At 42.0% G+C, this 144,179-nt stretch overlaps 3 protein-coding genes across 8 annotated transcripts in view; 2 read left to right on the top strand and 1 right to left on the bottom strand.

Annotated features, from left to right (window-relative positions):
• ubap2a (ubiquitin associated protein 2a) overlaps nucleotides 1-44,547 on the top strand; it is a 110,860-nt gene extending 66,313 nt beyond the window's left edge. For 2 of the 3 annotated variants that reach the window (XM_055632592.1, XM_055632582.1), the window contains exons 17-28: nucleotides 4,908-4,977; nucleotides 6,331-6,400; nucleotides 12,449-12,635; nucleotides 13,485-13,576; nucleotides 13,736-13,783; nucleotides 15,065-15,146; nucleotides 15,508-15,722; nucleotides 18,789-18,885; nucleotides 29,173-29,283; nucleotides 31,308-31,372; nucleotides 39,980-40,168; nucleotides 43,651-44,547. In XM_055632592.1, the coding sequence (XP_055488567.1) occupies nucleotides 4,908-4,977; nucleotides 6,331-6,400; nucleotides 12,449-12,635; nucleotides 13,485-13,576; nucleotides 13,736-13,783; nucleotides 15,065-15,146; nucleotides 15,508-15,722; nucleotides 18,789-18,885; nucleotides 29,173-29,283; nucleotides 31,308-31,372; nucleotides 39,980-40,168; nucleotides 43,651-43,746 (1,322 nt within the window). In that variant the 3' untranslated portion in view covers nucleotides 43,747-44,547. The remainder of the gene's footprint in view (nucleotides 1-4,907; nucleotides 4,978-6,330; nucleotides 6,401-12,448; nucleotides 12,636-13,484; nucleotides 13,577-13,735; nucleotides 13,784-15,064; nucleotides 15,147-15,507; nucleotides 15,723-18,788; nucleotides 18,886-29,172; nucleotides 29,284-31,307; nucleotides 31,373-39,979; nucleotides 40,169-43,650) is intronic. The other variant, XM_055632600.1, reaches the window with a different exon arrangement.
• Nucleotides 44,548-51,958: 7,411 nt separating this feature from the next.
• On the bottom strand, nucleotides 51,959-125,495 carry ube2r2 (ubiquitin-conjugating enzyme E2R 2). Of its 4 annotated transcripts, none has more exons than XM_055632551.1 (5): nucleotides 124,766-125,487; nucleotides 68,945-69,031; nucleotides 59,634-59,731; nucleotides 57,499-57,633; nucleotides 51,959-53,137 (listed from the first exon to the last, which is right to left on the bottom strand). In XM_055632551.1, the coding sequence occupies exons 1-5, from the start codon at nucleotides 124,940-124,942 to the stop codon at nucleotides 52,918-52,920; spliced, it is 717 nt and encodes a 238-aa protein (XP_055488526.1). In that variant the 5' UTR covers nucleotides 124,943-125,487; the 3' UTR covers nucleotides 51,959-52,917. The 4 variants fall into 4 exon arrangements, with proteins under 4 accessions (XP_055488526.1, XP_055488534.1, XP_055488545.1 ...); XM_055632559.1 differs by lacking the exon at nucleotides 124,766-125,487 and adding an exon at nucleotides 78,241-78,327; XM_055632570.1 differs by lacking the exon at nucleotides 57,499-57,633 and having other exon boundaries at nucleotides 124,766-125,495.
• An 11,504-nt stretch (nucleotides 125,496-136,999) lies between these two features.
• Nucleotides 137,000-144,179, top strand: part of nol6 (nucleolar protein 6 (RNA-associated)) — a 94,061-nt gene continuing 86,881 nt past the window's right edge. Inside the window, exon 1 of the mRNA XM_055632531.1 lies at nucleotides 137,000-137,167. Coding sequence (XP_055488506.1) covers nucleotides 137,123-137,167 — 45 coding nt within the window. The 5' untranslated portion in view covers nucleotides 137,000-137,122. The remainder of the gene's footprint in view (nucleotides 137,168-144,179) is intronic.

The raw sequence follows: 144,179 nt of genomic DNA, 5'->3' as shown, positions 1-144,179 counted from the left end.
GGCTTAAACCCGAGGGCTAAAACTTTTCCATTTCTTTCGGAAAACTTTTTATCTTTTGATGAATTGTGTAGAATTCCCTTTAATGGAAAGCATCAGAAGAGGCACATTTTGCTCATGTAAAGACACGAAGTGTTGGAGTACAGGGTTCCTTGAACAGTCCTTGAAAGTCCTGCAATTTGAATCTGTTTTTGAAGGCCTTGAAAGTCCTTGGATTTATCATAGGTCTTTGAAAGTCCTCGAAAAATCATTTTTTATAATAAAAATATTAATTCATGCAGTAATGTGGCGTTTTTTCATCGCTTAGAATGGGTATTTTTATTAAACGTCGGGAAACATTGTTAGATATGTTTGCTAACGACGTTTCCTGTAGCAGAGGGGGGAGGATCACTTGGACCCAGCAGTCGGGCCACGTGCTGTTTGCATCGTGGAGGTTGTGGGCCTAGTGCTGCGCCTGGAACTTTGATGAGGTGACTACTCTGGCCCGCTGGTGGCCGGTGGAGAGGCAGGGGTCGACGGAGTGGGTATGTGTGTGTGATTGTGTAGGCCCAGAGCTGCGGGAGACTCAGGGCCAGTTGGTGCCAGGCTGGCACCTCTGTAAAAATACATCGCCATTTTTTCTTTACATGCTTGATAATTATATTTCATGATAATTAGTGAGTGCAACCATGCATCTTAAGGGGTTGGACAGGCTAGATGCAGGAAGATTATTAAAGATTTTGGGGAAGTCCAGGACACTGGGACAGCTTAAGGATAAGGGGGAAATCCTTTTTGAACCGAGATTGAGAGACTAGCTTTTTTCACACAGAAAAGTGGTGATGCTCTGGAACTCTCTGCCGCAGAGGGTAAATTAGCACAGTTCATTGGGTATATTTAAGAGGGAGTTAGATGTGGCCCTTGTGCCTTAGGGGATCAGTTGAGGGTTTGGAAAGAAGGCAGGTAATCAATACTGAGTTGGATGATCAGCCTTGATCATATTGTGGCGGTGCAGGCTCGAAGGGCTTTATGGCCTACTCCTGCACCTAATTTTTCTATGTTTCTATGCAATATTTTGTCACATTATTAAATTGTTTATATTAAAGTATTTTATTCTAGTTATACACTGGGATGTAGTGATAGGCTATAATCTTGTTTGACCCTCTTGGGAGACTAGCTTGTCCCCCAAGCAAAATCTAAAATGATGCCCCTGTTTATCAGCTCCCGCACCTAACAAATTAGCACTGCAACACTGGGTAGCACGGGGATTTACAGGTCAGTTTGCCTTAGGCTATTAAGTTGAGGGTTTCAATGAAATTATGAAATCAAAACATCAGTTCCATCCTTCCCATTAATGTGGTTGCATAAAACTTTATGATTTTGTTAGTTAACCTTGATTGATGGCTATATGTTTTGAATTTCTTCCATTTGTTTTACTTAAGTTCTTTTTTGAGTTCATTATATTTATAAAACTGACAATTCTTTTTCCTATGGCCCGCAAAAATGTGCCAAATATATAATGTGACCCTCATGCTGAAAGGTTTGGAGGCCCCTGTTCTAAGGTATAATTTAAAAAAAAATTACAGTATAAATTACGGGTAAATTGTCCCCATTTTATCTCCGGCTGTTTGCTGGGCCGGTCCTTGAAAATTGGATTTTCGGCCTTGAAAGTCCTTGAAACGTCATGAATTTATAGCTGTTTAAGTCAAAATCCTGGATTATTGATTCAGTGAAGAATGTCAGAGATAATGGTGAGAAAAACATGGACAGGTGACCTTGAAAGTGGGACCCTTCCTAGATCAGCCATGTTGGGGGGGGGGGGGGGAGTAGCCTTGATGGGCCGGGGGGGGGGAAATTATGAAAAATGTATCCCCCTTCTGGTGAAAAAAATGGTCAGCATCTTTGTGTGGCACGGTGCAAGGTCTTATCCCAGATCCATCTGGAAAAATCTTTGTCATCTACAGCACCATTCTTACAAACATAGAAATTAGATGCAGGAGTAGAGGCCATTCGGCCCTTCAAGCCTGCACCGCCATTCAATATGATCATGGCTGATCATCCAACTCAGTATCCCGTACCTGCCTTATCTCCATACCCCCTGATCCCCTTAGCCACAAGGGCCACATCTAACTCCCTCTTAAATATAGCCATAGAAACTGTGGCCTCAACTACCCTCTGTGGCAGAGAGTTCCAGAGATTCACCACCCTCTGTGTGAAAAAAGTTCTTCTCATCTCGGTTTTAAAGGATTTCCCCCCATTATCCTTAAGCTGTGACCCCTTCCCCCTTGTTCTTCTCTGAAATACATTGACTGATATCTTGCAGCAATCACATCATTCTATCAACTGGGTGCAGCGAACTAATATGGTTTGAAACTACCCCACAATGTAATCTTTTCAGAGTTACAGTTTAGTTTATTGTCATGTGTACCGAGGTACTGTGAAAAACTTTTGTTGCATGCTATCCAGTCAGTAGAAAACTGCTCAATGTGGCATTTTCTCCCTGGTTCACTTACTGATCTTCAAATAGGTTTGGCCTGAACCAGAAAATAACTTGCGTCACTGAACATCTCCAGTCTTCACGTCCGAATTTTTATATTTTAAGGCCCGCTTGAATCATTTTTTTATCATCACAGCAAAGTTGAAAGTTGTTTTTCACATGTCTTCTAGTTTTTTGACCAACTTCAATGAGCACGGTACTTGAGCTTATTGAGACTCCTTCTGCCTCCAAATCTTTCTTCAGGACATAGAAACATAGAAAATAGGTGCAGGAGTAGGCCATTCGGCCCCATCCAATATGATCATGGCTGATCATCCAACTCAGTATCCTGTACCTGCCTTCTCTCCATACCCCCTGATCCCTTTAGCCACAAGAGCCTGTCCAACCCCTTAAGTATTTTGTAAGTTTCTATAAGATCCTCCCTCAATCTTCTAAATTCTAGTGAGTACAAGCCGAGTCTATCCAGTCTTTCTTCATATGAAAGTCCTGACATCCCAGGAATCAGTCTGGTGAACCTTCTCTGTACTCCCTCTATGGCAAGAATGTCTTTTCTCAGATTAGGAGACCAAAACTGTACGCAATACTCCAGGCGTGGTCTCACCAAGACCCTGTACTACTGCAGTTGAACCTCCCTGCTCCTATACTCAAATCTTTTTGCTATGAATGCTAACATACCATTTGCTTTCTTCACTGCCTGCTGCACCTGCATGCCTACTTTCAATGACTGGTGTACCATGACACCCAGGTCTCGTTGCATCTCCCCTTTTCCTAATCGGCCACCTTTCAGATAATAACTTCACTTGTCTTTCTAGGATCCTTCTTACGTTTCCGAATCAGCAAGACCTCATCTCTTGAAATAGTTTGCCTTTTGCGGCCTCATCTGCCTGCCCTCTTGGACATCTATTTCCGTTGGATTTCTCCATTCCCTGGGTTCTGATTAGTTGCTGTACTGCCCATAGCTTTTTACTATGCAACACTGGGATGATTCAATATCCATCCACTGAGTTACTCCAGCTTTTTGTGCCTATTCATCCACTGAAGTCATTCACAAAAATCACTGTAAATGAACACTCGGAGAATGAAAAATGACCAGTAGAACTTTTTCTGTGATATTCATAGAGTTTCAGAAAAAATGAAGAACGGTGGACATAAACTCGTCATATGTAAACAAATAGCAAAATCAGTCCATATTTCAATTATTTTGTATGTGGTGTACTTTATGCAATCCTTATGATATGCATGGAGTGGTACAATCATGAAAAGCTTCACAAGTGTCTGCAGCAATTATTCTGTATGACACATCCTGATTGATCAATCTTTTGATGACTAATATTTAAAATGTTTTAGGTGCGCCTTGATATTTTCGTGAACGGGCCTCATGCATTTTTTAATTGAGATGAGCACTTAGCAGATCATCCATAGCTATGTAGTATTTGTGGTATTCTGACACAATTAGCATATTTTGGTCTTGCACATATTTCGGACATGTCTTTCCGTGCTATCAAGTTTCTGGGGTCTTTGCCAGGAATTATTAGACTATTACCAGCATTGGTGATTAAGTACTTTGGCCACATCGCACGCCCACGGTTGTTTACGAGATAATGTTGCTGTGTTTTGAGTTTGTAGTTTAGAGATACAGCGTGGAAACAGACTCTTCAGCCGACAAGTCCACTCTGATCATCGATCATCTGTTTACACTAGATCCATGTTATCCCACTTTCTCATCCACTCCCTACACATTACGGGTAATTTTACATAGACCAATAACCTACAAACCCACACGTCTTTGGGATGTGGGAGGAAACCATTACAGTCACAGGGAGAACGTGCAAACTCCACACAGACAGTACCTGAGAGCAGGATTGAACCCGGGTCTCTGGTACTGTGAGGCATTAGCTCTATCAGCTATGCCACTGTTTTGTATTCCCCTGCAGTGCACTGAGTTTTGACCTCTTGATTTTTTTATTTGCACTGATGTTTTGGAGGTGGTGTGATTACAATCAACTTGTATGGAATTGCATCAGTGGGATAAGCATCATTTTACAACTCTCCTAATATCTTTAGGAGAGAGGGGGTGCATTGCTTAAACTTTTTATAAAGTTATTACTTTTATGTGCTGCGGTGAATAGCTCAGTTGAATGTGAAAAGAAGCATTGTTTAAGTCAATTTCATCGTTAATGGGAATGTGTTCCACATCAGCAGACCCATCAAACTGAGTTTAAACCAGTAATTTGCCATATAAATTCATTTGGAAAATGTCTTTCAATTGTCTATTACTGATCAGGACTAGTTAGTCTTCAATTGATCTGTATTATTCAATTAACCTAAAGTTGCAAGATTAAAATGATTCTGTTAAAGTCTTTATTCAGTAGAGTCAGTCTTTTAGCAAGTGATTTCAGTATCTATTGGTGTGATCAATATTCACTTCTGCCTACAGTGACACAACATTCTTCTAACTTGAACCAGACCATTGACTTGCCCAGCAGTTCGCTGTCACAACATAGCAGGTATGGACCCGTTTCTTTCAGTCAACTCTTTGTTCTGACAAATATACAGTTTACCATTAAAAAATGAAAGGGGATTGAGGAAACACCTTGGGCAGAAATAGTGATAATGAGAAACTGAATACAAAGGTGCAACTTGGAATACATGGGAATATTAAAGCACCTATTACAAAGGAAAGCCGTTGATTTGGGTTTCTGAATATTACGACAGTGCTATTCTGACGGGAACCTGGTATTAATTGTTGTCGTTCATTCAGTATTGAGGTGCAAAGCTTGGTCTGGGCCTGGTTGGTGAGTGTATGCCATTGCTGGGAACTGGCAGTATCTGCGTGGATTCTACAGTCTCTCATCACTGCTAGATGTGATGGAAGTGATTGTTTTCACCTTTCAGTTGAATTTGTTGCCACAGAGAAATCTCTGGGCTCTGGGGTCAGGTGTGCAGCCAAACAAAGAGATGGGAGCCAGCAGCTTCCATCAAACCCAACTGTTGATGAAGAGCAGGTGCTGGACAGATGCAGGAGGTGCTGAGTGATAGGTTGCTGCGCCACTCACTCCAGCTCACCTAACAACAGTTCTCATAGTCAGCCACTTCACAGCTAACAATGGGGTGATTAATTAGAGCACCAGTTGTCCATCTCAGCCGTTTGTAGCAGCAAAGAAGGTAGGCGGTCACTATCTAGATCCTTATACACAACGATCCCTGGTGCTAAGAGATAACAGTGCATTTATAGTTAGGATACTTGAAGGTAATTAGCAAACAATAAATCAAACTGAAATAAAAGAGGGAAATACTGGAATAAATCAGTTCGTCTTCACAGCCCCTGTGAAAAGGGAAATGGTCAACATTTTAGGTCTGCAATTGTTCATCAGAACTTCATTTCTGATGATGGGTCACAAACCTGAACAATTCAGTCTTTTTCCTGGTATTTTCTGTTTTTTATCTTGCATTTTTAGAAATGTTCAATAAATGCTGGGGATTTTTTTAGATCCATTAATTATAATTTACCAAATTACAAATTTTAAATAGGAGTAAAATAACTTTTGGCTTGGTTGGTTCTAGCAAAAGTTGAATATCTACTCCAAATGGAGCAATTGCTATCCTTTGTTTTGAGATGATGCCCCAGATGGTGAGATATGGTTGTGCCTACACTACCTACTTCACTTGTGGTTTATCCCAAAACTTAAAAACTTTGACAAGTGTATATATATCTTGGTAAATCTTTTCTGCGTTCTCACCAGCTCTGGTGTTTTGATTTGATTTGTAAACTAGCAACGAGGGCTTTTTTAATGCATCTTTAGTATTTAAGTTCTGTAATTAAGCTCATTTTGTTTTATCCGTAACTTTGTTTTATGCAGTTCTTTGCCAAATCACCAAAACAGCAGTCTTTCCTCTGTCTCGCCACTGACCACATGCTCATCACACGCGGTAAGTATTCTAAATATTTTGAGTTGTGTGTGTGCATTAATTAAAATTCCCCTTTACTGTATGTGAACTGTGGGTATAACAGGGCCTTGCTGACTCTTATAGTTTTTCTAGGCTTTACACTAAAAAAATAAATAAAGAGCCGGAATGTACTTCCATGTCAGTGGTGTATAATTTATAGAATGTTCAGATGATAAAAAAAAAAGATAAAACGTTAGTCTTGTTGGATATCTGAGTTCAATTGGTGTGGAAGAAATGAGCTTCTAGTCATGGGCCACAATGCTGAACAAAATATGTTTTTTTGCAGGGGAAGGGGGGGGGGGGGGGGGGGGGGGGGGGGGGGGGGGGGGGAGGGGAGTGGGGGCCTTCACTGAAATAAGGCTGGTACCAGTATCTTGGCAAACTGGTTAACTTAGGGCTTGAGTTGGGTAGAGTGGCTGGAATATCTTTAGTTGAGGATGAACTTAGAACTAAAGAAAGGAAGAGGCATGGGGTGAGAAAATGGGCATTGATAACCAACATATGATAGGCAGAGAGCATACAAACCTGAGAGTTCATCTGCAAATTGAATTTTATTTTGGGGAAACAATGGGGATAAAGGTACTTCAGCAAAATGCATGCAGCATTTATAACAAATTGGCTGAATTCACAGCACAAAACGTATAATGGTTATGATTGCATAAATATAATGTGGTTCAACAGCATCAAAGACTATCAATGATTTGGATGAGAACGTACAGGGTAAGATTAGCAAGTTGGCAGATGATACAAAAGTTAGTGGTTTTACAGATAGTGAAGATGGTTGTGAACGATTGCAGCAGGATCTGGATCGATTGGCCAGGTGGACGGAGGAATGGTTGATGGAATTTAATACAGAGAAGTGTGAGGTGTTGCATTTTGGGATGTCGAACAAGGGCAAGACCTACACAGTAAATGGTAGGCCTCTGGGTAGTGTTGTAGAGCAGAGGGATCTAGGAGTACAAGTGCATGGTTCCATGAAGGTTGAGTTGCAGGTAGATAAGGTGGTCAAAAAAGCTTTTGGCACTTTCGCCTTCATCAGTCAAGAGTATTGAGTATAGAAGTTGGGAGGACATGGTGCAGTCGTATAAGACGTTGGTGACTGCATTTAGAATATTATGTTCGGTTCTGGGCACCATGTTATAGGATGTTGCCAGGACTAAAGGGTGTGAGCTATAGGGAGAGGTTGAGTAGGTTGGGTCTCTATTCCATGGAGCGTAGAAGGATGAGGGGAGATCTTATAGAGATATACAAAATCATGAGAGGAATAGACCGGGTAGATGCACAGAGTCTTTTACTCAGAGTAGGGGAATCGAGGACCAGAGGACATAGGTTTAAGGTGAAGGGGAAAAGATTTAGTAGGAATCCGATGGGTAACTTTTTCACACAGAGGGTGGTGGGTGTATGGAACAAGCTGCCTGAGGAGGTAGTTGAGGCTGGGACTATCCCACTGTTTAAGAAATAGTTGGACAGGTACATGGATAGGACAGGTTTAGAGGGTTATGGACCAAGCGCAGGCAAGTTTGGGACTAAGGTAGATGGGACATTGTTGGCCGGTGTGGGTGAGTTGGGCCGAAGGGCCTGTTTACACACTGTATCACTCTATGACTATGACCTACTGAATATTCTAAGGTACTAAATATTTCAGAAGAATTGACAAAAAAGTTATTGGAATTGCAGTAGATAAATGGCAACAGAAGCAAGGGTAACTTTTCAAAACTAGTGAAGACTGATAAAAATATGAGAAAATAGATCATGAATAAGCTAACAAGAAAAATAAAAACCTAAAAACTTTGACAAGTATATAAAAGGGAAGGGCAAGGCTACAGTAAAACATGGTCCTTTAGGAAATTAGGAGCAGAGATGGTGCATTTAAGAATTAAAAAATCGTGTTTAACGAATATATTCTTCGTAGATGTTATTTGAAAAATGAATGAAAGGGAACCAGTAAATGTAATATAGTGGTATTTCCTAAAGGTTTCAAAAAAATTGCCACGTAAAAGGATATCGCTCAATATGAGGGTTGAGAGTATTTTATTGTCAAATTTATCGGCAACAAAATAATGAAACTCTTACTGCAGCTTTACAGGCCCATTAGCACAATTGCATGCAATAAGAATATAACAATCAATAATACAATAAATTGCTAAACAGTAATACGAGGTAACCAGCTCAGAGTGGTGTAAAACCGAATACTCAAATGCAATCAACCAATAGTAGTAGGCCCACCTCGGTCATGACTGACCATGGGTGCTGCATCCTAGTTTGCAGGTGATGTGTGGTCGGATGCAAGCCTGGGCGATGTCATATGGAGGGCAGGCTGTTGCCCATGCAGCACGTCTCCCCTCTCCACGTCGCTGATCGATCCAAAGGAACAGCAGGGCCGTTACAGTTTGGCACCAGCGCCGTCGCAGGAACTGCCAGAGCGAGGTTGTAGACAACAACAAACTGCCTTAGGGGCTCCGGATTTTCTTAAGGTTTACTCCAGGAGCCTTTTCCATGACTGGATATGGCCAAAAGGCAGTGGAGGTTTTAAACCAGAGTTTTCCCTCTCCTAAATGGACTGCAGGCTGACGAGTCCCATCTGCCCAAGACTCATGGGGACGGGAGCGTCTACCTTCCCATGCAGGTCTATAGCATCTGCCCACTGCCCTCAATAAACCAATATTGCAGATTATATCATATTTGTTGAGGTAGGGCTTTGGTTAGGGTTGTGCTGTGTGGTTTAAGAATTTGGTTACTAAGAAGTTTTCAGACTCCTGTTCCTTTCTCCCGGTCGCAGCAGTAAAATGAGAGTACAGCCAGAGTAGTGTGAGTTGGGGGGGGAGTTGACTGCAATTTAGTTTTAGAGATACCGCGCGGAAACTGACCCTTTGGCACATCAAGTCCGTGCTGACCAGCGATCTCCAAACACTAGCACTATCCTACACACTAGGGACAATTTATAATTTTTACCGTAGCCAATTAATCTACAAACCTGTGCATCTTTGAATGTGGGAGGAAACCAGTGCACTCGGTGAAAATCCACGTGGAGAGCGTACAAACTCCGTCCAGACGGCCCTCGTAGTCAGGATCGAACCCGGGTCTTGGCCTAGTAAGGCAGCAATGCAATCATTGCGCCACCTGTGCAATGTCTACAACATTCGAAGTCTCCTTCATTTCTGGCCGTTCGAGTTGCTGAACCAGGCTGTGATGCATTTTGACTCCTATCCACTGCCATCCTGTTGATGAAGACAGTTCATGGATTCTGTTTTCTCCTGAAGTCAACAATTAGCTCTTTGGTGTTGCTAATGTTGAGAGTAAGATTATTATCCTGGTACTATTCAATCAGATTTATCAATCCTCCTCTTGTACTTCGACTCATCATTACCTATTATTCGCAAACAACAGTAGTATCAACGGTGAATTTAGAGATGACACTGGAGCTGTGTCTGGCTCGAGATCATGTACTTGAGGCATTGCTGTAATGTATATGCATGAATAGAGGCCGGTTAAAGTTGAGTTTTTCAGGTTGGCAAACTGATTAGCTTGTTGCCATGGGGATCTGTGCTGGATCCTTAACTACAATCTATATTATTGACTTGGATGAAAGCACAATGTACTGTACTGTAGCCAAATTTACCACTAATAGAGGTGAGAAAGCAAGTTGGGAAGAAGGCACAACAAACAAAGCGAAATGGGTAAAATTAAGAATGTGCGCAAAAATCTGGAAGATGCATTATAAGGAAGGGTAATGAGACGTTACTCCTTTTGCTGGGAAGAATAGAAAAACAATACATAAACAGGGAAATATATAGAATACAACTGCGTAGAGATCTTTATGAAAAACAAAGTTAGGCAGCAGTGACCACAAGCACTTTGCACCAAACATGAAACCATGTTAAGCTGAACGTCTGCCTGTACATAATCTATGTCCCTCTTGCACATCAATGTGCCTATCTAAAAGCCTCTTAAATGTCACGATTGCATCTGCCTCCACCCTCACCCCTGGCAGTTCATTCCAGGGACCCGCCACTCTCTGAATGGAGATTTCCACCCTGGGGGAAAAGGTTCTAACTGTATATCCTCTCATAATTTTATACACTTCTATCAAGTCTTCCCTCAACCTCCGATGTTCCAGAGAAAATAATTCAAGTGCATCCAACCTCTCCTAGTAGCTGAAACCCTCTAATCCAGTCAGCATTCTGGTAAACCTGCTCTGCACCCTCGCTAGAGAAAACATGATCCTTCATGTAATGTAGGACCTAATGTAGGACCTAAATGTGGGACCTAAAAATGCCTCCCCAGCCTGTCTGAATGACTACCGTTTGGTGGCCCTCACCTCGGTAGTCATGAAATGCTTTGAGAGGCTGGTGAAGAAACACATCTGCGCCTTCCTCCCTCGCAACATGGACCCATTACAATTCGCATACCAACCGAACAGATCCACGGACGATGCGGTCTCCCAGGTTTTGCACAAAGCTCTCTCTCATCTTGACAGCCAGAAGGGGGGGGCTACGTGAGGATGCTGTTCATAGTCTTCAGTTTAGCCTTCAACACGATAGTCCCCACCAGACTGGCCGAGAAGCTACTGGAATTAGGGCTTAACACCCCCCTGTGTGCCTGGGCCCTGGACTTTCTCACCGCTAGGCCCCAGGTAGTCAAGATGGGAGGGAATACATCAAAGTCCTTCACCCTGAGCACAGGATCCCCCCCAGGGTTGCATCCTCAGCATTGTACTCCCTGTACACACATGACTGTGTGGCAAGGTTCAGCTCCAACTCGATAATCAAGTTTGCTGATGACATTGTGGTGGTGGGCCTGATCTCAGACAACGATGAGAAGGCATACCGAGAGGAAGTGGCTGATCTGGCACTCTGGTGTCAGGACAACAGCCTCCTCTTGAACATCAAAAAAACTAAGGAGCTGATCGTGGACTTTAGGAGGGCACATCATCCGAGGACGTACACACCATTGAGGATAAATGGGGATACTGTGGATAGGGTGAGCTGTTTTGAATACCTGGGAGTCCACATCTCTGAGGATATGACATGGACATCACATGCCGCAGCACTCGTGAGTAAGGCAAGGCAGCGCCTTTACCACCTCAGGCAATTGAGGAAATTCAGAGTGTCTCCGAGGATCCTCCAGTGCTTCTACTCAGCGGCTGTGGAAAGCTTCTTGTCCGGATATATTACAACCTGGTTTGGGAATTGCTCTGCCCAGGACAAGAAGGCTCTGCAGAGAGTAGTGCGTTCAGCCGAACGCACTATGGGAACTTCACTCGCCCCTCTGCAGGAACTATACATCAGGAGGTGCAACTCCAGAGCCAATAAGATCATGGGAGACCCCTTCCACCCCTGCAACGGACTGTTCCAGCTGCTACGTTCAGGCAAACGCCTCTGTTGCCATGCTGTGAAAACGGAGAGGTTGAGAAGGAGTTTCTTCCCAGAGGCCATTAGGACTGTAAACTCCTATCTCACCAGGGACTAACTCTACTGTACCACTCTCCTGCTTTTTTTTAAAATTGCTGTTTTTTTCCCTTTTTCCTTCCGCCCACAATATTTAATATGTAAAAGAATATGTGATTCTGTTCCATTCTGTTTGTAGTTTGTTTGGTTGTTTGTTTGTCTTTTTGCACAAAGTCCACGAGCATTGCCACTTTTCATTTCACTGCACATCTCGTATGTGTATGTGACGAATAAACTTGACTTGACTTGACTTGTAATGAGGCAACCTGAATTGCACTCCATATTCCAAATACGGTCTAACCAAAATCTTCATACTGACATTTACTGAATTTTTGGAAATTCTTTACCTGGAGTTGAGGAGTTAATCATCTTCTGCTGCAGCCTTGAATATATTCTTGCTAAAAATATACACGGGGAAATTGAGAGTTATTATAAACAGCAGTCAGCAAAATGGAGTGAAGTCTATGGCAGGATCAACCACATTCAAATTGAATGACAGAGCAGGCTTGAGGGACATATAGCCTACTGCTCATCGCATTTCTTAATGTTATGCTGCTTACACTGTTTTTATTCTTTCTTCCAGCACACAAATATTGACAGCAGTTTGCAGACTTCTACAACCTTCCCCTCCCCTATGACATTTGCTACGATTACCACATCATCAGTTAATGCCTCCAACAGCTTAAGCACAACCAACAGCCTTGGACTGAGTGTCAGTAGTCCATCTATGGCAGCTGCTGCCACAAGAGCAGTTCATCCTGTATCTTCAGGTAGAGGGCTGTTTTTCTTGAGTACCTACTCTGTAATGGGTTGTTTTGATTGTTTTCAATTTGAAGCTTGAAATTAGAGGTTCTCAAATTTCGACCAGGAGCCAAGTATCTCTCCTTGTTTATCTTCTTCATCTTTGTTCCTTCTCCTTTCATTAACTTGTTCCTCTCCTTTAACCACATTTTGGCTGTTGCTCAGCCGTTGCTGGAAGAAAGACGTCCATTATGTAGTGCCTTTTGTGATCTTGGCTTACACTAAAGTGATTTACCACCAATTAAAGACTTCAAAGAATAGTCATTAATGTAGCAAATGTGCCAGAATGCAAGTTTTAGATCCAACATTATGGTAATGTTCAGAATATGTTCGTTTTAAAATGTTGATTGGATAAGTTTGGGCAGCACACTGGAGATAAATTCCCTACTTCCTTTTGTTGGGATCTTTCAATGCCCACTGGAGAGGGAAGAGAACATCTAATTCCAAAGACTGCAGCACTCAACAATGCAGCACTCTCAGACCATTGCCCCTCTCTTTCATTAATGTAAGCATACACCAATCTCCTCTAGCACCCCTCATGTCCCCTCGCAGCATTGGAAGCTGAAGAATACTATTCCTTGGCTTCAGAAATTGAAATATATTCCTTGAAAGATGGGAGATCAGCAGACAGCATCATTTGCCTAAAGAGAACCATCTGAACATTCATAATGCGCAACCGGGGTTTATCAATACACAAAGGGGAGCTCCACTTAGAAGACCAAAGAGCTTTTGTATGTTGTATAAAATGAGTCTCAATGAACTTCATGTGCAGATCCCATATTTTTCTATATATTTTTAACACTGTTTTTTCATTGCAGGAAAGGCACCGCCAAATCTTCCTCAAGGTGTTCCTCCTATTTTACACAATCAATACATTTTTGGACCAGGTGGACTGCTGCCTGCATACCCGGTAAGAATGAATAAACTTAATTAGTTGAATGTAGATGAATTTATAATTTTGCCCTTGCAGAAATTGTTGTGCTATTTTCAAAGATGCTTTAGTTAGAAAAAAAATTGTTTACTAGTTAAATTATTTAAGGATTTTGACATATTTTCTTTTTTGAAATAGATATATGGCTATGATGACCTTCAGGTCCTTCAGTCAAGGCTACCAATGGTTAGTACGATCTGATGCAGATTGGTTGAGCATTGGTTGAATTATATCTTAATTTTTTAGATGTTCTCTGTGAGACATTTACTGGTTGTAGAGACCAATTAATCTGTGCTATTCATGGGGGTGTCATGTTCAAACAACTAATCGGGTTCAGAGGTTGATAGAAGCATAGATATAAAGATTCATTTTCATGTTTCATAGCATGCCTCCATTCTTTTGAACGGATTGCAGAAACAAAATGAACTTCAATTTCCAGAGCCTTCCATTGCCTGATATCATTCCAAAATGTTACAAATGATGAAGTGTGGTCACCAATTTGATGTAGAAAATTGCAGATTGTGCATGGAAGGACACTGGCTTTTTTCTAAACTAGCACTATTGCAACCACACAAGAGGGCTTAGTGTCCTTGATTTATTTTAAAAGACTACTTTTAAAAATACTGCTCTCCATGTTACTTTATGAGAGTCTAAGCTCATTTTTGTGCTCTTGTAGAATGTGTAAAAATACATGCTAAGAACTTATGATTTGAAGCAGAATGTTTCCACGGCGGCTCACCATTATTATCCCTAATGTGAATTTTCAGCTGTGATGGCTTGCTCGAGTTTCTTTACTATTAAACTTAAGTGTTTTTTGTAAAAACATTTCTACTTTGATTAATTGTACAGAGACTGAGATGAGCAAGATCTGTACCCATTACGGCCATTGAGTTATACAACTCAGAAATGGTCAGTTCAGCCCAGCTTGTCTGTGCTGACTGAGGTGGCTACATGAGCTACTGCCACTTGCTTATGTTCGGCCAATATTCCTCTAAACTTTTCCTACTCGTATACATGCCAAATATTTGTTTTAATATTGTAAATGTACCTGCCCCTACCACTTCCTCTGGTAGCTTGTGATCAGCCATGGTCACAAGCTACCAGAAGCTGTGTGAAAAATATGCCCCTCTGGACCGTTTTAACTCTTCCCCTCTCACCTTAAAGAACGTATTCATAACAGTTGCAATTCTTTATTGTAGAGGTGTGTAGATACGGAGTTGCTGAGTATATAGAAAATCAAGATCGGCAGATATTTTGTATAACAGGATAGGCTATCGGATGGGAAAGTGGACCTGGCAGAGGATCAGCCATGTTGTTTATTAAATTGCAGAGCAAACATGAAAGGCTGCAAACCTGATAATTCTACTTGCCATTGTAAATCCAGTATGTATTTTTCTCTCCTCCTACTTCCCTCTTCCTTCCATCTCCCCTTCCTCTTTCCCCACCCCAAACAACTCCTACTCGTAGGATTATTATGGAATGGCGTTTCCTGCTCCAGCTACGGCACTTGCAAGCAGAGATGGAAATCTTTCAAGTAACCCATACTCGGGTGTGTTTTTAAAGATTCTTTTGCATCATTTTTTTTGTACATTTTGTCTTTTGAGTAATTTTTGTCAGTACAGTAGGTTAATTGCTTATTAGTGGAGCATACAACCTCCCTCAGTGTGCATGAGCAAAAATAATTTGTATTTCTCATTTCCAAAAGTATTTATTTAAACCTTGATTCTGTTGTCTAATTTTAAACTGCTATTCTTATAGTTCATTGTATTCAGTTAATATAGTTCAGGCATAAATGCGATCGTGTGAGTTGCTTTCTAATGTAACTATGGTAACAAGTTAATAGTAGACCTATAAATATAGGTTGATTTTTTACAGAACCATATTAAATTAAATATGATCACACATTTTAGGTGACCTTGCAAAGTTTGGCAGGGGTGACTCTGCTTCACCTGCTCCCGCAACAACCTTAGCCCAGCCTCAGCAAAATCAGACGCAAAGTCATCACACAGCTCAACAGGCCTTCTTAAACCCAGCTTTGCCACCGGGCTACAGTTACACAGGGTTACCATATTTTGCTGGAATGCCTGGAATACCTAGCACTTTCCAATATGGGCCTGCTATGTTTGTAAGTGATTTGTTACTTTAGTATCATACTGTTTATGATCACATTCAGTATCCTAAAATGTTTGAACGTTTAATAATAATTTGTGATTCTGTTTTTTGTCTCTATTTATGTAAGAGTAGATCATTGGATTTGAATGTAGTTGCAGGAAATACAGAGCACGAGTAGGAATGAGAAAAAATATTTTTTACTTTTATAAGTTGAACATCTACAGCTGGAATATTTTACAATCCAATTTGATTTGTAGTAGCTTTTACCCTGCAAAATCTGGATTTAAAGTGTTGTTTGTTCAGCATAACATTTTTCTTCCCATTCGTGTGTTAGCGTATCCAGGATTGCCATGGGAATAGGCTTCAAGTGGAATCTGTTTGATAGGTTAATGAGGACAATTACAGGGACAGAGTAGAAACAAAGGAATATAAAAGGTGTGAAATTGGAGCAGTTAGAGAAAACCAGGAATGTAAAATCTGCAAAATGCCCATCTGTGGGAAATGGACAGCTGGTCAGACTATGGGTGTAGACTTGAACCATTATTAGAGGACCTACAGTAGAAATAGATAAAGGTTTTAAAGGTTTTTTATTGTCACATGTAACAATTAAGGTACAGTGATATGCGAATTGAGATAAAGTGAGTTGCCTGAAATTTTATAAACTGATATCAAGTTTAGAAGACTGCAATGTTGCCAGATGGAAGCAGTGGTCCTCTTCCTCAAGATTCCAATGCACTAATTATAACTCATTATAACTGTGCAGAAGGTCACAAACTGATGGAGAATTAAAGTGGCAAGTAACGGGAAGCTGCCCCCGCAGACTGAAAGTGGACAATCCACAACACACTCAGGCAGTTTCGTTCTTACAAAGCACGACATTGTGATCACCGAATGCAATATGCTGTTAACTAAGAAAATGGACAAAACCAATGGTGGGTGTGACTATTTGGTCAGTCTTTTTCCGAAGGCAGGGGAAACGAGAGGCACAACTTTAAGATGAGAGGTGAGAAAGTTGTTGTGCTGGAATTGTGTTGGCCTTTCTTACTACCGATTCGACTTGCAAATGAACTTTTTGGGAATCCGGCACCAGCATTCCCAAGTCCATTGTTCCACTGATTTCTGGATTCTCTCCCCATTTAGAAAATAGTCTCCACCTTTATTCCTACCACCAAAATGCATGACCACATTTGCCATACTGCCAGGTGAGGTGGTTGGGGCAGACACTGAAAGTTTAAACGGCATTTGGACATGTGCAGATAGAAAAAGCATAAGGATGTAGACCCAATGCAGAAAATGTGGTTAGTGTAGGACATGGTGGGCAGGGGGCAGATGGGCCGAACGTACCTCTATCTGTGTTATATTGTGCACTGGGATTATGGCCAAATGACAGGCTGCTTCAGCTGGAGGAATATTAGTCCCTCAGTAATGTGAATGGAACTGAAACAAGGACCAGTGATGTCTTTTTGTTGGTTGTAAGGAATGTGCCATAAAAAGAGAATACATTTCTGGAGATGAGCATATCTGAGAGCTGCAAAGAGAATGGTCACTTTGAGAGGGAAGTCAGGGACAGAGAATATGTCTGATGATAGAATCTTGGTGGTGAAAATTGCATAATGGTCTTTTGAATCATGGATGTCTGGGTAGAAGGTGACGTCCAGGGGAACCTTCTCTGCTCTATCCAGCAGATGAGTGTGTAAGCGCAGAAGTATGGTAAATAGATGAGATGTCATTGAGGGCTCGGCAAGTGCAAAAACGCAGGCTCGGCGATAGTTTGTCTGTACACCTCCGCTCCATCCGCCTAAACCTACCTGAGCTCCCGGTTGCTAAACACTTTAACTGCCCCTCACATTCCATGCTGACCTTTCTGTCCTGGGCCTCCACTGTCAGAGTGAGACGCAATGCAAATTGGGGGAACAACATCTCATATTTCACTTGGGCAGATTTCTCCCCAGCGGTATGAATATTGATTTCTCTAACTTGAAATAACCCTTGCTTTCCCTCTCACTCCATCCCTTCCCCTTCCTAGTTCTCCGACCAGTCTGACTGTTCCCCTGATTAAATATTATCTCTATGCTTCGTTGTCACCTTCTAGGTAACAATGATCTATTCTACATTTTTTTAATCTTAATCCCCTTTGTCTCGTTTTCATATACTTTACCCGTCCTTATATCTGTGTCTCCTTCTCCCCTGACTTTCAGTCTGAAGAAGGGTCTCGACCCAAAGCGTCACCCATTCCTTCCATCCAGAGATGCTGCCTGTCCCGCTGAGTTACTCCAGCATTTTGTGTCTTATCTCGGTGTAAACCAGCATCTGCTGTTCCTTCCTACAAATTGAGGGATCTGTCAGCTATAGCTGAGTGATATCCACAATAGTCAGTTACTCATCTCAGAACTGACCATTTCTGTTGAAGTTCATAGTATTGGCTTTGTTTCTCTCGGTTGGCATGCCCCAGAAGGCATTCACTTCAACTCTGAATTTTGCAGCTTCATATTCTGTCAATTTCTTCCCTCCCTCAGCTTTTGTCCCCACCTCACAGACCATCGCTCATCCCAGAAAGGATTCTTAAATTGGTTAATCTTTGATTAAATAGTGCTGGAAACAAAATTTATTTTAATTTACTTGACTCCTGGCATACAACTAGCAAAAAAAATAACTAGACTGACCAGGCGCAAGAGGACACAGGAAAGTCCATGTAAATATTGTCACATAAAATTCATTGAGATGAATTTGCTACATTTAGACCAATGGTCCTTGTGATGATATGCAAAGTTTTTTCTGTTGGGAATCTATGGAGTTGCTTTTCAAATACAAGCTATATGTTTAGAAAGGTCCTGTTCAAGTTTTCTGCAGTACTCCTAACTTGTAAAATTGAATTCATGTTACTGTAAAATATAGCCTAAACTCGTATTTTTGGCGAGTGTAATTTGAGTTCTCTCAGGCGATTGTTTAAAGTAACAAAAATAACCAAATTTGTTTCTGTACATTTTCTTAAAAATGTGTTTCTTTTGTAGTATTGTTAAAGCTTTTACTGTTGCATTTTCAATTTAAGGGACTGAAAATGTCTTAAATGCTTTCATAGGTTCCTCCAGCATCGGCTAAACAGAGCATGAATATGAACACAGCTTCAGCGTCTTTTCCACAAGCATCCAGCTATGGACAGCATGGATATGGAACAGGTAATTCAAGATGTTTAGACAAATGGAAGACAAGTTACTTGGTCTCATTGCTGGAGCAGCATGAGTGCTGCACACCTTTGTCCAATTTCCCAACTTTCTCTATTGACCAGGAATATTGAAGCCTATTCCTACAGGGTTTCTCAATGGCATTGAGATAAATAACCTGATAGTCGGTCCTCTTCAGATAACTGTTAGAAAGCACACCCGCAGAAATGTGGAGCTGCTGTTCTTAAAAGTATTACCTTTTATACCCACCTGAGGGGGAAGGCCTGTCCTTATTTAATGTTTCATCCAATAAAGCATGTCTTCATTTGGAGAATATTCCATGTGTTCTACCTTTCGATCATGTTCTTCAGTCAGGTCTGTTCTGAGGCTAAAGTTCTAAAATGTTTTAAAAATGTTTGTTCCTGTAGCTCTTCTAGTGACAGATTTTTATATCATTTCAAGGATCCCTCCTTTAGTCACTATGATTGAAGACAGGGATTCGGGAGATAATCTAATCGCATTCACGTCCATTAACCAACCGGCAGGTAGGCTCTAAACCAACGTCTAGCAGAGATCTAGCTTCTTCAGTTCCTCTTCTACGGAACCAGTCTTCAGTTCCACTTCTACAGAACCAGTTCTTCAGGCAGTAATCTCTCACAGATCCAGCCCAATCTTCTGTCCCTCTTCTATGGGACCAATCTTCTACCTCCTGGCTGTAAGGTAGCTTTCAACTCTAGATCTAGTGACAGATTTTTATATCGTTTCAAGGGTTCCTCCTTTAGTCACTTTGATTGAAGACAGGGGTTCGGGAGATAATCGATACGCATTCACGAGCTCTCCACGAGACATTCAATGCCGACAAAAGATAAATCTTCCAAACAGTCTCTTAATTAATAGTTTCTTTATTGTAGTAGTAAAAACAGTAAGATATTCATCCAAACTTCTTCTTGTTTAAGTACATTTTGATCTTACTCGTGGTCAAACTCATGCATGGTCGAAAGCTGTGACCTTTCCCCCATGCTTCTTCAAACTAAACTAAAACTACTAGGGAGTCTGAGCCAGAATCCCAGCCGCAAACACGCCTCAGATTACGTATAAATCCCACCCACATAATTACAGGCAGATAAAATTTAAAGGTAACTGATTATTGTTATAACATACTAAGTTAGGCTAAATGGCTACTACATACCGGCCCCTAATTGTTCTGAGTATATAACAAGGCAATTACTAATAGATATTAAAAATAAGTAGCTACAAAAGCTTAACATATATCAAAAAAAAAAAAAATAACATGCATTATATATCAGCATTCAGACTTCTTTAGCGATTCTTCCATTTTCACTTTTGCCTTATAGAAGCAAGCATAACTTAGTTGTTGGTCTTATTAAAACATTAGTTGTACCATGCGCAACAAACCTTTAACATCAGGCATGATACCCAGTATATAGTCCAAAACACAAAAGTCCAAAATTTTGACAACAGAAAACTTCTTCCTCCATGTCCAATCAATTCATGGATATGTCGTAACAATAGTGTTGACATGTGAAAATCCTTCGAGAGAATAATAGGATTGCTAGCAATAACGTTCACTGTGATGTTTTGTTTAATTTCTGGATCATTAGCAGAGATTTCAAATCCTAGCTCAAGCTTTGGCCATTCTCTGTCTGCCCTACAGAGAAATTCCGGTCCATTGATCCATCTCTTGTTGCTTAAGAAGTGGTCTGCTGTTAGTCCTCTAGAAGCTTCATCTGCAGGATTTTCCTTTGTGTTAATATATTTCCATTGTGAAACATTAGTAGCTCCCAATACAAAAGAGATTCTGTTTGCTACAAATGTCAAAAAATATTTGTTCTCATTGAAGTATTTAAGCACCGTAGTACTATCAGTTCAGAAGATAGATTCTTCCAGTTGTAGTTTTTGCAGCATTATGTTAACTATAACAGCTAAGACTGCAGCGGTAAGTTCCATTCTGGGAATTGTCATTTGCTTCAATGGTGCCACTCTGGCCTTTCCCATTATGAATGCAACATGTACTTCTTTGTTATCATTTTCCAGTCATAGATATGAAACAATACAGTAGCCACTTTCACTGGCATCCGAGAAATGATGCAGCTGTGCATTTCTAATCTTACCAAAGCTTGTAGGCTTCATGCACCGGTCCACTTTGAATTCTGAGATCTTGTTAAGATCTGACAACCATTCTGTCCATTGGTGAGAGGAAGTTTGCGTTATACTCTCATCCCATCCAAGCGTTTCAATAGACAATAGGTGCAGGAGTAGGCCATTCAGCCCTTTGAGCCAGCACCGCCATTCAATGTGATCATGGCTGATCATCCCCAATCAGTACCCCATTCCTGCCTTCTCCTTTTTCCTTACAAAGATCCTGCAAAATCAACTTGGGTGGCAGTAAACAGAACCAATCACGGATAGGATACCCCTTCTAGTACATGGTCGCTCTTGAATCGTGATTCTGAACTTGAACACATCCGTTTCAATGCACCAGTGCAGTTCCAATGCTTTTTCCATTGGCAAATTGTCTGTCCAAATCCAACTCCCTGATCTCCTTGGCTCTATCATCTGGTGGAATGCTTTCCAATACAACACGGCTATTGCCGATCCACTTGGAAAGCGTGAATCCTCCCTTATTCCAGAGGGAAGTTGGATGTTTTGCCATTTGAATTGCTTCCTGCTCTGTTGACATGGATTTTAAGCAATCATTCACATAGAAATTATTCTTCACAGTGGTTATCACTTCTTCTGGAAAGTGACCTTTATTATCCTCTGCGGTCTTTAATGCAAAGTTGGCACAACTTGGTGATGACACTGCTCCAAAGAGATGTACCTTCATCCGGTATTCAACAAGATCTTGTTGTGCATCCCCATCAGGCCACCATAAGAATCGCAAGTAGTCAATGTGTTTTTCTGATACTTTGACGATGAAACATCACTTTGATATCAGCCATCAAAGCAATTGGTTCTTGTCTAAATTTAATGAGAACTCCAATGAGTGAGTTGGTAAGGTCTGGACCTTGCAGAAGTTGACAGTTAAGTGATGTTCCTTTGAAGACTGCAGCACAATCAAAGACCACCCTCAAGGTCCCTTTCTTTGAGTGATACACCCCATGGTGCGGAATATACCAATGCTCTCTTCCACCCCGATTCAGTTGGTTTGTTGGTACAATTTCGGCATAATCATTGTCCATCATATCCTTTAGGAAAGACGTATATTCCTCATGAAATGTCGTATTCTTGCCAAACTTGCGTTTCAGATTCTGTGTGTGTTGGTCTGCCATACGACAATTATTTGGCAGACTAACGCTTTCTTGTTTGAAAGGTAAGTCCAGACAATAGTGTCTGTCTATCATCTTTACTGAGTAGTTCATAATATCCAAGAACTTTAACTCTTCCCTGGACATTTCTTCAGATTCCTTACTGGTACTTTCATTGAAGTCATGATTGTATTGCTTGATCAATAGCTTTACCAATTTACCAGTAGATATTTGATTAACAGCAGCAGCAGCAGGGTAGTTCTTCTGGTTCCTGCTTTCGTTGTTCCTTCTCAAGGAGCCATAGATAACCCATCCTAGTAGGGTTTTCACAGCAAACGGTCCATCCCTTTGGCTCCTCACAGTTTGTACAGATTCCAATGCCTTCAAAGCATTTGTTCCGATAAATAGTTCAACACCAGGATTTATTTTAGGTATCTTGACATCCTTCAAGTAAGGCCATTGTCTCAAGTCCTCATGTCTGGGTATATTTTGATGACTAACCGGCATGGTCTCATGTGTAAACACCTCGGATATTGGTATAAAATTGTCTTCATCCAGACTAGATATTTCCATACTTGTAATGTAATGACTATCACAGGATTTCTCCTCATTCATGGTACGCAATAGAATCTTAGTCTTTTCTCCTGTGATGTCCCGCCTTCTCATCAAGCTTTCTGTACAAAAGGTAGCCGAACTTGCATGATCCAAAAATTCATATGTATTCCCCTTGCTATTCCTTACCTGTACTGGTAAGATAGAGTAGATACAGGTTTCTACCCCGGCCCCAATATGGGCAGTTATCTGAGGTGAGGTGACAGCATCATTAGTAGCTGGCTTCTCCTCCTGTTCTATTTGCTCTGGCTTCTGCTGTTCAGTGTGAAGTGCTTCAGGGTGATCTTGCTTGCACTTATCGCAGTTATAGGAGTCCAGAACCTGAGTCCACAGTTTAAGAATAAGGGGTAAGCCATTTAGAACGGAGACGATGAAACACTTTTTCTCACAGATTTGTGAATCTGTGGAATTCTGTGCCTCAGAGGGCGGTGGAGGCGGGTTCTCTGGATACATTCAAGAGAGAGCTAGATAGCACTTTTAAAGATAACGGAGTCAGGGGATATGGGGAGAAGGCAGTAATGGGGTATTGATTGGGGATGATGATCGCATTGAATGGCAAACTCCTGCACCTATTGTCTATTGTCTATTATAGGACTCTTACAGTCTTTAACCTTGTGTCCTTTTTTCAAACATCCAAAACAGATTCCCTTCTCCTTTAAGAAATCCATCTTTTCTTTATATTCCTTCTTGAATTTCTGACACCACCTTATTGTCATGTGACCAATTCGTTACATGACAAGCAGAACCATCTTGGCTTAAGTAGATGTATCTCCTTCCTTTCGCCTTTCGTTTCTACAGGTATTACAGCGGTAGCAAAACTACTTCTCTTGGGTCCTGATCTTCGTTTTGTTTTAGGAAAGGTAGAACCTTTGACAGTTGCGATTGGTTCAGGATCTTGAATACACCCATAGCGTAAATTTGACATGAACCGTACTTCCTTTTATATGAAGTTCACCAGATCAGGAAGCATGGCCTCTCGATTCTCATTTTCCTCTAACAGACTTGCTTTATCCCTCCACTTTTCTCTAAGTCTATAGGGCAGTTTTAGAGTGATAATTTTCACATTGCTAACTACATTCATTTCTTGCATGTGGTTGAGATGTTTCATCGAGCCACAAAAACTTCTAAGAAATATCGCAAACTCCCGCAATGCTTTCGCCACTTCTGGCTTGATAGCTGTTCAAGCATAGGTCTTCTTCGTGTATGTATTGGCGATCTGGTGCTCGTTATCAAAGTGTTCTCGAAGCAATTCTCTTGTCTTTCGATAGCCCTCACCGGCAGGCGACTTCCGACAACTTGCAACAAGCTCCTTTGGATCTCCGCTTGTGTAGTACTTCAGATATTGTAAACTATTTTCATCATCAGTAGTTTTCCTCTCCACTCCTCTCTCAAACTGGTCTGTGAAAGTCTCACATCGCAAGGGATTACCATCGTACTTAGCCATTTCATTTGTGGTAATGTAGAAGAGATGTTATGTTGAGCTAGAGACTCGCTAATTCTCATTTGATTCCACATCAAATCACAAACGGGATACTGAGTTGGAATCACAGACTTCTTCTCTAAATCCCTCCTTGGACTTGGAGGAACAGTAAACGGGCCTCTGAGAAGAATCGCCTGTCTGGATAAGTTTTGTCACGAGTCCCTTGGCTAGCTGTTCTTCCCAGGCTAGGCCTCAATGTGTCATGAACAGGCACCCGCCAATCATGGCTTGCTCGAGCCTGTGTATCAGCGCTGAGTTGGGTAGGTCTTAATACGAGTCTTAACAGATGGTCCAAAGGTTTTTTGCTTCGGTTTAACCACCTGTTGTTGAGATGGAGCTTCATCGACCATCCACTTACTCAGCGCTAGCTTTGAATGGTATTACCAGTCTTCCTCTGGTGGCTGTAGATTTAATTCAACTGCTGTTTCTCTTTGAGCAGTTCCTTTTCTCAAAAGAGAGCTCACCCCATCAGATACTTTAGAGCCGCCTCTTGAACCTTGGCACTCCAGTATCTCAATCTCCGTCCTGGCTTCTTCCAACTTTGTATCCAGTTCCAACTGTTCCTTCTCTCTCTTTAGCTGCCTTCTTTGTTCCTCAACCTCTCTCTTCGTCTGTTCCACACGTGCCTCGGCCTCTCTCTTCATCTGTTCCAACTGTACTTCCTGTGCTTCAATCTCATGCTTTCTCGCCAAGGCGGCGACACGTAGCGAAAGAGCATCTGTAGTTGCTTCAGCTTCCATACGAGCAGAGGCTCTTGAATTTGAACTGGCTTCAGAACCAGACTTGTGTCTTGATCTTCGTGTAGAGACGTTTGAGATACTATCTTGTTGAGTAGTATTTCCTGCTACAGCACACGCGGTCCTTTGTTCAGCTTCAGCTAACCCTCTCTTCACATCTTCCATAAAATCATCAAATAACTTCACTTTTTCTGGGTGTGTCTTTCGAGTTCTTCCTGAGGCAGCTGTGAATCCAGCAGTGTTTTTTGTTTATCCAACATCTATACCGAGGCTGAATAATTGCTCCTGATTAGATTGCACCGTCTTCACATTTTCATCTGATTCCATTAGTTTCTTCAAGATTTCAATTTTCTTGATCATCTGCTTCCATAACTTGTCTCTCCATCTGGCATTTCTCCAGAAATGCAACTCTGGCCTTTTCGGTGGGCTTCTTTGTTCGTTGGCCTGATCGTCTCTGTTCCGGCCCTTCTTCACCTGGCTTACTTGTTGAAGATTCCATGGCTCCCTCTGGTGGCGCTCCTTTGCCTGCCTTACCTGCTTCATCTGGCTCCAGATTAAGCAGATTGCCAAATCTGCTAATTGGACAAACAGGACCTCTTCAGTTTGCTTCTGACATTATCGATAAACATTCTGGTGAGTGTTCCAAAACAAACCCCGAAAGTAATCCAAAACAAAACTGGACTTTCAGAAAACATCCAATTATTTTCGAAGTATAGAAGTGACTTCACTTCAGAAAGAATGTATCATCTCAACTTCAAAACATACCAAGGGCAGCAACTGGATTCCAGTTTAAAGCCCCTGACCCACTTAGGAGACCTAAACAGCAACCTCTGGTGACCTTGGCCACCACCCAAGGTTTCCATGAAGTCACAGGAGGTTTTGGTCACTCTCCTTAATTGTCGAAAGTGGTTTTCGCGTGGTCGAGGCTTCATCTAGGTTGCTGCTATTTTTTCACCATGTTTAAAACCGGCCTCGACTATAAATAGGTTGCCATTTTAAAAATCGATAATTTTTTAGTCGCAGGTCTAGTCGAAGCCGGTTTTCTTCATAGTCGAGGAAGGTTTTCAACATGTGCGTGGGAGGTGGTAGGAGGTTGCAGGTCACCTCGACCTTGATTTTTTTTTTTCGAGTGGTGGTCAAGGTCACCAGAGGTTGCTGTTTAGGTCTCCTAAGTGGGACAGGGGCTTTACTCGCACTTGGCTGCCTTCCCAAACTTAGCAGAACTTGCTTCTGATACTTCTCTAGACTCTTTATCGGAGCCTGTAATTTTACCTTAAATGCGACGAAACAGTCGAACATTTCACAGTATCTTGTTAAGAAGCCGTTCTAATTAAAGCGTTCCAGCTTTCAAATTTACAGCATAATACAATAGCTGTTGTACTCTCGCTCTCGATCAGTGAAGTTTTCAAACTTCAGATAAGTCACGTGGCTGTCCATTAATCTACCGACAGGTAGGCTGTAAATCTATCTCTAGCAGTGATTGGTTTACATAGAAACATAGAAAATAGGTGCAGGAGTAGGCCATTCGGCCCTTCGAGCCTGCACCGCCATTCAATATGATCATGGCTGATCATCCAACTCAGTATCCTGTACCTGCCTTCTCTCCATACTCCCTGATCCCTTTAGCCACAAGGGCCGCATCTAACTCCCTCTTAAATATAGCCAATGAACTGGCCTCAACTGCTTAAGGAGCGGTGATCTAGCTTCTTCAGTTCCTCTTGTACGGAACCAGTCTTCAGTTCCACTTCTACAGAACCAGTTCTTCTGGCAGTAATCTCTCACAGAGACCCAGCCCAATCTTTTGTCCCTCTTCTATGGGACCAATCTTCTACCTCCTGGCTGTAAAGTAGCTTTTGACTCTAGATCTAGTGACAGATTTTTATATCATTTCATGGGTTCCTCCTTTAGTCACTATGATTGAAGAGAGGGGTTCAGGAGATAATCGATACACATTCACGAGCTCTCCTCGAGACATTCAATGCCGATGAAAGATAAATCTTCCAAACAGTCTCTTAATTAATAGTTTCTTTATTGTAATAGTAAAAACAGTAAGATTTTCATCCAAACTTCTTCTTGTTTAAGTACATTTTGATCTTACTCGTGTTCAAACTCGTGCATGATCGAAAGCTGTGCCTTCTCCCCCATGCTTCTTCAAACTAAACTAAAACTACTAGGGAGTCCGCGCCACAATCCCAGCTGCAAACACGCCTCAGATTACGTATAAATCCCACCCACATAATTACAGGCAGATAGAATTTAAAGGTAACTGGTTATAGTTATAACATACTGTTAAGCTAATTGGCTACTACAGCTTTGAAGATGTGAAAATTGAGAGCATATTTTGTAAGGCTAGATATACTTCATAATTGAAATGGAATTCTCTCTATTAATGTCCCATTATCTCATTAAAAATATTGCTTGTGAAATCATATCTACGCACATGCCGGGTGTACAGGAGGATAGAAGAGCATAGGAAATTGCTGACTTGGTGTAGTAAAAATGCGAGGAGAATAGTAATAGATGAGCAGACAAATGGAAGGTAAATGTTAATGCCGCAAAGTGTAGACTCTTGCATTTTGGTAGGAAGAGTGAGGAGATACAATGTAAACAGAGCACATAATCCAAAAGGAGCATAAGCACAAATTTGAGCGTATAATTCATATATTTAATACTTTGTAAATATGGCAGCGAGGAAGTCATGGTGAACCTTTATAAACGCCTATTTTGATCACTGTTATTGAATTCTGGTGCCACGCTTTGGAAAAGATCTGAAAGAGAATAGAGGTGAAATTTACTACTATGATGAGGAACTTCAGTTGTGTAAATGATGAACCTGGTTGACCTCCTTGGAATAGAGGAGGATGGAAGGGATCTGACAGAAGAATTGAAAGTTATGAAGGATGTTGAGGAGAAACTGTTCTCATTGACAGGGATATCAAAAACCTCAGCACATATAATGATCATGCAGGATAATGACGATTAGCGCAGGAAGGGAGTGATTAGAGTTTCCACTGCACCATCACACACATTTGTGGAGGCAGAATTAATTTTGGAGATGTAGCTAGATAAACATTTATAAATAGGATTTGTAGGGCTATGGTAAGTATTGGGGTGGAACTATCTGGATTGTTTTTGCATTGAACATGGTGGAGTAGCTCCCCTCTTTGCTGTAACTGAATAGGTTGTTGCTGTAACTGAAAGGATGTTGGACATCTGCCTCAATGTACATGATAAGATGAGAAATTTTTATATGAAAACCCTAAGCATTTATTGTTTTTTACACAATTGCCATTGTGTTTTTTTGTTTCCAGAACTAATTTTTGGCAAAGTAACTTTGGGAATCCAAGTATAACGCTGGTGGTTGAGCTTTCGCGAGATCTTGTTTTAAACAATACAAGATAATAGCTAATGCTCATCTCCAGCACTATACTCAGTGGAAAGGACGGTCCATTTGAGTCTGAGGATAATGAAAGGAGATTTAGATTGATACTTTAGACCTAGCCGTGTTGACTCCATGTTGTTAAAAGCAGTTTGTCATTTTGGAATGTGAGATCTGATTTAAGTGACAGCATATTGCCTTGTCCTATATTTAATAGACTTTAGCCCTTGTTAAGAAGTGCTTAATGTCATCGAGGAAATAATGGCATATTATAACAAATATAAAGGAGCTGGAAAACTGATTACAATAAATGAGGCAGATTTGAATTTAGTGGCAACATTAAAATATTTTCGGAATGATGACCATTTAGCTTATCTTTCTACTTTATTTAACCGACATGACCTGTTAGTTATTGCTAAAATGTTCACGGGAGCTCCATAACGTAGCTTCAGCCTAATTTGATTATTGCTAAGTGAATATATGGACTGTGATCAAAACTCAAATCTATTCCTATGGTGTTTGCGTTGGATTTTGCTTGAAATTCTAATGGTTAAAATGTCGTTTTGGGTATGGATAAGGTCGTTTTTCTTCTGCTCAGTATATTCCGTTCTTTGAACATTTACAAGTAGTTTAATTCTTGAATTCAAGTTTATTTTTATAACATTTTCAGAATTGTCCATTTTCAAAAAAGGACGCATGTGGTATTAGAGAATATTTGGTATCCATATCTGCAGTGGTACTATGTACTGGGGAGAACAAAAAAATATAGCAACGCAGCAAGAAAGGCTGTAACAGCAGGGATTCTATAGTCTAACTTTGTTCTAGCAGGTTATGATGAATTAAACCAAGGGTCTGGAGCTGGAGATTACAGCAAAGGTGCCTATAGCGGGTCTACTCAAGCACAAACCAAATCATCCACAGCTGGACCAGGGAAAGGTAAGAGCTTTGGGTCAGTTCCATTGAGTGTAGTAAGGCTCCTTCATACTTATGTAATGTATTATACACCATAGAATCATACAGGCCTTTTGGCCCACCTCTTCCACACTGACCAGTGGACACCCATCCATATTAATCTCATCTTCTCACACTAGGCCCATAGCATTCTGTGCCAAGGTAATTTAAGTGCTTGTCTAAATTAAATGTTAGCGACTCTCTCCAGCAGTTCATTCCAGGTACTTTCCACTCCCTGGGAATAGTTTTGCTCTAATGAATAGAGAATGACTTGGCCATCACCATTCACTGCATCCTGAAGTAATAGGTGATATTGAGGTTAATTGCTATTTTAGTTAGGTCATACGAATAAAGCTCTGGGAGCCCAAAATGTACTTGAACATGAGAAACAATTATTGTTGCTTTTCAGCATATCTTTTTATGCAAGTTCTTGTCAAAACCAAGAATATTTCTGTGCCTCTTGACAGCTAAAGCAGTATCATTACGCTGCGCCATCTACATCAGGCGTGTCACATTTTATCATAACCAGCAGTCAACTTGTTATTGGGGGGAAGGAAAGTATATAAGATGCAACTGTTGACTAAGAAAAGGGGAGATGAGCTAATTTCAGCTTTTAATAAGTTCAGCTGGCCATTCTTACGGATCTGATATTTAAAAATTGGTTGAAGATCACATCATAGAAACATAGAAAATAGGTGCAGGAGGAGGCGATTCGGCCCTTTGAGCAGAGAAGGCTATTGTAGAAGGCTATTGTAGTGTCATGGCAGAGAAGGCTATTGTAGTGTCATGGCAGAGAAGGCTATTGTAATGTCCTACGTTGCCTCTATAATGTACTGTGGTGAGAGATTTTTTTCAATAGGTGTAAAAAGAAATATAATGGAAAGAGAAGGAAAATATTAGTTTATTCTTGAGTCAGTTATTCTGTTTACCAAGTATTGAACAGTTGTGCAGAGCACCGGTCTTCAAGGAACATGTGCCTATCTACGTTGTACAGTAGGATGGACTAACTGAGTTTACTTAACTGAAATCAATATTGCCTTTAATGGTTTGAGGTAGGATGTTGCTTTCCACATTGTCATAACTTTTTTTTAAAAATCTGCACACGTACATGACTGAGTTGGGTTGTGCTTGACCCAACCCATGCCGTCTCTCTAAACATATATACACCCCAGGTCTGCCCCCAATAATCTCATGATCTCATTTGCCCACTGCAGCCCTCATGGATTTCATTGTACTGAAGATCACTACTTTGTGGCCCTGCCACAAGGTAGGAGAGAGCTGTAAAATGCCAAGCGGGTCTCTGGTAGTGAAACCTAACTCTCAAAACCACCCCCCTAGGCCTTTGGCAGCTCACTGGCTTCAGGTATTTTCACTGTTTTAACAACAAGCTCTATTAATCTGCTATCAAATAGTTCAGAAATCTTGCTGGTTTGGCATCTGGCTCATGAGGTGATGTTTGCCATTTTCACTCTCTGGGACACTTGTTCGTGCATTTGTGGTTGGAAATGTAAGTGTCCCATTTTAACCTGTTCAGTGCCACCGCCGAGTATACACGGGTCGTAGCCAATAGTGAAAAGAAACTTGGCAGTGAACAGGTTAAAGAGGTCATTGGGCTGTTAGGGATCCAGATATCAGATGCATCCGATTCCTTGAATCAATACAATGCCGCCCGCATTGCCACTTAACTGAGTCCAGCAATCGGGTAGGAGATGGGACATGCTGACATATTTTGAGGATTTTTAGAGGCTTTCTGACCAAGTAGGGAGGGTGCTGAAGATGAACATTTACAGGCAGATAGGCAACAGTTTCCTATTGTAATGATCACTTCTGTAATGAGTAATAACATGTGTGCTTTATAATTTCTTGGCTTATTTACAGACTGTGAAGAGGATTTTTCTTTTGAAATATATTTTTGTCAACTACATGAAAATACATTATTTAATGATTTTGCTTCAATTTAGTCACGTGAAGATTGCAGTTTTCACTTATGGATGCATTTTATGTTGCAGGTATTTCAGTGAACTCCAGTAACATTGGTGTGCCTGATCTGACTGGCTCAGTGTACAAGACTCAGGTGAATAAATTATTTTTTTCTGATTGTTCTATTGCCTGGCTTCTCAGCCCTTTGGCTGTTTTTTCCTTGGGAAGTTGAAACTTGCTTTCTATCCTTTTAGAGAGAAGCTCTTCATCTATGACATAAATTAGGGAATTTGGAATTGGCACAGATTTTTCAAAGAGCTTTGGACTTGGATAACACGCAACAAAAGCTTTTCACTCTACCTCGGTACACATGACAATAAACTAAACTGAACTTGCACTCCAAGATCCCACTACAATCAATGTTCCTATGGGTCATGCCACTTAGTTTACTTTCTTGTTGCACTTGACCTCCCAAACTGCATGACCTGGCGCTCGTGCAGACTAAATAATATCTGCTTTTCTCCACCCAAAATTCCAGTTGATCTACATCCTGCTATTTTCCTTTTACAACTTTCCTTGCTATTCACAACTCTACCAATTCTTGTCTGCAACCTTGCTAATCAGATGGTAATGGGATCTCTGTATAATATATATTAATGATTTGGATGAAAATGTAGGTGGTCTCCTCAAAAATATGTCCCTTAGTGGTAGAAATAGTGATGATGGGAAGAAAGAAGATGGCTCTGATGCCAAGGACATATTTTTGGTCTGTTTTTTACTTCAAGAAGGCGCTCGAATATATTAGAAGTTGGTAATCTGAGGAGAACAGGAAATTATTGCAAGCGGTGTTGGTAGAGTGCCAAGAATTAGAGGACATGGTGAATTATATCACACAGAATTAACATGATTGTATGAAAGGGTCGTGGTTTATATATCATTGTTTTAGGGGATATAACCAACAGTTTTGTTAAAGGAGAGCCAGTGCATGCAGTATGTATTAAATAAGTTGTATGGTAAAAGGTTAGAGCTGTAGGTAATAAATTAGCATGGTCCGGGGACTGCTAAAGGCAAAAGATCAGGGAGAGTAAGCAGTTTATTTATTGGATTGGCAGGCTGCAGATGGGATGCCATGTGGATCAGTGCTAAGCTTCAGTTTTGCAAAATATTTTAATGTCGATGATATATACTGATAGAATATCTCTACATAGAGAAGTAGGCTGTGAAGAGACTACAAAGTGTTAAATAATTGTGTAAGAATGAGGCCTTACATTTAAAACATGGCAATAATTTTCAATGAAGCCTGCGAATGTGAATCCTACATACAAGTAAGGAATATTGTGTTTTACATTTTGTGTGGGCCTATTTTCTTGGAAGTGACATTCTCGGTGCCTCAAGAAATGCACTACTCCTTTCTATTTGTCAAACAATTAAGTATTAGATATGTGCAATAGAATAACTACCTAGTATTGGATATCAATTATGACAAAGATTACCTATGCTGACAGTAAAACTAGAGGATTGTAAAAAATAATTTCAATTCAATTCAATTTAATTGTCATTTGGACCCCTTGAGGTCCAAACGAAATGCCGTTTCTGCAGCCATACATTACAAACAAATAGACCCAAGACACAACATAATTTACATTTTACATAAACAAACATCCATCACATCGCTGTGATGGAAGGCCAAAAAAACTTATCTTCTCCACTCACTGCCCCCCCCCCCTTTCCCCCCCCCCCCCCCCCCCCCCCCCCCATGTCAGAGTCAAAGTCAAAGCCCCGGCTGGCGATGGCGATTGTCCCGCGGCCATTAAAGCCACGCCGGGTGATGCAAGGTCGCACACCGGGTCTTGGTGTTAGAGCCCCCGACGTGCGCTCGCAGAGTCCCGCGGCCATTCCAAGCCGCGCGGGGCGGTGATGTCAGGCCCCGCTCCAGGAGCTCTTCAACCCCGCAACTCGGGCGGGAGAAGTCGCCGTTGCAGGAGCCCTGAAAAGCGGGCTCCCTCCAGGGACCCGCGGGCTCCCGGTGCCGCCGTCTGCCAGACCCGCAGTTGCAGCCTCCGAATCTCCGGAGGTTGCTGCCTAAACTGGCAATCAAAATACATTTTCTTAACCATTTTTGCTTAATTTCTTAAAAATTTCCACTTCCAGAAATCCAATGGGAATTCTGCAATCCATACTTCAATTTCCCTCTCAAATAATGCATTTGTGTACATTTTGTATTTAAACATGCTGATGCAAATGTATTTGTAGCTGTTGCATCTCATAGTTGAGATTGCAGTCAACTAGCTTTTCTTTCTCCCTCCTGTAATTCCCAAATATTCTCCTTCCTCCCGACCTTTCCCATTAAAAGTTTGGAAACCTCTGCTCTGTCGAACTCCTGCTGTAGGAATAACTTAAGTCACGCACAGTGATTAAGATCCAAAGACTTTATTAGCGTTCAGCATGGGTAACTTCATCTTAAATGTGAGGTTATCCATTTTGGTGGCAAAAACAGGAAAGCAGACTATTATCTAAATGGTGGCCGACTAGGAAAAGGGGAGATGCAGCGAGACCTGGGTGTCATGGTACACCAGTCATTGAAAGTAGGCATGCAGGTGCAGCAGGCAGTGAAGAAAGCGAATGGTATGTTAGCTTTCATAGCAAAAGGATTTGAGTATAGGAGCAGGGAGGTTCTACTGCAGTTGTACAGGGTCTTGGTGAGACCACACCTGGAGTATTGCGTACAGTTTTGGTCTCCAAATCTGAGGAAGGACATTCTTGCCATAGAGGGAGTGCAGAGAAGGTTCACAAGACTGATTCCTGGGATGTCAGGACTGTCTTATGAAGAAAGACTGGATAGACTTGGTTTATACTCTCTAGAATTTAGGAGATTGAGAGGGGATCTTATAGAAACTTACAAAATTCCTAAGGGGTTGGACAGGCTAGATGCAGGAAGATTGTTCCCGATGTTGGGGAAGTCCAGGACAAGGGGTCACAGCTTAAGGATAAGGGGGAAATCCTTTAAAACCGAGATGAGCAGAACTTTTTTCACATAGAGAGTGGTGAGTCTCTGGAACTCTCTGCCGCAGAGGGTAGTCGAGGCCAGTTCATTGGCTATATTTAAGAGGGAGTTAGATGTGGCCCTTGTGGCTAAGGGGATCGGAGGGTATGGAGAGAAGGCAGGTACGGGATACTGAGTTGGATGATCAGCCATGATCATATTGAATGGCGGTGCAGGCTCGAAGGGCCGAATGGCCTACTCCTGCACCTAGTTTCTATGTTTCTATGTTAACACGTAACTCTAGACTGAAGGAGAAAGGGCAGAGCTTTCTGTTAAACTTGTGGGCGGAGCTACAAAGTATGACATAACACGATTGACACTGATTTACATCCTCCCTCTTAAATAATTAAATGTCAGTACAAAACCATTGATTAAATAAGGCATGCATAGCAATTGATAATAAGCTGGAGGAAAGTCAAACATAGCCTGGGTACTTCGCGGTGGGCTTGCAAATACGACCAGCATTTATGCGATAAAAACCATCTCCGTTTTTCCCCACCGGGGACAGAGCCGTTGGCTTCACGGGTGACGGAGATTGAACCTGCATTCCCGGTGATGAAACGGGACTGTCGTGCAGGCGGAGGGGGCGTCGCCACTGGCAAAGCAGCCGCTCCAGAAGTGGGTTGTTGTGCTGGTGTAGGCGGATCAATGGACAAGGACAGAACTACACTTGTACGGTCTGGATAATACGGAGATGGAGTCGGCTCATTCACGGGCAGGATATGTTGTCTGTTACACCTGTAGCAGGCACATGCCGTCAGGGTAGGCAAGGTAGGCACTGCCTACCCTGACTAAAATGACGACATGGTAAACATTAAATATAAATAGTAAAGGCATGGGAGAATTATGCCTATCTTAGAGATCGATCTCTTAGGTAGGCATAATTCTCCGTGCCTTTCAACCGCAGCACGGGAAGGTCTGTGCAGCCCATGTGCCGTCAGCGCTGCTTGAAGCCGTCAATTTCAAGCGGGGCTGAAGGCAGCAGAAATTCTGCCTTTGCAGCACTGCGCATGTGCAACGCAAGTTTCCTGGTGTGTTTTTCAAATATGGATTGCCATTATCTGAAGGGTATGTTAGGAAGCAAAGAGTGAAGAATGGAGTTCGTGTACCGATAATGTGGTAAGTACATTTCTTGGTGCTTTATGTTTTTAAATACTGTATTTCCCAGGGTGGGGGGAGAACTCCTTTCACAGTGTTTGGGGAGTCTGGCCCGGGGTAAATTTGCAGGGAAGGCAGGAGCGTTGTGAAGGAGGGGATCGGGGCCAGTAATCCACTTGCGACGCAGAAGGCGCTGAAGTGGCAGCCGGTTTTGCTGTCAGGTCCCGGCGGCTGCTCGCAGTCACCCGAGCTGCTTCCTTCCCCGGAAGTGGCGGCCAGTTCTGCTGTCTGTGCCCAGAGTGCTGCGGCAGCGGTGAGTGAGTCTGATATGGTCTCCGACCCCCTCCTTCTCAACACTCCTGCCCTCCCCGCATCTTTAACCCCTGGCACAGACTCTCCACACGCTGTGAAAGGAACTCTCCCTCCAATTGGACCCTTGAATCAATCAATCAATCAATCAACCTTTATTGTCATCTTGCAAGCAACAGTTGTACAGTGCAAAATGAAAAGACGTTTCCCAGGGAATACCGGAGCATCGCACATGAAATTTAAAACATTTCACACATAATAACACTAAAAACAATCCAGTCCCTGATGGAACAGTATAAATAGTTAAAAGCAGGTAAAACAACAACATTAAAATACAGTAAAACCAATCATAACAATGTCCGGGGCAGCTGATTTGAGTGGCCAGTGCCAGTTATTAAAGTGCCAAGCCTCAGAATCAGGTGACTGTGAGTACAGAGTGACTGTTTAGCAGCCTCACAGCCTGTGGCAGGAAGCTGTTTAGCAGTCTTGTAGTCCGGGTTTTGATGCTGCGATATCTCTTGCCTGATGGCAGGAGATCCAGGTGTATGTGGAGGGGGTGCAGTTTGTCCTTAGCAATTCTCTGAGCTTTTTTCAGACAGCGGCTCTGGAATAGTTCTTGTACCGAGGGTAGGGAGACACCAATGATCCTCTCTGCTCCCCTCACTACCCTCTGCAGAGCCTTCCTGTCCGAGCAGTTGTAGGTGGAGTACCACGTATTTATGCAGTACGCGGGTACAGACTCCACCGTACCCCTGTAGAAAGCCCTGAGGATGTAGGTGGGGAGTGAGGCCTGTTTTAGTTTCCTCAGGAAGTGCAGTCGCTGATGGGCCCGTTTGACGGTCCCAGTGGTGTTCCTGGACCAGGTGCGACTGTCTGTAATTTGCACACCGAGGAACTTTATGCTCTCCACTCTCTCCACTGTGGTGCCACTGATGTTGAGGGGTGTATGCTTTGGCTGTGCCCTCCTGAAGTCGACAACCATCTCCTTTGTTTTGTCGACATTTAATTTGACTAATTCGAATTAGTATTGTCATTCAATAAGATGACAACTGATTCAACGTCCTCCCGGCGTGCTCCCGTTTTTCCCACCATCTCTCCACCTGCCTTCATCCTCCATCCCCCACCCATTCAGTAATTGAAGATTTAGAAGCCTTGGGCAAATTGAATTGTTACTTAATTTTATTTTTTATTTGTAAGGAGAGAACAATCTGCGCATGCGCGGTTTAAGATTTGTTTTTAAAGTCGCCTGCCTACCCTGAATAATTACTCACGGCATGTGCCTGACCTGTAGGTGCCGCCATTGGCACTGACCAGATATGAGCGTGGCTCAGAAGCAGTTCCACAAATTACACCGATACAGTCATGACCTTTGTCAGTTTGCAAACGAACCACGTAGTGGCCTACAAGGTGGCAGTGGCCTACTTGTTTTGTCATACCACTGTTTTGGAATGTCACGCTTTTGTTGTAACCTGGACTGGACTTCTGATGGTGGAATCACCTGTGGGATCACTGCCTGATCTGCTACAGGCACCTGGTTCGGGTCTGCCTTGACAATAAACGTTGAAATGGGGTCGTGGGAGATGTTGCGTAGGTTGAGCATATCCAGGTACACGTCGGAATTAGCTCTGTACTATCGTTCCATGAGCTGTTTGACACTCTTGACGGCCCACTCAGCTAATCCATTCGACTGTGGATATTGAGGGCTGCTGGTGATGTGGCGAAAACCCCACTGTAACAAACTCCTTGAAGTGTTGGCTGGTAAATTGACTGCTGTTATCAGATAATAGTATGCTCGGAGCTCCGTGGTCTGCAAAATGACGCGCAAGCTTCGAAACTACCCCGAGAGAAGTGGGGCTGCTAATAAAATCAATGTCAAACCATCCAGAATACGAATCGACAAGTACCAGGTACTGCTTGCCATGCCATTCAAATATGTCAGTTGCCACTGTAGACCACAGGAGGGCAGGAGCCGGATGTGAAAGAGGTAGTTGCTTTTGTTGATGAGGTGCCAAGCTGTTGCACACTGCACAGGACGCCACATTCTCGATGATGTATTCGCAGGTCATCCGGGGTGTACGTGAGAGAGTGTCAGCCAGGTGCATATCCTTACAACGTTTGTATTTTGAAGTAGTGGCATCCGCTGTAAGCACGCTGGAGAGACATGAATCGGTTTGTTAAAGATGCTGATCAGAGGTTGGTGGTCAGTTTCAATCGTGACCGTTTGTCCGAAGATAAAGTCGTTAAATTTCTTGCAGGCGAAAACAACCGCCAGTAGCTCTTTCTCAATTTGGGCATAGCGTTGTTCTGTGTCAGTCATAGTGCACGAGGCATAGGCAACGGGCTTATTGTTGAGCTTGAGGTTAATGGCCTTGGCCTTTGTCAGATTAGCATCGTGTTCTTCGGCAGTTCGTCCAGCAACAAGGATGTCATCCACTACAATAGAGCATAAGTAACCTGCAAACAACTGTTCCATAGCTTGTTGAAATACTTCACTAGCAGAGCTTATGCCAAAATCTGTATCGCCCGAACGGTGTGCTGAAGGTGGTTAACTTGGAGGAGGTGTTCCAGCGAAATCTGCCAGAATGAACTCTTGGCATCTAGTACTGTGAATACAGTTGCCTCAGCAATCTGTGCTGTAATCTCGTCCACAGTGCGCATGGGATAGTGAGGTCGTTTAATGGCTGTGTTTGTAAGTCCTTAGGGTTGATACAAATCCGTATTTCGTCTTTATTCTTCTTATTCATTTCATATATTGAAGCTGCAATGTTAAAGATATCGTTTTGAATTTTTTTAGACCAGTTAAAAATGTTTGGATTTAACAGCAACAAATTTTAAGTGTCACCTAGACCAAGTGGAACCTGTCCCCCAATGCGGGGGGGGGGGGTTTGCGGCATCAGCGTTTACGCTCACCCCGGGGGAGGGGGGAGATGGGATTTTTTTTCCCCCCCCCCCTTCCCTCCAATCGGCCCTCCCCACTCCCTGCTGTGCCCAAACACCAGGATCGTGGGACCAAAATGCAACCAGAACATGATGAGCAGCAACCACATTACAGTTGGCAACATCCCATTGTTATGTCATTGTGGCAGTCGGCAGCCAGCTTGAGAGCCCATTGTGATTGGTGCACTGTGGGAGGCATTGTGACATCACTGTGAGAAGGCTGGAAGCTGTCTGCGAGATGGTGGTTTTGGCTGTTTTTAAAATTTGAACGATTAATAACTTCAGAAATATACGTGGAAATACAACGGGAAGATGTTTATCGCCACCAGGGGAAAAATATGAGTAGGATGTGTGAAAATGGGAAGGTTGTTGTCTAGCGTTTGGAAGAAGATAGGAATTAACCAGATCGGGACACACATCAGCCATGATCACAATGAATGGCGGTGCTGGGTCGAATGGCCTCCTCCTGCACCTATTTTCTATGTTTCTATAATGTGATACAGACACACACCACGATGAACAGAACAGTTGGTGCTGTAATTAAGACTGAAAGCACAGTGTATGGGAAGGGTCACTTAAGTCCTTTAAAAGAGGTGGATGGGGGGGGGGGTGGGGAGAAGGAGTGGAGACCACTTTGTAAGAAGCCAGAGATACACGGCTGTGAAGCTCGGCAGACATTAACATTACCGATTTCAGAACTTGGTTCTGAAAACTACTGTTTACGTTCTTTTTTCCCAATGAGCCAATGAAATTCACCGGTCAGCACCGGCTACAACCTGCAAGAACCTACGACAACCTACGACCTCCTGGCAACCCATTACCACTGCACCTATGGCACGAGAATTCTCGCTACTCTACATGCGGTTTCATTCTGGTCGCTGCTAATTTTTCAACATGTTGAAAAATTAGCGGCGACCAGAATGAAGCCGCGACTAGTTCCGAGAATGTGGGAACTACTCACGACCATGAAGGCGACTCCCCGGCAACTACCGGCGAACATGTGGCATAATTTATTTGTGGGCATCTTTGGCAAGGCCAGGATTACTGCCGAGTTGCTCTTAAATTGAGTCTGTTTTCCTCGGCTGTTTATAGGCTGTTAAGTATGACTATTTCTCTCTCTTGTTAGTATTTGATTGCATACGATAGAAAGAAAAACAGCGTTGTGATCACCTGAGGCAATGTGGAAACAGTCACTCCTGTTCATGACTAGTTTTTAATCAGAATATTTTGCATGTATAAATCTTTTTAATATTGTTGAAAGTGGGTTAAAATACCACAGGATTCAACATTTATGATTTCTAAATGTTATTATATTGCAATTACTTTGAACTGCCAAAACCTTTTAATTGACAGTTGTTTTTCCTTTCTCCGTAGTCTTTTGATAAGCAGGGATTTCATGCTGGGACACCACCTCCATTCAATCTGCCGTCGGCTCTTGGTGGAACAGGCGCGCTAAATCCTAGTGCAGCCACAGGGTTTGCACCACCTTTTCTGCACATTGTGTCAGCTCACCAGCAGGCTCACTCCCAAATGCTGCATCATCACCTGCAGCAGGATAATCAGGTAAACCACCCTGCGTTTTAGAAAACATTCTTTTAAAGTGCAAACCACATCATTTCTATACATTAAAGAAACTCATTTTCCAAAAGTGGATTTGATTTGAAAGTTATAACAGTTTCAAGTCAAGTTTTATTCGTCACATACACACGAGATGTGCAGTGAAATAAAATGGCAATGCTTGCGGATTGTGCAAAAAAAAACCTACAACAGAATGGGACAGAAACACATATTCACAAAATACATATTTGTGGGAGGAAAAAAAGAAAAAAAACAGCAATTTAAAAGAAAAACACAACAGTAAAACGGTACAGTAAAGTTAGTCCCTGGTGAAATAGGAGTTTGCAGTCCTAATGGCCTCTGGGAAGAAACTCCTTCTCATCCTCTCCATTTTCACAGCGTGGCAACGGAGGCGTTTGCCTGACCGTAGCAGCTGGTGGAATGGTAACATTCGGCGCTGCCGTTTCGCCTTTTCAGGGTGTTAGGGTTTTGGGGTGTTAGGGTTCTGATGAGTACAGATATTATAAACGGAGGTGCCGAAACGGCGGGGCGGAAAAGTACCCGACCCAGCAGCTGGACCAGTCTGTTGCTGGGGTGGAGGGGTCTCCCAGGAGGAACTGTGGCTTGAGCAACACCTGTGGGTGGAAAGGAACGTTCAATGTTTCAGGTCGAAACCTTGCATCAATCCAAAATGCCGACCCTACCTTCACCCCGACAGATACAGCTCGACCCACTGCGTTACTCCAGCAGATTGTTTGGTGCTCCACATTCCAGCATTTGCAGGCTCTTGATACATCATGATTTTGAAGTTTATGTGAAAAATGTATTCATTAAGAGTGCAAAAAAATGTGTTTGTTTTTAATAGATATAGCGGCTTCTCATTGTAACAGATTTTAGGAGCAAAAAATGTATTTTATATTTATAGGCTTAAAATATGATTTTCAATCATAGAATTATAGAAAAAAGGTGCAGGGGAAAGCCATTTGCCAGCACCACTATTCAATATGATCATGGCTGATCATCCAGAAACATACCCCATTCCTGCTTTCTCCCCTTGATTCCGTTAGCCCCAAGAGCTATATCTAACTCTCTCTTGAAAACATCCAGTGAATTGGCCTCCACTGCCTTCTGTGGCAGAGAATTCTACAGATTCACAACTCTCTGGGTGAAAATATTTTTCCTCATCTCAGTCCTAATTGGCCTACCCCCTATTCTTAAACCTTGACCACAGGGTCTGGACCCCCAACATTGGGAAAAATTCTCCTGCATCTAGCCTGTCCAATCCCTTAAGAATTGTATATGTTTCTGTAAGGTCGCCTCTCATCCTTCTTAATTTCAGTGAATTAGTCGAGTTTTAGTAGATCCTTCTTAATTAGTGAATTAGCCCAGTCGATCTATTCTTTCATCATGTGTCCGTCCCACCATCCCAGGAATTAATCTGGTGAATTTACGGTGCACTCCCTCATTAGCAAAAATGTCCTTCCTCAAATTAGGAGACCAAAACTGCACATAATACTCCAGGGGTGGTCTCGCCAGGGCCTTGTACAACTGCAGTAGGACCTCGTTGCTCCTATACTCAAATCCTCTCGCTATGAATGCCAGCATGCCATTTGGTTTCTTACTGCCTGCTGTACTTGCATGCTTACTTACAGTGACTGATGTTCAAGGACATCCAGGTCTCGTTGCACCTCCCCTTTTTGCAGATCTGACACCATTCAGATAATAATCTGCCTTGTTCTTGACACCAAAGTGGATAACCTCATATTTATCTACATTATACTGCATCTGCCCACTAACCCAACACCAAAACACCCTGCAGCCTCATAGCACCCACCTCGTAGCTCACACTGACACACCCAGCTTTGTGTCATCCGCAAACTTGGAAATGCTACATTTCATTATTTTGTCTAAATCATTAATATATATTGTAAATAACTCCACCCCAGCACCTCACTGCCTGCCATTCTGAAAAGGACCCGTTAATTCCTACTCTTTGCTTCCTATCTACCAACCGGTTCTCTATCCATGTCAATATCCTACCCCCAATACCATGTGCTATAATTTTGCACACTAATCTCTTGCGTGGGACCTTGTCAAAGGCTTTTTGAAAGTCCAGATACACCACATTCACTGGCTCTCCCTTATCCATTCTACTTGTTACATCCACAAAAAATTCTAGATTAGTCAAGCATGATTTCCCTTTCATAAATCCATGCACAACAATTTGACCAAGCAAGAGGTCAGTTAGCCAAGCTTCCCACTCCTGAATACTAATGATTGGCCCCTATTGAGTTGCTTGAGTGTGGAGATGAGGCTATCGTGGGCAAATTGGCAGGAATGGGGTATACATTCAAAACTAGAGCCATTACATTTTTATCTTAAGACTGAACTGTTCATCTGATATATTTTTATTGTAATTGCACTTCGTGAATTGAAATTTATACCTTCAACCAAAGACTTGATTCCTAATTTATGATGACAATAGGTGGTGGAGCAGTTGCTGAAGGGTTAATCTAAGATAGGAGCAAACTTTTGTTGGGGATCTTTCTGCATGTTAATTAATCACTTGCATGGATAGGAATTCAGAATAGGTGTGTAAAGGACCTGTCCCACTAACGTGACCTTGGCACGCAAATCACGCAACCTCGTGGTCGCGTTGAGGCATCGTATGGCTGCGTGGGGCTGGTCCCACTTAGAAGCGCGGAGGGGTATGTAGTTGTGCGCGACATCGCGCGGGGCTCTGAAATTTTTGTAGTGAACGAAATCTTTGCGCGCCAACGGCCTGTCACGGAACTGACGGCCAAAGTGGGACAGGCCCAAGACCCAGGCGCGACGCAACATCTCACCTTCAACAGCAGCAGAAGCAGGCAAACGATCACCGAGCTTGGCCTGGGGCTCATGGCCACTGCGGTCCGGATCCGCCCCCACTTCTACTCCCAAAGCGGGGCCAAGAAAATTGAAGATAGACACAAAATGCAGGAGTAACTCAGTGGGGCCGGCAGCATCTCTGGAGAGAAGCAATGGGTGACATTTCGGGTCAGGACCCTTTTCAGACTGAAGAAGAGTCCTGACACGAAACGTCACCCATTGCTTCTCTCCTGAGATGCTGCCGGCCCCGCTGAGTTACTCCAGCTCTGTGTCCATCTTCAAATGACGTCACACGCTCCAGACGGCTGTGCGTATGCATGTAATCGCGCCCGACCTTCACGGGACCATCGCGGCTCAAAGCGACCACGAGGTTGCGTAATTTGCATGCCAAGGACACGTAAGTGGGACAGGCCCTTGAAACTGCTTTCTTTAAACCAAAGATGGTTTGTTGCTCCCCTGCCTGCTTCATCATTTTGTGAAGATGGTAGTGATGAACCCCATAAAATGGTTACTCAGTAGAACCCGGTGTCTTTGGGTGAGAGGGGAATTGGACAATTGAGACAAAGAACAAAGTTAACATCTTTCACACATTTTTCTAATTTCTGCATTTTGACTTGCAGGGTGGTTCTGGGCAGCGTAATCAACAGAACAACATGCCACAGAAGTCTCAGGTTAACAAACCCAACTATGGTAGTTCTCCATACTGGGGGAATTAAATTGAAATCTGTTGCCCGCTCTTTGTAAAACAAGAAGGAAGAAAACTCTGGCCAAATGTCTGCAGGGGCAAAAGAAAATCTGAACATACAGTAAATGTGACGGTTGCTCGCTTTTGATTTGCTATTGTATGTAATATATTTATGTATGTATTTGTATATGTAATAGTAGAGTTTTGATGTGGTTTCTGCACTTGAAGCCTTTCTTCACAGGGGACGATTACTAAATACTCCATCAGCAACAGTGCATACTTGTTTAAGCTCTGTGGGCTTTATAAATGGACTGTGTTTTGCATTCTTGAAAATAGGGTCCCCTTCATTCTGATTTAGCTAGAACTTTATGGAAAATCCCAAGAAAAGGGGAAAGCCAATGTAGAAATCCAGAATCTGTGCATAACATTATTACGTGACCATACCTCATTAATTTTGTAATTGTATCAAACTTGGGCAGTCTGTTAATTTACCTTCCATCTGACTCTGTGAATGATTTTCAAAAAGCTGTTCATAAGCAGAAACATTTTTTTAAATTTTGGTGTCCTGATAACTTGCGTATTTATCTTTAGTAGTATTTATTTAATATTTCAATGTGCACAGGCCCCAGTATTCTGAACCATGAATGTTTCTTTGGTATCTTTCCCTTCTTGTCTATGATAACCAGAGCTGGTAGTTTCAAAGATTTTCACATCAAAATTGATATCCAAATCAGCAGTTTGGTTCTTACCACCCTGATACGGTAGGGTGAATATTTTACTTTCATTTACAATTAGCCCCGGCACAACCTAATAAAAGCTCTGAGCAATATAAGTTTGTGGAACATTTATTCATGCATGTTTTTAATTTTAAACGGTGATTAATTCTCCATAAATAGGGAGTGAATGAGAGGAATATTCCTGTGGGTGAAACACACCAAAAAAAACTTGAACGGGAACTGTCTGAAATAGTTAAATTACTTAAAGATAATCTTGAAAATAGTGTAGAGGGGGTGTGTAGAAGAGCTGAAAACTGGGAACCAATCATCAGCAAAGGAAGAAACTTGCCACAAATCAGTGGTTGAAAGATGCAATTTAAAAAAGTTCTCTTTGGCCCACTCAGCCCATGCCGACCATCGATCACCCCTTCACGCTAGTTTTATGCTATCCCACTTTCACATCCATTCTCTGCACCCCAGGGGGAGTTTACACAGGCCAATTAACCTACAAACCTACACGTCTTTGGAATGTTGAAGGAAACTAGAGAACCTGGGGAAAACCCACACTGTCACTGAGTGCAAAGTTCATGCAGACAGCACCTAAGATCTGGATTGAAAGTGGATCTCTGATGCTGTGGGGTAACAGCTCTACCTGCTCCCCCACTGTGCCACCCATTTATATAGATTTTTGATAACCAAAGGTATAGAATAGAGGAAGCATGTAAAAATTAAACACACCTGCCATGATCTCATTGAATAGCAATACAGGGGCTGCTCTCATTGCTGTCTTCTGAAATGTGGCAGCTGTTCCTTTTGCATCTGAGATGTTAATCTTGTTATTGGTCTATACTTTGATTTTGTTTAGAAATAATGATATTAATGGTTATGTCCACATACTTTGAACTTATATATATATATATATATATATATATATATATAGTTAAAACTCTGCTCATAGCAGTGATCCTCACCCATGTGTGATATAAATGAACCTATATGATACTCGAGTGAGGTAATGATGAATCCTGTTAAACGTGAAGTATTTCACAATCTCGTTCACCACATTTTAAGGAAGTGTCACAAAAAGACAAACAAGTTACAGAAGCAAGAGACTTAAGGAAGTAGAGGCCAGACTTGTTCTTATAGGTGAGAAGTTTTGATGGATATACTGAACATAATGAGGGTCTTGGTTGACATGGAGAAGAGTCACAAAACCTATAACAGGCACTTCACCCTACAATGACTGCCGAACAATATCATGTCATTGCAGCAGAATTAGGCCATTCGGCTCATCAAGTTTACTCTGCCATTCAATCATGGCTGATTGTTGTCCCTTTCAACCCCATTCTCCTGCCTTCTCCCCATAACTTTAGACACCAATACCTATGCCAAGACCAATTCCTTTGTGTCTGCACATAATCCATATCCCTCCATTCCCTACATAATCGTATGCATTTGAAATCATATAATCATTTGCCTATCTGAAAGTCTCTTCAATGCCACTATTGTATCTGCCTCAACCACCACCATGTATGTGTCATCATTCTTTTTATTCACTTAAAGTTGTGCCCTCTGCTATTTGATTTTGTTTCCATCCTGGGGAAAGGTTCTGACCGTCTCATAATTTTATGTACTCCTCTCAGGTCTCCCCACAACCGCTGATGTTCCAGAGAAAACAATCCCAGTCTGGCCCACCTCTCCCTGACTGTAACTATTACCCCCTAGGGAATCCAGGCATCATTCTGGTAAACATCCAGTGCACCCTTTCCAAAGTCTCCCCATCCTTCCTGTAAGGGAGCAACCAGAATATTAGATTAATATTAATATAGGGTCGTGCAGCATGGAAACAGGTCCTTTGGCCCAACTTGCTCATGCCAACTAAGATGCCCCCCATCTATGCTATCAAATCTGCCTGTGTATGGCCCATATCCCTCTAAACGTTTCCTAGCCATGTACATATCCAAATGTCTCTTAAATGCTGTTATAGTACCAGCCTCAACTACCTCCACTGACAGCTCGTTCCATTTAGCCACCACTCTCTGAATGAAAAAGTTCCAATCCGAGGCCTTTCCCCTCTCACCGTAAACATATGTTGTCTGGTTCTTGATTCAACTACTCTGCATAAAAGACTCTGAATTCACCCTATCTATTCCTCCCATTATTTTATACACCTCTATAAGATGACCACTCAACCATGTGCATTCCAAGCCTGCCCAACCTCTCCCTAAAGTTCAAGTCCTGGCAACATCCTCACAAATCTTGTCTTGGGTTCTTTCCAGATTCACAATATAATTCCTATAGCAGGGTGGCCAAAAGTGAAGGCAATATCCAAATCTGACCTCGTCAATGTTTTGTACAACTGTAACAACATCACAATTTATTTTCTCAATGCCGACTGCTGAAGGCCAATGTACCATCTACATCTATCTACCTGTAAACACCAATTTCAGGGAAATATGTACCCACATTCCTAGATCCCTCTGCTCCACAACACACCCAAGGCCCTTCACACTAATGCAGTGATCAAGAAAGCGCATAAGGTATTTACTATTTTAGGCATCTGATAAGATTTAGCATGCCTATGATTTTCTCAAACTTCTAGATGTACTACAGAAAGTATTCAGGATGCGTCACAGCCTAATCTGGCAACTGCTCTACTCTTGCCTACCTGAATGTGCAGGGAATGGTAAACGTAGCCCAGTTCATCACGGCTTGTCACTTTCAGTTTAGTTTATTGTCACGTGCACTGAGCTCCAGTGAAAAGCTTTTGTTGCATGCTATCCAGTCAGCAGTAAGACAATACATGATTACAATCGAGCCATTTGAGAATTGAGAAACTCCTTGAATCTGGAGGTGTGCCTTTTCACGCTTCTATTCTATACCTTTTGCGTTGATTATGCTGCTGGCCTTGCCGAGGCAGCACGAGGTACAAATGAAGTCAATAGAAGTAAGGTTGATTTGTTTGTGTGATGGCCTGGGCCGTGTCCACAATTTGTTGCAATTTCTTGCAGTCTTGGATGGAGCTGTCCATCCCTCCATCCCATCCATTGTTGTAAGGCATTGCACTGGCAAGGCTGGAAGTATTGTCAATGATGACTACCACCATGACCATTCCCTTTTTTCTCTTGTATCTTCCGGAGGAATATGCAGAAGCTTAAAAGCTCAAACATCGAGATGTAGGAACAGCATTCCCCACTGCTATCCAACTTCTGAAGCTGAAGAAGGGTCTGGACCCAAAACACCACCTATCCATGTTCTCCAGAGTTGCGCCTGATCTGCTGAGTTACTCCAGTACTTTGTCTTTTTTTTTCCTGAACCAATCACCTCTTTCTCACCTGATTCCATTGTGCTGCCCAGGATGCTTACTGCTTAGCACAACTCGTGGTTAACTGTTATTGTACTTTATTCTTTTAAACTAAATGGATTTTGCAATACAATCTTGCACCATTCTGCTGTTTTGAAGCTACCTGTAGTATAATTACTGTTTCTTCTGTCAGCTTTGTGTGACCAGGGAATTTCCTTGCATACTGATGTGTATGACAAAAACATAATTAAGCTAAATCTATTCCAGGGAGTGGGTAGGTAATATGTGAATAATTACATGATGATAGTTAAGGTAGATTTGATTCTGCCTCTCAACAGGCAACCAGATCTGTTTTTGAAAGGAGGAATGCGCAACACTGTACTAACTTGTTAAATTCTTCTGCTTTTTCTCCATATTACTACAAAATATTTTCCTTTCTGGTTTGTATCCCATTCTGTTATTTTATTGAATCTACTTCCTGACCTTGCTTTCCAGATACAAATTTGACTTCCAAGTATCCCCTGTGGTTTTTGTCAGCTTTTTGCTTCCATTCTGTTTCTCGTCACTGAGTGGAAATAGCTTTTATTCCTCTTTTAAACAAATTGATTTTGAATATGCAATGGTGCAATACTTTAAAAGCCTAAAATGTTGAGTCATTGAAAGTATTCTGAAGGAGTTTCAACATTTGAAAAAGGAGCTGAGTTGGGAAAATATATATATACATATATGCAACCCCTTTACACCAAGCAGAGATTTTCTATTTCAGGGTTTTGCTTTTTTAAATTCAGGTATTTTTAAAAAAAAATCATTTGGATAAGAGGTTAAAGGAATGTATTGAATTGGGAAAATGACTTGTGAAGGGAGGGGCAGTAAACTCCAGGACAACTTGGGTCTGATCACAGAACAAATATCGGATCTCGGATGTCCTCGAATAGAAAGCCTCATCTTTGGAGCAGATGTGGCGGAGACAGAGACATTGAGATTAGGGATGGTGTTTTTGCAGGATGGAAGAGGTATAGTTCAGATAACTGGGAGTTAGTGGGTTTATAGTAGACATATGTCCATTATTTCCATCATAGGACAGATTAAGAGATGAAGAAAAGAGATAGTCAAAGAGGGGATGGGTGGAAGTTAGTGATTAAGTTAACAAAATCAACGAGTTGTACGTGGGTACAGGAATCAGTGCCAATGCATTAATCGATGTAGCAGATGGGGGATGGTGCGAGTGGACATTTGGAGTATGAAATGTGCGATGTTATCAACAAAAATGCAGGCACAACTGGGGCCCCTGTGAGAGCCCACCTTTAACATGATGAAAAAGTCAAAAGAGAAGTTGTTGAGGGAGAAGGTAAGTTCCACCAGGCAGAGGAACTTGTCCTCGCCCTCAACTGGTGTTTGTCTGTGGTCAAAGCGGACGTATGAGGAAGTGAACGATGAGGTTTTTGCAAGAGACAGGATGTGGAGGGAAGATTGCCAGAGGTGATGAGATCATAAAACAGTCTTGGAAATGATGGCCTGGTGTTCATCTGTGGGATCATAGACAATGAGTAGGTATGGGGGGGGTGCCATAGTCTGGCAGTCTGAATTATACTATGCTGAGCTCTTGAACACCTCATACCTACCCCACAGATGAGCACCAGGCCATCATCTCCTGGACTTTATCCAACCTCTGGCCAGCTCCCTACCTTATTGTTCCTTATCCCTGCACTGACTGCTTCTATCTCCTTTCCAAAATCCACAAACAGGACTGCCCTGGTAGGTCCATTGTTTCTGCCTGCTCCTGCCCCACAGAACTTGCATTCTATTTCCCCCCCCCCCTTGTCCAAAACCTCTGACTTACATCTGAGACACCGCGCACACCCTTCAACTCTTCAATAACCTTTCATTTCTAGGCCTCCATTGCCTCATCTTTACCACAGATGGCCAGTCCCTTTACACATTTGTCCCCCACCAGGAAGATCTCAAGGCATTCTAGTTCTTCCTCGAACAGAGACCCAATCAATTTCCATCTATCAATATCCTCTGCCTGCTGGAACTTGTACTCACCCTCAACACCTTTTTTGACTCCTCACTTTCTTCATGTTAAAGGTGGTGTCATGTGCCTCGGCAGCCACTGCCTTTTTCTTGGTTACAATGAACGCTCCTTATTCCAAATGTAAACTGGTGTTATCTTCCAGCTGTTCATCCGCTACATTGATGACTGCATCCTGCACTTGTGCAGAGCTCGTTGATTTCATTAACATTACCACCAACTTCCACCCTGCCCTCAAATTCACTTGAACAATTGCTGGCACTTCTCTCCCCTTTCTTGATCTCTCTTTCTCCATCACACCACAATCAGTGAAGGGTTCTGACCTGAACCATCACCTATCCATGTTCGCCAGAGATGCTGCCCGACCAGCTGAGTTCCTCCAGCACCTTGCATTTAACACAGTGAGGACATTCACCAGAAGGACTGTTTCAAGGTGGCAAACCATCCTTCACAAACAAAGTTAGGTGTGGCAATCAACATTGGCATTGCCAATAAAGCCTAAATCTTTAAAAAGTGAATAATAATAGAGAACATTATCTTGATCTAAAAAAAATTCCAAACAGTCTCCTCACTCATGCTGACCAATTATTCTCAAAATATTCAGACTAATTATTCTCAATTATTACACTCTGGTGAATGAGCACATAGACAAAAACAATTGAAAGGTTACTTGGAACTGGTTTTCAGACAGTTTGATTTTATTTTGGAAGGAGTGGGGATGTGGAATGTTTCATCACACTCAAAAGCTTGTTCTCGTTTTTGCAGCTGATGTAGGCAATTAAAAAACCCATTTTAACTAGTTCGTAACAATAGCTCTATGATTCTTGTGAAAGTAGTTCACGGGCCAAGAATAAATGGCCATCAGGTGTGCAACAATGCCCTCCAATGCACAGAGAACCAATTTCATGATCATTCAGTGCTTGTGTTCCCGTTACAAAGTTGATCCATTGGTATAGATTTTCATCTTGTAAATGGAAAGGATGTGTACTGTGTAAAGTTTGTCTTCTGGAAATAAGGAACATACACAAGGCTTATACAAATAGAAGGCAATGCCTCCTGCAATTTGTTTTCATTTATAGTTTGGATTTCCTTCTAACAACCACTTCAAATGTTCTAGATCACTATATGCAGAATGTTTTATTTTTAAGAGTAATTTTTTTTCTCAAGTTGTTTTCAGTTATTTTACTTACTTTTGATTGTTATTTACTGGATGAGGAAATCCATTTGAGCCATCTTGTATCTTCTATTTTGGCATGATCAAGTAGTTAAAACCAGTTTTTAAATGATTCAAGGATTTTTGCTTCCATCATATTGGTAAATTGTGTATTAAATAGACTCTGACAAAATAAACACTTTTTCCAGTCTGAACTTTTACTATTTGATCTGTTTTTCTTGCCATAAGGAATAAGAGTAGAATTAGGCCATTTGGCCCAACAAGTCTACCACACCATTCAATCATGGCTGAACTATCTCTCCCAACGAACCCCATTCTCCTGCCTTCTCCCCATAACTACTGACACTAATCTAGAATTAGTGTTGCATATAATACTATATTGACATTATTCTCTTCATCCCATTCATTCTGATTTCCAAAATGATTTTAGTTTGGTTTATGCGTTTGACAATCTTGCGTACAAGGCCTGGTTTTGCTCTTTTTAATTAACAAAATTAAGGAAATTTGTTAAATGTCATTTATTTCCTAATATTTTTAAATTTGTGAAATGGAATAATCCAAATTATTGACCCTTTCCATTTGATTCTATAACCCCATAATCCTCATATCTTCTCAAAGAACCACATTTTGGCTTTAAAATCTGTTACTATCAGTCAATGGTTGTGTCAAATCTGACTTAACATTCAACAGAGGAATTTGTGATAAAACCTAGCTTTGTAAGTGTGCAGAGGAGAAGACAACGTGCCAAAATGCTGTAGCCACCAAATGAATTGCTTGAGAACTTGTATCAAATTTTAATTTCCTTGCATCTTTGAACACATATCTGTTTGGTTTGGTTCTTCAAGCGGAGTGAAAATAAGTAGACCCTTCAGAAAGGTCTTGTCCAAACCTTGGCACCACAAAGTGAGGCTAAAACTATTTAGTAAGATGTTTTAATTTGACACCATTTTTTGAACTGGAAAATTAAAATTGATTGGCTATCCCAAGTAAAATGAAGAGTAATGAAAACCCTGCATATTTCATAACAAAACCAGCATTTTTATTTGCATTTTATTAGTAGATGCAAAGACAAAGTAATCTATAGCAAAGAAGACAACACAAATGCTTCAGATACCTACAGGAAAGAAAATTAATTGTAGAGAATAAACAGAAAATGTCACGGTCTTGTAACTGGAAATTGGAGCAATTGTTATTTTAGTGCACTGTATTGGTTTTCAATTCTTTATTTAATATAATTCTCTGATCTATTACCATTGCCTTACATCATGTAAACGTGTTTGTCAAGTGAAAAATCCAGGACTGCAAAAAAAGATAAATAGGCAAAGATCCAGCAAACATAGCACTAATATTGGGTGTTTTAAAGCAAAATTCAGGAAATCTTTGACCACAATTTTTTAAAATAGAAAAGTTGAGAAAACTTGATCAAACTCAGCATATGATAGAACGTTTACAACTACAATAAAAAAACTCAATGCAAACTCCTTGTAAAAACTGCCAAAGAAAAAAAATTTAAGGACTAACATATTTAAGAATCAAAAAGCAGTAGATTACACACTCCCCCATTTCCCCTCCCCCACCCTAGAAGAAGAATAATTCACCACATAGTTAAGAAATTTGTTTTATCAAGAGGTGCACACTATTGTGACAGGAGCAGCTTAACCTTGGCAGTCTATTTTACTACTGAGTGCTACATCTCCATATTTACCCACTCACCCACTTCCCAAAACATAATCAAATTACTGGGCGCTTACATAGGCTTCCATGACACGAAGGGCTTAAGAATCAGATGTGGACAATTTGTTTTGAAGAGACAGAGCAGATCCAGTTATCATATAGTGGGATTATAGTACGGAGGTTTCAATCTGTTAAGAGGTCCAATCAAAAGGAGCATTTGACAACCCATGCAGCGGGTGACAAGTTCTGGCCTGGGCTGTGCTAGGCTGGTGTTGCTCCTTCTCTGGCCTGTGTACGTCACGTCACGACTCTTCATTTCCAGAGTCCTCATCATCATAGCAGTCAGCATCTTCTTCTTCTTCGTCTTCCTCATCTATATCATCATCATATAAATCATCATAAAGCAAGTCTGAACTGTTGTCATTAGAAGGCACTTTGGTCTTGATGCAATATTCAGCCAGTGTGGTTGGAACTTTCACCCCATCCTTTTCAGCTTCCGCCTTGGTTGAGAGCACTTGTTTCCTAACAAGGGTAATAATAACATTATAAATAATGGGCCTATGGACATAGTCTGTGCTGGACTTGCACTGAAGTAAACATTAACAGCATCTTCATAGCAAACATTGATTGACAGAACTTCAGATCTTTTCCAAACTACTGGCTCACTGTCGCTCAGGTTATGTACAACAGGTTAGAGCCACAGCATTTCATACCAAAATGCTCTGGCTCACACCTTAGGGATATGGAGAGAAGGTAGGAACGGGGTACTGATTGTGGATGATCACAGTGAATGGCGGTGCTGGCTCGTGTGGCCTACTCCTGCACCTATTGTCTATTTTAGATCTTGTTTTATATTCCCATACTATTGCAGCAGTTTCTCAATTAACCCTATTAAATTATCTTTTCATTTTGAAGATTGGTTGGGCTATAACTGTACGATCTGAACAGGATATAAAGCAGATTTATGCAGTATATTTACAATTCAATTAAATACTGACAATATTAATTCTTTAAATGACATCAGTAGGGCAAAAAATGTCACTATGCTGCAAAATCCAGACAAAGCTTCTGCACACAAATCAGCTTTGAACCCTCTTCAAGACTGATGCACTGTTCTCAGGGATTAGTGCGGAAACTTTAATCAAACTCCAAACAGGACCCGAACAAGGTTCTGGCATTTTCATATTCCAGCCCTGTTGAGAAAAGGGCAGCATTCCCACTCGCCCTGTTGATTTGTAGAAATTATAAAAAGGCTGTAGTGGTAGCTACACAAAAATGCTGGAGAAACTCAGCGGGTGCAGCAGCATCTATGGAGCGAAGGAAATAGGCAACGTTTCAGGCCGAAACCCTTCTTCAGACTGTAGTGGCAGCTGTAGTTGGCACACAAACTTGTTAGATAAAGAAGATGGGGTCTGGGTAAGAAAGAAAAATCAACCTTCACACCTTGCATGGAAAAGTTAAAATACCGATTATGGGATGTATGTTTTCTTACCTGTGAAAATTCTCTTAAGTTTTCATGATGCCAAAGGACACCATTAACAATGACAACCATTACAAATCAATAGGAAAAAGGTGCATTAAGGTCTCTGAAGAATTACAAGAATTAGTACCAGTTGTGTACATGGACATTATTCATCCATCAAATTATATGATATATCACTTAAAATTCAGTCACGGCTGCAGGCAAAGCATGCACATGTAGAGGCTAAGCTTTAAATCACTTTTGAACAAATAACATATGAAATAGAAACAGGAGCATTTTAGTCACGTGCCTGCTCTGCCATTCCATGAGATCACGGGGAATTTTCTAACTTAGCATCACTTTCCAATTCTCTTAACATCGAGCTATTAATTTGTTCATTGAACATGCTTTATTTTGCTGCACAACGCTTCTTCCTGATCAGACCATGCGCAACTACTCTTAAGAACAAACTTATAAGGAAGGCAGATATTGACTATGAAAATCATCAGTTTCAGTGCAGCACATTGTCTTTCATTTCACTGACTGAGGAAGAGCATTTCACCATCAAAACTTCAAACCTGGCACAAAGCTCATAATCCAGCAAACAGCAATGCCATCCACCCTCTTGTACACTTTGGAGACTTGGGTGCTGTTGAGACACTAGCAAAATCCTTTCCATTCCCAGGCAAAGTAAGTGAACCAACATTATTCTCCCCAGGCTTTCAGTCAGTTGGTTCTGATAAACAGGCCACACAATTTGGCTGTCCAGCACCAGGCTCCTAAAACATTATTTAGTGGACCGAGGAATTCACAGATGTTCTCAAAGCCTCCTTGATGAACTGCAACAACTCCACCGACTGAGGAACAAGGTCGCTGAAGACTGGTAGAACAAGCAGATAAGGTGGTAAAGAAGGCATATGGGATGCTTTTCATATTCTATGCCCTGGCTTACACATCCACTGAGGGTTGGTTTAAGTTTATAAAACATTGGTTAGGCCACAGTTGAAATATTAGGTGTATTTCTTGTCACCAGAGGAAGGACATAGAAACATAGAAAATAGGTGAAGGAGTAGGCCATTCGGCCCTTCGAGCCTGCACCGCCATTCAATATGATCATGGCTGATCATCCAACTCAGTATCCTGTACCTGCCTTCTCTCCATACCCCCTGATCCCTTTAGCAACAAGGGCCACATCTAACTCTCTCTTAAATATAGCCAATGAACTGGCCTCAACTACCTTCTGCGGGAGAGAATTCCAAAGATTCACCACTCTCTGTGTGAAAAAGGTTTTCCTCATCTCGGTCCTAAAAGATTTCCCCCTTATCCTTAAACTGTGACCCCTTGTTCTGGACTTCCCCAACATCAGGAACAATCTTCCTGCATCTAGCCTGTCCAACCTCTTAAGAATTTTGTAAGTTTCTATAAGATCCCCGCTCAATCTTCTAAATTCTAGCAAGTACAAACCAAGTCTATCCAGTCTTTCTTCATATGAAAGTCCTGACATCCCAGGAATCAGTCTGGTGAACCTTCTCTGTACTCCCTCTATGGCAAGAATGTCTTTCCTCAGATTAGGAGACCAAAACTGTACGCAATACTCCAGGTGCGCTCTCACCAAGACCCTGTACAACTGCAGTAGAACCTCCCTGTTCCTATACTTAAATCCTTTTGCTATGAATGCTAACATACCATTCGCCTTCTTCACTGCCTGCTGCACCTGCATGCCTACTTTTAATGACTGGTGTACCATGACACCCAGGTCTCATTGCATCGCCCCCTTTCCTAATCGGCCACCATTCAGATAATAGTCTGCTTTCCTGTTTTTGCCACCAAAGTGGATAACCTCACATTTATCCACATTATAATGCATCTGCCATGCATTTGCCCACTCACCCAGCCTACCCAAGTCACCTTGCAGCCTCCTAGCATCCTCCTCACAGCTAACACTGCCCCCCAGCTTCGTGTCATCCGCAAACTTGGAGATGTTGCATTTAATTCCCTCGTCCAAATCATTAATATATATCGTAAATAGCTGGGGTCCCAGAACTGAGCCTTGCGGTACCCCACTAGTCACTGCCTGCCATTGTGAAAAGGACCCGTTTACTCCTACTCTTTGCTTCCTGTTTGCCAGCCAGTTCTCTATCCACATCAATACTGAACCCCCAATACCGTGTGCTTTAAGTTTGTACTAATCAATGATTATATTGGAGAGGGAACAGGAGATCTGGATGTTGCCATGGATGTAATGTTTCAGGTGAGGAAATACAGGGTAGGTTGAGCTTGTTTTCCTTGGAACTGATGCTCTACAATGCTGAGGCCTATATCCCGATCTCTATATCTTCCCCTACTGCTTTATTACATTTTGACTTAATCTTCTTCATCTAAGGCAGGGGTTTCCAACCTTTTTAGTTCCGTTTACCCCTGGCAACTTTAATAGCACATAAATAAGTGAAATAACATTGTTATGAACAACTAATGATGAACAGATACCGGTAAACCAGAACCAAACACAGTCAGTCAATGAGAAAAAATATGTACAAATCCAGAATCAACAAATTTACCCCCTGGGTAGGTGAAATTTACTCCCTGGAGGTAAATTTACCCCAGGTTGGGAACCCTTGATCTAAGGAATATCTGATCTGTTTGGATAGCATGCAAAACCAAGCTTTCACTGTAACTTGGTACATGTGACAGTCATAAAACTAAACCTAATTCCAATTAACTGATTAGAAGATGAACTGTGGTGAAATGATACAAAAGTGGGTGGTTTTGCAGATAGTGAAGATGGTTGTGAAAGATTGCAGCAGGATCTGCATCGATTGGCCAGGTGGGCTGAGGAATGGTTGATGGCAAAAGGCTCTGACATAATAGATGACTGAATAACCCCAGTGTGTAGGTGTCTCCTTATTGGATAAATATTTGGAAATTAATTGTTGTATGCAGGTGTATAAAATAAGGATCACACTCGTATGCATAATAATGCTTCATGTAATAATGCATTAAGTTAGAGTATGAGGAAGGGTTTCGGCCCGAAACGTTGCCCATTTCCTTTGCTCCATAGATGCTGCTGCACCCGCTGAGTTTCTCCAGCATTTTTGTCTACCTTCGATTTTCCAGCATCTGCAGTTCCTTCTTGAACATAATGCATTATGCATTTAATCTCCTTTTAAGTAAATTATTCAAAATAGCTGCACAACTGAATTTCCAGGTGGGTTCTATTTTAAATTGGTTAGATCTACATTTACACATTTCCATACCCAATATCAGGAAAATGTTACAAGGCATGTGATTGAATAGCAGATCCCTATCATGCAGCTGTTGGTTCTTCATATGATCTAGAGAAATATTCTAACTCTTGGGTGTGGTGCTAAGCATGGAGTGGGGTGGAGAAGAAATTCCACTTTGTCTGCAGAAATGATCTTACCTGATGATTTCAGCATATTCTTTGTCCTTCCCTTTGCTATCTCTCCATTTTCTGAACATGACTGAAGCATCCACATTTGCTGGTGAGAATGTGTTTGGTTCATTCAATAAAGAGATGACGCTTAAAAGTATAGTCCTGGAGAATTTAGTTACAATAAAGCACTTTGTGTTATTTCCAGTAAAAACTGATTTTTATTACCACAAAAACAGCACATCTTGTATATTTCTAATTTAAATATTTCCTAATTAACACTGTTCTTGTCAGCATCACCATTACTACCAGACAAAATTGACAATTATTGACTATCATTGCAAAAGGTTAAGAATGGGGGCAATAATATTTTGTAAATCGCCTAATGCTAACACACGTGAAGTACCTTGTGGAGCTCAGGTCTTATTACCCAAGGATAGAGTTGACTAAATAGGGAGTTCACCAGACTGATTCTTAATGTGGGAAGACTGCAGATTTAGGAGATGATTGGGATGTCAACTAGAGCAGTATTCATTTGAGTTCAGAAAGATGTGGAAATCTCAGTGAAACATATGGGGTCTTTCATGAGATGACATGCTGAACACTGGCTGGGGACTGGGTCCAGAGTCACGGTCCTGGTAAAGACATTTAGGAACAAGGAGACTGTGGTTAACCCAAAGGGAACAGAGTTTCTGGTATTTAAACCAGCATCTGCCGTTCTTTCCGACAGTGTTTGTGGTATTCTCTACAGCACAGCTACACACCTAGTCGAGCCGCAGCTTCCCAGTGCCAAATACCCGGTTTCAATCCTGACATTGGGTATGGTCTGTGTGGAGTTTGCATGTGCAACCATAGTGCTTAGGCGAGTGGTAGCATTTGAGGGGAGTTGCATGGAGAATTGAAAGGGATTAATGTAGGATTGGCATTAACAGGTGGATCATGGTCAGAACTGATCTGATAGGCCATAGGCCCTGTTTCCGAGCTATATCTCCCAATTCTATGATTCAAGAGGCAACGAATATATCTGAGGGGAGAATGAATAGACAGACACAAAAGGCATTAAAGATTATGGGAAGAATATAGGATCAAACTATTAAGAGGATTGGCTGAGTCTCTTACATGGAGGAGCAGCCACTATCAGCCTAAACACCTCCTCCCAGTTTTCTGTTTCGATCTTCTGCTCACTGCAAATATGCGGTTAAATGTGGAATTCCTGAAATCACTATTGCTGCACCAGGCTGTATCATTGCAGTATTTGTTGATGAAAATTGTGCAGAGATCGCTATTGTGACATGAACTCCGGCTGTTTATTTACAAATCAGACAGTAAATATGAATGTGAAAGGTCAGGGATAGTGCAATCAAGATTTAACTATGTAATAACCTACCTGACTATGTAATAAGTAGTTAATCAACAAATATCCTTAGCAATGGGAAATTAACTTTACAGGTATCAGGTCACGTTTCTTAAGGAAATTTATATTCCAGATTTAATGATGTTTTTATGCTTTGCCATGTGACAATTTTTACTTTGCTTTTGATTTGGTCGTAATTATGTAACTGTTTTGCAAGTTTTCTCTTTTACAGTCCATGTACATCAATGAGGCTTTTCATTTTGATCAGCTGATCATGCTGTTTCTCTGCTGAAGATCTTTTGAAGAAGTTGACATGCTAAATTAGATACCCAATTATTGCAAATCTCCACTGACATGATTCGTAAGGGTGTCAGCGGTTATGGGGAGAAGGCAGGAGAATGGGGTTGAGAGGGAAAGATTGATGAGCCATGATTGAATGATAGTGTAGACTTAAACCATCCCTTGATGGACTGAGTGGCCTAATTCTGCTCCTTTAACTTATGACATGCCCTCTGTAGCCAGGCAACTGTTTACAGGGTGAACAGCAAAAGTTACTAAACAGCTCATTGAAAAATATAGACCAAATGTGTTGTGTAACTAGTCAAACAAATCTCCTGTCTACATAATAGTAGAATAAATAATCCTATTTCTGGGGATACTTCTTATCATTAACACACAATAATTTCAAGATCTGTATTGGGAACTTCTTGTTTGTTTTCCTTTTTCAAAAACAAACATTTTGTAAAAGACATTGTGATTTTTAAAACAAATCTAACCCACTTTAAATTCCCAGCCATCAAGTATAACCTACCTGACGTTTTGAGTTGGATTCCACCTCTCAGATGGGAGTTCACCACTCTGGGGATCGTCCACGGGTGGGTGTAGTATTGAAATGCAAACATCACCATTCTAAAAGCAGAAAGTGTCTTGATCACCAAAGTAATACTTCAAACAACTATAAGACAACAATCCAAGTCTGAAAAAAAAAATTCCTCATGAAGTGTGTGCGTGCGTGTGTGTGTGCGTGTGTGCTTGCGTGTATTAAAGGGCAACATAGTAGTAGAGTTGCTGCCCATCCAGTGCCAGAGACCCAGGTTCAATTCTGGCTATGGCTGGAGTTTGTACGTCCTCCACGAGACTGCACGAGTTTTCTCCGGATGCCCGTACGTCCTTGGAAATTAAGTTTCACAATGGTAAATGTCAAAACAAATTGAGGAATCTGAAAATTCATGTTTTCTACTCAGACAGGTGATACTGTGGCTTTTAATTCATAGTATGGTTATAGCACAGGAGGTGATTGTTCAGCCCATCGCTATCCACCAACTCAAGCTCACCCTGCCTTGCTGGCTCTTTTCCAAAGCCTTCCAAATTCTTCCTCATTTAGTTATTCAATTCCCTCTTGAACGCCACAATGAAACTTGCCTTAGTAGCTGGGATTCCAGATTACAAACACATGCAGCACATTAAAAAAAAAAAAAAATCCTTTTGTCACTCTTAATCCCTGCACCATAAACCTGTGAACTCCACTCCTAGTTCTATCCAGTCTCCCCTCGCCAAAGAAAACAGCCCCATTACAACTGTAGATCCTAATACTACACTCTTAAATCTTTCCAGCATCCTCTCTCTGACCATGACCTCCCTATAATGAGGCAAGCAGAAGTGTACACAATCCTCCAGTTGTGAATGTGGCCAGGATTTTATATGTTCAGAGTCTGGGACATAGACTACTTCAGAGAACTGTTCAGTCAATCCCCTTGGTTTGGGAATGGAGTCATGAAAAAAATTACTTAAGGTAAGTTTTCATCCCTGAAGAAAATTTGTTCATCAGCTGAGTTTATAAACATGGTTCTTTCAATAGACTCTCACCGCTAGTATTGACAATTGCAGTCGGACTTATTTCATCACACACACACGCCAGGGAAAGTGGGGGAGCACTGTCTGAAATTCACACCCGTGATGAACAGGAAAAGAAAAGACGGCTGGCACAGTGTACGGTAAGTCCTTTAGAGAGCGCGGAGGGGGGGAGGGAAGGGGAGGAGTCACTTTTCGAAGGGTCGAATGGCCTACTTCCTGCACCTAATTTCTATGTTTCTATGTTTAACAAGCCAGAGAACTTTTAATAAAGATTAGCGGGCATTTAACATTACCGGTCGGTTTTCCTTGGTCCTGAAAACATCAATGAGGCAAATAAAATGCCTGGTCAGCAAAGGAGATTGCCTTTGGCTACCTCGACTGCCTAGCGACCCCACTCCACTGCACTATGAGTTCAAAAGAACCATGCCGACCAATTTTTACTCGCTAAAATTTTTTCAGCATGCTGAAAACTGTTCCTCCACCAAACTGAGGCCGCAAGTATGCGGGAACGTCCCTCAAGCATGAGTTCCAGTGACCTCCTAGGACCACGTGTCGACCATGCTGCGAGTTTGAGTCGAGAACAAACTCTTCTAAACTCGCAAATTAGGTCGCCGCAGTGGGACAGGCCCTTTACTACAATATAAAGGAGTCAAGTCTTTAGTTTCTAGAACTTCTGTACAAATCAAGCATATGAATCACCATTGCTTACCCTTGGCTTTGACTGTCTTCAGTCAATAACTTCAGTAAACAACCTGTGTTATAGAGTTACCCTTGTGTTGGTTCAAGTGGGGAATCTACTTTTTTGTTTGGCTCTTTATTATAATTCTTCACAAGAGATTGTATTCTTAATTATTCCGATGCCCCAGAAACATTGCTCTTTCTGCCTTATTAAATGTGATTTCCAATTTAAAGAGTTGCAACAAGTTTAGGGAAGAGGGGACTTTAGAATCTAGTACCTTCACAACTTAATAGTGATTGTATATGGAACATTGAGAAACTAAAATTGGAGAAGCACATCTATATTGGATGATTGTAAGCCAAAAGATCACCAGAGAGAGCATGAGGCCATTTAGAAATGAAAACAGACTATTTTTAAATCAAGAGACTATTTAACCCCAGGAGTTAATGCAGGCCAGCAAGCACAGGAGTGAATTGGACAATGTATGTTAGAAGCAGGATTTCGGATGAACTAGTTTATGAGGGGTGGGGGGGGGGGGGATAGAACAAGTAGACCAACCAAGAGCATGATTAAATATTCAAGTGTTGATGCAAGAAAGACGTGGAATAAAGGTTTATCCGAGGCTCTGGTTGGATGTTGGTGGGAGTGCAAGTAGGCATTCAGAGCATTAGCACTAATGTAGCTCGAAGTTCATCTCAAAATCAAATATGACACAAAGGCTATGTGACACCTGGGTGAACTAAAGGGAATTGCCAGGAAAAGTGATGGAGATGTTAGCTAGGAGAAACAAGGAACTGCAGATGTCGGTTTACAAAAGAAAAAGTGCTTGATTAACTGAGCAGGTCAGGCAGCATTTCTGGAGTATATATGGGGAGAGAATCAAGGAATCAGAGGTGCAAAGGGACTCGGGAGTGCTGGTGCAGGAATCCCAAAACGTTAATCGGTAGTAAAGAAAGCAAACTCAATGCTCGCATTTATTTCAAGAGGGCTTGTGTACAATAACAGGGATGTATTGCTGAGGCTCTGTGAGGCGCTGGTAAGGCCGCATTTGGAATATTGTGAGCAATTTTGGGCACCATATCCGAGGAAGGATGTGCAGGCTCTGGAGAGGGTCCAGAGGAGGTTTACAAGAATGATCCCAGGAATGAGCAGGATAACCTATGATGAGCTTTTGTCAGCACTGAGCCTGTACTCACTGGAGTTTAGAATAATGAGGGGGGACCTCATTGAAACATACTGAATAGTGAAAGGCTTGGATAGAGTAGATGTGGAGAGGATGTTTCCACTAGTGGAAGAGGCTAGGACAAGAGGTCATATCCTTGGAATTAAAGGACGTTCTTTTAGGAAAAAGATGAGGAGAAATGTCTTTAGTCAGAGGGTGGTGAAGTTGTGGAATTCTTTCCCACAGAAGGCTGTGGAGGCCGTCAGTGTATATTTTAAGACCTTGATAGATAGATTCTTGATTAGTACAGGTGTCAGAGATTATGGAGAGAAGGCAGGAGAATGGGGTTTGAAGGGAGATATAGGTCAGCCATGATTGCATGGCGGAGTAATGATGTGCCGACTAGCCTAATTCTACTGATATCACATGCCCTTAGTATATGGATGTGATATTTCAGGTCTAGTTTGCAGCTTTGTTCAATGATTCAATAACGACAAGAGTGGATCCAGACAAGTGCTGTTTCACCGAAGCGGACAATGAAAATGAAGTGTCGGAGAAGGAAGGCATGGTCACGTCAAAGGCTGCAGACAAGTCAGGAGTGATAAGATGGGATTGTTCATCTTTGTCACAAGGTTGGATCACAACTTTTTTTTGGAACTGAACAGAACAGAAACCTGACTGCAAGTGTTGAGACAAGGAGACCCAGGAAAAATGGGCATGAATTTAAAGCCACGACACATTTAAGGATTTGAGTGGAAAGAGTGGTTCAGGGAGATCAAGGTTTTTGGAAAAATGGTGGTACTAAGAGACTTGAAATAAGGCCTGCCCCAGTTCATAATTTCTGGAGTTCCTTAGGGCAGTACTCTAGACCCAAACATCTGCAGCTACTGTAACATTGACCCACCATCTAACATAGGCCCAGAACTATAGAAGTTACAACATTTAATTTGCAACTCCACAAAGAATGGAACAGTCCACAACATAATACAGGACAAATAATACTCATGCCACAATGTACCAGACAATGATCCACTGCCAATAAGAAAAAGTGTGACCACCTCTTCTTGACATTCATTGGCATGACCTTCATCAAGACATCAATTGTTAACATCCTGGGGAGAAATACCATTGACCAAAACCTGAACTGGTGCAGCCGGAAGTGGTGGCGCTGTGAAACGGCTGCGGCTCGCCTGCAGTCTGTCTGTTTTTACTTTTTTTGTGTTTTTTTTTTTCTAGTTCAGTTAAACTTTTGGTTATTAGGTGGTGTTATGTGTGGGGGGGGGGGGTGGGCTCAAACAGGGCTTTCTGTCTCTCCCTTCGGGGGAATGCAACTTTTTTGTCGTATCCCCCTTCTCTTCCCCCGCCTGAGCTGAGGCCTAATGGCGGAGCTGGCGGCCTCCAACCTGCGACCGGCCTCGAGGCTCCGGAGGTAGAGCCAGCCAGGACTCACCAACTTCGAGCTGCGGTGACGTTCGGGCAGCGGCTTGACTCGGCGCTCTGGTGAGGGCGGACGGCGTGGGGCTGAGACACTCCTGTGTGGGCGGCCCGGCTACCGGCCGGAAGGCGCTCCCGTGTGGGCGGCCTGAGTCCCGGCTGGAATGCGCTCCCGTGTGGGCAGCGCGGTGCGGGGCTGAGACGCTCTCGTGTGGACGGCCCGGTGCGGGGCTGAGACGGTCTCGTGTGGGCGGCCCGGTGCGGGGCGGAGACGGTGACCCGGTGGCTGAGGCGGCGTTCTGGCGGCAGCGACCTGAATCCGGGGCCGGCCGCGGGCCAGTGGACGACATCGTCGGGAGCTCGCGGGTCACAGGCTGGTGCCTGTTTTCTGGAGCTCCCGTGGCAACAGCTGCGTCCGCTGGACTGGAGGGCGGCAGCTTCGACCACCCTGGGCCGCGGAGCTTGAACCGCGGGACTGACTTACCATCGCCCGGTGGGTATCTCAGCGCAGAGGCAGAAGAGGAGGGAAGAGACAGTAACTCTAAGACTTTTGCCTCCATCACAGTGAGGAGGTGCTTGGTGAACTCACTGTGGTGGATGTTAATTTGTGTTTATTGTGTGTTGTTATTATTACATGTATGGCTGCAGGCAACAACATTTCGTTCAGACCGAAAGGTCTGAATGACAAATAAAGGATTCAATTCAATTCACACGGGTAGAGACAGCATTACCTGTAAATTCAACCGCTCACCCATTTGCCAATTCTTAATAATATTTCATTCCATTTACTGTGCCATGGTGATCAAATGTAGCTGTTTCTCATCTTACTAGCTCTCCCTGCTTCCGCTTTCCTCAGATTCCTATCCCCCACACAGTTCCTAAATGCCAATTGTCCGACAGTACTTGACTACAAATGATGAATGCCTCATAGCGGGGTGCCTGGAAAGCCACTTCACAGTGGAAGGCATCATATTGCCTTCATATCCAAGATTAGAACGGAGAAATCCAGCCATACTGGGAGAGAGGAAAGTGACACCACTAACAGCTGAGACAAATGAAATACTCATGAGCATTTTGGCACTGCAAACCATGACTGAGTTTTCTCCAGAATGCACAAGTGACATTTTAATCCAGCCCTTTCAGGGGTTCTGCATGTTACACATTCTGGTACATGCAAACAGGGATGGCGGGCAACAGGTTCAACTTTCAGACTTTCCAAATAGGTGCTGCAGGAATGTTTAAAGTGCAGGCCGGGGAACTAGAGAATTCAAGCAAATCTGTATGAAATATTAGATCTAACATTCAATGGAGTATGCAGAATAGCCACAAGCATGGAAAGGTCACAACACCTTGCAACACGGATGTAAAGGACAAGAAGTTGTAATGCCGGCACAGTTGTTCTCTCACAGCTGAGTCTTTTAGACTTTCGAGATAGATGCAGTGCGTAAATAGGCCAATCGGCCCACTGTGTCTGTGCTGACCAATGATCACCCTGTACACCAATATTATCCTATACACTAAGAACAATTTTTTAAAAACAATTTTACCGAAGCCAATTAACCTACAAACCTCTACATCTCCGGAGTGTGAGGGGAAATAGGAGTATCGGGAGAGATCACACGCGGTCACAGGGAGAACGTACAAACTCCATACAGGCAGCACCCGTGGCCAGGATTGAACCTGGGTCTCTACCGCTGCGTCACTGTGTCGCCCTCAACACTTGAGCTCGACATTTGTAGTCGTGCTACAATTGGATACGACGAGGGCCTTCAGTGGGAAAACATGAATGACACATGCAGAAAGATTGTATGCCACATGGATGGAAATGGTGTGAAGGCTTGCCACAAAAGTCACCCAGCTTCACAATGCCACTGTGAATAAGAGTCGGAATATCATGTTGCAGCTCTATAGGACCTTTGTTAGGCTGCATTGGGAATATTGCGTCCCATTCGTGTCACCCCATTACAGGAAAGATGCGGATGCTTTGGAGAAGGTACAGAAGAGGTTTACCAGAATGCTGCCTGGATGAGAGGGTTTCAGCTACAGGGAGAATTGTTTTCACTGGAATGTCAGAGGTTGAGGGGAGACTTGAAAGAAATATATAAAATTATGAGGGCTATCAATAGGGTAGATGGTCAGAATTGTTTTCCCCCCCAAGTGGAAATGTCCACCACTGGAAGGCATAGCAATAAGGTGAGAGGGGGAAAGTTTAATGATAATATGCAAGGTAAGTTTTTTTTTTCCCCACACAGAGAGGGAGGACTTGGAAACTATTGCCAGGGGAGATGGTGGAAGCAGATACAATAGTGGCTTTTGGATAGGCACATGGAAGTGCAGGGAATAGAGGGATATCGATCACGCACAGGCAGATTAGATCAGTTTAACGGCAAAATATCCACCAAAAATATCACAAGCACTTTTAATTAAAACAAAGTAAACTGGTCTTAGGCATCTGTGCAGGAGGATCAATGCTGTTAAGAGGGGAACAGGTTGTTGTGTCGCAAGTGTACAATGATGTTACAGAGTGAATAACTGGTTTATCTGGAATTATGACCTTTAATTCAGTTCAGCCTTCAACACGATAGTCCCCACCAGACTGGCCGAGAAGCTGCTGGAATTAGGGCTCAACACCCCCCTGTGTGCCTGGGCCCTGGACTTTCTCACCACCAGGCCCCAGGTAGTCAAGATGGGAGGGAATACATCGAAGTCCCTCACCCTGAGCACAGGATCGCCCCAGGGTTGCATCCTCAGCCCCCTATTGTACTCCCTGTACACACATGACTGTGTGGCAAGGTTCAGCTCCAACTCGATAATCAAGTTTGCTGATGACACTGTGGTGGTGGGCCTGATCTCAGACAACGATGAGAAGGCCTACCGGGAAGAGGTGGCTGACCTGGCACTCTGGTGTCAGGACAACAGCCTGATCTTGAACATCAAAAAAACGAAGGAGCTGATCATGGACTTTAGGAGGGCACATCATCCGAGGATGTACACTCCATTGAGGATAAATGGGGATACTGTGGATAGGGTGAACTGTTTTAAATATCTAGGAGTCCACATCTCTGAGGATATGACGTGGACATCACACGCCACAGCCTTCGTGAGTAAGGCAAGGCAGCGCCTTTACCACCTCAGGCAATTGAGCAAATTCAGTGTCTCTGAGGATCCTCCAGTGCTTCTACTCAGCGGCGGTGGAAGGCATCTTGTCCGGAAATATTACCATATCTAGGCCATTAGGACTATAAACTCCTATCTCACCAGGGACTAACTTTTATTGTACCACTATACTGCTTTTTTTTTTTTTAAGTGCCATTTTATCCCTTTTTCCTTCCGCCTAAAATAATATGTGATTCTGTTCCATTCTGTTTGTACTTTGTTGGGTTGTTTGTTTGGTTGTCTTTTTGCACAAAGTCCGCGAGCATTGCCACTTTTCATTTCACTGCACATCTCGTATGTGTATGTGACGAATAAACTTGACTTGACTAGACTATCAATTCACTGGAGCTGAAGGACTGTGCGAGTCAAGCTGAGCTGAGGTGAGGTGCACTGGTCTCATCTTGTTCAGTTGGGTTCGACAAGTAATTTAAGCTGCACAGGCACACTAGTCTGGTTCATCTCTCCCAGCTTGACCTTCCCTACAGCTCTGCATTCCTGGTATTCATGTTCTTTTGTTTGTGTTCTCTCCGACATCCTCAGTGAAGTCTCCTCTTCACTGAGTAAAACCCAACACATAATGGGCAATCGTTTTGTTGTGTTGAGACCACTGGACAATCCCGAGGTTCCTGTTTCCTACCACTTTAATACTCTATCTCACTCCTATTGGGACCTATGTGCCTGTGGCCTCCTGCACTGCTATGATGAGGCCCAACAGTATCAACAGCTCAGCTTCCTTCTGCCAAATTGCAGCCTTCAAGATGATCATTAATTCAATAGCTTCAGGTAACTCCCTTCTTTGTTTCTGCTGGAACGGACCAGTTCTGTTGAGAGCATCCATCTATTGGATTATTGGTTCTGTTACTCTCACTCCCAGCTTGACCTTCCGCACAGCTCCGCATTTCTGGTTTTCTTGCTCTTTTGTTGCTGTTCTCTCTGACTTCACTCATCAATATATCAACCTGTTTATCCCATGTTTCACCTATCATCGATATTCCCTTTGTCCTATCCATCCTTTTACCATCCTCGCTGTAACTTAAAATTAGTTCATCTCTTTCCCAATTTCTGACAAAGTATCTCAACACAGATCCCTGACCCATTGAATTTTTCCTGCAATGTTTTGTTTTGAATTCACATTTGCAGCATCTAAAGCCTTCAATGATTGTAATAATGCTGCTACCCTTCAGGGATATGGCAGACCCGAGGATAGAGCAAATTGGAGTTGTAGGCTATGCAAGCTATTCTAACAAATGCCTACCAGCTATAAAGCTATATTAGAAGTGCTGTTTGATCAAATCCTTTGGTTTTCAGACTGACCCAAAGAAGTGACATTTTGAATCAAGGCAGCAGTTCCTTTACCATCAATTAGTATTGATTATAATACTGATCTAATTATAGTCATTAATTAGAATTAGCATTGTCCATAGGCTCTAGTCACATTCCAGATATTCAAAACTAAAAATTCCATCAGTGTAGAACTGGTGATAACCTTCAATGTGGGAGATCTCTCTCCAGTGAGATGTTAGATTACATTTCCATCCACCCTCACAGATACATGGGATTATTTCAAAGCGTTGTTCCCAACACACTGGGGAATATATATTCATCAATGCTCAGCTTATTTGGTTATTATGTTGACGTTTTTGAAAATTTGCCATGACCGTCTATATAGTGTTGCCTTCATTGTCACGGGAAATTATTTCAATGGCTGTCAATTGCTCGTTGGGATTTCCATAATATGAAAATCGTCATTTAAATTCAATTGTTTCCTATGACCAGTTTAGTCTTTTATCCTAAAATGTTTCAAGAAATAGCAAATTGTAATGTTATGGTAACTTACCTCATAAATATTTGGGTGCCACATTTTTGTCAGAAATCTGAAGGTTGGTGGAGAATATGGGTAATCTATTGGGAATTTCAGATGAGCCTAGGAAAAAGATAAAAGGCAAGGTCAAAGCAAGTTACTTTTAAAGCCAGTTTAATGCAATGAATAACTAATGTTGAGTAACTTGCCTGGAACCAAGATACGAGGTAAAGATCACTCCAAGGTAAAATGAGGAATTAACCTTGGAAGCTGATACTAATGCTTCCTAAAACATGTTTGCACATGAGGTGGTATAGCATGCAGAGAAGTGCATAGTAGTTATGTTATTGGACTAGTAACAGAGGCCTGGACTACTGATCTGGAGACATGTTCAAATTCTACCATAAATGCAGGGGAATTTAAATTCAATTAAGTAACCTGCTGATGTGAAACTACTAGATCGCCTTAAGTTAATTTAGTTCACTTTAGGAAAGGAAATCTGCCATTTTTACCAGGCCTATCTAGCCTCCAGACTCAGCGACATGATCGAAATTTAACAGAATCTGAAATAATCCAGTTAACGAGGCAAGAAATCCTAGACCTTCACATGAAATGGATAAGTAAACGGAGTTTTAAATAGAACACTTCTGGAAAAACTATTTTTTGGATGGGTAACAAATGCTAACAAGCAATATGTACGAGGTGTTGAATTTTGGGAAATCAAACCAGGGCAGGACCTTCACAATGAATGTCAGGGCCCTGGGGAATGTTGCAGAACAGAAGGATATAGGATTGCAGGTACAAAGTTCCCCGTAAGTGGTGGCACAGGTACACAGTGTAGTCAGAAGGCTTTTGGTATATTGGCCTTCATCATTCAGGGCATTGAGTACAGAAGTTTCGATGTTTAGTTACAATCGTACAAGATGTTTGTGAAGTTGCATTTGGAGCATTGTATTCAGTTTTGGTCACCCTGCCATCAGGAGGATGTCGTTAAACTGGAAAGATTGCAGAGATTTACGAGATTGTTGTCAGGACCTGAAGGCCTGAGCTAATATCATGGCTGTCTGGAATAGTGAATTTCTAAGAGCCACATCGTAAAAGAATAATTAACGTTTCAAGTTCTGTTGCAGGGTCCCGACCTGATCCATTGTCCATCCACTTCCCTCCACAAATGCTGCCTGACCTGATGAGTTCCTGTAGATTTTTTTTTGTTCAAGGTGTCAGCATCCAGTCTTTTGTGTCTGACCCCTTTCCATGTTGTATATTCTTTGTACTCCTATGTAAAACATTTCTTCTGATCGGCAGACCTTTTTTCCTCCATCACAACACTATCTTATTTCACAACTTCATCGTGGAGAGTGGGGAAAAAAAATAGCAGTTCTCTTCCAAACTTAACCAATAATGCATTTTATCTATGTTCTCACATTTTTGGTCCAAATAGTGTTCTGGTATAGTTATGCGACATACACTTAAAGGCCAAAGTGATGATGTGGTGCCAAGAACTGTCCCTAACTGTCCAGAATGTCCCTCTGCCCCAATGTCCCTAGCTCTTCTGAAGAGATTCTACAGTAAATGTCTTAAGCCCAAGGGATCAACCTCACATTTATGTACATTGAAATTGTTTTGCACAGTGCAAAACAAATTAAAGTTCAGGGCAAGTTTGCAATTTGTAGGCATATACATTAAAGAGACCCTAATTTCTGTCTTTAGTGGGGCATTGAGGGGGAAATGCTCTATGTACTTGCTGCCATTTATTTCTCAACCAAACTAACTGAACTAAACAATAACACTAAAATACACGATGTGGTAGCTCATCACATTGTTGTTTACAGAACAATTAGTGGGAGAAACTAACAATTGGATTACTAATAATTTGTCAGATTTGAGTTTGTTAGCCTGCACTATCGGAAGGGCCCAAATATGAATTTAGCGAGATGCAAACAATTAAAATATTAGTGGGATGAACCCAAGATCTTCCAAGCATTAATAATGAAGACATCAATATGTAATGTTAATCTGTATGCTATCAAATGCCAAGAAACAGATCTAGGGTGGTAATTCCTTATGTCCAACTGTTTGGACGGGAACGGAAGGTAGAAATATGGTGATGGAGTAATAATATGCCACTATGATTTATGATATTGAAATAAAAATATTGAATTAAAGTTAAAATACAAAACAACAACACTATTATAAACAGAAAGGTATTTGCAAAACTAGATGCATAACTGATTTGATCAACAGGGGGCAGCAATTCAATAATACCTCGGTCAAAATATTCTCTTGGGCAAAAGCTTTCTCGCTCACTTGTTTTTTGCTTTCTAAATATAGACATGCACATCAACACTGATTCCGTAATTCCAGCTTGTGCATGAGTATGCACATTTGGTCAGGGCTAAATAAGTACATGCCCTCTACTGCAATCAGCAAATTGTTACCTCAATGCCAGTGAGCACAACTTTTACATAAATATAGCAATTTTTTTATTTTTTTTAAATCAATGATAACATCCTATATACTTTAGATTATATTACTAATTGTGTTTTTGATCAATGTAAATGTGAATTCATACCACAATGAAAAATAATTTGGGTTACAATCAGTGAAAATGAATTACCTTTCTTGTATTCAGAATTCTTGGATAAGCTTTATTGGGTCAATGCAAATGAATTCATCTGGAATTTAGGGGTATTCTGATATCAATCTATAATTCTGTTAAAAAAGATCTAACAAAAACTTTAGAGACTATCACTTCATTAAGGAATCAGTTGAATACGCACTGAATGCCAATGCGCCGTTAAAACAAAAATAATTTAAAGTATGCAGTATGTTCACTCACAACGAGTGAAAGTTTATCAGACAGTAAGTATTTTTCCTACAACTATTACCGGAAGTACTGACATCAGCTCAGAGGCCATTACCCAGCATTTGTGAGTGGGTTAAAAACTCCTAAGGAATTAAACATAGAAACATAGAAACTTAGAAAATAGGTGCAGGAGTAGGCCATTCGGCCCTTCGAGCCTGCACCACCATTCAATATGATCATGGCTCATCATCCAACTCAGTATCCCTGCCTTCTCTCCATACCCTCTGATCCCCTTAGCCACAAGGGCCACATCTAACTCCCTCTTAAATATAGCCAATGAACTGGCCTCAACTATCCTCTGTGGCAGAGAGTTCCAGAGATTCACCACTCTCTGTGTGAAAAAAGTTTTTCTCATCTCGGTTTTAAAGGATTTCCCCCTTATCCTTAAGCTGTGACCCCTTGTCCTGGACTTCCCCAACATCGGGAACAATCTTCCTGCATCTAGCCTGTCCAACCCCTTAAGAATTTTGTAAGTTTCTATAAGATCCCCTTTCAATCTCCTAAATTCTAGAGAGTATAAACCAAGTCTATCCAGTCTTTCTTCGTAAGACAGTCCTGACATCCCAGGAATCAGTCTGGTGAACCTTCTCTGCACTCCCTCTATGGCAATAATGTCCTTCCTCAGATTTGGAGACCAAAACTGTACGCAATACTCCAGGTGTGGTCTCATCAAGACCCTGTCCAACTGCAGTAGAACCTCCCTGCTCCTATACTCAAATCCTTTTGCTATGAAAGCTAACATACCATTCGCTTTCTTCACTGCCCGCTGCACCTGCATGCCTACTTTCAATGACTGGTGTACCATGACACTCAGGTCTCGCTGCATCACCCCTTTTCCTAATCGGCCACCATTTAGATAATAGTCTGCTTTCCTGTTTTTGCCACCAAAATGGATAACCTCACATTTATCCACATTATACTGCATCTGCCAAACATTTGCCCACTCACCCAGCCTATCCAAGTCACCTTGCAGTCTCCTAGCATCTTCCTCACAGCTAACACTGCCCCCCAGCTTCGTGTCATCCGCAAACTTGGAGATATTGCCTTCAATTCCCTCATTCAGATCATTAATATATATTGTAAATAGCTGGGGTCCCAGCACTGAGCCTTGCGGTACCCCACTAGTCACTGCCCGCCATTGTGAAAAAGACCCGTTTACTCCTAATCTTTGCTTCTGGACTTCTGAAGGGTCCCGACCCATGTTCTCCAGGGATGCTGCCTAACCTGCTGAGTTTTGTGTTTCCAGCATTTTATGACTAAAAAAAAGTTGCTATCTGTCCACCTGGTATCATCCTTTCATCATCTTTTCACACACCAATCTCCTCACCCTGCCAATTAAGTCATAGTCCCTCTTACACAAAAGTAATTAACATCCACTAGCATCACAAACATTGACTTAATTTTTTGTCTTAACATAAGAGGCAACTTTTCTCCTTGTGCTTCTGGCAAAGATTTAGAATGCATTTCATGAAATTACATTTCTTTAGCCAATAATTCTCTATCCGTTAAGATGAATTAACAAAATAATTCTAGATTGGGATATACCATTTTCTGATTTAACACCATGTAACTGGAAAATTAGAATGGAAACCCATCTATGAATTTCCAATTATAATAATTTTTCAAGTCTTAAACCAGCTGTGGCAAGATCTTGGGATTATCATAAGAGAAAGCTGAACAAGGTATTTAACAAAGATGGACCAACCAGGCAGATTTAAAATTCATTTGCAAATAAGAGTGTCATATTTTGCAAATCCTTCTAAATTTCTGAAGTGGTCACTAAGTCAGGGAGTTCAATTAATTGTACTTCCAAATGTTATTCAGTAACAAGGGGTTGAAGTAAAATACAAATTTATGGTGTTGAAGACAGACAGCATTAAGTAATGGGTTCATAAACTGGGAATTGTGGGCCTTATCAATTTGCCTTACCTTAAGTGACTAGATGACACCAGTACGCCCAAGAACACTGGCCATATGGCAATCGATAACATGAATACAAATCAGCCATCATCTAATTGGATGATAGTGCCAAATTATTTCCGTACTGACACAAATCTGGGCTCCATATGTAAACATTTTTTGAAATTCCCAGTCTTCTATGCATTGCCATTCTCGAAAATGCCAGAGGCAATTCGTTAAAAATCTATTAATTCAAGTTATTTACTGTAAAATTAATCCTATCAACATTTGTCTGAACATCCAATTATGTGCTACAATGTACTTTACAACTCGTTGTAAAAGCAAATGTGGTACTGTTTTGGAATGCCAAATATTAATCTGTAGTGCTTAATGCTGGAAAACATAGGTGATGGTTTAAGTCATCAGGATGCAGTTACAGTTTTCCGTGGTCCAGGTCCTACACAACAGCTGGATGCATAGCAGCTGGATCTTGCCCCGTTATCTGTGATGTGAAAGCTGGCTCCATTATGATGGCCTCAGTTTCCTACATTTTTCTACATGCACCACATGCATTACAGTCTTTGACGCCTAGCCACCTGTGCACACAACTCTCGATTCACTTAGAACTAGCTTGCTTAATTCTTCCTGCTCACATGACTAGGCAGGAAATGCCTTCCCACTATCTCATTATTTTTAACAAAAAGACCATGCATATCCTACTATTTTTAGGTTTAGCCTTCAGTGCAACCTTTAACATTGATTCTGCTCTTCAGTTTTTAATTTATTCTGACACTGCTCACCTGTCTATGTTATTTAACAATGGGCTTTTTGGCTTTCTTTCCACTTCCCACCACATGAACTGCAGGCCTCAGTTTAATGCCAAATCCATTCTTTCCTGTGATACAAAATTATGGGTTGAAAATAATAAAGTGGTTACAGCCAGAATAGACCTCCTCAAATCAATGCGTTGATTGGTAGAAACTTGTTAGTGTAAAATGACAGATCTCTTAATATATTTGCAATGAGTTGACCAAGTTCAAGATATTTAATTTCTTCCTCCGAAACAATAATTTGGATCCAATCCATATTTTCTTTTGCTCTAAGCAGTAACAGCACTGGTTCTGGCGTAACAACAATCTGTCGGATAAGGCATGTGTCCTCTGGCAGATGCCAGGGTCAGTTAAGCTAGATTAATTTCTCTAACTTTCATATATTCAACTACAACAGTGTAGCCCGGAGAGACAAACAAAATGCATGGTATGTTGAAATCAAAATTGTGGCATTTTGATAGTAATGAACTCAAACCTTCAATTTCAAAGCTACCTTGGAAATTGTTTTGCTTGTTTTTATTTTTATCTTTTGAGGCCAAGCTTTAAAGTTCGATTCAATGAACGTATTTGGAAAAGCAAACAAATGCAATGAGTCTGGTGATCAGTTATATTTAATCGAGCCAAAATATTTAAAGCATAATATTTACAGTTTTTCTGCCCTACCCTTGTCCTCTTTCTGCTCATTTCAGGCCTCTAATGTCACAATCATGCCTGGGCCTCAAACCTATCGTGCGTGTGCACACATACTCCCATATGAATTAGATTTGTGGGCCAGATCATACATGACCGAGTCTTCAGAGATGCTGCCTGACCCGCTGAGTTATTCCAGCATTTTGTGTCTATTTTGGGATATAAACTAGCATCTGCAGTTCCTTCCTACTCATACATGACCCAGCCTGCTCTTCACATTGGCCGCTCGCTACAAAATCAACTGGCAGCACTAACCTATCATGGACCCAAGAGATCCATTATAGTGGAGGACTCCACTCCAAGGCTCTTTCTTGAGTTGGAATGAATTATGCAAGGTAGAACAAGGTGGAGACTACACCTTTTTTGAAGGGCAAGGTGGAGAACTTCCTGAAGTATGAACTGGTCTGGTTTCACAACTTCTCCTCATAGGATAGATGAACATTTCATGCTGCTCTGGCTCATAGCACGGTAGAACAAATACACCAATGCTCATACGACTCAAACTCAAAAACTACCAATGAGGGAAACGGCAAGTATTATGGTGTCCTTGAGAAAACTAAATCGCAGGAAAGATGTCTCCTGGGTGACTTCAATGCCAATTTAGGGAAGGGCCCAAACCTTTGGAAAGGTGCGATACGCAAGCAAGGAGGAGGAAAGATAACTCCAAAGAAGACCTCTTAATGAAATTGTTGGAATCACCACACTGCCTCTGCAAAGTCCTCCAAATTCATTGCTTTAAAGAGTGAACCAACCTCATTGTCTTCTGCCTTATGGTCAAAATGCCCAGGCTCAAGGCTGGCTCCTGTGGATGGGTCACATTATTTGCATGTCTGACACCTGACCCACCCCCAAAAAGTCTACTTCAATCTTCATCTTGAGACTCCAAGAGAGAGGAAACCTATCAAGGGTGATTCAAAGCTTCCTTGGAGAAGTATAACATTTTCACCAGCTTGTGGGAATCCCTGGCCCTGACCGCTAGTGTGTGGGATGGTATTAGGATTCTGGAATCTCTTCATCTGAAGACACTGAAGGCTGCTGAAAACATTGGAAGGAGTGTACCACATTCTATTTGGTGTGCCCATCGGCTCCAACTGTCCCCTCCCAAAGTTGTCCTCAGATTCCACATTGGTCCCACTAGCCACTTCACAACCCATTGAACTGGCTATTCTTGACCCCTAGAGCAGTGCTTCTTAAACTGGTGAATGGTTCACCCACAGGCAAATGGAATTATTTAGGGGTGAATGAAGGGTGAATGACTTAATTTATTCAGTTATTTATATATTTTTTCTATACTTAAAATAGGCATTGCCATTGAGGTGGTTAGTAAACTCCTATTGGTTTTAATGGCAGTGGAGCTGGAAATTTGATATGTTTTCTCTCTACCTGTGGTTTTCTAATTTCAAAGTAGCAGAATATTTCCCAAATTTACTGTAATATAACCTTTTAGAGAAGACCGGACGAGCTAGTGGGATCATAGATTTATAAATGGCAACCCTGGAGGATCGCCGCAGGCAACTGTTGAACTGTAACTTTACTTTGTGTAGCAATTTAGCTACCAAAGTTAATATTTGGTGGTATTGTGAGCTTTCATCAGGGATTTTTATAGGAAGTTATATTTGTTGGATACTAATATATTAAATCACATACTCCATGGTTTTTTGAGCTAGTTTTCCAAGAAATAAAACTGCAGTAATCAAAGCCAGAAAGGGTAGGATGGGGCTGAAGCCCGGTGTTTAGACGTTGGAATGGTTTTGTATCATTCTTATAGAATGATTTTCCAACTCCAGAGGTGATTATACTTTTTATTAATTTACATTTTTTTTTACATCCGTTTTCTTTACATATTTTTAGGATGTTCAAAAAGTTGAATAAAATAAACACTCAAGAAATGAGTTAATTTATGTTTTTTGCTCATGTGACAAAATAAATTATATATAAAATTATACGCAAGGGAGAATTGGACGAAAATTACCAAAAAACATAAGAAATTGTAGTCTGGGGTGAATTAAATTTTGTGATAGACTCAAGGATGAATGACACTGAAATAGTTTAAGAAGCACTGCCCTAGGAACTCCCTAAGGACCAACAGTAAAGAAAATCTCTTTAAAATGCATTATATGTAAATTCCTATATTGTCCAAAATCCTTGTATTAACTGGAAAATAAGAAAGTATAAAGCAAAAAATGAATTAGAAACATTAAAAGCTATGAAATAATTCAATGGTTGATCCTATTATGAGATATTTTTATAAATTATTCAGTTTATTAATAAGAGTTTTGAGAAGCATCTAACATTAATCCCTTTTACACTCCCAGTACTGACCTGACATCAGTGCTTCAGCCAATCTAAAATATCTCTGCCTATATTACCTACTTGGGAAACTGATTTATTTAAAGTGATTGCCACAAGGTTTCAAATGGATATGAAATAATACTACTAGCAATTTAACGATAACAAAAGCCAATTCAATAGGTTTGTAGTTTTTTGAGACTGAACTATTGAGCTACTTAAATATTGGTAATCAGTATTGGTAACCCACATTGATTAGAGGGAGGTCCAATCATAGACCCTATTGAGATATTAAATATGTTTAAATAAACAATAAGAAACGTTGAATACACTCAGTGGCTCAAATAGGATCTACAGAGAAAACCAAACTTTCAGGCCAATAACAGTTTGACTAAAGATTATAATCAAATTATTAATTGTCTCTCTCTCTTCCTCTGATGTGGCCTGACCTGAGAATTTCCAGTACGTTTTACTTTATTTCATATTTCTGTCTTTCTAGGTATTTTGCAAATTCTTGTGAATATTGTCAATATTTGCAGTATGTTTGAACTCCAAGCAAGATCTACATCCACTTTGAAATGAATTATAGCATAAAGTCTTTTTTTTTAATATAAAGAGCCCAGCTTCAACTTTGTTGAAAAAGGGAGCAATGAAAAGTAGCCATTTAAAACCCCTGTGGCAACCTGTAAATTCAGCTTAATCACTTCTCCAGTTTTCTTCAATTGTGATATACATTCCATTATTGTCCTATCTACTACCTTAACTGAAAAAGACCTATCCACTATCCTCTTCTCCTCTTTTGGGTGTGCTGATAGCAGTTTTTGTTGCATTTAGCTGAGTTCGATATCTATCCCTGTTCTCCTGAGTTATTTTCCTTAAACCTGTAAAAAGAAAATTTTATTTTAGACTATTTGACCAGATCTTTATCTTGATTTGTTCTACCATACGCTTTTAATTGAAACATAGGAACATACAAGCCCCTGGTTTATATAAATGTGGCTTCAGTTTGTATAACAATGGCTTTGAAGCCATTTCAATAACTGTCTCATCTGGTTTACGTATATCTATCTTTATCAATATGCCTAAAACAAACTATAAAAATTATCCAACCACTATATGTGGGATACTGTTGCATAGAAATTTGTTGCTGAATTCATTTACAATGATGCGTTGGGATGATCTGACATTGTGAAAGACACCAGAGTAAAACCTTGGTTGGGATTAGAAACTGTTTCTGAACAAAAATAGTAGGATAAAATAGAAGAATCTTAAAATTATTTTAATTGGCTTTGTGAGAGATATCACTATTCCACCTGCATGTGTTAATGTTAACACTCTGACAAAAAACATAATATGAAAAACATGATGCAATATTCATGAACAGAATTGAATGCCATTTACAGTAGTTCCATTCTATGCATCTTTGAAAAGTACTTGCAGGATCAAATGCAACAATTCAAGTGCCTCCACAACCGTGAATCAAGAGGCATGAGAGGAGATGAGAGCAGCAGGGTGTGGAGGTGGTGTTGGAAGGAGGGCATAACAATTAGTGCTGCTGCCTCAGTTCTGGGGATCCACATTTGACCCTCACCTCAGATGTTGTAATGCAAGGGTTCCCAACCTGGGGAAAATTTGTTGATTCTGGATTTGTACATATTTTTTCTAATTGACTGACTGTATTTGGTTGTGGTATACAGGTGCACAACCTTTTATCCGGTGTTCCGGAAACCGAAAAACTCCGAAAACCGGCCATTTTTTCCAGGATGTCGTCTGCACACCAAAGCTCGCGTTTGGCGCCAAACTTGACCCGAAACGACCCACGGTCAACCCAGGTCTGTACTACTGTAGCGGCTGCCTCCTCCCCGGAGACCGGAAACATCTGTAAATCATTGCTTAAATGTTAGTCAGTTCGTTTGGAGGGCTTTTATGTGAAGGGGGGGTTGAAGGGGTAAACTTTAATTCTTAGTCCCCTACCTGGTCGGAGAGGCGGGGAGCGGTCAATGCGTTACCGGGTCGCCATGCAGTAAGCTCCGCAGCGCTATGGCCGCCAATTCCCAGCTGGGGCTGCGGGCGGCGCCGGTTGTAGCTCCGACCCCGGCAACTCTACCCCTGGCTGCGAGGCGCTCCAAATCCAGCGCCGCCTGCAGCCCCAGCTCCACAAATGTTGGGAGTCGGTGGCGTCGCAGCGCTGGGATACCAGCGGGGAGCGGGCAATGCCTTACCGGGTCGCTGTGCGGTAAGCTCCAGGGCGCTGAGGCCGCCTTCTCCCAACATTCGCGGAGCTGGGGCTGCAGGCGTCCGACCGCGGGCGGTGCTGGATTTGGAGCCCGCAGCCCCAGCGGCCGGACGGAGCCCCCAGCTGTTGGGAGTTGCCGACCAGGTAGGGGACTAAGAATTAAAGTTTCCCCCTTCACCCACCCACCCCACCACATAAAATCCCTCCAAACTAACTGACTAACATTTATGCAATGATTTACAATGATTCCCCGGTCTCCGGGGAGGAGGCAGTCGCTCCAGACTTTTCAAGCCGCCCGCGCTACCTACCTAATCTACGCTAAAAATCTTCCATTCGGAAATCCGAAAATGTCCGAAATCCGACAAGTGTCTGGTCCCAAGGCTTTCGGATAAAAGGTTGTGCACCTGTACTAGTATCTGTTCATTAGTTGTTCATAAATAAGTGAAATAACATTGTTATGTGCTATTAAGGTTGCCAGGGGTAAACGGGATGAAAAAGGTTGGGAACCCCTGTTGTAATACAAAAGATACCAGTCTTTCTGTAACTGCATGGGTATCACCGTCTGTGCTCTGGTTTCCTCCCACATCTCAAAGACATGGTTATGATGTATTTTATCTGCTCCTGATTGAACTGTGTCTTGGCTACTGGTGCATATTTGATTAGAGAAATGTGTTGTGTTGGTGAAAAATTAGTTCTAAGAAATACTGGTTTCAATGGAACTTTTGAAACTGACGATGTTAAAAATACTGCACTACCATGCAACGTATTTCCATTTTTTTTGTAAAGTTAATTGCACCTGCAAATTGAGCATCATATAATTTATATTGTGCATCACATCTTTTTAATGTATCCAATTCATTCCCATAGAAAGAGACTCTATTCTTTTAATAACTAACTTTTAGTTGTAGACAAATTCATTGGTGGCAAGTTGGGCCGAAGGGCCTGTTTCCACACTATGTATCACTATGACTATGTAATTAACTATTAACATAGTGTTAAAATGGTACAAATGTTTGAAATTTAATTTAGTTCATATATCCCCTTACAAATACTGTATCTAAAAACAATTCAATACATTTTAATGTTGAGGCAGCCAGCAAAATTCTATTTTCACAAACCAATGACAGAGAAGTACAACTCAAACAGCAAATTTTGGAACATTATCACTTAACAACACTCAACAATAAGGGCGGCACGGTGGTGCAGAGACCCGGGTTCAATCCTGTCTACGGGTGCTGTCTGTACGTTCTCCCCATGACTGCCTTGGTTTTCTCCGAGATCTTCAGTTTCCTCCCACACTCCAAAGACGTTCAGGTATGTAAATTAATTGGCTTGGTGGATGGGTAAATTGTCCCCAGTGGGTGTAGGATAGTGTTAATACGCGGGGATCGCTGGTCAGTGTGAACTCGGTGGGCCAAAGGGCCTGTTTCCGCGCTGTAAACTAAACTAAATACATCTCTCAGTTCTCCTAACGTTGCTTTATCTCCTGTTGTTGCTCCAGCGACATTAGTTCAAATCGCAGCACCATGAAAAGAACATTTCAGAACAGACAGGATACAGGAGGAAGGAGATGGTTTAACCCATTAGTCACTCGCCATTTCATAGCAAAAGTAAACTGGCTGGTCCCATTCCCGTGGCTTCTCCCCCAGAGCCATGCAAAAAGTTTCTCTAGAACCATGCAAAAAGCTTTTTTCTCCAGCGCCCTTCAAAACATCACAAATAAATCAATTTCTTAACCATTCTGTGTCATTCCAAGCACATAATTGACCACTAAAATGGCCAGAGAGCTAACCTAATGGTACAAACATATAAAAGCAAAAATAAAAAAAGCTGCAAATATCGGAAATGGCAAATTAAGCTGAGCATGCCGGAAAGTCTCAGGTCAGGCAACACCTGCAGAGAGAAACTGAGTTAACATTGGAAATGTTCCAACTGATGACCTTTCATCAGGACAGTGCATTTCAGAACAAGTCTAGAGCAGATGGTGGTTGAACCAGCACCAGAGGGAAATCTCTCTGTTTCATCGGTGCATGATAACACTAACAGCAGTAAATACTGCATGGAACTTGCAGAAACAAAGCTCTGTATTTACAATGAGTACACTCTCCACCTTGTTTTGTGGCAGCAGAACATTGTTGGATGACATAGCGAGTCTACTTCTTACTTAAATTGATTGCAAAACCATCAGCCTTGACTTTTATGCTCAGTACATCAGCTCCAGATGCTCAAAACTCTGCATGTGGCTGCCTACCATTACCTTAATGGAAATTAAGGATGGACCGTGCCAATGATGCCCACTTTCTTTAAATTTATAATTAAATATCACCTAGATGCAGGATCTCTCTCTCCAGGTTCCTAGGTCAATCATATTCAACTGCTTTATCAATAACCTCTTTCATCATAAGGTTAAGGGAATACTATCGACAATAATTAACTTTCAGCTATACTAAAATTCTCCAGATCATGAAACCTTCATGTCTGCTTGGACTTTGATCTGAACAGTATTCAGGTTGTGGATGATAAATTGTCGTTATAATGCCATCACCCAACTGCCGGGTGATGGCAATCTTCAATCTCTGGACAGGATGCAAAGAGATTTACCAGGACACTGCCTAGGGTAGCACATTACATATATGAAGAAAGTCTGAGCAGGCTGAGTTTATTTTCATCAAAGCACAGGAGGCTGAGGCTGCGGATCAAGAATCACAAAATTGAGGAGCATAGGATGTAGAAGGTGAGAAACCTTTCCCGTTAGCAGAGTTGTCTAAAGCCAGAGGGTATAAGATGAAGGTAATGTGCTTCAAGGCGATCATGAGGAAGAAACTTTGCATCCAGAGTTGTTGCAAACTAAAATGCACTTCCCTAAAGAGGTATTTTTACCACATCTAAGCAGTGTTTGGAGGAGTATTTGATAGCAAAGCATAAATGGTTGCCGATCAAGTATTAGTAAATTAGATTAACAGAGACAGGTACCCAATGATGACATGGATATGGTGGGTTGAAGGCCTGCAGCTGTGCTACATTATTCTGATCTTTAAAAGTCTAACCAGCTCATCTTGACATTCAAAAAGGTATTTCCATAACTAAATCTCACCATCATTAACTTCTTGCAAGTCTCCTTCACTCTTGACTTGACCATAAACTTAATCGCAACAACCGTATACATGCTTCAGTTTATTCAAAACCTGGAGATGTTCCAATACATGGTGTTCACAATTTAATCATGGAAACAGGAACATTGCAAGATGCACGACTTCGTGCCAAGGGACGCACTGAAGCTTGGTGAGGTAGCCACCAGGTCTTTCGGGGAAAAGACCAGATAAGGGTTCTCCTGCTATTGAACAATAGGGCTGGGGCTTGTGTAACCTTACACCTCTTGTGCTAAGTAAATGTTTGTGAGGAAAATCAATGTTATAATGAAACTATTGCAAACAACTGTAATGAAACATGAATAATAACGGATGAATGTCCCGTACAGCATAAATGTACATTTTGTATCTAAAGCATGTTTTTGGAAAACACAAATACTGTGGGTACATCTGCAAGTCAAAGGCTGGGTTCTCTGCAGCAAGTCTGTTATTTCCTGGCGTGTCAACTAAAATTTATTGTATGAAGTACTCCCTGGGTACTTGCATGAGTACAGATCTAACACCAATCAAGAACTGGACATCTTGTAACACAAAACGGTTCATTTAATTGATACTGAGCTTTCCATTTTAAACAGTCATTCCTCCACTTTTGCACATAATAAAAAAGCACTGCTGAAAAGTTGAGGTATCTTTGAAATTATCTCTCAAATCACAATCACCACTACCTTGGGCAACGTCATATGGAAATAGTATTAATATTAATAGTGATACTGATTAAAGCAAAAGAGAGATCTGTTAAAATATTGTGCCTCTTTTTCGTGGAATCCCCATTTCTAATTGCAATACATTCTTGCTGAAGGTTATGGACTGTCTGTTTTAATATTCACCACTGTACATCTATTGATCTGTCTCTTAGCTTATTTGCATGGTCCAACCTGGACAACTCCACTTTCATAACATTGTAATCATTGCCCTTATTTAAGAGAAAGACTATTTAGTTTAGTTCATTGTCACTTGTCCCGAGGTACAGTGAAAAGCTTTTGTTGCTTTTTGTCGCTAACCAGTCAGCAGAAAGACTGAGGTAGACACAAAATGCTGGAGTTGGAGAGAAGGAAGGGGTGATGTTTCGGGTCGAGACCCTTCTTCAGCAGAAAGACTATACCCGATTACAATTTAGCCATCCAGTCTACATATACATGACAAAGGAAATAACGTGAAAACCATTTAGTGCAAGATAGAAGTCCAGTAAAGTCCGATTAAAGATAGTTTGAGGGTCTCCAATGAGGTAGATAGTAGCTCAGGACGGATAAAAAGAGAAAATACTGGAAATGCTAAACAGGTCAGTCATGTGTGAGGAGGGAAACTGAATGGGGAGAAGCAATGCAAATCTTTCACAATTTAGAAGCCAAACTGAAGGTTTGGAGATTTGATTATCAAAAGTGTAGCATCGCTCTTTCTGAGTAAATACCTGTGCCACGGGATCAGTTGCACAGGTCGGCAGCATTTTTATTTCAGAATGCAATTCAAAAACATATCACCAGCACAACAGGAAATAGCTTAGCTGCTAAATCAAATGCATATTTCCTGAAACAAAATCTATACGGTAGCATTTCACACGTGATTTTCAGATTTTTCTATTAACATTTAAAATAAGGAAGAAAATAGGTCAAAATAACAGAATGAAGGCAAAAGTGAATGCAAAATTCTCTATAGAGTAGCATTTACTGTCTCAGCTGTGAATGCAAAACATTGGGAAGTACAAGGTTATGATGTTGAGTATAAAACTAAAAAGTTTACAGAATACAGACCTTGCTTGCACTGGTCCATCTCTCATAACTGCAGACTTTTGAAAATATTTAAGAATTAAGTAAATAATGTAATTTAAAGATATATTTTAAACAAGTTATCTTCTAAACTCTTAAGTAAATAAAAACAAAAAAGATCCATGACTTAAGAAGGATGACCCTTGCTATACATGAATGCCTAATAGGATCTTCACCAGACTATCAGGGATGCCATGAGAAAGTAAAGAATCCTTTATTGTCATTCAGACTTTTCAGTCTGAACAAAATTTCGTGCCTGAACAAAAGTGCCGGAAAGTACCAGAACAAGCTAGAGACTCAATTCAATCAAGCAGGTGCCAGGTAACTGTGGTAGGACTCGAATACCATCATGGGCTAAAAGCCAAAATTGGGGTGATCACAGGCAAAGATGCATCTATACTGGATAAGCTCAATGCTTTTATGTCTATTTTGAACAGTCAAACAAAGTCCAATCAAGGTGCTGGCTGCATCCCATTCATTTCAGTGACAGAAGGAGATCTGTTTCATGAGAGAAAAATTTGGAAAGTGGCCTGCCTCAATGGACACTCTGATTACTTTCTGAAATCAAATGCCAATCAACTGGCAAGTCTTCACATTTTCATCCTTATTCACAAATTCAACAATCTACTATCCAGATCTGTTTCAACGAAACCTCCATTATTCCAGTCCCGGTGAACAGTAGAGTGACCTGTCTCAATGACTGTCATCCAGTAGCTTCAACATCGACCATAATAGAGTGACTTGAAAATCTGGTAATGTCCAATATCCATGTTTGTCTCTTGGAATTTGCATACAGGAAAATACATCTAAGAGTCGAAGAGGGGGCACCCTCTCCATTCTTTTACATTCAGTTCCATGACAGTAAGGAAGCTATTCATTGACTAGATCCCAGCCTACAAGCTCATCTTAGTTTAGTTCAGAGATACAGCGCGGAAACATGGCTTTTGGCCACCGAGTCCACGCCAACCAGCGATCCCCGTACACTAACTCTATGCTACACACACAAGGGACAATTTACAATTATACCAAGCCAATTAAACTACAAACCTGTACGTCTTTGGAGTGCGGGAGGAAACCGGAGATCTCGGTGAAACCCCACACAGGTCACGGGGATAACGTACAAACTCTGTACAGACAAGCACCCGTAGTCAGGATTGTACCCAGGTCACTGGCGCAGCAAGGCAGAATCTTTACCGTCATCAAACTAAATGCCTGGACCTAGGCCTTGGGGTCTCGATCAGCAACTGGCTTCGGGACTTTGTCACTGGAAGGTTTCAGTTGATTAGAATTAATCATAACATTTCCTCCACACTGCCCCCCCTCTTCTTGCGAATGAAACATAAACCAAAGGAATAGTTAGATCTCAAGCCAGGTGATGAGCAGCCAGGTTGTTGTCTCATAGTTGGCTGTCTTGTTCTGCTCCGCATTCACAGGCTGGGCTCTGGCGGAGCCCCCATCTCCACATGCTGGCATTGAAACACCCAACTCCAGTACAAAGTCTGTTGAGCTTCACACATGCTCCTCTGGGGAGGTCAGACCCTGGACAGCTTTTATCTGTTGAAGAGATGTAGCTGTGTAATGGAGATGAGGTTGCCTTCCACTCCTGTGACCACTTGGTGGCTATCCAGTGTGCTTTTGTCTCAGTTGGCTGGATGGATGCTAGGAGTTGTTTTCCATGTGGAGCAACGGGGTGATGGGACCCTCAACACTGGTGGTCTTCAAGGTGATCGAACCCCTCTCTACTGTACATCCACGATTGTGTGGCCAAGCCAAGCAAACTCAATCGTTAAGTTTGCTGATGGTATCACTGTTGTCAGCTAGATCACCAACAACAACAACAACAAGATGGAAGTGCAGTTTTGGTCTCCTAATCTGAGGAAAGATTCTTGCCATAGAGGGAGTACAGAGAAGGTTCACCAGACTGATTCCTGGGATGGCAGGACTTTCATATGAAGAAAGACTGGATTGACTCGGCTTGTACATGCTAGAATTTAGAAGATTGAGGGGGGGGATCTTATAGAAACTTACAAAATTCTTAAGGGGTTGGACAGGCTAGATGCAGGAAGATTATTTCCGATGTTGGGGAAGTCCAGGACTAGGGGTCACAGTTTAAGGATAAGAGGGAAGTCTTTTAGGACCGAGATGAGAAAATCATTTTTTACACAGAGAGTGGTGAATCTGTGGAATTCTCTGCCACAGAAGGTAGTTGAGGCCAGCTCATTGGCTATATTTAAGAGGGATTTAGATGTGGCCCTTGTGGATAAAGAGATCGGGGGTATGGAGAAAAAGCAGGGATGGGATACTGAGTTGGATGATCAGCCATGATCATAATGAATGGCCGTGCAGGCTCGAAGGGCCGAATGGCCAACTCCTGCACCTATTTTCTATGTTTCTATGTTGCACGACATTTATACTATGCTTATTGTTCCAATAGAGTTAGTCTACAGAACAAATAAAAAACTATTCAACCTAAAATGCCTTTTTGCCAGAACCAGATCACACCAAACCTCAGTCACTGAGCTGCAGTATTTAGCCTCACCATCTACAAAGGCCAGTATTTTAAATCTTAAACTCTCTTTAATGTAGGGGCATTGTTAAAGCAGAATGACACATTAACAGTTCTTCCATCTCTGACAACATACTTGCCCCAGAGTGGATTGGGAGAAATGAGTCATGGGTTCAGCAATTTCCTCCTCTTACTTCTCTAACCAGAATAGGTGCATTATATTTAAAAATCCTACTGACTTGTTTAAATAGTAACACATTTGCTCTGAAACAACATTATCTCTTCTTTGGTAGACAAAAATGCTGGAGAAACTCAGCGGGTGTGGCAGCATCTATGGAGCAAAGGAATAGGTGACGTTTCAGTTCCAGATCCTTCTTCCTTCGCTCCATAGATGCTGCCTCACCTGCTGAGTTTCTCCAACATTTTTGTCTGCCTTCGATTTTTCCAGCATCTGCAGTTCTTTCTTAAACATTATCTCTTCTTTGAATGTTATGACAATATGTATCACTTATTTTTTGGTCTTCATATCTTTATTGTGCATTCATTTCCCCTGCCAAATACAAAATTTTATATTTTTCTAGAATCCTATTTGCTACTTTTCTAATCATCTTGAAAAAATGAACACTTGATCCGAGTTGTGTGGGAAGGAACTGCAGATGCTGGTTTAAACTGAAGATAAGACACATAATGCTGGAGTAACTCAGCAGGACAGGCAGCATCTCTAGAGGGAAGAGATGGGTGACGTTTTGGGTCGGGTCTGAAGGAGAGTCACGACCCGAAATATAACCCATCCCGTCTCTCCATAGATGCTACTTGATCTGAGTTTCTTTCACCATGAGTTTGAACTAACACAACTATAATTACCATAATTAATATTGTCACTTCATCTACTCAGCTAAATTTCCTAAAACCAAGTTGTGTAATAAAAAAAGAGTGTATATGTTGCTCTGCTGTCAAAGCAGAGGGAATTTCAACTTTCATTTATCATTACTGAATTGATTGAAGTACATAAACATTTTAGTACAAAAGCAAAATACTGCAAGTGTGTGTTCACATTTTAGTACTCCTTCATAAACGCCCTAAGTATTAATATGGTTAGAGTGCAGGAAGCAAAAGGTTATTCTGATACTAACCAAGAAATTAGTAATGGTGTTTGCAACATTACAAGATTAATTTGGACAGTACTTGGAGCTACAATACAACAATGTCAAGATAAAAGATAGAAAAGAGAATCAGCAGAACAGTTTTGATCACCAGTTCAAATCTGCAGTTACCTTCAACTGTAAACTGTGTTAATATATTTTACCCATTTCAACTATCCATGTAAGAGCATCATCCATCTACTGAGATAATCTCAGTCACTACATAAAATGCAGCTGTTGTTATATTTAGAGCAATATGGTTTATCTGAATGTTATGTAGTAAATCTAAAATATTTAAAATAACGCTCTGTTGTCATTATCAGGCTCAAGGTATTTAACCTTGAAGTGCTTTTGATATGGCAGCCAGACACAAGGTGTTTTAGGCTTTCTCTGTGTTTGATTTAAACCGAAGTAGCTGTAAATCGGATAATTTTCTTCTAATTTTCACTTTCTGCAGGATTAGATTTTCCACCTCTATGCTGTGTCACCATAATTTGCTTATTGCATAAGTAATAAAACATTGTTAGTTATTATCGTTAAAAAGCTTTTTATTCCAAAATCCTTTCTACAGGCTTTAGCAGTGAAAATGAATGCAACGTCCATCTTCAATTTCATGTCTAATTAGTGATCATTTGAAGTCATCATTAATCATAGATAAGCAAGCAGATTAACTGAACCCAAGATGGAAACAGATAACTGACCTGTCCACGTGCATCAATCTACTAGGGTGATCTTGTGATAAGAAGGCAACTGGCATTAATTATTCATTTTGATCAATCTATTGCTTTCACACTGGTTTCAAAATTGTACTGAGTCACCACTCGTTTGCATTGAATGTACACTAAAGTACTTTTAAACAAAGCATTTTTGTTTTATCTTATACATTTCTTGCATTTATAAACTGAGAATGTTGATTTCTGTATCTGTACCTACTCTAAAATTGCCAATTAAAATTAAGCTGGTGTACTGATATGATTTGTTACAACCTCCAAGTATTTTTCAACTGAACTGAGGAGTATCAATAAGGTTGACTATTAGATGCTGATATTTGTTAACCTCTGCTCTCACTTAGAAAAAAATCTATATCTGCAAATGTTCTTTTTCTTACTAATATTATTTATACTCCAGACCTGGGCTTTGTTGTGCAGGGCAGCATGCAAAAACTACTCAGTGCAAATTCTTGGAATTGGTTTATAATTGCTCAATTAGAACAGTTGGCCTTAAAACCAAATGGTCGAGTGACCAACAAATGCAAATTCATTGCTCCACAATCCCCTTTTAAAAACTACTACTTTGCCAGTCCCTTGGGATCAAGGATGATTTCTTCCCACTCCAGTTTTGGGGGTTTGGAGATGACCAATGAGGCCAATGTGGGAATTGGAGGTTTCCAAGGATTGGCCTCCATAAATTGTGTGTTAGAGAGTTAGTGTGAATGGGTGATACATGGTCAGCGTGAATTTGGTGGGCCGCAGGGCCTGTTTCCATGTGAATCTCTAAAGTCTTAATTTGACGAGATATGCCTGACACGGACAGTTTGTGAGATAGTGTGATCCTTCTGCTACTCCTAGTGTTTGTATATTCCAGCTGAATGGACTCAACATTCTTACTGTCATCCTGAATTCTCCTCCTCTGCTTTAAGTGGTCATGGCTCAGAGATTCCCAAAAGTCATTGCTGATTAGTTCACAGGAATACAAGAGAGAATTGGTCTTACAGTCAACATCCACAGGACAAAGCTCATTCACCAGCCTTCAATTGCTTCATGCTACCTTCTGATGAACATAGTTTATCGTGAGACCTTGGGAAACATGGACCACCTCATACATCTGTGCAGTGACCTCTTGGCTAAGGCAGCATCTCCAATATGCCAGCATAGCATTTGCCTGATTAAACAAGAGGGTATTCCAAGCTACAGACCTTGGATCCAGCACAAAAATGCACTCTGTGCTAGGTAGCAGTGATCCTTGCTCTCCTAATATGCTTCTGAGACCCAGACTACCAACAGCGGGCAACTTGAGGCTCTGAATAGGCACTAATCCTATCTCTGCAAAACCCTCAACATTTTTGGACTAAACAAACCAACATTGTATCATCTTCCAGATCACCAGCGTTAGTCACCATTAATACTGAGATACTGAGTTGGATGATCAGCCATGATCATATTGAATGGCGGTGCAGGCTCGAATGGCCTACTCCTGCACCTATTTTCTATGTTTCTATTGATCAATAATGCCATTGAGCAGAAGATCAGTATAACTTGGCACTGGTTACATGGGGAGAATTGAAGACATAACATGTGATAAACGGGCCAAATGGCCTCCCTCAGCACCTATTTTTCTATGTTTAAAAGCAAAACCTGATCGCCTGCTCCCCAATTGAATGGGACAATATTTTTCTGAACACCCCCCATCCACCACTTTAATCACTGAATAAAAATGTGTCTGTTTTTATAATTATAATCCCTTTCTAACTTTATGGTTTCCTTGAGGAAGTCCACCTCCAGTTTGAAAACCTAGGTCTTATCTATATGTACTTCAACAAGGCCTTTAATAAGGTTCCGCATGGTAGGTTGCTCTGTAAGGTTAGATGAATGGGATCCGTTGAGAGCTAGGTAACTGGATAGTTTTCTTAATGGGAGGAAACATGTGGTGGAAGGTTATTTTTCACACTAGATACCTGTGACTAATGGTGTGCCTTAGAGGATCGGTGCTAGGCTCATTGGCATTTGTCATACTTTTTTTCCTCCCTTTGAAAGTCTATTCAGGGAACTATACAGCAGGGTCTGTCTCCTTTTTCTCACGAGTTCATCATAGTATGCCATTACTTGACTGATGTACGATCAAAGATGTTTTTGTGGAAAAAAAATTCTGCCATTGGCAGGTTGTGTAGCACGATTCTTCCGAGTGGAATGTGCCACAGCAATGAGACCATCTTACATAATTTGAGGGTCAGGTAGAAGATCAACATGTAGTAACAAGAGGTGGCTTGCACACCCAAGTTCTAAAGAAAGCTTGATGCAGCCACACAAAAAGGAAGTTACCATCAGGGTTTGTCTTACACAGAGTAAGTTTCTGATCGCAGATACTGACGAATCTGCAGGCCGACAGCAAGTCCGAATGGAGAAAGATGTTGGCCATGACCTGCTCTGATGAGGGGTTGCAGACCTGAAGCAATGCCCATTTCTCTTTCCAAAGATGCTGCCTAACTAGTTACATTTTATCCAGCACTTTAGCCATACACCGTTTCTGTAACCTAATATCACCACACAGCACTCTTCAATATTCCCGTTTTGTCTCTTTGACAATGATTGAAAATACCTCAGGATTCTTTCTGACATTTTATCCAGCAGGGATAAAAGATTTATGAGACAGGCTTAACTCTATATGTTACCCATGCGTTTAGTAACTGTCAGGTAGCTCTTACCCTAAGCTCATATTCAGGCCCCGGTTCATGTAGATTACTTGCCTAATCGGAAAAGAAAACCTTGTGAGGAGAGCAGGAGATACTACTTGCCATCAAGTGCATTATTCAGGATATGAATTCACAAAATGAATTTAATCTTCTTTTGGGACTTCACCAATGGGGTTGTCTACACCAACATCCTTTTCTTTTTTTAGCCTGCAAGGTTCCTTTCTCACTCGTGACCCATGGACACTAGGGCAATCAATGAGGGTAGGGCATTGCCATTGTCTGCATGGATTATAGAAATTATGCTGATGCAGTTCACCATGGTAGGCTGATGCATGGGATTCTCAGTGACTTGATACAATGGATTCAGAACTGGCTTAATCATAGATGAGAGGTTTGTAGTGGAAGGGCATCATAAGTCATAAGATCATAAATAATAGGAGTAAAATTAGGCCATTCAGCCCATCAAGTCTACTCCGCCATTCAATCTTGGCTGATCTATTTCTCCCTCAAACCCCATTCTCCTGCCTTCCCACTACGATACAAAACAATACCAACTCATCCACCAGTAACAGTGCCTCTGGCAGAACAGCCAACCACGTCTTAGGCTGCCATGAGAGGAGAGAGACGGTCGTGCCCACTACTCCAGCTCCAACACCCAACAGCCAGACACTCATCATACACACTGCTGATGTCACACACACACACACATTACGGAAGCCGGTCCGGGCAGGATCCCAGGACAGGTTCTCGGAGACTGTGCTGTTGAGTTAACTGATGTAGTTACAAAAAAATTCCAATCAATCCCTGGCACAATGCATGGTCCCCACACGCTTAAAAACATCATAAATAGTGCCAGTTCCGAAGCAGACAGCCATAACCTCCCTCAACGACTATAGGCACTAACACCAATAATCATGAAGTGCATGGAGAGATTGGTCCTTAAGCGCATCAAGGCCTCTCTCCCATCAACCCTGGATCCACACCAATATGTGTACAGAGCAAACAGATCAACAGATGACACCATTGCCACTGCCCTCCATACTGTACTGCTCTACCTAGAACAGGGAGCATACGCACAACTGCTATTTGTGGATTACAGCTCTGCATTCAACACAATCATACCAAGTAGACTGGTCTCCAAGCTGTCCGATCTACACAACATCCGCCTTTGGATTAAGGACTTGCTAACGAACCCGCCAGTCAGTCAGGATGGGAGTCACTACTCCCTCTATACCTATGACTGCATACCGACCCACAACACCAACACCATCATTAGATTTTCAGACAATCGACTGATTGACCAAATGGTGCCAGCACAATAACCTGGCTCTCAACACCAGCAAAACCAAGGAACTGATTGTGGACTTTGGAAGGGGTAGGATAGGGACCCACAATCCTGTTTATATCAAGGTGGAAAGGGTCAAGAACTTCAAAGTCCTGGGCGTGCATATTTCCGAAGATATTTCCTGATCCCAGAACACTGATGCAATTATAAAGAAAGCACATCAGCGCCTCTACTTACTGAGAAGATTACGGAGTCGTTTTGTCAAAGAGGACTCTTTCGAACTTCTACAGGTGCACAGTAGAGAGCATACTGACTGGTTGCATCGTGTCTTGGTTCGGCAACTTGAGCGTCCAGGAGCAGAAAAGAATGTAGAAAGTTGTGACCACTGCCCAGTCCATCATCGGCTCAGACCTCCCCACCATAGACATAGAAACATAGAAAATAGGTGCAGGAGTAGGCCATTCGGTCCTTCGAGCCTGCACCGCCATTCAATATGATCATGGCTGATCATCCAACTCAGTTTCCTGTACCTGCCTTCTCTCCATACTGCCTGATCCCTTTTGCCACAAGGGCCACATCTAACTCTCTTAAATATAGCCAATGAACTGGCCTCAACTACCTTCTGTGGCAGAGAGTTCCAGAGACTCACCACTCTGTGTGAAAAATGTTTTTCTCATCTCAGTCCTAAAGGATTTCCCCTTTATTCTTAAACTGTGACCCCTTGTCCTGGACTTCCCCAACACCGGGAACAATCTTCCTGCATCTAGCCTGTCCAACCCCCTAAGAATTTTGTAAGTTTCTATAAGATCCCCCTCAATCTTCTAAATTCTAGCGAGTACAAGCCGAGTCTATCCAGTCTTTGTTCATATGAAAGTCCTGACATCCCAGGAATCAGTCTGGTGAACCTTCTCTGTACTCCCTCTATGGCAAGAATGTCTTTCCTCAGATTAGGAGACCAAAACTGAACGCAATGTACAACTGCAGTACAACCTCCCTGCTCCTATACTCAAATCCTTTTGCTATGAATGCTAACATACCATTTGCTTTTTTTCACTGCCTGCTGCACCTGCATGCCTACTTTCAATGACTGGTGTACCATGACACACAGGTCTCGTTGCATCTAGTAACTTCCAGAAGTTCAGAATTTGCTGTAGGTTATACACTGCTGTTTTACAGTCCCTTTATTTTTGCCTCCTTCAGTGTTACTAATGGGAAGAGTGGCCTTAGCAGAAACTTTAAGTATTTGCAGCAGAGTATAATGTTTTTACAATTAAACTGGTTAGTACGAGGCGTAAATAAGATGCTATTGTTGGATTAAATAATTATTATTGCTCAGGAAAATCTCCTGTCTTGTAGAAACTAATTAAGTTTGAGAATTGTAATTCCTTCAAGTAAGCATTTTAACACTTAACCAAGATGAACAAGATCTGTAACAGTGAGCTTTGGTAAAATGTTTACCCTTCCCTGGCTGTCATGTCAGTAATTCCCACTACTCCTGTGCTTTCACCAGTATGGGTTTTACAGATTTTGCCAGCCTTTGTTAAGTTCAGATATAGTTTGTTATATGAATGTTGTCTCTTGATTCACTTCCTTTTAAACTACATGTGGCATTTTTCTTGTCTGAACCAAGTTTCAGATAACATGATTGCCGCAACAGGAATACTAGATTTTTCTTATCTTTTTGAAAATGTTCGATTTGCTTTGGGGTAGCGTGTTTTCCACTTCTTCCAAGTGCAGGACTCACTTGCGAGTCCCTGCATGTTTTTTTTTGTTGATTCTACTATTTGTGATTATTTTTTTTGTCTTCTCAAAGGTTAGATTTGCTTCTAACAATTGCCTCATAATCTGATCCTCTTTCAGTTCTGCATTCTAATCGGTCTCTTTCCATCTGAGAGTGTGTCACCATATTTGCAGTCTTGTGATAATGTCCTTAATTTGATTACAGACTCGGGTGAAGTTTTGTTAGGGTTTCTTAACTGTAAATTAATTTAACAGCAAATCCATGCAAGAATGTGCTAAAGTGATTCTTCAGGTAATTTACCAATTGGTTACTATATTGATAATAATAATAATAAATTTTATTTATGGGCGCCTTTCAAGAGTCTCAAGGACACCTTACAAAAATATTGCAGGTAGAGGAAAAACATGTAAGGGGAATGAAATAAATAGTAGACACATGACTAGTACACAAAGTAAAGACGGAATTCAATACAAAACACAATAATAAGGCAATTAATGCACAGATGAAAAGGGAGGGGGACGTGGGGCTAAGGATAGGCAGAGGTGAAGAGATGGGTCTTGAGGCGGGACTGGAAGATGGCGAGGGACACGGAGTCCGGATCAGTTGGGGGAGGGAGTTCCAGAGCCTGGGAGCTGCCCCCAACTGCGGAGGTTGGACTTGTGGATGGAGAGGAGACCGGCTGATGTGGATCTGAGGGACCGTGAGGGTTGGTAGGGGGAGAGGAGGTCAGTGAGATATGGGGGGGGGCCAGATGGTGGAGGGCTTTGTAGGCGAGGATCAGGATTTTGTAGGTGATCCAGTGGGAGATGGGAAGCCAGTGAAGTTGTTTGAGGACTGGAGTGATGTGATGCCAGGATTTGGTGTGGGTGATGAGTCGGGCGGCTGCGTTCTGGACCAGTTAGAGTCGGTTGATGTAGGTGGAGCTGATGCAAAGGAGAAGTGAGTTGCAATAATCCAGTCGGGAGGAGATGAAGGCATGGACGAGTCTTTCAGCAGCGGGAGGTGTGAGAGAGGGTCTGAGTTTGGCGATGTTGCGGAGATGAAAGAAGGAGGTTTTAATGACATGGCGAATGTGAGGCTCAAGGGAGAATGTGGAATTAAAGATCACGCCAAGGTTGCGGGCCTGGGGAGATGGGGAGACAGTGGTGCCGTCGATGGTGAGAGTGGGGTTATTGATTTTGCTGAGTGAGGCTTTAGAGCCTATGAGGAGGAATTCTGTCTTATCGCTGTTGAGTTTGAGGAAATTATGTTGCATCCATGTTTTTATAGCTGACAAACAGGAGTTGATATGGGAGAGGGGTGGGGGATTTGGTGCCAAGGTAGATCTGGGTGTCATCAGCGTAACAGTGGAAGTCCAGGTTGAAGTAGCGGAGTATCTGACCAAGGGGGAGGATGTAGATGATGAAGAGGAGGGGGCCGAGTACGGAGCCTTGGGGAACGCCTTGAGTGACTGTGGCTGTAGCAGAGGTGTGGTTGTGCAGAGAGATGAAGTGGGATCTGTTGGAAAGGTAGGAACGGAGCCAGCTGAGTGAAGAGCCTTCAATGCCGAGGTCTTTGAGTCTGGTGAGCAGGATGTTATGGTTCACTGTATCGAAGGCTGCGCTCAGGTCCAGGAGGATGAGGATGTTGAGGGAACCAGTGTTAGCAGAGGTGAGGAGGTCGTTGAGGACTTTGAGGAGAACAGTTTCTGTGCTATGGAGGGGGCGAAAGCCAGATTGGAGGGGTTCAAGTAGGTTATACGCAAGGAGGTGGGAATGAAGTTGCGACGCAACGATACGCTCCAGGGTTTTTGAAAGAAAGGGGAGGTTTGAGATTGGGCGGTAGTTAATGAGAGAGGAGGGATCAAGACCAGGTTTCTTTAAGATTGGTGTAACAGCAGCAGTTTTGAAAGCGGAGGGGACAATTCCTTGAGACAATGAGGAGTTAAAGAGATTAGTGAGGTAGGGGCAGAGAACGGGGAGGCAAGACTTCAACAGGGGAGTGGGGAGAGGGTCGAGGGAGCAGGTAGTGGGTTTGGAAGAGCAGATGAGTTTGGAGATTTCAATAGGGGTGACCAGGTCAAACTGGGAGAGGAAGCAGTGTGGAGGAGGGGTAAGGAGGTCAGTGGCGATGTTGAAAGGAGGGGCCTTGGTAGGTGGTGGAGTAGATGCTGGGGAGTCGGGTACAGGGGATAAAGATTGATAGATGGTGCTGAATTTATCAGCGAAAAAGTGGAGGAATGAGTTGCAGAGATCCGGAGTAGAGGTAGGGAGAGTGTTGGCTCGAGGCTTGAGGAGGTTGCCCACTGTGGAGAAGAGGGTTTTGTGGTTTAGGCAGGGATCGGTGAATATGGAGGAGAGGTAGGCAGATTTTGCAGCAATGAGGGCATCTTTGTAGTCAGTGAGGTGGAGTTTGTAAGCTTCAAGGTGGACTGTGAGAGATGAATATGGTTAAACCACTCTAATTAGGATAGACCTGTGTTTATTTTTTGATAATGTTGTCTGCGGAAAAGCAAAACATTATTGTTTCTCTACATTCCTGTCTACTTTGAGAGTCAAATGATGTTGTCATATTACAATTTAGCCACTTTTTCATGTTCCGAAAACTCCAGCAGTTATATGCCTGGTCTTCCAACCATTCATAAGACAACCCACTCGATCCAAGTATTAGTTAAGTAAATCTCTGAACTGCTTTCTTTTTTTTTTTTTGAACTCAACATTTATTGATATAACAAAATACACAAAGGACAACCGCAAAATGCTAAAATACAGATCACCTAACCTCTATTAGCATCGCATCAGATCCTGTTAACATTCTATCATAGAAGCATCTTATTCACAGGTACCAGAGCAAGCTCATCAATTCATATCTTTAATCATTCTTGGCATTTGTAATAGTACCGGTTTCCATATAATATTAAAGGCATCAGTCCTCAACTGGAGTTTAGCAGTTATACTTTCCATCAATTATACATTTTTCAATCTTTCCCTCCACTGTTGGACATTTGGTGGCATTTCCTTTCTCCATAGCACTGTTATCATCTTTTTAAGCAATCAACAGCATCGACCCAAGCAGATATTTCTGATTTTGAATATCTGTTGCTGCTGGAGTATCTCCTAATATGAAACAAGCCGGTTCCAAAGGTAGATCCACTCCCAGAATTAATTTAATCTCTACCTGGATGTCTCTCCAGTATTGATACAATTTGGGACAATCCCAAAAAATGTGTGATCACCGATCTTCCCACATTGTCTCCAACATAAATTTGAGGTGTTACTGTATCTTGCTAGCACTAGAGATGTCCTAAATACTCTCATTTTAATTTTCCAATCGAACTCCCTCCAAGAGGGGCTGCTTGTCAGCTTATAGCCCAAGAGACATGTCCCTTCCCATATTTCATCTGTAATAATAATATTCATTTCAAATTCCCATTTCTGGTTTGTTTCTATAGTATTATATTTTGTATAGTCTTGAAGTCCTTGATATAAATGGGATATCAAATTCTTTTGTAACACTCCCTGCTTTCAGCACGTTACCATTCTGAAGGAAAAAAATACTCTGGGCAAAACTTGCATATTATATCACCAATGATCTATAAAACTGATGCGTAACTTCCAAACCATCTGTATTCAAACCCTTTGCAGTAAACATCCTATTTGCTTTCCTTATTGCTAGGCTAGTATCCCATGCTTCTATGAAGGAGAGAGGCTTCTCCATCCCAGAGTTTATCATTCTCTACCACATTGAAGCAACGCCTCTACTTCCTTGGAAGCTTAGGACGTGTGGCATATCCCTAACAACTCTCACCAACTTCTACAGGTGCGCCGTAGAAAGCATTTTGTCGGGGTGCATCACAGCATGGTTTGGGGCCAGCTCCATCCAAGACCACGAGAAATTGCAGAGAATTGTAGACGTAGCCCAACCTCCCATTGATTTCATATATATCTCCCGCTGCCTCGGCAAGGCCACCAGCATAATCAAAGACGAGTCGCACCATGGTCACTCCCTCTTCTTTCCATCAGGCAAGAGGTATAGAAGTGTGAAAATGTACACCTCCAGATTCGGGGACTGCTTCTTCTCAGCTGTTATCAGGCAACGAACCTTCCTGTCAGCAACTAGAGAGCATTCCTGAGGTACTGTCTACCTCATTGGAGACCCTCGGACCTTCCACTAGGGGCGCCGCATTGAATGCAGCCTCTGCCTGCAGTCTGTCTGTTTTTTTCAACCTTTTTTAAATTTTAGTTTGTCAAAAAATTAGTTTTGGAGTTTCTTTACTTTTTTTATGTGGGGGAGGGGGGTAGGGTAAAGGGGGAAACTGCTTCTCAGTCGCTTCCTGGCGTGGACGCGACTATTCTCCAAGTCGCGTCCTCGCCCCCCTCCTTGCGGCCTGCCAACTGGATCGGAGCGGCCTTTCCTGCCGGGGACCGGACCAGAGCTGCAGCAGCGGAGTCGCAGTGCTGGATTCACTACGGAGCAGAGCGATGCCTACCTGGATAGCCATTTGAAGCTCTGCAGTGCTGGGCCCGCTGTCCCAACATCGGGGAGCTGAGGTTTGAAGTGCTACCAACTCGGGCGGCGCTGACCTCAACATCGCGGAGTCCCTGGGACCTTTTGCCGAGGGCCACAAGCGTGAATCACTGCCCAGCGCGGCCTGTGGACTCCGGGAGCCGCGGACTCTGGTAGGAGGCGGCCGATTCGGAGGTCCAAGCCGCGGAGGTTGTTCTCACGGTGCGACGTCGGAGTTCCATCGCGGCGGGCGGGCCTGAATATCGTGCCACCCGTTGCGGCGACTGCGGAGGGCTCGTGGGGCCCCAACCACGGATGAACATTAAGAACAACAGAGGAAGGTGACTGACTTTGGTGCCTTCCCTCACAGTGGGAAACTTTGATTCTGCTGTGTGGGGATGTTTTATGTTGGACTCTATCGTGTGGTGTGTACTTTATTTTAATTGTATGGCTGTATGGTGAACACACATTTCACTGTGCCAACTGGCACATGTGACAAATAAATGTATCTTGTATCTCTTTAATTGGACTTTACTGGACTTTATCTTGCACTAAATCTTATTCCCTTTATCATGTATCTGTACACTGGATGGATCAATTGTAATCATATATTGTCTTTCCGCTGACTAGTTAGCATGCAACAGAAGCTTTTCACTGCACCTCAATACAGGTGACAATAAACCAAACTAAAGTAAGGTATTTTGTTTTTCCAAAGTGGACAGTTTCACATTTTCCCAGATTATAAATGCCATTTAAATGATGAAGGTTGAAGCTCCAGCAGTGAATCCAACAGCACACAAGTCATTACATCTCCTTACATCTTCCCAAAAATGAATAGACGTTACATGCTATGTCCTTTTCTCTGAACAGCCTGCCAGCCAATCTTCTAACATGCCACCTACACCATTACCTTTGATTTCCCATACAACCTTTATTTGAGGCTTATCAAATGTTGGTGAATAGAACGACAGAGGGTACATAGAACATATGTACCCTTATACATCCATGTAAATATATTTCCCTGGGAGTGTACGGGTGTCAGCTATGGGGAGAAATAATCAATTTTAATACACTATATTGTCATTGTCTTCTTGTGTATGTAGTGCACAGCCGAAAGTTGTATGTTGGCATGTTCTATTTGATCTATTTGTTTGTACACGTCGGGTTGATTGCATTAGTCGAAAAAGGGTGGGCCATATGAAGGTTGCAATCTCCCACCCCATTGTCATTGTAAATACATACAACAAAATTTCAGGCGCACTGCCCGAGTGGAGCTCCAATGTATCAGATAAATAATAACGACAATGGAAACAGCAAAAACGGCAAGATAAACGGCAAGTCGTCAGAATGTGCAATACAAGTATAAATATGTGCAGTATTTCACAGTATAATGTTATAGCAGTACAAAATATTGGCTATAGAGTATGTGTGGTCAGTGCAGAGTTCAGAGTGGTGATGGCCTTGGGGTAGAAACTGTTTGTTAATGTTGTGGTGTGTGATTTGATGGACCTGTAACACTTTCCTGAGGGCAGAAGGGCAAACAAGTGATGTGCGGGATGAGACGAGTCCTTTAGGATGCGTGAGTGATGTATTTTCAATCAATCAATCAATCAATCTTTATTGTCATCTTGCAAGCAACAGTTGTACAGTGCAAAATGAAAAGACGTTTCCCAGGGAATACCAGAGCATCGCACATGAAATTTAAAAGATTTCACACATAATAACACTAAAAACAATCCAGTCCCTGATGGAACAGTATAAATAGTTAAAAGCAGGTAAACAACAACGTTAAAATACAGTAAAACCAATCATAAAAATGTCCGGGGCAGCTGATTTGAGTGGCCAGTGCCAGTTATTACAGTGGCCAGTGCCAGTTATTAAAGTGGCCAGTACCAGTTATTAAAGTGGCCAGTACCAGTTATTACAGTGTCCGTGCCAAGCCGCAGAATCAGGTGACTGTGAGTACATAGTGACTGTTTAGCAGCCTCACAGCCTGTGGCAGGAAGCTGTTTAGCAGTCTTGTAGTCCGGGCTTTGATGCTGCGATATCTTTTGCCTGATGGTAGGAGATCCAGGTGTATGTGGAGGGGGTGCAGTTTGTCCTTAGCAATTCTCTGAGCTTTTTTCAGACAGCAGCTCTGGAACAGTTCTTGTACCGAGGGTAGGGAGACGCCAATGATCCTCTCTGCTCCCCTCACTACCCTCTGCAGAGCCTTCCTGTCCGAGCAGTTGCAGGTGGAGTACCACGTATTCATGCAGTACGCGAGTACAGACTCCACCGTACCCCTGTAGAAAGTCCTGAGGATGTTGGTGGGGAGTGAGGCCTGTTTTAGTTTCCTCAGGAAGTGCAGTCGCTGATGGGCCCGTTTGACGGTCCCCATGGTGTTCCTGGACCAGGTGAGGCTGTTTGTAATTTGCACACCGAGGAACTTTATGCTCTCCATTCTCTCCACTGTGGTGCCACTGATGTTGAGGGGTGTATGCTTCGGCTTTGCAGGCAATGTGAGCTATAGATCAAGTTGACTTTCCTTAGTGATCTTAGGAAGTAAAGTCGTTGTTGTGCCTTCTTTACCAGGGAGTTTGTGTTAGTTGACCACCTGAGATGTGGGTGCCCAGGAACCTGAAACTGGAGACTCTGGGTCCACTCTTTCTCCATTCATGTGCAGTGGAGGATGGTCACCCTGCTTCTTCTTGAAGTCAATGATGAGCTCTTTTGTTTTTGTTTTCTTGGTTGTTCTCCGAGCACCAGCCTATTAATCTCTGTACCTCCTCATCGCCCTCAGTGATCAGCCCCGCCACAGTCACGTCAAGTCAAGAGAGTTTATTGTTACGTGTCCCAGTTAGGACAATGAAATTCTTGCTTGCTGCAGCACAGCAGAGTATTGTAAGCATAAATACACAGTTCAGTGTGTCTATATCGCATGGACCATATATATATACACATATAAATAAACAGATAAAGTGCAATTGGCAGTTATAGTTCAGAGTCTTTGATGGCGGGTTTAATAACCCGATGGCTGTGGGGAAGAAGCTGTTCCTGAACCTGGATGTACCAGATTTCAGGCTCCTGCACCTTCTACCTGATGGCAGCGGAGAGATGAGTGTTTGGCCAGGAAGGTGTGGGTCCTTGATGATGCTGGCAGCCTTTTTGAGGCAGCGACTGTAATAGATCCCTTCGATGGTATTGGGGGTTCAGCATTGATGTGGATAGAGAACTGGCTAGCAAACAGGAAGCAAAGAGTAGGAGTAAACGGGTCCTTTTCAGAATGGCAGGGAGTGACTAGTGGGGTACCACAAGGCTCAGTTCTGGGACCCCAGCTATTTACGATATATATTAATGATTTGGACGGGGGAATTAAATGCAACATCTCCAAGTTTGCAGATGACACGAAGCTGGGGGGCAGTGTTAGCTGTGAGGAAGATGCTAGGAGGCTGCAAGGTGACTTGGATAGGCTGGATGAGTGGGCAAATGCATGGCAGATGCAGTATAATGTGGATAAATGTGAGGTTATCCACTTTGGTGGCAAAAACAGGAAAGTAGACTATTATCTAAATGGTGGCCGATTAGGAAATGGGGACAACTTCAATGCACTGTTCAGAAATAGCTACACTGCTTTTAAAACTCTCCTTTGTATCAGTGATTAAGCTAATCTCCCACCTTCCCAGGTATATACCATGACACTATTTGAAGACATGGGGTCTTCCTTCAATGCCTCAGTCAACCGGATCTCACAAAGGACACTCAAGTTATTTACATATTTACTGTTTGTGGGATCGTTGCATTGCATAAATCGACTGTTGCAATTGATTACAACTCACTTTCAACTGGCTGATAAGTCACTTAGGATGTCCCCAAAGATCTAACGTGCTCTAACAAATACATTTTCTTTCCTGCAAAATTGTTAACTTTCCCATCCTATTTCTTGCCACATACTAACATTTTGCTCAATTAGTGCCAATTTATGGTGCTTTTCAACGGGCAAATTATATACAGGAAATAGTTTGCCCTCATTTGGAAAAGTGCTTAATAAAGGAATAACTTTCACATAGAACAATACAGCACAGGAACAGACTCTTTGACCATCGTTATCTGTGTTGAACAGGAAACCTTGTTTGTAAGTGTACAGAGTTTGTACATTCTCCCCATGAACTGTGCGGGTTTTCTCCAGATTCCTCCAACACTCCAAAGACATGAAGGTTTGGCTTGGAATAATCGTAAATTGTCCCTAGTGTGTGTTAATGTGCGGGGATTGCTGGTCAGTGCGTCGAATGGCCTGTTTCCATGCTAAACTAAACCAAAGACAGCCTCAGTTACACTTGCATAAATTTACTTGTTTTCACTGAATAAATCCAAAAATTAAATCCAGATGCTAGAAGTATTTATAATCCAGGTTAAAAATGGCATTTGGATTCAATGAGCATAACGATAATCACATTCAGCCAGCCTAATTGACTTAATAATGACATATATTAACTAGACAAATTCAGCTTAAATTTGTTGGTAAACTAACATAATAACTCATGTACCAAAGGATTAGTGTGCTTTAATACAACTTGATGCATAGGCTAATTTTTCCTCAAGTGTTCGTGGAGGAATTACACTGGCACAATTTAACTCAACAAATTACAGAGGTGAAACTCTCAAAATTGAGTAATGCCTCGCTTGCCGAGATCCCACAATGGGTGACTGAGAATATGCATTTGAATATAACGAGCCAGATTATAAAAATAACAAAAAGCAGCAACACTGCTGTTCTACTTAAACTATTATATTGTCCAAATATTTGCAACTTTACCCCAGATGCATTGCTCATTTAGCGTAAAGTGACGTTACCACAAAACCACTTCCAGTTAAAGATTGAAAATACAGGAAGTGCTCACTATCTACATTAATGGTGTGGAGTAATTCTTGAGTTCAGGACCATATTTAGTAATTTTACCCCAGTCAAGGATTCCCCACTTACTGGATGTTCTTGGAACTCTTGTGCCTGCCGAGTTAACTTTCAACTGCCGAGTATTAAAGGGCACTCGGGCTCCTTGGAATTCAGCCCTTTGGCCCATCAAGTCTACTCCACCATTCAATCTCTCTCCCTCCTATCCTCATAACCAGATACCTTTCTGTGGCAAAGAATTCCACAGATTCACCAGAATAAAATGTGATGAATAAAATCGACTTTGACTTTTGACCACACTCTCATTGTAGACATTTCTCCTCATCTCCTTCCTAAAAGAACATCCTTTCATTCTGAGGCTATCTCTAATCCTAGACTCTCCCACTAGTGGAAACATCCTCTCCACATCACTCTATACAAGCCTTTCACTATGCTGTACTTTTTAAGGAGGTCCCTCTGCAGGAGCCAATCTTGCTTAGGCTAGTTACTGCTGGCATATTTTATTATATTGTCTAGAAATTTCTTGCAGAATTATTTTGTACACTTGGGGGTGAGCTTTTCAATATACGTATGGGCATGACATACATCAGGTTAGGCTAGCGATACCACAGGGAGTGGTCGTATTAACTGGAGCCGGCAGGAGAGAAGGAATACATTTTTTTTACCAGTTCGGATAGTAAGAACGGAAAGCTATAATTTGTATAAGAATAAAGAGGATCTGGAATGTTCACTTTGTTTTTATAACAAAGTTTAATAAAAATCAATAAAACTGGAAAGAACGACTGGAGGATTCGTTTTTGCTATTAGCTGCGTACGATCACTCATCCCTGTATAGTATATTCATTGCCTGTGTCGTAACGGCAATAAGTTGGGCATTGGAAAAGTTAACATTACACTCCCCTCATTTTTCTAAACTCCAGTGAGTACAGGCCCAGTGCCAACAAAAGCTCATCATAGGTTAACCTACTTATTCCTGGGATCATTCTTGTAACCTCCTCTGGACCTTCTCCAGAGTCAGCGCATCCTTCCTCAGATATGGTGTCCAAAATTGCTCAATATTCCAAATGTGGCCTTACTAGCATCTTATAGAGCCTCAACATTACATCCCTGGTTTTGTATATAGGCCCTCTTTAAATAAATGCTAGCATTAAGTTTGCTTTCGAGAGGAAAAATATTCTACTGCAGGTTCGTCAAGTTGTCGGTTAGTCAAGGAGGAATCTCTCTAACTTTTACAAGTGCACAGTAGAGAGCATGCACAGTAGAGAGCAACATGGCTTGGTTCGGCAACTTGAGCGCCCTGGAGAGGAAAAGACTACAAAAAGTAGTAAACACTGCCCAGTCCATCATCGGCTCTGACCTTCCTTCCATCGAGGGGATTTATTGCAGTCACTGCCTCAAAAAGGCTGGCAGTATCATCAAGGACCCACACCATCCTGGCCACACACTCATCTCCCTGCTACCTTCAGGTAGAAGGTACAGGAGCCTGAAGACTGCAACAACCAGGTTCAGGAATAACTACTTCCCCACAGCCATCAGGGCTATTAAACCTGGCTCGGACAAAACTCTGAACATTAATAACCCATTATCGGTTATTTGCACTTTATCAGTTTATTTATTCATGTGTTTTGTAGTCAATGCCTACTATGTTCTGTTGTGCTGAAGCAAAGCAAGAATTTTATTGTCCTATCAGGGACACATGACAATAAACTCACTTGAACTTGAAGTTGTGACAGAATTAACCAGCTCGATTTTGTTAGGATAAAATCATTCATAACAAGAACTCAGGGAGAATAAGGTTGATAAATTGAACAGTATGAAACACTTATTTGAACATGTAATCTCTATTGTAACCTCTCATAAATATATGTAACCCACCACCAATTTTGCATAGGCATTCAACACCTCTCCAACTTTGCAGCCACATTCTTCTGATGCATAATTCCCGAGATGGAATTGTGCAACAAACCTAATGTAGACATATTGCTTTGTAATAATCATGCATACATCAGTTGGAACCAAATTGGATTAATGATGTACTTTTGTAAGACATTAAATCTTTGTTCTTCATAAAATTGATTTTTTTTAAAATTCCAGATAGTTTTCTAGATAGTGAAGGTGTTTGTTTACCAATACTCTTCCTTGAACCCAAATCCTACATTCATTCCAGTGTCATTGAGTGCATCTCCTATAGGATACTTTTACTGTCGAATACAATTATTTCTGCAGCACAAGTTCAATGCCTACAAAAGTATTTTGGGATATCCTAACAGAGTTAAATATGCCACGTAAGTACAACTCTTCTTCCTCATCCTGGCACATTTATGGTGATTTAAAAAAAAAAAAAATTAAAAAAATCTCAATCTGATGAATAGATGAAAAAACCTGTTTCTTGCCTCTAGTCTATTACCGCAACAACTATCTGGAACAAAAGCAATATTCATCATTCTTTAAACACCATGCATGAAAAGCATTTGGGAACCACACCCAATGTGCTGACTCAACCCACATCAGACAATCCAAAAACATCAGAATCAACGTAGCACAGAAATATATCGGTACCACTGCTTTCTCATTAAATAACACCAATGTACAAAATAAAAGCTCTTGTTTACTGACAAAACATTACATTTATTTGTGCAAGTGAAGCAGGGATTTAATGGGAAAAGATCAAGAATACTTGGAAATCTGTTTCAAACAGCTGGCACAGATAATGACAGTCAAACATCCTTTCATTTTGTGTGGTCATAGTTGACAGGTTAGATGTGCAGGAAGAATTATTCATAAAGCTGGGGATATTCAAAGTTAGCTATTATAGCAAGGATTAAGGAAAAAAGTAATCAAAATACTTGGTCTATTCTCTCAAACACCCATGATACTATTGAAAAGATAATCGGTTCTAAAAACCAGTAACTTCTCTCTTCTATGTACGTCTTTGGAATGTGGGAGGAAGCTGGTGCTCTGGGAGAAAACCTACGCAGTGACGGGGAGAACATAAACATTTCGTACAGACAGAACCCGTAGTCAGGATTGATCTCTGGTCTCGGGCGTTGTAAGGCAGCAACTGTACCACTGTGTCACCATCTCACCCCATATCTGAGAAATGTGCTGGCATTGGAGAGGGACTAGACGAGGTTTACGAGAAAGATCTCATGGATGATTGGGTTAATGCATGATGAACACTGGGGCATGGGGCCTATCCTTGCTGGAGTTTTGTTGGATAAGAGGGGACCTCCTTGAAACTTGCCAAATAGTGATAGGCCTGGATAGTGGATGTGGAGAGAATACATTACCACTAGTGGGAGAGCCTTGGACCAGAGGGCAGAGCCTCAGTATAAAAGGATATACCTTCAGAAAGGAGATGGAGGAATTTCATTGGTCAGAGGGCGGTGAATCTGTGCAATTCATTGCCACAGACTGCTGTGGAGGCAGTCATTGGGTATTTTAGAGTGTGCCTGCAGTTTGAAAAGTTTTGACAAAAACAAATCATGATCATTAACCATGAGCAGCGCTTTTGCACAAATAAGCGAGTTAGGTATTCCTACTGCGCATGCGAAGGTCATAGGTCACTCACCATAAACATTGTTGGTAGCTGAGCAGCTGAATCTTCATTTCATTCGTATTTTCCAGCTTTGATTCTTCTAGGTAAGAAAATACAGCTTTCAAACTGTGTTAGTTGTATTTATTGTTCCTTTGTACAAAGCTACCATGATTTTGTCCTTTTTATTGCTTTATGCTTCGGTGAGTGAGTGAGATCATGCTGCTGAGTGGGGTCGGGGTCAGGCCACTGTTGAGTTGCTGCTGGCCTCTTTGGCTATGCCTCTCTCCTTGTCCAGTGGCTGTCGGCTGGCCCCCTCGGTCGGCGGGGATACACTTGGGTGCTTTGTGTGTATCCCCGTTGATGGCTGGTGCTCGGCTTTCACCAGCGCCAGGGTGGTTGACCGGCAGCTGCTGGGTGGGGCTGGGGGTGCGGCTGGCGATACCCAGCCTGTCGGGGAGCGGGTTCCTCGGGAGTTGGAGCGGGGTTGGGCTGGAAGTGGTGCTTCTTCTCTGCGCAGGCTGTGGGCCTGGGGCCGCCGGTGTCCCGTCAGTCCCGGGCTGTCGGATGGCGAGGCGGTGTTGAGCTGCAGTTGGTGCTTCTTCTTGTTCATGCTGGCTGTGGGCCTGGGGCCATCAGTATGCCATCGATCTGGGACCGCACCGGACATCTCGAGTGGCGGTCCGGCAGCACTTGCGGCGCCGGGGACCCAGGATCGATCCTGACCGCTGATGAGGCGCGGGTCTGTGTGCGCACTCTCCCGTCTCCCACTCGCATCTGCCCCCTCTCTCCCGCTGTTATATCCTGCTCTCCCGCTACCTGGCATCCCCGTTCATCAGATTAAATATATTTTTTTACACAAATTATGAATAAAGATAAGAATTTATACACAGTCTATACAGCCAGCGCTTTCTTCGCTTTTTCTTTATGGCGAATAACCTTTGACAAATCCCATGATCCCTTGCATTTTTCGGAATACCGAACTCGCTTATTGCAATAGAAAATTCACAAACCTCGTGTCATTTGATGAAAATGTTGAAATACAAAATACACACAAGAGTGTTTTGTAAAAGGTCACAGCAATCTCCCAGGGAATAGTTAACGTAAAATATGTAGCATTGTACTCCAATAACTGTCTTGCTGACAACTATTGGTGGTCTCCGATAAGAACGCATTCTACACTCGCTGGAGGTACGTCACCCACCCCACCAGTCTCAAGTGTATCTGTGGATGAGCTGGCACTGGTATTCACAGACTTCCTTAACCTCTTATTACTCCATTCTGAGGTCTCCACCTGCTTTAAGAAGACCACTATCATCTATCATGCCAAAGTAAGGTGGTGTGTCTTAATGACTTTGTCCATTGGTCGTGACATCTATGATCATGAAATTCTTCGAGCTTGGCGATGGTGCAAATTAATTCCAGCTTCATAGACATTCTTGTTCCACTACAATTTGTCTAACATTGAAACAGATCCCCAGAAACTGCTATCTCCCTGCCCTAAACTCATCTCTGGATCACCTGAACAAGGACATCTATGCTAGATTCATATTTATTGACTATAGGTCTGCCTACAACACCACAACCCCCAACCAATCTCATCTCCAAACTCCTTGACCTATCTCCCTCCCGTCACTGGATTATTGACTTTCTGACCCACAGACCGTAATCAGCGAGGATCAGTGACAAAACATGCTCCACCAGAGCACCTCAAGGATGCATTCTCAGTTCCCTACTGAACTCCTTATACACTAAATGGTGCGGCCAAATTCAGCTCCAACTCCATAAGTTTGCAGATGACATCATCGTGGTGACCGCATCACAAAGAATGAGACGGACTGCAGGAAAGAGGTGAGAGGGACAAAGTTTAAAAGAGACATGCAGAGAATGTTCTTTTTTTTTTTAATCTGGTAGGTTTAACCTGCAGCCTGATGTCAGTAACTAATGCACAGCACTCCTGAGTGAATCACAAATGATTCAGACAATGGCCTGAAAATACTAATGTTGTTTTGCCCAACTAAGCAAAATCTGGACACAAATCAAACATGATTTGAAAAACAGAAATTTTTTGCATAAATGAGTTACCCAAATATTTTCTGTTATCCGTCAATCTTTGTTTGAACATGAACAGCCCTGCCCTCGGGTTACAAAACTGCAGAAGTGACTTTACTGTAATTGCCTTTGCTCAGAATCTCACTTCAAATTATACCCTGAATTACTACCACAGCAGGAAGCTACGTAGCCGGTTCTGTTGTTTTAATGTAATTTTTAAAATATTTATGTTTGTTTTAAACAATGAATGTTTAAAATGCATTATTACTGGAGTAGTTTCTGTGCTTTCCTTTCCTTTGAAGATGATTGAAAATGAAAATTGGACGTTTCCAATTGCAAGTTTTTAAATGTATAGAATAAAAGAATGGGTTGCACCATCAATTAAAAAAAAAAAAGATTGTTTAATAGCATTTCATTTTTTCCACTCGGAGGATAGTCCATGTCTAGAATGAGCTGCCAGAGGAAGTTACAGAAGTGAATACAATTACAACATTTGGACAGATATGTGGATAGAAGGGGTTTAAGATGGCTAGCGGCTAAATGTAGGTAAATTAGACTAGTGCAGAATGCCAAAGTTGGCATGGACAAGATGGGCCGAAGGACCTGTTTTCATGCTGTATGGCTCTATGACACTTCTGAACTGAACTATCATGACCTACGTCATTGTCCCATTCACCGCAGACATTGGACTTTGACCCTGGAACATGCAGAGAAAAATACCAGAGAGCAAAATAGTGTTATAGAGAGAAAGTGCAGATAAAATAAAAGTATAAGGGCCCTAATGAGTGAGATCAGGTGCTTATGACAGCACCATTAGTATGATAAAAGCTGGGAACAAGCTATTACTGAATCTGGTAACATGGCTTTCAAGTTTTTGTATCTTCTGCCCAACAGGAGAGAGAAGAGGGAATGACCCAGGTGTAAATTGTCCTTTATTACATTGAATGCTTTCCAGAGGCAGCGTGAGGTGTTGGCACAATCGATGGTGTAGGATAGCAGGCTAGCGCGTAATGGACTAGGCTACATCATCAACTTTCAGTCATTGTTCAGGGTCTTGTGCAGAGTTATTCACCAAACCAAGTAGTGATGCAGCTCAACATGATGCCTTCTAATGCATCTGTGGATGTTGGTTAGAGTTAGTGGTGACATGCCAAACTTTGCCTTCTGAAATACTAGAGGCATCGGCATGCTTTCTTGACCGGAGGTTCAAGGTTGTTCCAGGACAAATTGTGAGTGATTTATGCCGAGGAATCTTAAGCTCTTGACCATTTCCACTTTGGCACCATCGATGCTAACTGGGACATGTACACTAACTTGTTTCCTTAAGTCAATGACGAGACCCACAGCCCTGTTTATATCAACGGGTCGATGGTTGAAAGGGTCAAGAGCTTCAAATTCCTGGGCGTGCACATCTCTGAAGATCTTTCCTGGTCCGAGAACACTAATGCAATTATCAAGAAAGCTCATCAGTGCCTCTACTTCCTGAGAAGACTACGGAGAGTCGGTTTGTCAAGGAAGACTGTCTCTAACTTCTACAGGTGCACAGTAGAGAGCATGCTGACCGGTTGCATCGTGGCTTGGTTCGGCAACCCGAGTGCCCTGGAAAGGAAAAGACTACAAAAAGTAGTAAACACTGCCCAGTCCATCATCGGCTCTGACCTACCTTCCATCGAGGAGATTTATCGCAATCGCTGCCTCAAAAAGGCTGGCAGTATCATCAAAGACCCACAACATCCTGTCCACATACTCATCTCCCTGCTACCTTCGGACTGCAACAACCAGGTTCGGGAATAGCTACTTCCCCACAGCCATCAGGCTATTAAACCTGGCTCGGACAAAACTTTGATTATATGGGGGTTGCGCGAAAGGTCACTGGGTCATATGGCTCGACGCACGGAGCCGCTAAATCCAACTGGAAGACATCTGGCACTTCCGGTATATGTTATTAATGCTAGAAACGCGTACTTTCCTACCTGTTAAAAACCGCCAAAATGTTGAATTTTTGCACTGAAAAAAATTGTGGGTCGGGGTAAGTGTGAAAGACATGTACCCAACTTTAGAATTCCAAACGTGAAGCGAAATGAAGGTATAGAAAAGCGAGAACTGAAGGGACTACAGCAGCTAAAGTGATTGGTAAACATTGAAAATATTGGGAATTATCACGTTTGCTCACTGCATTTCATCAAGTAAGGCATTATGTGTGTTTTTTCTTGATTCCTTTGGTATCTAAAAATTCTCAGAAGTGATAAATCTGGCTGTAAATTTTTCTTCAGATGCGTTTTCATTTTGTATGTAAAAACCCACGAGAACCATGGCCGATTTAAAAAAAAATTACAGCCAGATTTATCACTTCTGAAACTTTTTAGATGCCAAAGGAATCAAGAAAAAACACAAATAATGCCTTACTGTTGATGAAATGCAGTGAGCAAACAGCCAATGTTCGCCAAGCACTCTGGCTGTTGTTGTCCCTTCAGCTCTCGTTTCTATCTACCGTAATTTCTCCTCACTTTTGGAATTGTGAAGTATGCTAAATGTCTCACACGCTTATCCCGATTTCCATAATTATTTACAGCGCAAAAATTGATAATTTCAGCGGGTTTTAACGGGCCCGCTACGCTGGAAACAATGGTAAGTGCCTACCTGCAGTACATCGCGTGTAATCCATTTGGAGTAGCCTAGCAACAGTACGGGTCATGGGTCGTGACCCGACTGCCGTGAAACCTCCCTATTGATAACCAATTATCTGTTATTTGCACTTTATCATTTTATTTATTCATGTGTGTATATATTTATATCATAGTATATGGACACATTGATCTGTTTTGTAGTAAATGCCTAATAAGTTCTGTGTGCTGAAGCAAAGCAAGAATTTCATTGTTCTATCAAGGACACATGACAATAAGCTCGCTTGAACTCGAGTCTGAAGAAGGGTCTCGACCCGAAATGTCACCTATCGATGTTCTCCAGAGATGCTGCCTAACCTGCTGAGTAGCTCCAGCACTTTGCGTCCTTTTGTGTATTAACCAGTTCTGCAGTTCTGCGGTTCTTTGTTTCTACATTTTAACTGCTCCAGTGCAAAATCTCCTCAAGCATCAGCAGTTCTTTGTTTCTACAACTAGCTTCTTTGTCTTGCTGAACTCGACGGAGAAGTGGGTGGCTTGATACTACATTACTAAGCTTCCTGTACAACATTGAGATCCGGCCCACTACAGTGGAGTCATCTGCAAACTTGAGGATGGAGTTAGAGCAGAATTTAGCCAAACTGTCATGAGTGTACAATGACTATAGTAAGGAGCTCAGAACTTAATCTTTGCAAGGCACTGATTTGAAGAATTATCATGTACTAGATACAATTTTGCTTTTAATCTCTGGGTTCCATTACAAAAAGAAATACCACCTCACAGACATATACTTAAGCTATAGACACTGTTCTGGAAGATGTATAGAAAGGTTGGAAGGAAACAGTGTATTTGTGTTTTTATATTTTACTGATAAATATTCCATAACTGATTTAGATTAGGAACATCAAGTATATACGCCTGTTTATTGTGCTGGTCAACTCTGAACAAACAATTGCACCTATACACATAGAGAACTTGGAAATGCAATTAGATTTACACACCACCTTTGAATTTACACAAATGAACAGATCCAGCAAAAAGCAATTTCTTTACCTTTCTTGGCCACTAAAAGTTTCTTCCCCTTCGTTATCAGGCTTCTGAATGGTTACTGTCCCATTCACCTCTACCCCATTGCAGACATTGGATTTTGACCATGGAACGTGCTGAGAATTATATGTGTAAGAAAAAACTGCAGATGCTGGTTTACACAGAAGATAGACACAAAAAGCTGCAGTAAAGGACCTGTCCCACTTTCACGACTTAATTCAAAACCTCTGCCGAGTTTAAAGGACCTAAAAAAAAATAATCAAGATTGTGGTAATCTACGAACTCCTACGAGCTTCCACGACTATGTTCACGAACTCCTACGAGCATGTCTACGAATTCCCACGACTATTTCAATGCCCTCCTTACGAGTAAAAAGTTGCAATTTCTTTCATCCCGACCATTTTTTTTACTCGTGGACATTTTTTATCGGGCTGGAAAAAACGTCCCAACTTACCTGATGCCACGAGTACCTACGGCTGGCATAACGAGCCGCTATGATATATCTACAAACTCCTACGGACTCATTACGAACATTATGCGAGTTTGAATCGAGGGGAAAACGCGGGAGAATTCATGAATAACTCGTGAAAGTGGGACAGGCCCTTAACTCAGTAGGTCAGGCAGCATCTCTGGAGAAAAGGAATAGGTACCATTTTGGGTTTCGACCTGAAACATCACCTGTTCCTTTTCTCCAGAGAAGCTGCTTGACCTGCTGTGTTACTCCAGCTTTTTGTGTCTATGCTGAGAATTATATTCTGAATGTATCTTCCCCTTTGTTCTTCTACCAATTGTATTTATGTATCGTATTATCTGATCTGATTGGGTAGCATGCAAAACAATGCTTTTCACTACCTCGCTACTTGACAATAATAAACTGAAACCTACGACAAGGAAGTGAATCATAAATGGCTCGTAGCCAACAATGCTGGAGAAACTCAGCAGGTGAGGCAGCATCCATAGAGCAAAGGAATGTGTGACGTTTCGGGTCGAGACCCTTCTTCATAAATGGCTCAATCACTGGAGACAGATAAATTCTTGAAAGATTGGGAATCAGGGACTATGAGGAACTGACACAGTGTTTAAGACTGTGACAAGCTTTACGGGGCAAGTATACAACTCCTGCTCACACTTTCTTCTGCACAACTATTTCGATTTTGAAGCTTTGCCCTACACACCTCCCTTTTAGATACCTATCCCATGGCCTTTATCTTTGTCAGGGCTATTCAAAGCTATTTCAGCCATGCTCAAACATTTTGTGCAGATATCCCAATCTCTCTCTCCTCGAGCTGCTCTAACTCCAGTACCAGACCATGATGGTGCTGTTTTCATGCTGAACTTTCCCAATTGCATTTATAGTTTATTGATCCATTATGGGAGTTTCATGACACCAGTTATCAGGCATACCTCAGAGCAGCAATTTTATATGAATGACACAGGTAGTTATTTGAATTCTGACATTTAATGCAGCCTTGCTACATAACCACAGTCGTCTTTGCTGTCAACCCCTTTTCCTAAGCGCCTTAGTAATGGTGATTCAAGACCAGTTCAACTATCCAAACTTTTGGAAAACTGTACTGTTATCTTCAAATTAGATAGATTCATTTTGAATGTCTGCCTTAAATACCACTATGATGTCTCATAGATCAAGTGTGTCATTTTTCAGGTATAGCCAGGTTACTGCTCACCTAATGATATCAAACTTCCCAACAGAGACATATCTTTGTTTTGAGGCCTTCACTTATGGCACCATATTCTCTCTCTTGTCTCTTGATGCCTTTTGACTCTACATCCCAGTGTTCAGCTACCATTAACTTTAAATGCCTCATCCAAATTCTCATTCCATTGCAAATATACAGACTTTAATCAGGACCCAGCTACAGCTCGGGTGCACGGTCTCAAACTAAGCTTTGCCCATTCAGAACACAGAGGAAATGTCTTTGTTTCTCACCCAGAAGGTAATGAATCTTTGAAATTCTTTCCCCAAGCAGTTTGAGGCTCAGTCATAGCATTAAGGCAATTGATTTTTTAAATATTAAAAATAATTAAGGGATAGAGGGCTGGTGTAGGAAAATGGCAAGATCAGCCAGGTCTTATTGAATGGCAGAGCCAGCAGAAGGAATGGTCTACTCCCATTTCTATTGTTCTTACATACCAACATCTGGAACATGCCGAGGACAGGAAGAATGCGATGAGTAACAAAATGAATTAGTTGTAAAACTATGGAGCAAACTATAATTAACTATTTCAAGTGATGTATGATGTAAAAAAAAAAAAAAAAGCGATATGCTTAAGATTTTTATATTAATTGTAACATGCAAAAGATGTTTTTCCATCCATAATATGCACCTCTATTGAAACAATATCAAACCAGTATTTTCTTTCTATTACCTTTAAGAAATATAAAATAAAATGTGCACGTTTTATATCTAGGCATCCAAGCATTAGGTTCTGAGCACATTGGCAAGACTATATGTGGTCTACATATCTACAGGTGACCTACATATCTACAAGTGACCACATTCAAGTCTCGATAAACCATATTGAGAATTGATTCAAAGCTTAATGAACTAGAGTGGAGAATTTAATTTAGTCAATACTTTTTCCAGTTTTCTAATTATGACCTATTTTCCCAAGGTGTCAAGTCACATTGGCAAATTGATGCATCTGTAAACATTTCCTTACCGTATTTTATCATCACTGATTTTTGCAATTGTTTTCAATTATGGACATCAATTAGAGAATAAATAGTTGAGCAAGACAGAGTGAAAAAAAGTCCACTGTTAAATAGATTGGGAACATTTTAAATACTTTTGAGAATTTGTCAAAGAAATAGCAGCTGATGTTTGTTGAGCACTGGGAAAAGAATGGATATCTTCATGAGCAGAGTTCAAGAGCTTTTGGAATTCTTAGCTCTTGCCATATCTGCCATCTTTCTCCATTCTCTTGCTGAACCAATCTTGGTCTTAACCATTGTAAATTTAGCTATTTTTTTATTGGCAGTTTTCAAGAATTCTAGTAAACTGCCTACTGATTAACTCATTGTTGCAAAAACCAATGGATCCCATTTGTTCTTGACATATTTCTCATACTTCTGCTCTACTGACTACATGATATCGGAAATTCTAAGTGGTTTGAATGGATATTTAATTTGCCCTGTCTAAAACATGCAGCATGTCAAACATTTGGTATTTACTGAACACATTTGTCATATTCCATGTTAATTTTGCTCCAGTTCTGTTGTGGTTCTGATCAGCTTGTCTGTTAAACAACCCACACATTGTCAGTACAGTACTATTCTGATACCAGCCATATATAAATTCATTATGTTATGCAATGTGTTAACTTATTAATATCTTAAATCTCACATAGAATCCCAATTTGGAAATTCAACATCCATTCCATGTTAGCAGTGATTTGCAGAAGTAGATGAGTTCATTGTACTGGTAGAAACAAAGAATTGCAGATGCTGGTTTACAAAGAGGACAAAATGCTAGAGTAACTCAGTAGGTCAGGCAACATCTTGGAAGAACGTGGATAGGTGACTTTTCGGGTCTGGACCCTTCTTCAGGCTGATTGTGATGGGGTGGGGCGGTGGGAAGCAAGCTGGAGGAGAGGAGGGGCATAGGAAGTATCCACCTATTACTTGTCAGGCTTTGTCCTGGCCCTTTTCTCTTCCAGCTTTCTACCCCCCTCCCCTCTCAATATGTTTGAAGAAGGGTCCCAACCCAAAACATCGCCTATCTATGTTCTCCAGACATGCTGCTTGACCCACTGTGTTACTCCAGCACATCGTGTCTTATTTTGACTGTGTTGGTATTGACTGATGTAAAATATAATTGGCTAGGACACGAGTAGAACACACTGTTCTTATGTGGGTGCTGTACAATCTCCGATGGCCATTACAGTAGGCAGACTGCATCTTTGTTTAATTTTTTCGTTTGAAAATATTCTTTTCAACTCACCTGGTATTGGAGTAGATTATGTATTGATGCTTTTGAACCATCAAGTTTCTAACTCGAGTCAGAATCAGTCATCTAAGCTAGTCACATTTGCTAATATTGGCCCATATTTTTCTCAACCTTTCCTATCCATACACCTGTCCAAGTGTATTTTAAATGTTGTTATTATACCTGCCTCAACTACCACCTTTGGCAGCTCATTCCATATACCAACCATCCCCTAGGTGGAAAAAGTTGCACTTCAGTTTCTGATTTAATTTCCCCCCCTCTCACCTTAAATCTAAGTGTTCTGGTTCTTCATTCCCTTAGCCTGGGTAAACAACTGTGAATTCATCCTACCAATTCCCCGCATGTGTCTGTACACCTCCATACAATCACCCCATAGCCTCCTGCACTCCAAGGTATAAAGTCCTAGCTTGTCCAATCTCTCATTATAGCTCATTATGTCCTGGCAACATCCTCAAAAGTCTTCTCTGCACTCTTCCCACCTTAACAATATATTTCCTATAGCATGGGAGATCAAAACTGAACACAAGACTCCAAATGTAGCCTCATCAATATGTTATACAACTGGTTGATTGGCTGGGTGATAGGAGATAAAGGGTAGTGGTGGACGGGTGAAAATCTACAACAGGTAGCCTACTGCAGGGAATGCCTGCTGGGACCTTTTTTTGTTTGTAAAATGCATAAATTACTTGGATAAGAATGTAGATGGTGACTTTGTAAATGGCATGAAAGTTGGAGTTGTAGAGAAGATTGTTGTCCAATGATATAGATCATTTGGAAAGTCACACTGATGTATAGAAGGTCATTAGGCTGCAAGTCTATAAATCCTTATAAGTGGTGATACAGGAGAATAAGGTTGAGAACAAAAAATGGGTATGCTTCCTGTATAGGATGAAGGGTTAAGAACAAAAATTGGGATGTTATGTTGGTTTAACTTTACTTGGTCCTGTACACAAAATTTTGGTAATTCTGGGAATATCGGGCAACAGTTCTGGTCAACACACTAAGAGGAAGAATGTGGTAGCATTAAAAGTGGGCAAAAGAAAATTCACCAGGATTTTGCTGGACTGGAGGATATAATGGTTAGAGATTGGATAGGCTGGGTTTTTTCTCACTGGAACGCAGGGGGGCTAAGGGGTGACCAGAGGATTATAAAATTGTGAGGGGCATAGTTAGGGTATAGTCAGAACCTTTTTATAGAAGGATCTATGGATTAAAAAATATTTTCCCCCAGGGCAGATAAATTTAGATTTAGACTAAGTGGGACCCCTTTGGGTCCCAGCATCACACGGGAGGGCTGATCCCCCAACGCAATATTCCACCTCTCCACCAATTCCAAAATTGGTGACCAGTGGAGGGGGCTTTCTGGATGGATGTTGTGGGCTGAAGGGACTGGTTTCCAGAGGGCTAGTATGGACTTTGTGGGCCAAATGGATTTTTGGGCTGGCGGCTCAGTCACTCAAGCCTGTTGTGCTGGCAGCTCACTCACTCACGACTGGTGGGCTGGCAGTTGACTCACGGCTATTCCTTGAAATTCCATTTCAAGCAGGGTGCAAGGCCACCAAATTAGAGTGCAGTTTCTTACCACTTCAAGCAGGGTGCAAGGCCACTAAAGACAGTGAGTCGTGACCTCTCCCTCCTCCATCTTGCAGAGACTGAGCCACGCCCACACTTCTGGGTTTTATAGTCCTTCCCCCTCCCACCAGAAAGGGCGTGGCCTTCATGGCGTGATTGACAGAGAGAATCTCAACATTTTTAAACACGTATAACTCTTTTATTTTTCATCGATAGGAAAAATCCTCAGCACTTGATGAGCGAAGGGGGACTCTGAGTAAGATGGCCAAAAACCACAGCCATGCGTGACAGCGTTTTTTCTAAAATCAATATAAAGCGCAATCAGGAAGTGGTCAAGATCAGACTTTTAGTAATATAGATAAGTTTAAGATGAAGTGGAGAAATTTAAAGGAGATCCATGGGGTAGGTTTTCTCCACACAAAGTGGAAAGAGCTGAAAGAAGAGGTTGTGGAGGGAGATGCTATACAAAATTGAAAAAGCATTGACAGTGATACTCGATTAGGAAAGACACAGAGTTATGTGCCTAATGTGGGTGAATGGGATTAGCATACATAGGTTCTATGATCAGCATGGACAAGGTGGGCCGAATGGGTCTCTTTCTGTGCTGCATGGTTCTATTTCTATTGCTCTTTGGATTTGCATTGTACAAACCAACTGTCAGATTATCAATAAAAGAGCAGCAATCTTTAAAAATATTTAATTGCGAAGAACATTGGAACAAACATTACAATCATGATGGTGGTTGTATAAATGCATGTTCTTTCTTCTGTATAGCAATCTCCTCTCCCTATGGCTTCTTTTACAGAAGAATGAACCACTCAGCAACTGATCAAAGGTGTAGGAAAGAACTGCAGATGGTGGTTTAAATCTAAGGTAGACACAAAATGCTGGAGTAACTCAGCGGGCCGCATTTCGGGAGAGAAGGAATGGGTGAAGTTTCGGGATGAGACCCTTCTTCAGATTGATGTCAGGGGAGTGGGCGGGACAGATAGAATGCAGTCGGTGACAGTAAGACTGGTGGGAGAACTGGGAAGGGGAGGGGATGGAGAGAGAGGGAAAGCAAGGGCTATTTGAAGTTAGAGAAGGCAATGTTCATACCGCTGGGGTGTAAGCTACCCAAGCAAAATATTCATACCTCTGGGGTATTTCGCTTGGGTAGCTACCACCCCTGCGGTATGGACATTGACTTCTCTCACTTCAAATAGGCCTTGCTTTCCCTCTCTCTCTCCATCCCCTCCCCCTTTCTCCCACCAGTCTTAGTGTCTTCAACTACATTCTATCTCTGTCCCACCCATTCCCGACATCAGTCTGAAGAAGGGTCTCTACCCGAAAAGTCACCCATTCCTTCTCTCCAGAGATGCTGCATGACCTGCTGAGTTACACCAGCATTTTATGTCTACAACCGATCAAAGGCCCCAGTTTTCCTCACCTATTTCTGATGAGGTAGTCCATCACAGTCGTACTAAAACGCTTAGTATGAAGCATAAGGGTGCACCAATCAGGATTCCTTTGCCTCATTGTAATTCAACTGAGCTCCAGGATGTGGGTTTTGCTGGCAATGAGAGGATTGGACTTAGCCATGTTGTTCCTTGCATTCGTATGATCTGCTGATACTCAGTCAAGGCCACTTACACACAACAGATTTTGATTGGTGAGGACTGGCAAAAAACGGATTGTTCCAACAATCAATGGCTTTGAGTCAAGTGAGGAGGAGCAAGTGCTTCTTTAAATATTATGTATATTGTACCCGTAAATAAAGTACTTTTGTAAAAAATATGCAACCCAACCAATGTTTCGTAAAGTTGCAATTCAAATTCTATTCCCCAATCTATGAAGGCAAGCATTACAAATGCCTTCTGCAACACTCCAATCACTTGTGTTGCCCTTTTCAAGAAACTTTAAAAATTGACCTTAGTCCTAGTTCATCAACATACCTTGGTTTCTGACCATTTACTGTATATATTCTAACCCTATTTGACAAAAATACATTACCTTACACTCAGCAGGATTAAATTTCATCTGCCAATGCTTCACCCAATTTTTCAATTAATCCATATCATGTTGTTGGCTTAGAATAGCCTTCCTCGATACCAATGTTAATGTCACCTGCATACTTATTAATCATACCTCCTACAATCACATTCAAGTTGTTATATAGCACAAATCTAAAAAAGTATTGATTACTTTGGTAAACCTCCAATCAAAATTCCAATCGGAAAAAAAATCCTTCCACTACTGTGGCTCTGCCCATATCACCAAACCAATCATCAATCTATTCACCCAGTTGACCGTGGATCCCATGTGCCTTAATATTCTTGAGTAGCCTACCATGTAGAATCTTGTCAAATGCTTGACTAAAGGCTATATAGACAACATCTATTGCCCTGCCTTCAATTACCGCGGTTACCACCTCAAAACCAAAATCAAATTAGTAATATAAAATTTCTCTTCATAAAGCCACGCAAAGCAAGCTGTCTGAAGGAAGGTCCCAACCCGAAATGCTGTCTGTCCATTTCCCGCCACAGGTACTCCCTGACCCACTGAGTTCCCCCAGCAGATTTTTTTAACTTAAGATTCCAGCATTTACAGTCTCTTGCATTGCCTTATTTGGGAGAAGCAACTGCAATCAAGAATTGTGGGTTAACAACCTTTAATATAAATGACAACCAACCTTCAAACTCTTTTAAATCTTATAACTTGTCATCTATCTTGAAATTACAAGCACTGCAGGTTAAACAAAAGCACCGTTTGTGAAGAAAGCGAGTTATTGGTCCACAGTGGGAGGCCACTTAAGAAATATTGTCTAGAAATTGACATGATCATGACCCATGCATTGTATGCATTAGCCAAACACACAGACAATATAGCTATCTTATTTGGCCTAAATTAAACCAAGTATCTGACATAAACTTAAACTATATTTTGCACCATTGTGACAAATATCAAGGTTCTCGACATGCTATTTTGCCACAGAGCGCATCAAATGTGGTTGTAACCATATTTGTTCACTCAATCAATATTTGGTGTATCCAGGCAGCTGACCCTCATTTGGACAGCTCTGGTCTTTATGGCACTCATTCAAAGTCACAACATACCTGATGTAAAACTATCATAATTTTGTATATTGCAGAGTCTACCATCAACCTCCTTTGCTCAGAGAACAACAGCTCTCTAGGCTAACCCTGTAAAATGTATTTAAATCCGAGAACCATTATAGCAAGACCACAAGGCATCTTCTCCAGGCCCTCCATATCATTCAAATCTAGTGATGAAAACTAAATGCAACACTTATATTGTGGCCTAACCTGAGCTTTATTAAAAGATTTAGGCATAACTTCCTCGCTTTGTTATTCAATGGTTATGAAGCCCAAGATACAATGATGAGATGGTGTTTGTGAGATATTGGTGTGTGCCCAATGGTTATTACAAAATTACTCAGATGGCTGTAAATTGTTTTTGGAAATTTGTATTGTGACACTATATTGATTCCCTATTGATATCTTGAAGGCTTCAAGATACATTTATGATACACCCTTAGAATGTCAAAATCATAGCTTACCCCAATTCTATTCTAGTTGGGTGCCCAAATAGATATTTTGCAACTACAAACACATTTGTCCAAACCAGACTATAGCTTTTCAGGAGTTTGATATACATCATCCAAGACCACGCTTTATCTAAGATGATAAATTAAGTAGTCATATCAATTTAGTTGCATTATATTGGTTATTCCAACTGGATGAATTGGATTTACTCCAAGATAAATTTGGAATTGGATCTTTCAGTCTAATGCCAAATAATTTTCCAAAAAACTGTCATGTTTTCTATATTGTGATAGTCACACACATGGAATACATTAAATATAAAATTATATATTAAACGTGGTAAAGTTTGACTAATTATAACTGAGAAAATTGTGCTGTGGAGACATGTAGAATTGAAGAAATATGCTAATGTATGCAAATAATCTTTATGCCATCCCAGCTCATTCCCCGCCAGTGCTTTATCTCTTCACCCCTCCATCAAATATAGTGAGCTGCAATTCTATGGGTCAGTCTTCTGATATTCAGTCAATGGTTAATCCATGGAAATGTTAATTAGAACTTATGATACACCCTTAGAATGTCAAAATCATAGCTTACCCTAATTCTATTCTAGCTGGGTGCCCAAATAGATATTTTGCAACACAAACACATTTGTCCAAACCAGACTATAGCTTTTCAGGAGTTTGATATACATCATCCAAGACTCGATTAGTCTTAGTTGATAAATTAAGTAGTCATATCAATTTAGTTGCATTATATTGGTTTTTCCAACTGGATGAACGGCACAGGCTTGATAGATTTCAGATGGATAATCAAAATGTATTTACTTTTTAAACAAATAAGGGAATCAATAACATGGGTCACTTTCCACGCGTGCCCAGGTTTATAATGTATACTCTTATGCTTATTGGGAAACATGACATTCTGCCCCTTATTACACGTGACACGTGTACAATTTTACGAATTAAATGAAAAACTGATAACCAATCCACGGAAATACAATTACAAGATCAAGAACGGAATAAAGGTCAGGGGATAACACGCCTTTTATCCCCATTAGATGCGATGTCAAAGCGGCATGTAACATTCGCTTACAAGAGAAAAATGAACAGGATTAAACAAACCAACACATTTTATATTTAATGTAAAAAAAACTATTTTATCCGTATCGGTAAATAGAATCGACATTAGGTTTCTATTTTAAAAAATGGCATGGACGTTTTCTCCCAGTGACAGCTTCCAATATTTACAAAACGGTTTTTACTTAAGGCCTAGAATGCCAAAGTCCACGAGTTTGAAAGAAAACATTAGTAACCCATCCTCTTTAATAAGAGGTGGTGAAAGACAAGGGGATCTGCTGCAATAAGGGATACTGGGAAGCTAATGCAGTTTATTACTGCGCAGGTGGGCGATTCAATGCAGTCAGCGGCTTCCTTTGTACAAATTAATCCACCGAGCATAATATAAAATAAATCCATATATAGCCATATAATACAATTAAATCAAATTCATGACATTTACATTTGATAGTTACCAGGATTATTCCGCTATCCAACATGGGGAATATAGAGAAAGTGCACAATAGACCCATTGCCGCAAAAAAATGTCATCTTTGAAATTGGTATGTTCTCAAAGTAGTAACAGTAATGAGGAGCCACATTATATTACCTTCAATTAAATCATTCTACCGTCTCACACCAAAACGTGGAAGCTGAACGAAACAATACGTTCCTTCTTCATTGTTAAGAAGCCACGATATTTATCCTCGCCATAAATTATTAAAATCCCACCAAGTGATTTCACTTGAAGTCTAAGAAAAGTATCCCATAAACTCCATGTCGTTTCAAATTATACGTATACACCCTAATAATTCGACGCGAGAAACAATGAAGAGGCATCGTGTCTGTTACTAGCACTTCTCAGTATCAGCCACAAAGAAGCCTTCTGGACGATTACTTAAAAGTCTATGCGACTTGAAAGCAAAATAAACAAATCAGACCGTACAAGCGAAATCAAACTTAAAACATACTCTCGAAGAACCTACACATCTAGTTCTTCCCAAAATTAAAAAATAAACGATTTAAGCCAAGACACAAAACAGCGAGGGGAGCGAGGAAGATTTGTTTATCCAAGTTAATAAAACGCTTCGCTGCTGCTCTTCACTTGATCCAAGACGGGCTCGTGATTTGCAGCCGTAAGAAATTAAAAAAAACATGTTGGCGAGCATTAACGCCCTTAAATGACAACAGTTACTTTATTAGCAGTAGCAATGCAAAAATCGGCATGGCGATCCAGGATGTAAATAGGGCCTTCGGACCCCTGACTATGTCATTTACCTTAAAATAGCCTCCTTCGTAGAGCGTGTTGGGGGGACCGAAGATCGCTACTTCCCAATTGTAGAGATCGGACTCGTCCACCAAAGTGATCCTGAAACCTTCCACCGGCTCCTCCTGCAAACTCTTAAGCTCCAACATTAAGGCCTTCTGAGAGCTCGTCATCTGCTGCTGAGCCATGGTGGTGGGCGGCAGAAAGGCCGAGGGAGGAAGGAAGGAAGGAAGAGAAGGGAGAGGAAGGGAGAGGGGGGAAGGGGGGGTACAAAATAAAACAAACCAGGGGGAAAGAAAATTAAAGGAAAGCAGCTGCTGGGAAAGGCAAAGTCGCCAGCAGGCAGGCAGGCAGGCAGGCGATGAAACAAACACACGACGCTTTGGACACTTCACCAAGTTCAGGGGGGGAGGGGGAAAGAAAAAGTCCTTCCTCCTTCACTTCACAGCGCCAGGCTCTGGAGAGAAAAAAATCAGACCAGTGCTCCACACATCGGGGTGGTATCAGGCAACCGCCGGCAGCTCATGAAGAATAAATACTTCGATCTAGTATTTTTTATATATATATATAGATAGATAGATATATATAAAAGGCAGGAGCAGGGTTTGCGATACTTGTTGTTGCCGTGTATGTCTGTCGGTGACAATGTGGTTGTGACGGTGATCTCTCTCTCTCTCTGTCTGCGCCTCGCCGGCCGGCACTGGTGGTGACAGCAGTAAAATGGCCCTGCAGCGGCTGCAGCGGCTCCGGCCCCGCCCACAACCCCCGGCCACGCCCCGCGACGTCACCCGCGCCCTTTGTGACGCGCGTTCGCCCCCCCTCCCCCCGGCCATGTGTCGGCGCTCAGCAACGCGCATGCGTAGACGGGGCCCCGGGCCTGGGCCGACGCCGGACGCTCCGGAGCTGGAATCTCATTGGTGGCGGCCGCGCTACGTCATCATTGGTCGAAGGGGTCCTGAATCTTTGGTCCTCTCTTCCATACGTCAGCGATTCATGTTCTCCAGAGATGTTGCCTGATCTGCTGATTTACCCCAGCACTTTGTACCCATCCATGTACCATCCATATACCCATCCATGTACCCATCCATGTACCCATCCATGTTCCCATCCATGTACCCATCCATGTACCCATCCATGTACCCATCCATGTACCCATCCATGTACCCATCCCATCCATGTACCCATCCATGTACCCATCCATGTACCCATCCATGTACCCATCCATGTACCCATCCATGTACCCATCCATGTACCCATCCATGTTCCCATCCATGTGCCAATCCATGTACCCATCCATGTTCCATTCCACCTCCCCGTTCACATCCACGTTCCACTCCACGTCCCCCCCCATGTACCCATCCATGTACCCATCCATGTACCCATCCATGTTCCCATCCATGTACCCATCCATGTTCCCATCCATTTACCCATCCATTTACCCATCCATTTCCCATCCATGTTCCCATCCATGTACCCATCCATGTACCCATCCATGTTCCCATCCATGTACCCATCCATGTACCCATCCATGTTCCCATCCATGTACCCATCCATGTACCCATCCATGTACCCATCCATGTTCCATCCATGTTCTCCAGAGATGCCTGACCTGCTGATTTACCCCAGCACTTTGTTCCCACCCATGTACCCATCCATGTACCCATCCATGTTCCCACCCATGTACCCATCCATGTACCCATCCATGTACCCATCCATGTTCCCATCCATGTACCCATCCATGTACCCATCCATGTACCCATCCATGTACCCATCCATGTTCCCATCCATGTTCCCATCCATGTACCCATCCATGTACCCATCCATGTACCCATCCATGTTCCCATCCATGTACCCATCCATGTTCCCACCCATGTACCCATCCATGTACCCATCCATCTACCATCCATGTACCCATCCATGTTCCCATCCATGTTCTCCAGAGATGTTGCCTGATCTGTTGATTTGCTCCAACACTTTGTACCAGTATCTTTGCTTTGTACCCATCCATGTTCTCCAGAGATGCTGCCTGGCCTGCTAATTTACTCCCAATATTTTGTACCAAAGATTATAGAGCAGAGCTCTTCTAGTATCTTTGTTTTGTACCCATTCATGTTCTCCAGAGATGCTGCCTGACCTGCTGATTTACCCCAGCACTCTGTACCCATCCATGTTCTCATCCATGTACCCATCCATGTTCTCCAGAGATGTTGCCTGACCTGCTGATTTACCCCAGCACTTTGTACCCATCCATGTTCTCCAGAGATGCTGCCAGACCTGCTGAGTTACTACATTTTTTTGTAAACCAGCTCCTCGTGGTCTTTAGAAATTAATTAATTAATCAATAGGTGCAGGAGTAGGCCATTCGGCCCTTCGAGCCAGCACCGCCATTCAATATGATCATAGCTGATCATCCCCAATCAGTACCCCGTTCCTGCTTTTTCTCCATATCCCTTGATTCCTTTGGCCACAAGAGCTAAATCCAACTCACTTGAAAATATCCAGTGAATTGGCCTCCACTGCCTTCTGTGGCAGAGAATTCCACAGATTCACAATTCTCCGAGTAAAAAAGTTGTTCCTCATCACAGTCCTAAATGGCCTACCCATTATTCTTAAACTGTGACCCCCTAGTTCTGGATTCCTCCAACATTGGGAACATTTTTCCTGCATCTAGCCTGTATAATCCTTTAAAAATGTTATATGTTTTTATAAGATTCCCTCTCATCCTCATTTCATTTTACAAAAGTGACTCGATGATATTGTGAAGAGTGGAATTAATTGGCACAGATGGCTGTGGAGGCCAAGTCAATGGATATTTATAAGGCAGAGATTGACAGATTCTTGATTAGGAAAGATATCAGGGGTAATGGGGAGAAGGGAGGAGAATGGGGTTGAGCGAGAGAGATAGATCAGTTAAGATTGGAAGGCGATGTAGACTTGATGGGCCGAATTGCCTAATTCTGCTCCGAGCTTATGAATTCATGTGTGGAAAGATGCCCTTCGGCCCAACCTGCCCACACTGACCAACATGTCCCATATACATTCGTCTCACCTGCCTGCACTTAGCCCATATCCCTCTAAACCTGTCCTATCCATGTACCTATCTAATTGCTTATTTACACTTCTGTGTAGAAGGCCTTAATTGCTTCTGTTCCTTACACTTACGTTGCCCGCTTTCAGTTCAGCTGGACATAAAAGATGGAGTCGGTAGGAGGAGTCACAATGGACGTGGGCAGATAATGGGCACAAAACAGTACCTAATGTTGCTCTCATCCTGATGACCACCTTTGTGCATGGCTGCATAAGGCTATATGGAGAGCCAAAGCAAATGGGCACCACAGTGGTGCAGCTGGTGGACTTAGAGACCAGGGTTCGATCCTGATCTCGGGTGCTCTCTGTGTCGATTTTGCATTTTCTCCCTGGCACTACGAGGGTTTCCTTCGGGTGCTCCAAATTTGTGGATGCTAAATTGGGATACATAGAACTAGTGTGATCAGCATGCACTCGGTGGGCCATAGGGCCTGTATCCATGCATTTCAACGATCTAGCTTTTATTGAATTTGAAGGACCTTGTACAGCTATTTTCATTTCAGCTACAACCCACTTTAAATCAAACTCGACCGGGTGATAGATTCTCCCAAAATCAATCATGGAATCAGTCAGGATTCCATGAACTCCCACATCCCAAAGACAGGTTTGAAGGTTAATTGGCCTTTGTAAGTTGCCCCTGGTGTGTCGGAAGTGGTGGAGGCCGGTTCTCTGGATACTTTCAAGAGAGAGCTAGAGCTCTTAAAGATAGCAGTCAGGGGATATGGGGAGAAGGCAGGAACGGGGTACTGACTGGGGATGATCAGCCATGATCACATTGAATGGCGGTGCTGGCTCGAAGGGCCGAATGGTCTACTCCTGCACCTATTGTCTAAGTGTAAGTGAAAGTGGGATAACATAGAACTAGTGTGAATGGGTGATCAATTAATTTGGTGGGCCAAAGGGGCCCAATCCAAGATGTATCTCTGAATCTAGAAGTGTCATTACCTACTGATGTTTAATCTGTCCCTGGTGTTGGGAAGGATGGACCTGACATTCATGCCGCACAATGTGCCAGTCAGCTGGACATTACTGCACCACCTGTTCTTTGGAAAAATTCTTCCAGACCTTTGAACACGTCCATCAATTAGTGAGTAACATTGAATGTTCTGCAGCATAAGGACTTGATATTTCATGATTTTAATTTAAATGTGATTTAGCCAATTGTCAATGTTTAATTGCAAGGCCTAGATTTCTTCTGTAACATAAGACGATTTGGCACATTAGGTCTATGCTAACTCCCGTTTCAGCCATCCTGTCAGTTCCATCCCTGCACTGTTCTCCAATATATTATATTAGTTATCTTTAAAATTGCTTTCTGAAGGTGCTGATTTTGCTTTCAAAGCTTTCCGGCAGCAAATTCTAGATTATAACCATACTAAATAACCAAAATCACCCTTGCATCCTTTCTGCACGTGACCTTTTAAATCTGTGTGCCTGGTAGCAGAATTATCAGTTTTCCTCCCATTTTGTTAATGTTTTGAGATGAGGGTGTTGTTAGCCCTATTTGCACGAAGAAGGTTGCGTTTTCCAGAAGTTCCTGCTGGTGAATCATTACAGGTAACTTTGAATTTGTTTCAGTGATCGGCAGCAAGTCATCAGGACTTGCCAGAAATTACAACCTCACTCATCATGTCCATCAAGTGATTCTGGAATAATTATTCATTGACATAATATACGTCATTCAGCATGAAACCAACTGGGATTCAATGTTTGTAATCCGAGTTCACTAGCGATCAGAGAAAAGGATGTCAGCACTGATTTCCTATTATGATTTGAAATACCGAAAATACTTTTGGAGCAATGACGCAGCCTTATTTGAAATGCATCTTCATTCAGATTGGCTATGTTGTAGACCCATCAAATCAAGTCAAGTCAAGTCAAGTTTATTTGTCACATACACATACGAGATGTGCAGTGAAATGAAAGTGGCAATGCTCGCGGACTTTTGTGCAAAGTTGGTATCATAACTGATATGTTGTTTTGGAGAAAACATGAGGTAGAGATGCAGCTGAATTTAGAAGGCATTCTATGCTCCTTTCTGACTGGGGCTTTAGCGTGGCCAAAAAGTGCCATTAGATCGGCTGATATTTCCTCAGTTTTGCCTCATGATGAAGATTGTGTCCATTTTTTCTAAAGATGGAATCCATGTTGTGATTCAGGGAGCAGTTCTTTGGCCTTTGGGAGAAGATGGTTTTGAATGACAGGGGAGGGGGGGGGGGCACTCTTTGGTTATCATAGTTGAACATGTCCCCTTATTGAAGTTGGTCAGAATCATAGCATTTCTTAAGTTCCCAAGTATATCTTCTTCCCAAATGTGAACAATGGGGTTGTGGATTTGTGACTACAGCTCTTCACCATCAAATTTTACGATTTAAATGGGATAGCTTCAGGCAAAGTAACACCATAGAGGAAGTTAACAGCTTGAAGGAAATAATAAAGTTAGGTATTGTTGACATGCATATGAAAATTAATGTTAATTTTGAAACAGATTCGTCCACCTGCCTTGATTGTCAAAAAACATCTCAGTTGCAAATATATTGAATGAATGATGAATAAAAAATTTATTAGCCAAGTATGTATACATACAAGGAATTTGCCTTGGTGTTTTGCTCGCTAGGATAAAAACACAATATACAGTAGACAATTAAAAATAAAACATTATAATTGTTATAACCGATATAATTGGATCCTGAACTTTCTGACGGAGCGACCGCAGGCAGTGAGACTGGGCCCGCACCTGTCCTCCACTATCACCCTGAGCACCGGCACACCACAGGGCTGTGTACTAAGCCCCATGCTCTACTCCCTCTTCACTCACGACTGTGTTCCTGCATTCGACACCAACACCATCGTGAAGTTTGCAGACGACATAACAGTGATTGGGCTGATCACCAACGGTGATGAAACAAAATACAGAGCAGAGGTGCAGAACCTGGCGGACTGGTGCGCACGTAACAACTTGTCACTAAACACCTCCAAGACCAAGGAGCTGATTATTGACTTCAGGAGGTCCCATAATGGAGAATACGCCCCAATCTCCATTTACGGGGAAAGTGTGGAGAGAGTGTTCAGCTTTAAGTTTCTGGGCACTCACATTTCAGAGGACCTCACATGGTCCACCAACACCGCTGCGCTGGTCAAGAAGGTACAGCAACGACTGTTCTTCCTGAGGATATTAAGAAAGACTGGTCTGCCCCAACAGCTGCTGACAACGTTCTACCGCTGCACCACAGAGAGCATATTAACGTATGGCATCTCTGTGTGGTATCTCAGCTGCACGGAGGCGGCGAGGAGAGCTCTTCAGCGCGTCGTCCACAGAGCGCAGAGGATTATTGGGTTCCAGCTACCAGCCTTGGAGGGCATCTACCACACACGGTCCCTCAGGAAGGCCGTCAGCATCCATAAAGACTCCTCACACCCTTGTAACGGACTGTTCGAACTACTTCCCTCCGGCAGACGTTACAAGGCCTTCTACGCCCAAACCTCCAGACTCATTCCTCCAGCTTTATTCCCAGAGCTATAGCGGCTCTGAACCGGCCCTGCTGAGTGCCCCCCATCCCCCCTGGACTGTCTCCCTCGGATGGTCACGTCACACAGCTTATTTATTTATTTTACTTTTCTTTTACATCGGTTGGAAGCTGCATACTAAATCTCGTTGCACTGATGTGCAATGACAATAAAAGATATTATTATTATTATTATTATTATTATTATTATTATTATTATTATTAATTTAAACATTGTCAGATTAATGTGATTATTTACCAAAAGCAAAGAAAATGAGGGGAGAATGGGAGTTGAATTATGCTTTTAATTTTGTTTTACCTGTTGATAATGAAAATTAATTGAAAAAAACCCATGGAACTTATGATATAAATTAACTTTGTGCTTTCCTGTTCTTTGAGCTAAGTTATACAGGCTGAACGTAGGAGGAATAATATAGAGATAAAGATTCTGACAGCTTTGATTAATCTGGTTAAGACAATAAGAAAGTGGAACCCATACGTTAAAAATAAAAGTACGATTGCCATATTGTAGAGTGATTACTAATTGTGGTGCATCCAGGTAACCTATAGAACAATGGAACAAATTACCTCACAGCTGTTCATTTAAAGAAAGACCTGCTAATAGGAATTGTGTAGAAGTCATGAAGAATACTATCAACACCTTCACCGTGTACAGTTGAATTAGAATTGAATACGAAACTCCTGCGTTAGGAAAATCAAACTGGTCATTTTTGCTTCAAAAAGTTAAGTCAAAATAAGGGTTGTTCTTTTGATGTGATTCAATGTGTTTTGGCAAGGCACTTGACAAGGTTTAATACAACAAAGCAATTGAAAAATTAAAGCACTACAAAATTAAAAAAAAAGCAAGGTACAAACTACTGAAGAAGGGTCCTGATCCGAATCGATACCTATCCATGTCCTCCACAGATGCTGTTGGACCTGCTGAGTTACTCCAGTACTTTGTGTCTATTTTCATAAAGCAGCTTCTGTAGTTTCTTGTTTCTGATAGAGCTCAGCGGGTCAAGCATTCTGATATCAATGTAGCTTCAAAGTCCCATAAGCTTTGGATTATGAAAATTATTTTGTTCAGTAAGGTACTTTTTCCTTTTGACAGTTTTGTTCTTTCCCCTCTCCTTCCACAGTAGTTGGCCCTTACTTGGGAAGATTTACATAAACTGTAGGTTATTCTGAACACCAAACAAGTCGGAACCTCCTCAGAATTTTTCTTTCTCTACTTATGTGAAGGCAAAGTCTATTTTAGCTGACCTAACATTTTCCCATTGACGATCAGTTAGATCAACACACTTGGGATCTGCTTGGTGTAGATTAACTCAGTTATTCACAGGATAAACTCTTTGAACTCCCCTGACAGGCAGCAGTCTATTATAAGTTAATGACCTAACTACTGTGTATTATCAATACATCTGTGTTTTTGTTTTTACAGAAGTGCACTCTGCATTACGTAATGCAGTTTATATGTTGATGACACCATGATGCCTTCATTCACCTGTCTGTTGTCTGCAATGGAACTGCTCCTTTTTATACAGTTTTATGGTCATCAAGCAGCACAGCAGTATTGTGTGCATCAATTCAGGGAATTTTTAAAATATGTCTTTTGAAAGCTGTATATATACGAAAGTTATGCTGAAACAGTAGTCTAGCTACTACTCAATCCCTTGACGTTACACAAAATGTCCAGAGCAGAAATTTACCATTTGATACAAGGAAAGATCCGAGAAGGGGGTAGTCAGATCCGGGTTGGTACAGATCATATTAGAAACATAGAAAATAGCTGTAGGAGTAGGCCATTCAGCCCGTCGAGCTAGCACCACCATTCAATATGATCATGGCTGATCATCCAAAATCAGTACCCGTTCCGGCTTTTTCCCCATATCCCTTGATTCCCTAAGAGCTAAACCTAACTCTCTCTTGAAAAAATATTGATCGCAACTGTATTCAACAACGGACCCCAAGGCAAACTAGAGAGATGCAAATCAGATTATAATATGTACATTTTTGCAAATGTATGTGATTTTAAAAAAAGCTGCTTCCCCAATGTTTCCAGTTTGTTCTACAAAGGAGTTGCTAATGCTCAATTATAAGATGAAAGTCTCGGGAACATCACATTTATCAATGCATGAGAAGTGATAGATTCTGGCTGGTGGAGCAGCACCAATGGAACAGTCTCCTTTCAGCAGAAAATCAGAAAATTTAAAGTTTGGATTTATACATTGTGCCAATATAATTGCTGAGATCCATGTTTATTAGTTCTTTCATTTACTAGTGACCGGAAACCAAACGATCAAATCTGAGATCAACTTCAAACTACCTGAGTAAAGTTAAACTCACAACATTCTGAAAAAGTGGTGAGAATAAGTGAAGGTGGGTAATATTAATGGCAATGTCCATTGCTGATCAGCACAACGCATTCTACGCACACGTTGAACAGATGTTGGTGGAGAAACGTCATCCTTTGTCTCTGGAACTGGTACACTATAATGCTGGGAACTATTTTCTGCATTCTGTATGTCCCCCTTTGTTCTAGCTATTGTACTCGAGTTTGGCTTGATTGTAATTATGTATAGTATTATCTGATCTGACTGGATAGCCCAGCAAAACAAAGCTTTTAACTATACCCCGGTAGACATCTCAATAATATACCTAAATCGTAACCTAAATCGAAGATTTGCATTTCATTCCAACACGGATGGGGAGTGGGGCGAGGTCAGCAGGGAGAATTGAAAGGAATGTCGCATATGCTTGAAATCTAAACCAAAAGGACAAAAACCCTAAATACTCAGCCAGTCAAGCCGCATCACTGGGAAGAGTGGAAGAGAACCGATATTAGTTTTCCTATCCTGACCGTACATTTGGAAGATTTTGGGAAAGTAACATTGATGGTATTTTTCTGTTGCATTCAGGTACCTTTGTAACATATACTGTCTGCACATCCAGGAAGATGGATTTTAGTGAACCATGACCTTATTGTATGCAGTTTTGGCTTCTAAATACACTTTTCTGCAAATGACCAAAAGCAGTGCTGCTGTAGTAAATGTGAAGAATTTCATCATTAATATATTACTTTAGAACTGTATTTTTTTAACTTTGTGTCCTTTAGTTAGTTGTTATCCCATGAGTGGCACCAGCAATGGCTGCCTCGCCAACAGTCTGTCTGCCCCTTCCTTCTGTGTGTTTTAATAGGTAGACAAAAGGACTGAAGAAACTCAGTGGGTGAGGCAGCATCTATGGAGTGAAGGAAAGGCAACGTTTTGGGCCGAAACCCTTCTTCAGATTTTAATAGTTTTCGGTTTTAATAGTATGTGTTAAATGTATGTTTTTAGTGTTCTTTAGTTTGTTTAGGTGGCGGCGGGGGGGGGGGGGGGGGGGGGGGGTTGGGTGAAACATTTTCTAATCTCTTACCTTGAGGGAAATGCGATTTTTTTCCGTATCGTATCTCCGTCTGCAATGCGGCCTAACATTGAGGAGTTGGCGGCCTTTGCTTGGAGACCGACTTTTGAAAGCTCCACCGTGGGGAGCCTACGGGACTTTAACATCGCGGAGCACCAACCGTGTGAACTTATGATCACGGAGCTCGCGGTCTATGGTCAGAGACTGACTTCAGGAACAAGCCGCAGGAGCTTCGACCGCCCCGACAGATGGTTCGACTGCTCCGACCGGGGGAGAATACAGAGGAAGAAGATTGGACTTTTTGTCCTTCCATCACAGTGAGGAATGTGGGGAATCTGCTGTGGTGGATGTTTATGTTAACTTTTATGTAGTTGTGTCTTGTTGCTTTTTTTTTGTATGGCTGTATGGTAATTTGAATACCTTAATTGGTACATGTGATAATAAAAGACCTTTGAAAACTTTGAATTGATCGCATCAAATCTGTCCGTGCAAACCAAATGGATACCTGTCACTGCCACCCCCCACCCATATTTTTATTTCTTATTTCATCTTAATTTGCTCATATTTCCGACTACTATCTGTTAGTCATTTTCCACAAGGTGCCTCAGTGTTCGGTGCAGGGCCAGTTACTGTTTGTCATCTACATCAATACTTTGGATGAGAACATACAGGGCAAGATTAGCAAGTTTGCTGATGATACAAAAGTGAGTGTTTTTGCAGATAGTGAAGATGGTTGTGATAGATTGCAGTAGGATCTGGATCGATTGGCCAGGTGGGCAGAGGAATGGTTGATGGAATTTAATACAGAGAAGTATGAGGTGTTGCATTTTGGGATGTCGAACAAGGGCAGGACCTACACAGTAAATGGTAGGCCTCTGGGTAGTGTTGTAGGAGTGCAGGTGCATGGTTCCTGAAGCGTCGAGTCGCAGGGATATAAGGTGGTCAAAAAGGTTTTTGGCACTTTGGCCTTCATCAGTCAGAGAATAGAAGTTGGGAGGTCATGTTGCAGTTCAAAAAGAATGTGGGATTTGCAAATTGCAGAGCATGAACACAAGCCCAGCTGCCGGGTTTGTCCTTCTTAGCTGTGTTTTGCAACTCCCACATACCTACGCTATCTAGAGTAATGGAGTTACAGGCCCTTCGACCCAACTTGTCCTTGCCAACCAAGATCAGGGCCACCCCCCACACATAAAACAAACCAAGGAACAATGAAACATACTTTTTAACACATAATAAAAATAACAAAAACAGAAGGACAGACTGTTGGTGGCTGCCTTGCACTTCTGGCAGTGTTTGGAGAGCTTTCATAAGTATTGGATGCCACAGAATTGTTATCACCACAAAGCAAGTCTCTCAGAAGATAAAATATACAGTAGCTGAAACCAGCAGACTACGGATATTCCTGGAGGTAATGCTCTTTTAGTAAAATCTTCTCTTGTAATTAATGCAACAGTAAACGTGATGGCAACATGGTCACATAGTTTGTGTAAAAAGACCCATTTTCATCACCCCAGTACCACGAGCACAATACAAAGGAAATAAATATGTATCATGTGAAAGATGTTAATATTTCAATACTGTAATCCGTCATCAGAAAAACAATAATCAAGTATTGCAATTAAAACAGGACCTTTAAAATGCCATGTCTCGACGTCTATAAACATTCGCTTAAAATTAATCTGCATTAGACGCTCTCTTCTCTATTAACATAGCAGAATTCCAAACATTATTAAATCATGACAAGTTGCGTATTGAACAATTGCCATCTCATAAGCAATGACAACAAGCATGTCTTTGTCAATGATTAGGTCTTTGTTTCAATTTTTTGTTATTCCAGAACTTTGTGTCCTTTTTTTGTAAAGCAGTATCTCTAGTTCCTTGTTTCAACAATAAAAGCAAGTTAAACCATCCAGTAATAACTCACAGCTGGAAACACTCGCTCAAAATAATGTAAGCCAAAGATTATGCTCTATAGTTTTTTCAAGAAGGAACTGCAGATGCTGGAAAACTGCAAATTCTGCTCTATAATCCAAAGATTTTATAGCGCTATAAGATCTTTGCTATAATCTTTGATGCAAGCAGCCCTAAAAATATATATTTTTAACCAGGCAATGTCGTAAATCTGTCGTAAACTCTGCACAGGCACTTGCATGCTTGCAGCGGAAGCTCCCGGGAAACATTCGATCCGCGATGATTGACATGGAAAGGAACCACAGAGGGTGTTGATCACGCGGCGCGGAGTTGGACTAATCGGGTGTGTGGAGGCTGGGCCGCTGAAGCACCGGGTCACACTGAGCGGAACTCTAGGCAGCACATGTGGAGGCAGAGCTACTGGTCCTGGTAAGCTCTTTAAAGCACACGGGGGACATGAAGAGAAAGAGACGGGATGTCGATTTGCAAGCTGCCGAGCAGGTATGTGCACTAGCTTCATTCATCAGAATGTTTTTCTTTTGGGCCTGGAGTTAGGCATATACTACATGTTCACGTGTCTTTATACCTACATGCCAACATTGCGTTTAGTTTATTGTCACGTGTACCGAGGTACAGTGAAAAACTTTTTGTTGCATGCTAAACGGTCAGCTGGAGGACAATACATTAAGTTGTCCCGATATGCAATTCCAAGAGGGTCGAGGCTTGTAAAAGTCGTTGTCACTTATTGTCTTTAAGAAGGAACTGCAGATGCTGGAAAATCGAAGTTACACAAAAATGCTGGAGAAACTCAGCGGGTGCAGCAGCATCTATGGAGCGAAGGAAATAGGCAACGTTTCTGAAGAAGGGTTTTGGCCCGAAACCATATAACTATATACGTTGCCTATTTCCTTCGCTCCATAGATGCTGCTTCACCTGCTGAGTTTCTCCAGCATTTTTGTGTACTGTCACTTATTGTCTTCCTTGCAAGAAAGTGTTTGACAAAAGGCATACTTTAGTATTATTGCTATGTTCAAACTGAGAATCTGAGTGTTACAAGAAAGCTTGCTATGATCTTCGCAAAGTCATCAGGAATGCCAAGAGGAAATACCAGGACAATCTCAGTATAATCATTTGGACAACTGCAAGCTGTGGCAAGACCTGAATACTATAACTGGCTGCAAAGTGAAACCAGGCAACATTGCTGGTGATAGTGCGGCCCTCCCTGATGAACGTAATGAATTCTATGTTCGCTTTGAGCAGATGGCCAACAAGGTGATGACATCCATCCCATCAGACTCGAGTGTGCCTTTTCCCAGGGTCACTGTTGCAGAAGTTAGATAGGCCTTCCTGACGGTGAACCCACAGAAAGCAACTGGCCTGGACTGAGACCCTGGCTGTGTACCTGCATGGACCAACTAGTGGGAATATTCACGGTCATCTTTAATCTCTCCCTATCTCTGTTCTGAAGTACCCGCCTGCTTCTTAAGGTCTTGACCTGAAACGTTACCCATTCCTTCTCTCCAGATATGCTGCCTGTCCGACTGAGTTACTCCAGTATTTTGTGTCTATTATTCTAGTGCCAAAAAAAAGCATGATTTCATGCTTTAATGTCTACCGTCCAGTGGCCTTGACTACCATTCTGAAGTGCTTTGAGTGGCTGGTTGTGGAACTCTCTGTAATTGGACTTAACATTGCATTAAACATCATACCCCTTATCCTGTATCTGTTCACCGTGAACGGCTTGATAGTAATCATGTAAAGTCTTTTCACTGACTGGGTACCACGCAACAAAAAGCATTTTACTGTATCTATGTCCACGTGACAATAATGAACTAAGCAGACTTTAGTGATACAGCATGGAAACGGGCCCCATCGGCCCGTGAAGTCCACGCTGACCAGCTATCACCCCGGTGGGGTGTGATGGCTCTGTTGGTAAGGAATGAAATTTAGTCCCTTGCGAGGGTTGACATAGAATCAGAAGATATAGCGTAATTGTGGATAGGACTAAGAAATTGCAAGGGTATAGTTGTAAATGAGTATAGCGTGGGTCCGTTTTTTTGTGTGATCTTTTTTCAGGGGGGGGGGGGGGGGGGGGGGGGGGGGGGCAAGATCTTGGCCGCTGCAACTCGAGTGTCCCATCCCCGCCTGGGGGGCGGTCGGAGACGTCCGGACGGACGGAACACTGGCCCCCAAGCCCATTGCCAGTGTGGAGAAACACCAACCCCAGCTCTCCTCTGCCTCACCCGCCGGGCCAACCGACAGCCTGGACCAATGACTCCAGAGGCCCCAGGCCCACATCCAGCACCAACTCCAGCCCAGCCCCGCTCCAACTCCAGAGGAACCCGCTCCCCGATGGGCCGCTACGGCGACAAGTGCCAGTTCACCCACGGCCTGGCCGAGCTACGTTCCTTCTGCTGCCACCACAAGTACAAGATGTACCTTGTACACCACCAGCTTCTGCCCCTACGATACCCGCTGCCACTTTATCCACAACCCCGAGGAGGAGCGAGGGCCCCGGCTTCGCCTGCGCCAGAGCGCCAGCCTAGGCTCAACCTCCTCCGGCCCAGCGCTTGACTGGGCCACGCTGTGGGTGGCCTTCAACCCCGACCTGGAGTTGGAGCAGGCCCGGAGACTGGGCTTGGGGCTGGGCAATGGAGGGGAGGAGGTTGCTTCTGCCGCCTGCACCACCAACAGCACCCGCAGCTCCAGCGGGTGCCCGGCCTGCCCATGGCCGGCACAAGACCATCCGCAGACTCTCCGACCAGTACGACTCCAGCAGCAGCGGCTCCGAGTAGCCCATCTTCAGCAGGATATCGGTATCGGACTGAAGGAAGGTGGGTGGAGATGGAGGGCTGCCAGTCAACCCGGCGGGACAGGCAGAGCTGGGCTGGAGCCAGCGGCTGCAGCGCTGGTTGGAAGTCCAGGACCGCCCCGCCAGCCCAGGGCCGCCCTGGACAGGGACGGGACACCAGGGAGGGGACGGGGACGGCCCAGCAGCAACTCAACAGCCTCCGCAGCGATGGGGAGCCGGGCCGGGCCCCAACCACGGACGAAATGCAAGCCTGCACACAATGCAGCACCGCCGTTGCTGAGTGTTTATAGCTAGTGACCTATGACCTGGGCATGTGCAGTCGGAATACCGAACTCGCTTATTACAGTTGAACATAGAAACATAGAAAATAGGTGCAGGAGTAGGCCACTCGGCCCTTCGAGCCTACATCGCCATTCAATATGATCATGGCTGATCATCCAACTCAGTATCCTGTACCTGCCTTTTCTCCATATCCCTTTAGCCACAAGCCCTTTAGCTAACTCCCTCTTAAATATAGCCAGTGAACTGGCCTCAACTACCTTCTGTGGCAGAGAATTCCTGAGATTCACCACTCTGTGTGAAAACTGGACTATGGAGGCATGATGGAGGAGCTGGCCAAACTTGACTGGAAAGAAACCGTAGCAGGAATGAAGGTGGAACAGCAATGGCAGGTATTTCTAGGAATAATCCAGCAGATGCAGGATCAATTCGTTCCAAAGAGGAAGAGAGGAGAATAAGAGGGGACCGTGGCTGAAAGGGGAAGTTGAGGACAGTATAAAAATAAAAGAGAAGTGTAACATAGTAAAGATGAGCAGGAAGCCAGTGGATTGGGAAACTTTTAATGATCAACAGAAGGTAACTAAAAAGGCAATATGGGGAGAAAAGATGAAGTACGATGGTAAGCTAGCCAAGAATATAAAGGAGGATAGAAACATAGAAAAAATAGGTGCAGGATTCGGCCCTTCGAGCCTGCACCGCCATTCAATATCATGGCTGATCAACTCGGTATCCTGTACCTGCCTTCTCTCCATACCCCCTGATCCCTTTAGCCACATCTAACTCCCTCTTAAATATAGCTATATATAGATAGTAAAAGCTTTTTTAGATATGTGAAGAGGAAAAAATTAGTTAAGACAAATGTGAGTCTCTTGAAGACAGAAACAGGTGAATTACAAGTACATCAGTCACTGAAAGTAAGCATGCAGGTACAACAGACAGTGAAGAAAGCTTCATAACGAGAGGAGCTGAGTATAGGAGCAAAGAGTTCCGTCTGCGGTTGTACAGTGCCCTGGTGAGACCACACCTGGAGTATTGTGTACAGTTTTGGTTTCCTAATTTGAGGAAGGACATGCTTGCTATTGAGGGAGTGCAGCGTAAGTTCACGAGGTTAATTCCCAGGATGGCAGGACTGTCATATGATGAAAGAATGGAGGGACTGGGCTTGTATTCACTGGAATTTAGAAGGATGAGAAAGGATCTTATAGAAACATATAAAATTATTCAGGGATTGGACAGGTGCAATGCAGGAAACGTGTTCTCGATGTTGGGGGATTTCAGAACCAGGGACCACAATTTAAGAATAAGGGGTAGGCCATTTAGAACTGAGATGAGGAAAAACTTTTTCACAGAGTTGTGAACTTGTGGAATTCTGTCCCTCAGAAGGCAGTGGAGGCCGATTCACTGGATACATTCAAAAGAGAGTTAGATAGAGGGCTAGGGGAATCAAGGGGTATGGAGAGAAAGCAGGAACGGGGTACCGATTGTGGATGATCAGCCATGATCACATTGAATGGCGGTGCTGGCTCGAAATGCCGAATGGCCTACTCCTGCACTTAATGTCTACGTATCCATGTAACTGCACACAAGCACTATTCTACATACTAGGAACAATTTACAATTTTACTGAAACCAAATATGTAATCGGATTGTGGGAGGAAACCAGAGCACCCAGAGAAAACCAACGCGGTCACAGGGAGAACGTACAAATTCTGTACACACAGCACACGTAGTCGGGATCGGACCTTGGTCTGTGGCACTGTAAGGCAGCAACTCTACCACTGTGCCACCCCGTTTAGTTTAAATAAACTAGAAAACAAATTAAAGCCAATAAACCACTGAGCAGCAGCCTCCGACACGGCAACATCGTCGGTTCACTAGACCTTGTCAAGAGTGTTTAATTGTCATGTGTACTGAAATGGAACAATGAAATTCATGCTTGCACCGCCCCAACATTTTTTAAAACACAGTACTCAATAGATAACAATAAGCAAAGAAAATAAAAAATAAATAAATGAAACCCTAATGCAGTACAAAATAAAACAAATAATACAGTACTTGCTAGTGCAAACAAGACAGTTTGTAGTTCGAAGTGTAGTCACAAAAACATATTCTTCGGTCCAACTGGCCTATGCCAACCAAGACGCCCCATCTGCACCAGTCCCACCTGCCTGAGTTTGACCCATATCTCTAAACCTTTCCTGTCAGTGCACCTGTCCAAATGTCTTTTAAATGTTGTTATAGCACCTGCATCAACTACCTCCTCTGGCAGCTTTTTCCATATACCCACCACCTGTGTGAAAAGTTGGTGTTTGCAGTGTTCAGTAACCTAATGTTAATTGGGAAGAAGCTGTTCCTGAACCATGTAGAATCCCCCTTCCAAAATCTGAAACCAGTGCCTAATATGTGAAAGTTATCCCCAAAGAGTAGACAAACAACTACCTGGTGTATTTATAAAATCACACCTTGATGTATCAGACTCCTCCAATCTGAGTACGTTCTATTCTACTGACAGGACAGGTCTGTCAGATGAGTTTGACACTTATTTAAACACGAGGGAAGGATAATCTCATGGAATCCTCAACAATGGCTCCAGACCCTACAAAGCCACATTGCATTGGGTCAAATGGGATATGGAAATCTCCTGATTATCACTTAACAACATATGGAAGAAGCACTGAACAAGGTCACAGAATGTAATCATGTCAGTCCAATGTATGATCTTATGACACAGAATGAGGTGATTTGCCCAGTTAAATCTGTATTGACTGCCAGGGAGATGCTATATTATCTTCTGCATCCTATTATTTCAGACATATTCATAGCATAATATAGAACAGCACAACACAGCAAAGGGCCCTTTTGAAAAGGTTAAATGCTTTTAAATATATAAAAGATATATTATGGAATCCTGGACTAGGATATAGCTTATATTTTGTCTCAAGCATGCCTTGTCCAGTAGATTGATAAGAGAGAGAGACAAGTCCAGGCTTACCCCAGGTTGCTGTGTATTGAAACGTTTTGTCTTGAAAGTACCAACTGATAGGATGATGCCTTTGCCATGTGACTGCTGATTGATAAGAGACAAACTCAGACGCATCCTGTGGTAATGTGTATTGACTGTATCTCTGACCATGACTAACATCTTTGGAAAGTGCTTAAGTGACAAAAACACAGTATAAAATACCATGTAATTCTTTGTTAATTGAAGTGGTGACACGAGAAGCGTCAAGTGTCTATGTTGCTTGGCTGGTATATCCTCGCCACTTCCATCGGCCGATAATCAATAAAGTTTGAGTTGGTCTAACAAACCATTTTGTGAGTTGTCTGTTTATTAAGAAGTGAACCTTATTACCTTATGGCCCACAATGTCTGTGCCGAACAGCACACAGCTTCGCTACATTGGCACCTCATTGCCTGTGCTTCTCCACTCCACTTTGAACCAAACTCTTGGTTTCATAGTAATAGCACAGAAACACAATATTAACACTATCACAACTTAATCACCACCAGTCCAGAACTGTCGTTGCTTCAGTTTCAGTCTGAGTTGGAGTATGGAGACAAAACTTGACCACAAGGTCAAGCCCCAAGACATAATTAACTATTACCTTGAAGCGTGAGATATAAAAGGCCTTACGGTACCATTTGCACAACATTTCCCTCCAACCACAAGGACTACAACATGACTTTGGCTCAAATGCATCATGTCCCTTATCTCACAGATATCTTGCAATAAAGGCCGGCAACGATTTTGAAAACCATCACCTACAGTATACCCTCGTACCATCTAAGTATGTTTGAAGATCAAAAAATGAAACAATCGTCCACTGGCCAGCAGTGATCTGTGCCTCATAGTTCTGAGACATGTACTACATGCAGCAGGCCTGTCAAATCATCGGAGAAATACCACTAACACTGCTTCTGCAAAATTCTCCAAATCCATTGGCAGGGTCAACAAACAAATGTCTGCAATCTTTCTGAGGTCAACATTCCCAGCTCCGAACATTAAATTCCATCATATTCTTCTTCTTATCGAGTCCACACACAAGATTAGAAGTTGTTCAGCCAGGGCTGAACACACTTCTCGGCGTCTGCATCCAATGGTGTCTTTCTCTTGCTTCGTGTGCTTCTTGTGCGTGGTGGTGGAAACAGGGCCGCGACGTGAACGCTCTTTCATTGACCCCACTACATCTTATTGCTCACATACCCCATACCAGATACTTGGACAAGCACTGCATTTTGGGCCTACAAGGTTACCACTTGATCAAGTTCTTGATGTATTTACAGATAACTTCTTCGTTGTCCATTAGTTTTAGAGATGCAGCACGGAAACAGGCCTTTCGACCCACCCGAGTCCGCACCGACCAGCGATCACCGCACATTAATGCTATCCTGCACACACTAGGGACAATATATACATTTACC

Source organism: Leucoraja erinacea, chromosome 1 (genome assembly GCF_028641065.1).
Source record: "Leucoraja erinacea ecotype New England chromosome 1, Leri_hhj_1, whole genome shotgun sequence".
Classification (NCBI taxonomy): domain Eukaryota; kingdom Metazoa; phylum Chordata; class Chondrichthyes; order Rajiformes; family Rajidae; genus Leucoraja; species Leucoraja erinaceus.
This window is presented reverse-complemented; position numbering and strand designations above follow the sequence as displayed.

What these genes read in the sequence shown, in the direction of transcription:
- ube2r2 (XM_055632541.1), bottom strand. Translation starts at nt 72,975, where the DNA reads ATGGGTCGGGACCCTTCAGAAGTCCAGAAGCAAAGATTAGGAGTAAAC.